This window comes from Panicum virgatum, chromosome 3K (assembly GCF_016808335.1).
Source record: "Panicum virgatum strain AP13 chromosome 3K, P.virgatum_v5, whole genome shotgun sequence".
Taxonomy (NCBI): Eukaryota; Viridiplantae; Streptophyta; class Magnoliopsida; order Poales; family Poaceae; genus Panicum; species Panicum virgatum.
Window position 1 is genome coordinate 54,050,649 of NC_053138.1, and position 106,209 is coordinate 54,156,857.

The following is a 106,209-nucleotide window of genomic DNA, read 5'->3' on the forward strand; positions in this document are numbered from 1 at the left end:
TATGCATTTCATGAGAACTCTTGATGCCGATCCACGCTTGTACAACTTGCTGCAGGCTTCTCTTTGTGAGCTGGTAGCTTGTAGCTAATGATATAGTCGATGATCTCCTCCTGCACACGTTTTAATAAATTGCATGCATTCGGGGGTTAGGGAAAAATAAAAGGTATGTAAGAGTACATCACCGAAAAATCCGAGCTTCGGTCCTTGTTCAATCAATCCATTGAATCTATCCCATGCTTGATCTATCCCTTCTTTTTCTCCTTGCGCGAAGTTGATCACTTGCTTCCGAATATGTTGAACCTTACTTAATGGAAAGAACCGCTCGCAAAATTTCTTCATCAAGTCATCCCAATTTCCTTTTAGCTCGAAGGATGCAAGTGCAAACCATCTTCTCGCTTCTTCTGCAAGTGAGTGTGGGAAAAGATTCCATCTAAACCAAGCTAGCGGAACTCCGTCTTGTTGTACCGTGTTGCATAGTATTGTGAACCACTTGATGTGTCTATATGGGTTGTCCGTCTGATCTCCTCTAAAGGGGTTTGCCGCCGCCATCTTGATGATTTGAGGCTTGATCTCGTACTCGGTGGCTCGCAACACCGAATCTGATTTTTGCATGTCGAAGTCCTCCGATCACGAGCTTGCATAATCCCTTAGTGATTTTTCTCCTTCCTCCACGTGTTGAATGAGAAGGGCCATCTAGACAATCAAAACAAAAACAAAAACAAAAATTATCTAGAGAAAAGGTTAGGTGTTAGTAACCAACAAAATTAATACAAAGTTAAACGTAGCAAAATCGCTTGTTCCCCCGGCAACAGCGCCATAAAAGCTTGTTGACACTCCTTAGAGCCCCAATTTACGTACCGCAAGCGCACGGATTGTGTAGCTTTTTCCTTAGAGTATTCCCCCAAGGTTTATCAATCCACGGAACAAGCGTTCTACTATGCTTAACTAAGCACTAGTGACGTTGGTAAAAGATCAATATTGAGTGATTGAGTGCGAAATAGATCTAATCTAACCAATCTAATCTAATCTAGACTAGTGAGCAATGATAGGTGTGTGCACAAGATATAAAGAGCATTTGTCCATAGGGTCTAGGATCATTCTACACATGATAGAAACATTGCAGAAAACTGTCTGCAAGATTTATCATGTTCCCGCCTCACCTGTCACAAGTCCATGTCACGATAGTTATGTTCCCTAGCTTTTTTAAAGGTTCTTTGGAATTTTGGATCCGGATATAAAGGCATACAAGCCATGTCAATTACTAATTTCTTCTACAGAGAGGAAAAATTGATCATCGATAAACAATTATTCTGGTGCAGAACTAAAGGCCAGGTACAAAACCCCAATGACTTTATGGCTAGAAACCCTCGTGTAATTTTTTCCATCTTCTTTGTTTCTTTCTTTGTCTCATAATTTGTTACTTCATAACTGTAAACACTTTTTTCTTTTTTTACCTTTTAATATATAATCAATAGGGGAATACCCCTCCTGTTTCATAAAAAAAAGAATCTCTATCTATTATTATCGATTAGTTCTTGATGGCGGTGACAAACATCAATACTCTGTCCGTGGACACTGTTGCCAAATGTTGACTGGCCGTGGGCCTGTTACATCAGCTGGTGCCCCGTTTGTACAAGTCAAAAAAGTTGTATAGTCCAGTCCATCACGCTCTGTCCTGTTAGCTTTTCACTTTGAAAATACAGTTACCTGGATTATTTTTTTTCTCAGCGACCAAGGCCGGAATGATGTTTATTATTTAACTGCTCCCTACGGAAAACATGCATGCAGTAGTTCCAGTCTTCCAGACGAGGAAACCACAAAACCGTCTAAGCTTCCAGAAGCGAGAAAAACTCGTAGAGTCGTAGTACACGTGAAGGAGAACTTTTCTTAGAAATAAAATATTAATTATTTGGATACGGACATTACTTGCTTTAGAAATAGTTGAGATAATTTCAAACGGATACGATAAATAGTCTATGTAAGGATTAAACTGTAAACATGCATAACTACTCTCTAGAAAATCACATGCACCCGGTACATTTTGAGGCAAGATAGATTTTACAAAGTTATTTACAGAAGGGTAAGTCCAATTTTTAACCCGAAACTCCTAAACCAGACATCCTGCACCCTTGAACTAACGAAACCGTGCAAATTACCCCCCTAAACCGAATCCACCCTGGTTTTCAGCCATGTCATCCGTCCACGTGGCACCGGTGGCTACGTCAGTTACCCTCTCCTCTCTCTTTCTCTCACAGAAAGGTGGGCCACCACCTCATTCTCTCTCCACTCCATTCTCTCTCAACCCAGCTCCTCACCCCTCCGCTCCCCTACATGACCTGTCCCCAGCTCCCGCTCGGCTCCACGCGGCCACGGCGGGGCGGCTGGCGCGCGACCGCAGACTCCCCAGCCCCAACCTCCTCCCTCCTGCCTCGCCACGCAGCGCCACCCCCTCCCGTTCGCGCGAGCGGCCGCAGCGGCGTGGACAGCAGGCACCGTGGGCGGAGCTCGGCGGCGGCCCCCGGCAGCCCTCCCTCTCCTCGGTGGCCGTGCTAGGAGCTCTAATCGGCGGCGGCGCTGGGAGCTTGAATGGTGGCCACTGCGCTGGGATAACGAATCGGCTGCGTCGACAACGAGGCGAGTGAAGCAGTGCCTTGCGGATGGAGGTGCTCCGGGTGAAGCAGAGGTGCGGTCCCGGGGTGGTGGAGCGAGGGCGGACCGAGGTGATGGCGGTGGTGCGAGAGTGGACCGCGGCGTGGTGGCATGCTTGATGGCGTCGAGCTCCCAGGCCTCGTCCCGCACCCTCTCTCCGGCCTCTCATGCACCCCCGTTCTGCTCCGGCCCGCCGGCGAGCAGGGGTGGGCGCGCGGCGGCCGCAACCCCGGCTCCCCCGCTCGTGCCGGCCGCGACGGCGCTCCGCGGCGTGCGGCCCGTGGGCGGCCGAGCTCTGCGCCGGCCCTGAGCTCCCTCTTCGTCGGTCATGGAGCTCGCGTCAACCGTGGAGGCGGGCCTCGCGGCGGGCCGGGGATTCAGCGGCGCCACCTCCCGCCTCGGCCGGCCCTCCTCAGCTCCTCCACCGCGCTCGCCGCGCCTGGCCGTCTGCGCCCACCTCGGCTCCTCCGCCGCGGGCGGGCAGCGGCGGCGGCGTGGGGCGAGGCGGGTGGTGAGAGAATGGGATGTGAGAAAGAGAGAGGAGGGGGTAGCTGACGTGGCCACTGGCGCCACGTGGATGGGTGACGTGGCTGAAAACGGGGGTGGATTCGATTTAGGGGGGATAATTTGCACGGTTTCGTTAGTTCAAAGGTGTAGGATGTCTGGTTTAGGAGTTTCGGATTTTCAATCGGACGATTGTGAAAGTTCAGGGTTGTAAATCGGACTTTACCCTTTACAGAATGCACCGGCTAGTGGTGATGTACTGTATCTTTTCTTTTCTGCCAATATGGTGAATGCTACCGATACGGTGAATGCTATTCTAGTTTATTTTATCAATTTTTTTAGATCAACCCAATGACACAACCTATAGATGACTTGCATTCCTAGTTCCAAGCGGTCGCTTGGCTATGACTTTCAAAATTTTGTGATTCGGACATGGCTTGGTGTGTGTGTGTGTCGGAATAGGTGAACGAAAGCTCTGCACAGCGGCCAATCTTTCGACGGGCACGAAGCATATGTTTGGACTTCAGGTATGGTTGGAACTTGGATCTTTTCTTGCACATGTGGTCTTGGAAAGAGAACTCCTTTCGATGCGCATGCATCCATTCTACGCATGCATTGATGCATATGCATAGAAAAAATGCAGAAAACTGGTTGCAAGATTTCCCCACCTCACCAGTCACAAGCTAGACTGGCAAGTGACTGAATAAATTTAAGCGCCCAGGATTCCCAGTCCCAGGTGCTTCGTTCGAGGAAGAAGCTAGAGTAGAAGAGTTTAAACTCAATACAGACATTCAGACATCCAGAGCAAAGCACCAATAAGAGCTCAAAACATGAGACGACGACCCCGAAAGACTTCCAACGACCCGCACGCTTCACTGGTCTCTCACCTGCTGCGCCAGGACCGGCCGGGAGATGTATTTGTAAGTGCAGGTTGGGTGTGAAATGCTTGTACTAGTATTTTCAAGGTACACATTCACAAACTGCACGTCAGTCGTCCATAGTCATCGATCGTCAAACGAGGCACATCACGTGATCTGATTAATCTACGGTAGACCCCAAGAAACTGTAATTAGTTTACTCTAAAAAACTGTAATTAGTCGAGCTCACAGACTAAAGACCCTGGATGTCTATTCTGGCGTTTGAAATTTATTTGGAAATATAAAAATTCGTGGTTACTCAAGACTCCACTATTAAATTACGTTAAAGGTTTTGCCGATAAATTTCATGGAGTCGATGATTCTTGTTCCTGACTTAAGGGCTGGGTTATTACAACTTGATGTATTTGGGGATGAAAAAAGTAAGATGGACAGTTCTTTTTTGAACGAACGGCACTCGACGAGTGCGTTTCTATTAATATAGCAGAAAAATACAAGACTACGGCCCTGGGAGGCCATAGGCAGGAAACAAAAAAAAAGAAAACAACAAACTCGTCCGGTTGGATTGGGACGTCAACACGGGTTACCGTTCAACTATACTGGCTGGTTGGATTGGGACATCAACACGGCCAAACTCTATTCACAACGACGACAGAGGAGAAAAGGCACAACCGCAGCTTCCACCTACCATCACACTCTTGCAGCTATCGAAACATCAGAAGTGTTCCAGCGTTGATAGAGGAGCAGAAGGGGCAGACACCACCACACCAGGAGGCCACTGCCGTGCAGGACCCAACGCCGCAGTGCTGCTGCACCCAAACCGACCGCCCGACGGCATGAAAAACACCAAGTCCGGAGCAACCCAACGCGCGGGGGCCTCGCCACATCCGCCATTGGACGCCACACTCACGTGCGCGGGGACCTCCAACCCGCCACTCAGCACGCCTTTCTCGTGTGCGGGGACCTCCAACCCGCCACACGGCACCACGCTCCGTACTCGTTTCAGGGATTGCCGTCGAGGCAGCAAGAAGAGGTGCCCCGCCCCCCCGGAACTGAACCAAGCCACCAGACCACCGCCGTGGTTCGAAATCATCACGTTGCTTTCCCCCTCGAACGAAGACGCCGCCCTCGAGCAAGAAGACCGAAGATATCACCCGCGCCGTCTTCCGACGTTGTACCGCACCGGAAGGGTTCAGCCGTGCTGAACACCCTCCGCGATCCGCTGCAGGCCAAGTCATCACTGATTGTCGTTGCCGCTAGCGCCGTCCTTCAAACGCTGTCCCGCACCGCACTGGAGACTGCCACGCAGCTCCAGGCACCGCGGAACGCTGCAAGCAGGCGAACAACAGTCGAGTGATGACCCCGGCCACCAACAGAAGAGCAGACATCTTGGCGTGAGGTAGGCAACCCCCTTCTCCGCACGCCCTCCGACAGATTTGTCACCACCGGTCGAAGCAAATCGCAAGCAGCAGGCCGGCCAAGTCGCCGAACGGTGTCTCTAGAGACGATGCCTCCAAGGAGGTCACGACGCCCACAGGCGCCGCCGTCGCTCGTCCAGGAGCTGGACCGGGTTTTCACCCAGTTTGGTCAGTGGGGATCTCTTTCTCTTCCCCCGCGTCGCCCCCCCCCCCCCCCCCCGCTCGGGCGACTCGGGCAGCGCCCCCCAAACCCTCACCGCCGCCACCCCCATCCCCCGCCTCTCCTCCTCGCCATCGCCGGAGGGAGCTGCCGGAAGTCCGCGTAGCTCCCTGGGAGGGCGGCGGCGGGGTCTCTTCGTGCCGCGCGCGCGTGGTTCGGCGGGGGACCATGCCCGGTGGTGGAGGCGCCCTGGGGTTGCCGGCGCCTGCGTCCCCGCGATGTGGCGGCCTCTCGGCCGCGGTGCCTGGCGTGCGAGGCCGGTGTGGGTGGCGCGCAAGGCGAGCAGAGGTCCTGCGCGGTGAGGGGATATGCGAAGAGGGAGGGCGCCGGCGCGGGTGGCGGCCGGTGGCCGCAGGGCGCTAGATCCGGCACGCACCTGCTGGATCCGGCTGCCTGCGGCTTTGGGCGCGCGAGGCAGGCGCCGTTGGCGCGGGCTCGGCTGTGGCCGCGCGCGGGTGTCGAGGAGGAGGCGCGGAGGAGGAGACACGGGATCGGCGGTGGCAGCACGCAGGCGTCGAGGAGGCGTGAGGCTGCGCGCGGGAGAAGCTGCGGTGCTCGGGGCCGGCCGTGACCGGTTCCGGCCCTCCGGCGGCCGGATTCGTGTGGCTGCGGCCTTGGCAACGGAGCTGTGTGTGGGGGAGGTGCGGTGGAGCTGCGACAGTGGCGTCCCTCGGTTGGGGCGATTGCAGTGATGGTGCCGGCTTGAGGCGACGAACACGTGCAGTGGGGTGCCGGCACTTCGGGCGAAAGCCCTCGTCAGATTCATTCTGGTGAAATGGCGGCGCCGCCTCCGGGCTCTCCTTGTTGAGGGCGTTATTTTGGAGTTGCAACCCTCCTGCACGAGGTCTCTGAACAGTTTGATTTGTGAACTCACAGCTTGGCTCAAGTTCATGCGGCCATCTACCTCTTCTTAAGGAAAACGGTCAAATATAGGCAGCTGATACAATTTTCTTGGACTTTGCTAAAGCATGCACATGTAGGCCACAAGTTTTCGGCATGCACTTTTTTTTCTATATATAAAAGCACCTCGCTGGATAAACGAAGTGTCCACTAGTCACAAATAATTTTAGCAATCGGATTTGGAATGGTCGGCCGTGATCTCATGCATGTTGCTCCTTTCTCCATCCTTCTCTTGTTGCAACCTCTGCGTGCTGCCGTCCCTCCAGGTTCTCGTTTCCTACCTCTGTTTTTCTTTCCTTCCCATCTGCGATCACGCCTCGCACCGCTGCATACCAAGTCTGAAATTTTTTTCTACCCATGTCTCGCTTTACCACTTTTTAATCATTTTTTCACTACTTGACAGCCTCGCTTCGCTGATGTTCCTTTTCCCTGCCTCCTCCTCCGTGCATTCTGCGTTTCGTGCTGCTGCTCTCTTGCGTGCTGCTCTCTTGTGCGCTGCTCCTGGTAATTTACGCCAAAACCTTACTTCCCAGCTCTATCTTCTACTCATAGCTTGGTTCACTTTGGCTTTTCCAACTTTTCTAAGAAACTGGCTTCAAACTAGAAGACTAAACATTTGTCGTTAAGCTTGATAATGAATCCACCAGGGCTTAGACAACGGAAAGAGATGAGAGGATTCAAGCTACACTGGCAAGTGGCAGGGGACTGAATAAATTAAAGCGCCCAGGATTCCCAGGTGCTTTGTTCACATGAAGAAGATGAGAAGAGTTCAAACTAACAATACACACATTCAGACATCCACATCAAGCAAAGCACCAAGCTCAAAACATGAGACCCGGAAAGCCTTCCAGAATCCCTGCGCGTTTCTTCTCATCACGCTTCACTGTTATACATGGCCAACGGGCCACCCGGGCACGGCACGGCAGGGCACGGCGGCGCTATCGTGCCGTGCCGTGTAGTGCTGTCGTGCCGGCATCCCGGCACAGGCACGGCCCTACGAGGGCGCTGGCGTGCCGTGCCCCTGGGCACGGGAGCACGGCAGCAGCGGCCGGAGGGGACGACGGCGGTGGCCGGGGAGGCAGGGACGACGGCGATGGTGGCAGCCGGGGAGGCGGGGACGACAGCAGCGGCCAGTGAGGTGGGGACGGCGGCGGCAGTCGGGGAGTCGGGGACGGAGGCGGCGCTGCTGGTGGATAGAGGAGAGAGGTGGGAGTGGATGTGGGCTTCTGTGTGTTTACATGGGTTGTGGGCTGTCTTTTTTCATGCCTTCTCGTCCCGGCCCATGAAGCGGGCCGTGCCTGTGCTCGGGCTGTGCCGCGAATGCGGCCCAGGCACGGCACGACGCCTAGCACGGGCCTGGCACTAGCCCACTCAGTCACGGGCCAGACCATTCTCGGGCCGTGCTTTTTCGGCCCGTGCTAGTGCTGGCCTGTCGGACTTGTCCATTTGGCCAACTATATTCACGGTCCACCATCAGCATATTCTTGTCTTTCAGTCTCACCTGCTGCGCTAGGACTGGGCGATGTATTTGAAAGTGCACAATACGAAAGTAACATACTACTACTAGATGTACATTTTTTAATAGTATAATAATATGCATTAATAAAAAGTTGTTGGTAAAAAACTTATCACAATAATTATTGAATGAAATATATATATGAGAAAATTCTTTCAGTGCCATCCAAATCTATACACACATATGTGCCATCCAAAATTAATATCTCCTTTCAATGCCATTGGTTTTTATTTTCTTTCCCACGTGTGCCATTGCCGTCCAGGCAATCCAGGCGAGATAGGCCCTGTTTGTTTCCGCTTATAAGCGGATTCTCGGTGGAGAAAAGCAAAAAGCCCACCCAAATGCTTCACTTTTTTTCGCTTATAGCAAACGCCTATTATGTGGGAATCCTTGATACAACGTAAAACTCGATTTTTCCCATCGCGTCTCCAACATCACGCACGGGAGAAGCGGCCCGCTTTTCCTCCCGATACCCCTCCCCCTCCCGTTACCCCCGGTGCGCCGCCCCCGCCCCCGCCTCTCTACCGCACTCTCCTCCCCTGCTGCTGCCGCGCCGCCGCCCGCCATCCCCTGCTGTCGCGCCGCCACCCGCCCTCCCCTGCTGCTGCCACATCCTGCCGTCGCGCCGCCGCACGCCATCCCCTATTGCTGCCGCAACACCGCCCGCCGTCCCCTGCTGCTGCCGCTCCCCGCCGCGGCCCACCCTCCACTACTGCTGCTGCGCGGGACCTTGAGCCGGCACCGGAGCTCCACAACAAGGAGGAGGCTTGAGCGGTGCAGCAGGCGGCTGCGTGAACCGTGAAGAGATAAGGATGCGTTAGGGAAAAAAAAGATTCGGAGCTCCATGGTGAGAGACAGTTGAAAGAGCTAGAGTAGAAAAAAAAAGAGAAGAAATATTTAACTTTAATAGTAATTGACCTAATAGTAATATAATTATGTAATCAAGATTGTAAAAAATTATAAGAATTATTGAATTCTGCTCGTATTTAGCAAACAAATGAGATATCATCAGCCTCAAGTGTATTTCAGACTTTATACCACTCAGCTCAGAGAACGGCTCAAAATAATCAGGATTGCCAAACACCCAGCTTATTCAGACAGCCGATTCTCCAGACAGCTAGCTTATCTCAAAATCCTGATTCTCAGAAAAGCGAAGTCCAGAAAAGCGGAAACAGGGCCATAGTATACGTTGGCGGCCATCCAGGCGAGCCAGGAAAGGAGCTCATGCCTCGTGGCACCTGAGCGGCGGGCTGCAGTTGGCGGCGTCGGGTCAAGAACGGCGCTCTTCATGCATGAGCTCGCGGTGGACCTGATCAAGCAAGAGAACATGACTAAATGTTCAATGTCAAATAGAAACCCAAAAATAAATCCCAAAAGAACACGAAAGAGTAAATTTCATCAGCGGTCTTTAACCTTGTCTCGAGTTCTTATCTCGGTCCTGGTACTCTTAAAATGCACGTAATAGTCCTTAAACTTGTACCATGTTCCTATTCTGGTCCTTAAACTTGTCCCGAGTTCTCATCACGGTCCTCATACTCTCAAAATGCATATGATGGTCCGTAAACTTATCACACGTTCTTATCCTAGTCCTTAAACTTGTCCTAAACTATGATTCAGATCCATATGCTTCTAAAATACTTTGTTTATTTAGAAAGAAAACTTGTGCATATCGTTTCAATTTGTTTGGATTTTAAATCAAGTTTGATTCCCACTCAAAGTGGATTCAAAATTTATGGGTAAATTATCACAGATTGAATGTGAAATATCAAAATCTCTAAATAACAACTATTTGATTTTTTTCAAAAAAAGATTTTTTTGTGATCTTCTTAGGATTTTTTAGAGGAAATGATACATAATTTCAATATTATTTTAAACTCTAAAATAAAATCAACTATTTAATAAATATATTAAAACAACAACTCTAGAAATCATCATATATTGTATCCAAGATTATTGTTTCATAATTTTTTTAGAGAAAATTCCCGACACTCCCACAGTTGCTAATTCCTTTATTGGCCTTGCATGTTGAAAATTCCCTATTTGACACTATTCCAAACTTTCATTCCTAGTATGACATCTCCGTTAAGTCTGTTAGCAAGGTCCGTTAACATTTGAGTGTAGGTTGTCAGTTTTACATGAATGGATGGAAATACCCTTGGTTACACAATAGGAAAAGCTTGTGCTATTACTCCCCTCCCGTGGTTCCCTTTCCCCACCCGAAACCCTAGATCGGGGTCACGCGTAAGGCTGGACGAAAAACTTGTAACTCGCTAGCTGCTCGACTCGCTCGACTCGAGCTCGACTCGTTTTATAATGAGCCAGCTCGAGCTGGCTCGCGAGCTGCCCGCGAACCATAACGAGCCAAGATAAATAATAAATATTATATGAATTAGTGGAAACGATCAACAAATAATGATTGATCATGGTCATGGATGATAGCATACTTATATTTTTCATTGTAAAATTCACATTATTTTATTTATTTCACTTTAAATATGCATGTGATGTGTTTTTTTTACAGATTTGCGGTTATCATCTCTATGTAAATATTTTTATACTCTAGCTCGCGAGCCAAACGAGCTAGCTCGAGCCACTAACGAGCCGAGCCGAGCTAGCTTTCTGATTCGTTTGTATAACGAGCTATAACGAGCTGAGCCACTAACAAGCCGAGCTGGCTTGATATCCAGCCCTAGTCACGCGCACCCCACCTGAAACCCTAGATCGGGGTCACGCACACCAGGTGGCTCTGCGACGGCTCTGTGGCACTGGGCGTTGCCGCGGGGGAGCGGAGGAGCGGCTCGCGCGCGGCTGGGCGGGCTCACGTGTGGCGGCGCGGGCTCATGCGGGGCCGTGTGAGCTGCAAGCCGGCGGGGGAGTAGAGGAGCGGCTCGCGCGCGACGGGGCGGGCGCGCGCGAGGCCGCGACCTCCAGTGCGGAGGGGCATCTCGCGCACAGCGGTGCGGCTCCATACTATATTGTCATGCGTATATTACATTCCATACTATATTATCATGCATATATGAATGCTAAAATAATACCAGAATATTAACAAAAACATGTGATAACAACAATGATGCCGAAATAATGCCAAAATATTGGCCCTGCTATGCAGATATAACTTCTGATAACAAAACACATTAATTTGATTTGGGGGCAAAATGGTCTTTTCATTTACCAATTAACACCATTTGTGCCTCAGATGGATGAAATGTCATATTGGGAATGAAAGTTTGGTGAGTAGTGCCAAATAGGAAATTTTCAACTTTCGAGAGCCAAGAAAGGAATTAGCAACTTTGGGAGTTTCGAATAGAGATTTTTTTTTATTTTTTTTAATTAATTTTGAGTGAGATTAGAACTTGATTTGAAATTCTAAAATTTTGAAACAATTCATAAATTTTTTTCTAAATATTTTGGAAGTATAATGACTTGTTTAAGAGCGTAGGATAAGTTTACGGACTATTATATGTATTTTGAGAATACGAGGACAAGAATCAGAACTCGACATAAGATTAAGGACCGGGATGAGAGCGTGTAACAAATTTAAGAACAATTATGCACATTTCAGGAGTATCAGGATCGGAATGAAAGCACGGGATAAGTTTAAGAACCGCTGGTGAAATTTACTCAACACGAAATATATAGCGTGACAAATTACATAGACAGATTTGCCGAGTTGAGGGCCACGCTCCCCGTGAGCGCGACGGCTGCGGTTGGTCTGAATCTCTCGGGTCAGCCAAAGCTCACCTACCCGGCCGTCGCCCACGCCCTCGTGCGGGCTTCAGCTCGGCGGCGTGTCACAAGCTATAGTCCCTGTCACGATAGTTCTGTTCGCTTTGGCTTTTCCAACTTTTCTAAACAGACTCGCTTCAAGCTAGAAGACTAAACATTTGTCGTTAAGCTTGATGATGAATCCACCAGGGCTCAGACGAAGACAGATAGAGATGAGAGGAAGCAGCCTTCTTCGCTGACCCCTCGTCTAACGTGATTCAAGATTTCAAGCTAGACTGGCAAGGGACTGAATAAATTAAGGCCTTGTTTAGTTCCCACCCCATAAACCCTGTAAATGCAAAAAAACCGTCACATCGAATGTTTCGACACATGAATGGAGTACTAAATGAAGTCTATTTACAAAATTTTTTGCATAGATGGGCTGTAAATCGCGAGACGAATCTAATTGAGATGGACAGTTCGATTTGTGAACTCACGGAGGCTTGCTCAAGTTCATGCGGCCATTGACCTCTTAAGGAAAATAATCAAACACAGGCAGCTTGATACAATTTTCTTGGACTTTGCTCAGGCATGCACATATATACAAGCCACAAGCTTTCGGCATGCACGTATTTTCTATATATAAAAGCCCCAGGCGAAACCGGATGGGCGAAGTGTCCTCGTAGTCACAAATAATTTTAGCCATCGGATTTGGGATTGTCGGCCTTGATCTTCTGCATGTTGCTCCTTTCTCCATCCCTCTCCCTTTGCAGACTGATACCTCTGCGTGCTGTCGTCCCTCTAGGTTCTCGTTTTCCACCTCTGTTTTTCTTTCCTTCCCATCTGCGATCACACCTCGTACCTGTAACGCCTGCTCAAATTAAGAGCTCTTAACCAAAATTTGAAGTAATTTGAAGTTTCAAATCACTCACTGATGAGTCAAAATATCAAGGGGCACGTGTTCCCTTCTCCCTCTCTCCCGTGCGTGGTCACCGTGGCGGCGCCGCTCAAGCATGCTCGCGCCGCGCATCCCCACCGAGTGTTCCCGAACCGTCTCGAGCTCGCCTCCTCGCCACCTCCCTTGCGCGCTCGCCCCGCCTCCCAGCGCCGCGCCACGGCCGCCACAGCCGCCACGGCCACGAGCTGAGCAGAGCCACTTTCGCCGCCCGCTCCAGCCATCCTGGGCCACCGCGCCCCGATTCACTCCGTGAGGAGCCGCACCACATCCGCCCGCACCTCCTCCCGCAACCTCAGCTCCCGGCCGAGCTCTCCCTAGTTGGAATCGACACCCCGCACCACCGGCCTCCATTAAAGTTTCGTCGAAACTCAGGCTGCCGTAACTCCACCTCCTGGCCACAGTTTCCACCAACCAACGGCTAGAATCGACTCCCATCGACTCGCTGAAGCTCATGCTCTCCTCGTTCTTGCGCGTTCCCATTGTTTCCGCGCTCGTTCCTGAGCCATGCCGCCGCCGGCATGCTGCTGCTCGCCGCGAGCCGTGCGCACGCGCCTCTGTGCCGCGCCGCCGAGCGCCTCCACTCCGCCCGGCCCTGCTGAACCCTCCCATGGCTGCCCCATCACTGAGCGCCCGTGCTACTGCTCCCGTGGACCACCCGTGCTACTGCTCCCGTGGACAGCCCTTCTCCGGCTACCGCGGCATCAACCGAGACCACCCTCAGGTAGCCCTCGCCTCCCTCGTACTTCCCCACCCCTCCCTCGCCGCCGGTCGGCCGGCCACCACCTCGCCGGAATCGAGCTCCCCGTGCGTTCGTCTGTTTCAATTTCCACCTAGGGGCCTCGTGCAAGAATAGATAAAAGTGCAGGGGTCTTTTGTGAAGTCATAGACTCATGTGAATAGTACTGCGAAGGACTCGTTTGTAATAAATCGACTGAAACTTTAGAAAATCATAATAAATTATAGAAAAAATAAAAAATGCAAACTAAAATTTGTTGGCTTCCTTGTTCCAAGATCTACAACTTTCCTTACATTCTCATGTTCAGTTTCTAAACAGTTTTTGCTCTAGTTTAAATATTAGTTTAAGTGGCTGTAAACTTTGAAAATGCATAGTAAATCTTAGAAACATCATAAAATGGAAAATGAAGATGTTTTAGAATCCTTGTGATTAGATATATGCAGTAAATTTATAATATAATATGTGTTGGTAGAAAAATATTGTCCTAGAATTTTCTCTATACTTGTAAGGGTTAAATTCATATCGGTAGTTACATTGCTTCTTTTGCTATGAAATGTTTATGGTAGGTTAGTCATGTGATGCATGTGCTGTGGTAAAAGTTTCAGATTTAATGGTGCATATGTGCATGAGTTATTGATTTAACTTGTTTATTGCTTAATGAATAGTTTACAAATAATAAAGGTGTGTAAAAATAGGAAATATGATTCCACCACCCTTATATGATGTTGTTGTGACCTAATAACACTTAATAAGACCAAACTTTTACAAAAATTTTGGGTCATTAAATTTATCTTACTCTCACATGCTTTACTGCAATTAAAACTTGTTTTGATTGCAATAATTAATTTGTAAAACATGAGCATGTAATATTTGTATAATAGTCCTGTTTTGGTAACACCAAACCACCATAAAAATCTTAGCTCCAGATGTGATATTTGTAACATTGCCTATAATTAATATATATGTTTGATTATGTAAATTGGATGATGAAAATTTGGCTATTAGATGCTCAGGTGTAATTCATATGATAATTTGGTTACTAGATATTTGGGTTAACTATTGCTTAATCTAGGTTAGAAATGGTTGAGCTTTTGAATTGTATATATGTATGCTCTCATGTTAATGTAACAAATAATGATTTTATTGCTTATGCAAGTTTCTAGTTTTTGTTTTAGCTCTTGTTTGATTATGCTATGTGTATTTGAACATATGCATGTGCATTAATTGGCATCTCATGTGCACTCATATAGAATCGGTAACCAAGGATGTTGTTCGTGAAGCTTAAGAGCTAATGAGGAAGGCCCAGGAAGGAATTCGTTAAGACCCGGCCCAAGGTCGGAAGGGCCCAAGGCCTTAATAGTATTAACACTAACTTAGTGTTACCCCAGACAAGCCCCGGTGCATAACCCAATAATTTAAATTATGAAATATTATATATCTATTACTTGTGCATTACGTTTCAGGAATTGTTTGAAATCCTAGTTGCATGATCCCTAGGTTCCCTGGGTCTTATACTAGTATGTGTAGGTTGGTAGCACTGCTATGCTTAATAGGTCTCGGTAGAAGTCGAGTGATATCCTGTCACTCGCGAGATATAGGATATTTTAGAGTCGAGTAATTTCCTATTACTCGCGAGATATAGGATGTCTCTATAATTCGAATATATGGAATACTGGAATATGCAGGAAAGTAAAGGAATTTGAGACCGGACGGGGGAAGGTGTAGCCCCGTCTGTTTCGGTTAAGGACTGTCCGTTGTCTGGCCCTGTTGATCGAGTTTGAACAGTACTAACCGCATGCTGGGAGTAGGAGGTAGTCGAAACCGGTAAGCCTAGTACTGCCTTACTTCGAAAATACAGAACTTCATCACCACCCCTTAGGGCAGTCGAGTGGCCGCGGAGAATTGTGGATGCATGTATTTACTTTTGGTGGTCTCTCGTAGGGCTCGGCTGACTATATGTAGGTGGGGCAGTTCTGTAGTTTAAGGCGGGGAGGGGAATGGTTGGCTCGTATAGTCCGACGGGGCATATACGTGTCGTGTTGGTTAGGTCCACCTTGCAAGATTAAATCAAATCGATTCACCGCACGTCGCTCTCGGTTATGAGCATCTTGATCGCAGCACCGCATCATAGTAATGTTATATGGAACATGAAGGATACCTGATGGTTGATCTGGATTATTACTTAATGATTTACCATGTTTGCTCTAGATATGCAAATATTAGCTGATGGTTAAGCTATATAGAATCTTGAACTAAAATATTGAAAATAAGGATCCATTTTTAGTTGCTTTTTGGCAAAATGAATCCACTAGCCAAAAGCTTTGCATGTCTAGATAGTGGGCTAAGTATACCCATAGTCGGGTAAGTCTTGCTGAGTATTAGTTGCTCAGGGTTTGTTGTTTATCCTGTTCAAGTATAGGAGCTAACCAGGATAAACATCGGTGAGCTCGATGTGACGTCCTCACGTCTTTGCAATTATCGATTTATTTTATTTTATTGATCTCTATTAAAAATATTCTCAGATTAGATTCTCTTCTGCTGCTATCATTTCTTACGTTAACTCTAATTTTTAAACATTGTTTTGTAAAAAATTTCATATTATATTGTATTATACTCTATTTTTGTAAAAGTGTACCATGCAGGTACTGTCTGCGCTCGCCGTTATGCAAGACTACTGGTGATGTTTCGATCGGACCGTAGGTTGGGAAAGAGCCGTCAAATTAGACCATTAAGCTGATGCGCCTGATGTGTTCAAATAATGACCATTACATTTAATTTAGAGTTTTAATTTGGCGGTCTGTCACAGTACCGCTGCATACCAGGTCTGAAATTTCTTCTACCCATCATGGGCGTCTCGCTTTACCATTCTTCGACCATGTTTTCACTTTTTGACAGCCTTTCTGATGCTCCTTTTCCCTGGCTCCTCCTCCGTGCATTCTGCGTTTTCCTGCTGCTGCTCTCCTAGTCTCCTGCGTGCTGCTAGCTCCCTTGTGTGCTGCTCCTGATAAGTTACGCCAAACTTTTACTTCCCAGCTCCATCTTCTACGCCCTCACTGCGGATATGTGAGCTTTCAACACCCCTTCCACCGGCAAAGCGTTCGATCTACGCTCTTCCTCCGCTTGTGCGCTCTGTGATGCTTCTTTGGTTTCACCATCTCTGGTAATTAGTTCCCCAACATGCACTATGAATCCTTTTATGTAGCTTTCCCTCCCTCTGTTGTTTAGATCTAATTCTTTCCTCCCTCTGTTCGTTACTGTTATCTCTACAGTCAAGGAAGCCCCTACAGTAGTTCCTCACACTGGCCTCTTCTTTTTATTTGCGTGCTTCCTTTTAAAGGAACCTGGCCAGATTTACGTGATCTAGGTTTTACTGATTTGGCAATTATTTATAATGCGCACTTTCTCAGGTTCCCCACTGGTTCAGTAGGTTTTATATTGCTCTTCGGTCTAGGGGAATCTAAATTGCTATTGCTTTTCATGTTTATTAGCAAAAAGAAAAGATGCTCGTGCGTTGCAACACGAGAAAAAAAATCCTCGCACACATCTATCAACTTGTTTTTCAACCCATATTAATTGTTCCAATATTAAATGAAGGTTTAATTAAGTGTGATTTTTCTTGCAAAGTTGACATATCTACATGTTGTAGAAGGCATGGTTGAATAATGTTAGGGGAATCTATAAAAAAGGAATGAACTTTCTTCGAAGGAATGCAAATTAACACCCTAAATTATCTGGCATAGTATCGGTGGAAAGTATGGTAAATGGTATTACCTTGTATCAAATGCAATGAATTTTTTTGATTATCCATAGACAATGCTTAGAAGCGCCATGTTGAATAAAGGACGACAAATAACGATAGATACATAATGCCAATAAAAATACATGCAAGCAAGTCACTTTACCAGTTTGTGTAAAATATACCAAAAGTAAGTGGTTTAAGAAGATTGTTATAACACGGTCAGTGCATATATAACGAATCCTTTGTAGCTCTTTGGTTTACAACTGTAGCACTCCCAAACTCATCTGAATCAAGCGAAATCACATCATTTGTTTGCTAGGTTCTGCATCCAAGCTAAGGGTATATTATTTGTGCTGCCTTTTCAACTTTGGTGTCCAATGAAGATTGCTGAGAAACTTAACTGATGAGAAAAAATATCAGAAGCATACGGAACCACATAGTGCCATGTGCTTCCATGCTGCAAGTGCAGTATCAATTCAATGATGATGTCTATGTTGTTCAATTTCATACATGTAGACACTATTAAAAAGAAAAGATTTCCCCTTTATACCTTGTGTACACACACAAGCTAAGCCGTTTCACCACCAGAAGCAGTATCATCTTTTTGTACAAGAGATTAAGGCCTCGTTTGCATATTTCAATTTAAGTCATAAGTCCCGTCACATCGCATGTCTAAACACAAATTTGGAGTGCTAAATATAGACTTATAACAAAACTAATTTCATAAGTCATGACTTAGTCACGTGGCGAATCTATTAAGCCTAATTAGTCCATAATTTGACCACTAATTGCTACAGTAACCATCCACTAATCGTGCATTAATTGTATTTAATAGATTCATTTAAAGCTCTAATTGCAACTTATGATATTAGTTTCATATTAAGTTCTCATCCGGACATTCGAATTGGCATCCGAATATTCAATGTGACAGCTGCTTAAAAACCATACGAGGCCTAAGACTTGATGCCATTTTCCTCAATTTCTTATATTTACTTATATACTAGGATGATGGGCGCGCTTCGCCGCGCCAGCAGTTGGGAACGCGCCGGACCGCTTGGCGAAGTGGCTGTTTTTAACTGTCACGTTGGCTTGCAGACTTGAACAACGAAGCAAATTGGTAATACTGCAAATCGCTGTTAGTGAAAGCATGAACCAGATCAGATTTTCATAGCAATGAAGTCATACTGACAATATAATGTATATGTGATATATAATTTGCATATTAGAAGTATCCTCGGGCTATTGCAGGCATACTGGTGTGAGAAAGGACCGGGTAGCACAGTAGATCGGTAGTGGTCTTCATCACAAAAAAAAAGTAATTACATCAGGCGGTTTGAGACCAAGCTATGCAAACGCGAGCAGCTCCCACCTGTTCACGGGTTTTCATGTAGAGATGTCATTAGTTAGCTATGTGGGTTGTCCAGTTTAGATAGTTCTGCAACTTGGAAGTCTACATCATTTTGTGGTGGCATTGGGCCATACCATGCTGGATTAGCCAGTCTCGTGGCACAAATGATAACACTAATGATAATGTTGAAAAGAAGTCTCAAAGTAGCTAGGCAGACCAATGATCTCTAAGGTATCGTAAGTAGGCGTTGGTGATGGAAATAAGCAACCAAATGGAACATGCACATACTAAAGGGCAGAAGCCTCAAGAAGTTCAGGATTGCATTGTCATACCATCTAAACATTGTAGATCCTTATAGTGTAAACTTTCCTATAAATGTAAATTGAACAGGCATGAGAGATCAATTACATTTGCGTTCGATTATATATATACTCTAAGATTAATATGTTAGCAGATTTTACCAAACATTTAAGCTTGAGTTCATAGAACCTAGCATAGATGTTGAGCCAAATTAATATAAAAATCTATGAGGTAACATCAGTACATTTCGAACTTGGATATGTATTTTCGATACATTGAAACATATTCTAAATGATCCTATATCTCTCATCTGTACATGGTGTGCCTTCATGTGAAAGAACAGATTTGCCTTCTTGTAATAGTAGCACATTCCTCTTACCAGTCTCCCAAAGCATAGTAGGCTCCATTAACCTAAAGATACAATAATGGCAAAAGAGAATGCTCACAGAAATAGTTCGAAATTCATCTATCTTTAAGAGATCTATAAGAGCGCAAGGATTTGAAATAACTCTTCCTATCTTTTTTCAGTGCCATTCATCACAAGTAAATAGGATGGTAAGTTCTTATCAACTGATGAATAGCCGGAGTGAATTAAGTTATGAACACAAACTCTAGAGGTATCCATGTTATGGGCATGAGAATACAAACTATGAGATAATGAGTTGTCTTTTTTTTTTATCTAAGCTACCTGGCCCAACGATAGCAGTATGGGTGAACACTGAAAAAAAGCAAAGTTAATTCTACAATTTTCTATTGGTATGTGTTCACCTAAAACAAAATATATTTAGTGAAGCAATCTAAAACATATACTGGAAGAAGGTGCATGAATTTATTAGCTTGAACTTGAACCGGCATTTTATCAAATACCTACAGTGCAAGCACTAGCAGAAGGCAAAGTTACCTTTGAAGTGGCAAGCGTGGCTAGATTGACAGGCGGCAAGCGCAGAGCAGAAAGCAGGGCAACGGCAATCTCCTGATGCTTGCCAGCAGCAGGATGCCTCCATGACCTTGATGGTGGACCTCACGGATGTCATTTGGCGTCGTGAGCATCACCATGTCGAGGCATGGCGGGGTCAAAACGGAGTAGGCGATGCCGCGCCGGCAGGAGGGCCTCCCCCACGGGCCACGGCTGCACCGGTGAGCAAGATCGAGGTGCAGCTGGGCTGGGCGACAACTCGTGGACGCGCGGAGTCCGTGTGGCTCAACACTGGTTGCACGAATGCGCCGCCTTGGAGGCCATCACAGCCGCTGTGGCCATGCGCTGGTCGGCGCACCGGTCCGGCAAAGACTGCATGGCGGTACAGTGGCCGCCGAGAGAAGCGCTCAAGGGAGTGGCGGCGGCGATGCAAGCACAGCAGTGCTCAATATTTTTTTGAATTTTTTGGGAGTGAAGGACGACACCCCAGCCGGCGTCCGTTTTCCACCGCGTGAAGCAGACGCTGATCCCTGGCCTACGTCGGCATGTTTCCTTGCACCGCGTCAAACAAACGCAAAATAAGCATAAATCTGACAGGTGTCAGCCACCAGTTTGCAAACAGTAGCAGAGACGCTCGGTCGGTGTCGTATAAATGGAATTTTTTTATTTTTAATCTTTTTTTAATAATATTTTAAGTTTAACCCGTATTGGTTTTTATTTGCAGGGCGTAGACCGTTTGGTCGCGCCATCCCGCATGACGCGACAGATAGCCTTTGTCGCGCCAGTGCATGTGGCGCGACAGGTAGGGCCACGTCATCGCCGTCGTGGCGCTGCGCTGGTTCGGGCCGCCAGCGTCGGCGATGACGTGGCCCTCCCTGTCGCGCCACATGCACTGTCGCGACAAGTCTGTCGCGCCATGCGGCCTGGCGCGACAAGGCCAATGTCCTGGGCCCGCGCCGGCCTCCTCTCCCACACCCTCCCTTTCTTTCCCTCACTCCTCCCCGAGCAGAGCTCGTCCAGGGTCGCCGCCGGCCGCCGCCCCCCCCCCCCCCCCCCCCCCCCCCACATCGCCCCCAAAATCGGATTTTTTGAGGGGAAAAAGTACGGGGAATCGTTCCCCACCCTTCCCCGAAGGTATTGTCCCTAATATCTCATCGTTTAACCGTGTGCATTAGTAGTTATTGGTGGTTATTTTGATTAGGGTTAGGTTCTTGATATGAGAAATGGTGGTGTTGTTGATAGTTTTCTCATGATTAAGATTTTGGATGATACTTAGATGGTACTCTGCTCTCGATTTGAACGTGATGTAGTACGTGCATGCATCGATTAATATGATTTCTAGGATTGAGTGGTGGGGATGTTAATATGAGTTACATGTAATTTTATTCTATAGTTTTAGGAATGTACATATTATATTTTGAGCGCTGGTATATTGTGCTTAATTAGTATATACTTTATTTCCATAATTATTTTGTTTTTGTTTCCATAAGTTTTTTTATTTCACATGGCAATTGAATTTATGTATATGCAGTGCACATGGCAATGAGCGATGCCCGGTACAAGCTGCTTGGTGGTGGACAGTACCCATCCGAGTGTGATGAGGATGCCCCAGTCCCTCCTGCCCTTCCAGTTCCATTCTGTCGTTGTGAACCGGGCAATCAGCTGGCAGAGGTGAAGCAATCGAGGTATTCCAAGACGGCCGGTAGAGCATTCTACATATGCAAGTGGAATGATTCATTGAATCCTTGCCACTGCCTTTTCTTTCAGTGGATCGATGATTCGGATAAGTTTGATCCTAGAATTCGGATGTTCCCTTATTATCGGTCAGAGTCGTGGGCGTACAATGAGTTTAGACGATGGGTCCCTCCCTCACCAAATCCACCACCTATGACAGAGGAAAAGAAGCAAGAAGCTGCTATATATCGTATGAACAATCCTCCCAAATGTTATTGCGGTGTTCGTGCCAAACTTCAAAGGCCTAATATTGGTGTCCCTCCAAAGTTCACTCCTTTTTTTGATGCTCGCTAAAGACTAGAGTAAGTGTCATGTACCGTAGCATTGATTCTTTAATTTTGCTGTAATTATGTAGCTAATGTTATGTGTCATGCAGGATGGATGGCCGGCATGTGACTTCAATGAGTATATTTATGGTCCTAGATCTCATTGGCCGACAGAAGAGGAAGTGCGAGAATTTGAGAGTGGGAAGAAGCAATGGCCATGTACAACTACTCCTAGTCTTCGATGCAAGTGTGGTATTCTGGCCACAAAAGGCGTAGTTCCTTCTGAGCTTGGCTACGGATATTACTGTGGCAATAGCTATGGAGAGTATTGGGTTCGTATATTAACCACAAAGTTGAAACTCCTTATGATTCTGTCATTGTGCTAGTATTTGGTATATTAACATTTCTGAATGTTTGGCTCTCAATAATTTTTCAGGAGGGAAGGACATGTGATTGGGAGTGGTTCGAAGGCCAGTATGAGCTAATGTTGCAATTGGGCAGAACAAAAGAGCCTTGGAAATCTCGAGACACTTTAAATAGAAAATTGAAGACAAGGAAGGATTACCAAGTTACTTTGCCCCTTGAGTCATTTCTGTCAGGGCCTGTACTCCAAGACCTACGGCGTGAGTATGGAAAGTAGGTAGCAGAAAAGGCAACTCTTGAGGATTGCATTGTTTATTGGAGGAGGAACCGAAGCAAGTACCCACGGCCCCTCATAGATAGGGAGCTTTTGGCAAATTATGAGAAGAAGGAGAAGGAGGAGGAGATGGAGAGGCAGAGGTTAAGGGAGGAAAGAGCAAAGAAAGGTTTTACTGTTGATCCGGAAGCTAAATACCGAAAGGGTTCATGGGAAGAATATTTTCAGAACTTGGAGGCTAACAAGAGGATGGAAGAAATGGAAAAGATGGAGGATTTAGCTCAGGAGGCTCAGATGGAGGCAATGCAGGCCCTAGTTGCCGATCTGCCACACAAGGTGCCCAACGTTTAGAACGATGTGTCATCCGCGAGCATGGAGATTTTGGGTGTTAGAGCTACTCAAATGGAGGCAATGAAGGCATTTGTAGGAGACTTACCTGTCCAGGTTTGAATCATTAGCAATCCGCCGACATGCGTCACAAAGCTGCCGGTACATCCAAGCTAAAGTTGCCGACCCCCAACTATACTGAGCAATGTTCTCCCACTGCTGGCCCACAATTGGAAGTATCATCCATGAAATCGTGTTTCCCGAACCATCAGGAAACAGAAAACCTCCAAACAGGTACCACAACCATACGCGAGCATACCGCTCTACAACCCCCTGCGGTGCTCCTTGAGGACAATGGTTAAAATTCTGCCTCAACCATGACGAGCTAACCCCTGAGGTCTTCTTGTCCTTGACCCCCTCAGGTGGTTCTGGAGGCCGAATCCCAATCAGTGCTTCTACCATATCTCTCCAGCCATCAGTCTGTATAATGCCGGTCACTACAATTTCCTCTAAAGGCAGCCAAAGAATCATCGCCACATCTTGCAAAGTGATGCTGACCTCCCCGCAAGGTAAATGAAAAGAATGTGTCTCCGGCCTCCAATGGTCCACAAAAGTAGTTAGCAGAGGCGCATCCATCGCTGGGAGGCCCGCACACACCACTCGAGCAAGAGGAAGCATCCCAGCCCGCCGAAGGTACGGCACATACCGCTCATCCCACCGAAGGGGGGGTGGGTACGTGCGCGGAGGGGCGCCAACACCTAATATGGGAACAAATAAGTCGTTATAGGCAGCTAAAAAATTAAATTAAACTATTGAGAAATAGTAACACTAACCTCGGCATGGTCAACTAGGACGTGTGCTCGGTGCTTGGAGTCGTACAACGTCTCCAGTAGGGGGAACGTGGGGTGCGCCATCCAGCAATGATGAATCAAAACTTCATGAGTATAAGACAAAAATAAAGACCAAGACAAACTCAACTAATAATGATAAGCAAAACACTGTATGTATATATTAATATTTTTGCTAAGCACAAACTATTGTACCTCTCTCCATGTGATATGCCTAGTCCTCTTTCTAATGCTTGTTGTGGATGTTTTTTTTCGTTTAGATTTTTTTCTTCTTACACTTGCACTGAGAACAAAATCTATGGCACCTGGAGCAACGGTTTTGGCTCCTGTCCTCATCGAAATCACTGGTGCCATAGTCCGCACTAGCCCGACCTTGCGACTCGTCCATGTCACCTTTGAGCCTTTTCTTCCGCCTCCTTCCTTTTTTAGGTTTCAATAGCGACGCATCCAGCACGTACTCTAGTCCCTTGTACTCGGGCCATTGGGACGGATCGAGATAAGGCTCAAAACTGGACTCCCATATGTCGATTGTGTTCGACCGAGCGTAGTACAGGCTCAAATAAGTGGGGCTTTTGAAACAAAGTCCTCGAGCTCTACATGCCGTTATTAGGTGCGAGCATGGAAGGTGTAATAGCTGTGGTGTCATGCAAGTGCACTCGCCAGATCTGAGGTCCTCCTGCTCTGCTTGGGGCGCCCTAGCATTACCCTCCGGTTCTTCTTCCGCAGTGCCTTCATCATCGTCCTCATCATCACTACTATCGTATTCATTGTCCTCTGAACCTAAAGAAACATCATCATCCTCTCCAGCACCCCTCTCATCCTCCTCCTCGAAGGTACCACTGTCGAAATGATCGCAAGCGACGGCCATATCATAATCCGCAACAATTTCACTAGGACAAGTGAGATTTGGGACATCTTCTACAATAGTTGACTCTTGAGTTATATTCTCAATACGAAATGGAACTTCATCTACTATCCCAACTGGTTCTTCTAATCTTGTTCTCGGGTTATTTCAACAACCACCTCTAAACAAACCACATTTGCATGAGCTACTATATCCTTGTACTTTCTCCAATGCATCTCAGATTCCAATGTCATCAAAACATAATGTGCTCTAGCTTTACCACAATCAAATCTACCCCTCAGAGATATTTCATCAATTCCACATGAATGTTTTGAAACCACCCGGTCTACCAAATCCTTTAACAATGGAGCACTATCGAACAGTTTGATATCCTCTACCATATTCTCAAACTCTCCAGTTTCCTTAACCATACCACCATGAAAAACCCGAACTAATTCGTCCATCTACAACAAAAAAAAATCGGAGTACCTTCATCACTTATACAAAGAAATGAACTACAAAAATATTTCTTCACAGTGCCTAGTATCCATGAGTGAAACCCATATTAACATCCCCACAACTCAATTCAACTTTGACCGAATTCTTAATATATTCACATATAGATGTCTCAAAATCTATACTACCAAATATATGTCTCAAAATATATTCCATAATAGATTCAATGAAACAAATTTGGTATTGTAGATGCTATTATATCTTTCCTATAAATTTGATCAAAGTTAGATAAGTTTGATTTATGACAAACCTAATATGATGTGTAAAAAAATGGAGGGAGGATAAGTAAACAACCATCCATTATTAGCTAAGACTTTGGTAGATGTTATAATCTAATAACCCTACTTTTGCCTAGCAACCCTTGGATCTTGAAACAATATTACGAGTATTACATCACATGAGCTTGCACCTTATCCTAAGAACAACTACATGGATCTTGAACCAACCATGACAAGATGATCAGATTTTTACGAACCTGACTGCAAATTTAATAAGCTCAACTCCAAAGGAGTATAAGTAATTGTTTCTCTCTCAAAACTCTACTTGTCCTCATACTAGGATTTGGACCAGGTAGCAATGCTAATAGATGGCTGTGGTAACACCAATCTAGATGAAAAACAAAAACAATTCTTCACGGTGCCTAGTATCCATGAGTGAAAGCCATATTAACATCCCCACTACTCAATCCTAGAAATCATATTAATCGATGCATGCACGTACTACCTCACGTCCAAATCGAGAGCAGAGTACCATCTATGCATCATCTAAAGCCCTAATCATGAGAAAACTATCAACTACGACATGATTTTTCAAATCAACAACCAAACCCTAATCACCAAGAATCCCTAATATCTACAAATGTGCACGGTTAAAGGAAGAAAAAATGGGAGCAATACCTTCGGGGAAGGGTGGGGAACGTTTCCCCCAACTTTTCTCCCCCCAAAAGGCCGGATTTGGGGGGTTCGGGGGGGGGGGGGGGTGCGGCGGCCGGCGGCGACCCCTAGACGAGCTCTGCTCGGGGAGGAGTGAGGGAAAGAAAGGGAGGGTGGGGGAGAGGAGGCCGGCGCGGGCCCAGGACATTGGCCTTGTCGCGCCAGCCCGCATGGCGCGACAGGCTTGTCGCGCCAGTGCATGTGGCGCGACAGGGAGGGCCACATCATCGCCGTCGCGGCGCTGCGCTGGCTCGGGCCGCCAGCGTGGCCACTCTGTCGCGCCACATGCACTGGCGCGACAAAGGCTATCTGTCGCGCCATGCAGGATGGCGCGACCAAACGGGCTACGCCCTGCAAATAAAAACCAATACGGGTTAAACTTAAAATATTATTAAAAAAGGTTAAAATAAAAAAAATCCGTATAAATGTTGGTCCGGTCTCATGCATGCAAAATTAGATGCAGACAACTAAATCACAGCTCATCGTCCGCCACTAAACTGTAGCTCCCATTGCAGATCCATTTGCAGCAAGTTGTTGGAAAAATGTGCTTAACAAATCGAGATCCATGAAGACTATATTTGTGGAACTTATTTTTTCAAGCACGTAATTGCAATTTTACTGTACTATGAGTTGCCCGCACAGCTACAACACAATTGCAACTTGGCTGTAACGTAGTTAGCACTTATTGCAACCACTTAGAACCTAATTTTTACCCAATTGCTACTAGTGCAACTAGTTACAATCTAGTTGTGCGTGTGTAAACTGCCTTATCAATAGGAATACCGTTTCCACTCATTTCTAAAGGATTTTCTAGCATCATACATCATATTCATACTACAGAAGCCCCAAATAAAGTGTAGTTATAAAGATCGAGTTGCAAACCACTTTTGATCATATTGGTATTGAGTGCAGGCTGCAGCCGCAAGGAAACCAATCACACCCATATATAGACTGGAGGCCCGGAGGCTGGAGCTGTCCATGCATGAACTCAGGGGCGGAGACGGGGGGCGAGCAGGGGCCTGGCCCCCCTATGATTTTCAAATTTACATTGAACATTTGAATTTTGATTAAATTTTTATATAAATTAGCATGGTTGGCCCCCATAATAATGAAAAAAACAAATTCCTGGCTCCGCCCTGCATGAACTCACCCTCATAAGTGGCGCCCGACGGCTGGACGGACCTGCGGGGAATGGGCCGGAGGCTGCTCTCCACGTATTACCCGTGCACATGCTCGCCGTCGTCATCACAGCCGGCTGACAAGGAAATCGCCGAGTTGCCACACTCTAAAATTTTTAGATTTGAAGATGTGATTAAAATTAAAAATAAAACAACAATTTTCTCATAATTTTAAAAAATTCTCTCAACATTTATTTTCGTTACAGGAAATGTTGTATATAAAAAATAATTGGCTGTCTTCTAAATTAAATGAGGTCGTTTTGTCCGTTATGCATTCATGCTGAATTGCATTGTTTAATTGATTGAGTTCAGTTGAATTTAAATTCTCTAAATTTAAATTCAAATGAATATGTTTGTATCGGATATTTACACGCATAAAGGTTGGTTAGCTTGACAAGGTTATCTTAACGATTAAGGACCTTGGAGCATAAAGATTGGGAGCCGAGACATAGAGATGTCACCCAACAACAAGAGTCATATGTGATATGATTAGCAAAGTGTTGCTTACCGATCTATCTAGTCTTCTAGCGGTGATGCTAAAGCTCACTAGTTGACTAGATAGTTGTGGGTCTTGAATCACTAAGAATCAATAGAGAGATATTGGTTTTAATTGGAGTAAATTCTGTTAATTGCTTAATGTCATTTACTCGATCATGAATACGTTTGTCTTAGTATTTTGCATTGTTATTTTGTTGTAGATCATAGTCCGCAACAACACCCAATCCTTTTCATTGCGTTCGGTCCTTGAGAAGAACAAATTGAATGGGACTAACTATGCGGATTGGATCCGCAACCTGAGAATTATTCTCAAGGAAGAGAAAAAAGAAGATGTTCTGGATACCCCATTACCAGAAAAGACTGCTGATGATGCACCTGCTGAGGAAAAGACTGCTTACAGAAAGGTTTGTGACAACAACTTTGAAATAAGCTGCCTTATACTCGCTTGCATGGAACCTGACATACAGATGCAGTTCGAGACAAACCATGAGGCACACGATATAATCGTGGTGCTTCAGGACATGTTTCAAACTCAAGCCAGTACTGAAAGGTTCAATGTGTCCAAGGCCTTTGTTGAGAGCAAGCTGGCAGAAGGTGCAGCAGTGGGTCCGCATGTAATCAAGATGGTTGGTTACACATAGAGGTTGGAGAAGCTGGGCTTCCAACTTGGCCAAGAGTTGGCCACTGATTTCATTCTCGGCTCTTTACCACCAAGCTATGAAAACTTCATCTCGAACTACTATATGCATGGGGCTGAAAAGGATCTGACTGAACATGTGGCATGCTCAAGACAGCAGAGAGTGACATCAAGAAGAGCACAAGCGGCGGCCATGTGATTGAAGGACCGGACAGCCGACCAGAGGGGGTGAATGAGAGCCTTTAAAAATTCTTCAAGAGAACAATGCCTATGTCCCGAAATCAACCCGACACACCTCTCTTCTAACCTCTACGGTGACGCAAGCCAACTCGTGACGTGCCTGGGCCGTGCGTGGCTGCCGAGCACACACGTACGCCGCAGCAGGGCCGAGCGCTTGCTGCTGCTCTTGGCCTGTGCCCCCGAGCTGGGCCTGCTCTGCGCGCTGGGCCGCGGGCCCGAGTGGCAAGCTGGGCTGTGCGTTGCCCCGGCCTGCTGGGCACGTGCGCTCGCACGCACACGCGAGCACGGCCGCCCGCCTGGCGAGCAGCGCCGCCGGCTGCTGGCGCCCGGCAGCTGCGTGCGCCGGCCGCAGCGCCTCTGCCGCGCGCGTGGAGCCGGGCCACGCCCCTGGCTGGGCCGCTGCGCTCCCTGCCTGCCCCGAGCGCCGGACGCCACGCTCGTAAGCGCCGCCGACCGCTCCGTTGGGAGGAGCACGCACCTGCCTTGTCGCGCCGCCGCTGCCGCCGCGTGTGCTGGCCTGCCCCTGGAGCCGCCTCGCTCCGCGCTGCTGCCTAGCACCCTGGAGTGCGTGCTGCTCGCTTAACGCCGCCCCGACCGTGCTCCTGTGCCGATTGCAGCCTGGCTCCTATCCCTGCGCCAAAACAAGGAAGAACATATCCAGCGACACAGGAACCAAATTCAAGAAGGAGAATCACAATCCAACAAAGGGAACAGTAAAACTAGGCCAAATCAAAGCCCAGATGGCACTAGGAGGGAAGGGCCTCCTTTCCCATAAATCTGAGATACTGAGAGAAGAAAATAGAGGAACTGAGAGACAAGAAGAGGGCGATGGAAACAAGTCGACCAGGTTGAATGACTGTCCATCTCCCTCTTCTTATCCTCCAAGTCTCCTCCAGAAGACAGAAATACCCTTACACTATTATTTACAATAACCGCCCACGCAGGGGCAAATTTGTCCATCTTTTTACTGGAGCCCCAGATAGACACGCTGAAGACCATATCAATAGGTGTTCCATCTTGCAAATAGGACATATCTTGCCTAGGCAAAATTTTTGAAATGATCCCCTTATTCCCGTGTATTCCGGCTACTTTATCCCCAACTTTGATTTCACGCTTATGTAAAATATATACACGAACCATTATGTCAAGGGGGTCCCTCTGGATCCATTTCACATCGATAACGCGCCCTCTTCCACCTATAGGTAGTTTGAGAGAAGTTTCTTTTGAAGTGGATACCTCAAGACCAAAAATAGCTCGTAAAAATCCAGCTTCCACGATATATGACGACTTCGCTTCGCCTCGATGCAAGCTTCACGATGACGCCACGTGCCCTCTGCCCCGGACCTTGACCGCGCCAAGTGCGTCCCCGGTTTTGAGGCCCGAACCGGTCAAACCCATCTCCCCCGATTTTGAGGCCAAACCGGTCAAACCCTCTCGCACGCCGCCGCACGACGTGACTGACTCTTCGATTTTGAGGTCAAACCGCCGATGTCGACGCGTGTCCGACCTCCCGCCGAGCCTTGACGCCTTCGAGTCGTTCGCCCGCGCCCGCCGCATGAGCCGCCTACTTGACTCGCCATCGTCCTTGCCGACTTGGCCGACGCCGTCTTCATCACCATGTACTCTTGCTCTTCCGTGCAGCGTGGACCGCCCATGGCTCCGCCCGACCTCCTCGGGTCCCTCAGTCTAGACCTAATCGAATTCACCATTCACCGTCTTGGTCCCTCAGCATGAACCTTTCGCTTCTCCGAGCCTATTCGCGTCCATCCTTCACCACGGTCCTTCAGCATGAATCTTTCGCCTGACCTTCACCCCGTGCCGTCGACCGTCATGCCGCATCCTACACCTGCACATCACGAGCCAAGAGATACATCAAATCCACACGATGTTGTCAATCACTCATCATCCAAGGAGACCACCATTGGTCTTCAGAAATGGCTGTCCAGAACAAGCCTACTTTCAAGAAGAAAGGTTCTTCCTGAAAGAAGAAGGGCAAGGCTAACGTTGCGAACCCTATGCCAAACTCTGCACCCAAGGCTAAATCTGGACCAGCTGTAGATAATGAGTGTTTTCATTGTCACGAGAAGGGACACTGGAAGAGGAATTGCAAGTTGTACCTCGCCTCGTTGAAGAACCGTTCTTGCACCTCAGGTACGCTTGTTATTCATATTACAGAAATATTTCTTGCTAATTTTTGTGTTAATTCTTGGGTATTTGATACCGGATTGGTTGCTCACATATGCAATTCGATGCAGGGACTAACAAAGAGTAGAAGCGTTGGAAGAGGAGAAGTTCACTTCCGCGTCGGCAATAATGCAAGAGTTGCTGCTGTGGCCGTCGGGACGATGCAACTTCACCTACCATCAGGATTTGTCTTGGAGCTTACTAATTGTTATTTTGTTCCTAGTTTGAGTCCAAACATTTTGTCTTCTTCATGTTTGATGAAGGATGGATTTTCTTTTACGAGTGAAAACAATGGTTGTGCTATCTCTAAGAATAATATATTTGTGACTTTTGCATCCATTGTGAATGGGCTATTTGTTTTAAATCTTGATGATTCACCTGTCTGTAATATTTGTCGTGGGGATTCTAGGGGTACCCACAGCCGGGTGGCGGAACGCACCCGCCTATTCCCAGTGAGGGAGTACTCGGGGAAGTACTAGGCAATGGGGCTAGATCTACGCTGAGAAAGGGGACTCAAGAACACACGATTTAGAGTGGTTCGGGCCGCCAGGAGCGTAATACCCTACGTCCACTGTGAGATGTATTGTTCTGGGTTGTGTATGAACCTATCCTCTGCTGGCCTTGGCTCTTGCTCAGCCTGAGGTTTTCTAGCGGCGTCCCCCCCCCCTTTATAGATCAAGGGGGAGCGGATACATAGGGCGTTCATGCCCCGACAGGTGGGCCCAACGTGACTGTGGCTACAGCGGTAGCGAATCTTTACTGCTGCTTCTCCTGGACTCAGGGGGGTCTTTTCTTGTCCCGTCAACTAGGCGCTCGTTGGAGTAGCGTAGCTTGCGGCGTGGCCTGCTGAGGCTATTATGTAGCGTCATAATGGGCGAAGCTGAGCTGTCGTATCCATCTGGCAGACGCAGTATGGGCGGCGCCAGCGGCTCCACTGCCTTGGTAATACGCGATCAATAGTATCCCCCGGTCAATGAAACGCCTCAGCTTCTGTCATATCAATGCAGACGTTTACCTACTGCAATAAATGCAATGGTGGGTGAACGTTGGTATGGAAACCCAAACGGCCATGTCTTGCAGACACGTGGCGGCCCCGGACCACCCCGACGCGGGGCGTCGATCTCTTCCCTTAGCGAGGGGTCCAGGTTATTATACAGGGGGTCCGGGACCCCATGTGGGGTCCGGGACCCTGCGGGGGTCCGGTCTCCTCGGGGAGGTCCGGAGTCCCGACTGCTTGCGCACGAGTTCCTGCCTTTTCCGGGACACGTGGTGTCTCCGGACCTTTCCCAACTGAGGAACGGCCCAGGCCGCTGCTGGGAGAACAGGATTCCGGACCGCAGGGGTCCGGTTGTTTGGATGTAGTTAAGGATAACTTATAAGATCCTTGCCTAGACACAGTAAGAGGGGGTACCCCAGTCCTGGGGTACCGACAGTGGCCCCCGGGCCCACCTCGGGTGAGGTACGAACCCGCAGGTGGGGCCACCATCGTGATGAGTTCCTACGCAAGTTGATTGCGTTGGTGTGCCCATGGAGAGAGCGTGCATCCCGGACCCCTGAGGCCGGTATGCCTGTTGCTAGGTTTAGGTACTAGAGTGCTCTTCATGGGGCGACGAAGGTGTAGGCTTAGGGTACGGAACCAAGCTAAGCGGCTACACAGACTTCGGATCGCCCAGGGAGCAAGCACCTCTTCCCGGACCTGGCTTTTGTCGACCGTGGCGAGCGGTCTCCGCCGGAGCGGGCCACCGGAGTGGACTTGGAGCGACCGTGGCGAGCGGTCTCCGCCGGAGCAGGCCACCGGAGTGGACTTGGAGCGACCGTGGCGAGCGGTCTCCGCCGGAGCGGGCCACCGGAGTGGACTTGGAGCGACCGTGGCGAGCGGTCTCCGCCGGAGCGGGCCACCGGAGTGGACTTGGAGCGACCGTGGCGAGCGGTCTCCGCCGGAGCGGGCCACCGGAGTGGACTTGGAGCGACCGTGGCGAGCGGTCTCCGCCGGAGCGGGCCACCAGAGTGGACTTGGAGCGACCGTGGCGAGCGGTCTCCGCCGGAGCGGGCCACCAGAGTGGACTTGGAGCGACCGTGGCGAGCGGTCTCCGCCGGAGCGGGCCACCGGAGTGGACTTGGAGCGACCGTGGCGAGCGGTCTCCGCCGGAGCGTGCCACCGGAGTGGACTTGGAGCGACCGTTGCTGACAATCCGATGAAGCTTGTTACCGGATCTCATAGTAAGGTGCAAAGAAACCAAGCCTTATACTAGAAGAGAGCCCGGGACCTCTAAAGACACCAGTCTTGGATACTAGAGTACTTGTAACAGGGTAGTGAAGTACGTAAACTTTAGGGTACATTACCAAGCTAAGCCACGCGGAGCTTCTCTACCCCAGGATACAAATACCACTTCCCCAGAGCAAGTCCCTAGGGGTCCGGACCGCCTTCCAGCTAGAAGGGGTGTCTTCACCTGACCACAAGCCAGCAACTTAACTTGGATTGTTAGCAATAAGGGAAACTCCGGTCAAGAGAAAAGAATAGTTAAACCAAGGCGAATAGATGTAATCAGGGTGGAGCCTAGGTAAAACTGAAAAAGAAAGTCTCCTTTATTATTGTGGTTGTCACGGTATACATCGGAGGTCGGGATTACGAGGTCGGACCTCCACCGCTCCGGACCGCTTTTGCCTGTTTGTGTGATAGGGCCAGAGGTCGGGTTTACAAGGTCGGACCTTGACCGCTCTGGACACACACGTAGACGCCACGCTATTACAAAGGAGGAATTCTCTTAGTTTTTTTTAGGAGTAACCTACGGCTGCATGCTATACAGCGTGTTCTTCGGAAGTGAAGGCGCCCTGGACGTGCCTGAACCGCATCATCCAGCATCACTTCGGGAGCTCGGGGGACCCCTTCTTGCCTAAGAGCTGTCACATGCTTACATGGCATGAGACAAATTCTTTGGCTTTGAATGGAAGAGGCCCCCTCCCCCTGCCGTCGCCGTTGCCGATGGAAACCAGAGCGCTTGCGCAGCAGATGGACCGGTGCGACGCGTGGAGAAGTGCGGTCGTTCGCCGGCTTGTCCTTGGTGCTAGCGCCAGGGGCCCCCGCACGAGGAGGCGGGGTCCTGTCTGCAGCAGCGCCGAGCAACGCTGAGGTGGATCTCCGGCGCTGGAGACGGCAGGACGACACGGTCAACTTCCTCCGGGATGGCCGTCGGCTCCAGGCTCCATGTTGAGAGAAAGCCTTGAGCCGGCGCCATGCCACCGCAGAGGAGGCGTGGCCGTTGCTTGAGAGAAAACCTTGAGTCGACGTAGGGGCGGCAGCGCGCAGCGGCGCCTTCGCTGTGCGCTGCCACGCCGGCTCTGAGGTGTCGCAGTGGCGACGCACAGCAGGCGTCGCTGCCGTGCGCCGCCGCACCGAGGGCGTTGGAGCGCCGGTGCCATGGCATGTGAAGTGAGTGTGGCGCTGCCTTCCTTCATCTTCTCGCTCGTCGTTGCAGAGGATGAACACGGCCCAGAAGCCCGAAAATCCAGCCAACGCCTGTCTTCCCCACGGATGGCGCCAAAATGTCGTGGGGATTCTAGGGGTACCCACAGCCGGGTGGCGGAACGCACCCGCCTATTCCCAGTGAGGGAGTACTCGGGGAAGTACTAGGCAATGGGGCTAGATCTACGCCGAGAAAGGGGACTCAAGAACACACGATTTAGAGTGGTTCGGGCCGCCGGAGCGTAATACCCTACGTCCACTGTGAGATGTATTGTTCTGGGTTGTGTATGAACCTATCCTCTGCTGGCCTTGGCTCTTGCTCAGCCTGAGGTTTTCTAGCGGCGTCCCCCCCCCCCCTTTTATAGATCAAGGGGGAGCGGATACATAGGGCGTTGATGCCCCGACAGGTGGGCCCAACGTGACTGTGGCTACAGCGGTAGCGAATCTTTACTGCTGCTCTCCTGACTCAGGGGGGTCTTTTCTTGTCCCGTCAACTAGGCGCTCGTTGGAGTAGCGTAGCTTGCGGCGTGGCCTGCTGAGGCTATTATGTAGCGTCATAATGGGCGAAGCTGAGCCGTCGTATCCATCTGGCAGACGCAGTATGGGCGGCGCCAGCGGCTCCACTGCCTTGGTAATACGCGATCAATAGTATCCCCCGGTCAATGAAACGCCTCAGCTTCTGTCATATCAATGCAGACGTTTACCTACTGCAATAAATGCAATGGTGGGTGAACGTTGGTATGGAAACCCAAACGGCCATGTCTTGCAGACACGTGGCGGCCCCGGACCACCCCGACGCGGGGCGTCGATCTCTTCCCTTAGCGAGGGGTCCGGTTATTATACAGGGGGTCCGGGACCCCATGTGGGGTCCGGGACCCTGCGGGGGTCCGGTCTCCTCGGGGAGGTCCGGAGTCCCGACTGCTTGCGCACGAGTTCCTGCCTTTTCCGGGACACGTGGTGTCTCCGGACCTTTCCCAACTGAGGAACGGCCCAGGCCGCTGCTGGGAGAACAGGATTCCGGACCGCAGGGGTCCGGTTGTTTGGATGTAGTTAAGGATAACTTATAAGATCCTTGCCTAGACACAGTAAGAGGGGGTACCCCAGTCCTGGGGTACCGACAATATTAATGCTAAAAGATCTCGACTTGTTGATTTGAATCCTAACTACATGTGGCATTGTCGTCTCGGTCATATAAGCGAGAAACGCATGAAGAAGCTCCATTCGGATGGACTTCTAACTTCGTTTGATTTTGAGTCATACGAGACATGCGAAGCTTGTTTGCTAGGCAAGATGACCAAAACGCCATTCACAGGTTTTTCAGAGCGAGCATCGGACTTACTGGAACTCATACATACTGATGTGTGTGGACCAATGAGCTCGACTGCTAGAGGTGGATTCCAATACTTCATAACTTTCACTGATGACTTGAGTAGATATGGCTATGTCTACTTGATGAAGCATAAGTCTGAAATCTTTGAAAAGTTTAAGGAATTTCAGAGTGAAGTTGAAAATCAGTGTGGCAAGAAAATTAAAGCTTTAAGATCTGATCGTGGAGGCAAATATCTGAGCCACGAGTTTAGCAGTCATCTAAAGAGTTGCGGAATTGTTCCACAACTTACGTCACCTGGAACATCTCAGAGAAACAGTGTGTCTGAGCGACGTAATCGAACTCTGTTAGACATGGTTCGATCGATGATGAGCCAGTCGAACCTACCATTATCGTTTTGGGGTTACGCTCTAGAAACAGCAGCTTTCACATTAAACAGAGTGTCGTCTAAATCCGTAGTTAAGACACCATATGAGATGTGGACTGGGAAGAGTCCCAATTTGTCTTTTCTGAAAATATGGGGCTGTGAAGCATTCGTCAAATGTCTGCAGTCTGAGAAGCTTGCACCCAAATCGGATAAGTGCATTTTCGTGGGATACCCAAAGGAAACTTTAGGGTACTACTTCTACAACCGATCTGAGGGCAAAGTGTTTGTCGCTCGAAATGGTGTTTTTTCTAGAGAAAGAGTTTCTCAAAGGAGAGAAAAGTAAAAAAACTGTGCAACTTGAAGAAGTTCGAGATGAGCCAATAGGTTCAAACTCTACAAGCGACGCTAATATAGCTGAACAAGTTGAGACGCCTATGGCAAGGGATGCACCGCCACAACCACGAAGGTCAGCAAGGCTCCACCAAGCGCGGGAATTATTATTGTTAGACAATAATGAGCCTGCGACATATGCAGAAGCGGTGGTAGACCCTAACTCTGTGAAATGGCAAGAAGCCATGGAATTCGAAATAGAATCCATGAGAGAAAATCAAGTTTGGAACTTGATTGACCCACCTGATGGTGTCAAAACCATAGAGTGCAAATGGATCTATAAAAAGAAGAAAAATATGGCTGGAAATATTCACATCCACAAAGCTCGACTTGTTGTAAAAGGTTTTCGACAAGTTTAAGGAGTTAGACTACGACGAGACGTTCTTGCCTGTAGCGATGCTTAAATCTGTTCGGATTATTCTAGCTATTGCAGCATATTGCGATTACGAGATATGGCAGATGGATGTCAAAACAGCTATTCTTAATGGAAATCTGACCGAGGACGTATATATGATGCAGCCCGAGAATTTTGTCGATCCAAACAATGCTGGAAAGATATGCAAGCTTCATAAATCCATTTATGGATTGAAGCAAGCATCTCAGAGTTAGAACATTTGTTTTGATGAAGTAGTAAAAGAGTTTGACTTCATTAAAACGAAGAAGAGGGTTGTGTTTACAAGAAGGAAAATGGGAGTTCTGTTGCATTTCTAATCCTGTATGTGGATGACATATTGCTGATTGGAAATGATATTCCTATGCTTAAGTCCATAAACACTTCACTGAAAAATAGTTTTTCAATGAAAAATTTAGGGGAGGCAGCATACATTCTGGGCATCAAGATCTATAGAGATAGATCAAGGAGACTTGTAGGATTAAGCCAGGATACTTATATCAACAAAGTGTTGAAACGGTTCAATATGGAAGAGGTGAAGAAAGGGTTCTTGCCTATGTCACATGGCATACATCTTAGCAAGAGTCAGTGTCCTACGACAACTGATGAGCGGGATCGCATGAGCAAAGTTCCATATGCTTCGACAATTGGATCTATTATGTATGCAATGATAAGTATCCGTCCAGATATTTTTTATACTCTAAGCGTTACAAGCAGATACCAGTCTGATCCTGGTGAGAGTCACTGGACAGCTGTGAAGAACATTCTTAAGTACTTAAGAATAACTAAGAATGTATTTTTGGTCTATGAAAGTGAGGAAGAGTTCTTTGTAACGGATTACACCGACGCTAGCTTTCAAACTGACAAAGATGATTCAAAGTCCCAATCAGATTACGTGTTCATAATAAATGGTGGTGTTGTTAGCTGGAAGAGTTCCAAGCAGGAGACAGTGGCCGATTTTACGACAGAAGCCGAATACATCGTAGCTTCGGAAGCTGCGAAGAAAGATGTTTGGATAAGAAAGTTCTTTATTGAGCTTGGTGTGTTCCCAAATGCATCCAGTCCGCTGGATCTTTACTGTGACAACAGTGGGGCTATTGCGCAAGCAAAAGAGCCACGGAATCACCAAAAAGAGTAAACATGTTTTGCGGCGATTTCATCTTATTCGAGAGTTCGTCAAATCGGGTGAAATCAAGATATGCAAAATACACACGGATTTGAATGTTTCAGATCCTTTGACAAAACCTCTTCCGCAGCCCAAGCATGAGGTGCACACAAGAGCAAGAGCAATGAGTATTAGATACATTCTAGATTGACTCTAGTGCAAGTGGGAGACTGTTGAAAATATGCCCTAAAGGCAATGATAGAGATGATCATATTTTATTATATGCTAACTTGCAGTTGTGGTAACTATTAGAAGACACCTCGTACAACTCATGCTGGAGTGAACTGAACTGTACTGTTTCTCTTAATTGACATTCCAAGATCTGTTCAAAACTATAGCATGAGTAATAATATATATTTGTTAATTTCTTTACCTAAACTTATTATGGTTGGTGTTACACTTTGGGGTCTCCTGAGTCTCCTTTTTGAAATGGATGAGCCGCATATGATTTGTCTTACTCAAATATTATCACTGTATAATTCTTTGGAACAACATTATTTACTATGTGTTTTAGTTGATTAGAATTACTCTGAATTCTATAAAAAGTTTTTGCCACTCATAGCAGCCCATGGATAATCAGCTGTAATAAATAATTCTTGTGAAAAACTTTTATCACCCGTAGCAATGCAAGAAAATGGGCCATCAACTCTCTCTCTCTCCAATTGTATCTGCTTCTCTTCTCCACTCTCTCTGTTCATAGTAAAAAAAAACTCTCTGTTCAGGGACGTTGATCTGTCTCTGCTGTCAAGTTTCAACACATCACAGCCGGGTTAACATCGTAAACGAGTACTTTATGAAATTAATCTGTGTTGTGTGATCATCCAAGCTAGACTGGTTCCGATCTACACACACACATCACAAACACACGTCTAAATAAGATCTCTATGTGATGTGTCTTTCTTATTTTTATTATTGTTCTATGTTAGTGATCATCTTACGGACTGAAAAAATATGCATGGTTTATTAAAAAGGGAAACATAATCTGGTTATATGTCTTTGGTAGGATGTTTGCTGCGTGTCTAGGTACAAACCTACTTGGCCTTTTGCATTCACAAAAAATTGAGCTATATCTTACTCGTGTTGTTTGTGGAATGAAGTCAAATGACTGTCCCAACGGCGCCCATCATGTGTAATTTTTCTCGAGCAATATACATGGAAGAGTATAATTATGTTCAAAAGAGTGCCCAAATCACCTTTTCCCTTTCTCTCGTCAGTGCTTTTTTTTATCACATTGTACTATAAAATGTTTACATTGTGCTCTTTTGAATGAGAATGGTACTCCCATTGAGATTAGTCTTGATGAAGTGTACCTGGTTACATTAATTTATTTACAACTTGAGCTGCCCTGACAAGTGTAGACAAAAATTGCCAGCTTCCTTGCTCGGTCTTCCAGGAGTCCCTCTTTTTATTTGTTGCAATGCAACTTAAGCTGCCCTGACAAGTTTCGATGAAAATTGCCAGCCTGTTTGCTCGGTCTTCCAGGAGTCCCTCTTTTTATTTGTTGCAACTTGAGCTGCCCTAACAAATGTGGATAAAAAATATCAATTTGCTAGGCCTTCCGGACGAGTTCCTCTTCTTCTTTAATCCAAGGTTGGCTTTTGGACCAGCGCACCAGCCATTAGCAGCACCAGCTCACATCCACAGAAGCACACAGCACAACAGAGAGGAGAGGTGATAGCCATGGAGGCCACGGCGCTGAGCTTGGGCAAGTCCGTGCTGGATGGAGCTCTCGGCTACGCCAAATCTGCTGTAGCGGAGGAGGTGGCCTTGCAGCTCGGCGTGCAGCGTGACCATGCTTTCATCAGGGAAGAGCTCGAGATGATGCAGGCTTTCCTGAGGGCTGTGCACGAGGAACGAGATGACCACAAGGTGCTCATGACCTGGGTGAAGCAAGTTCGTGATGTGGCCTATGATGCTGAGGACTGCCTCCAACATTGTTCTGTCCATCTCAAGAAGCTGTCATGGTGGCGCCTCCCGAGCACGCTGCGGGAGCGGCACCGCATTGCCAAGAAGATGAAGGAGCTGAGAGCTAGAGTTGAGGATGTGAGCCAGAGAAACCTGCGCTACCAACTCGTCAAGAGCGCTGCAGGCTCCAAGTCTGCAGATGACGGCGCAGAGCTGTCCGGATCTGCCGGTTCAGCAACAATGTCAGGCATCGAGGAAGCACAGCGGCAACAGAACAAATCCACAGCGGATCTCATTCAACTGATCAGAAAGAAAGACGAGGGGCTTAGAGTGATCGGTGTATGGGGAACAGGTGATGTTCTCGGGGAGAAATCCATTGTCAAGAGAGCATATGATGCTCTCAAAAGGAACAAGAAGTTCCAATGCCACGCCTGGATCAGTATGGTGCGTCCTCTCAATACAGCAGAGATTCTGCAAGACATTGTGATGCAATTTGTTGTAGATTCTCTAGAGGAAGAAACAAAGACTCATACAACAACTTCTGAAGCCGAAGATCTGTGGAGGTTGTGGACCACCAAGGAAGGTGATTTGGCTGATGAGTTCAAGAAATTCTTGAATGAGAAGAGTTACCTGATTGTGGTCAACGACCTCTCCACTGTGGATGAGTGGAACCAGATCAGACCATGCTTCCCGACTAACAACAAAGGGAGTCGACTCCTTGTGTGCACAGAGCATGTTAAAGTTGCAAGTTTGTGTGTTGAACCATCGACTTTGCTACCGGAGCACAAGCAATTCTTTCCTGATAAAACTCTCTATGCTTTCTACGCCAAGGTAATATTCTTCCCTAAAAGTATCTTGTTATCTAGTTCATCTTCTTACATAACTAAAATAATCATAAGTTCATAACTAATAAATGAAACGAACTTATCTTCCTACCAACCCTTTTGCATATCTTAATCAACAAACTGCTGCATATCGACCTTGTATGGTTGAACAAGGAATTTGCTTGTATAGAATAGAAACTCAGTACTTAAATATTTCTAAGATAGAAAAAAATACTCAATGAAATAGAGAGCAACATCTAACTTGTGTGTTTATGTTTTAGGGCTCACAAGATACATCATATTCAATGGATCCAGGGCCTAGCTCAACCACAGACACTCTTGATGACAGTAACTCTGGAGATGGAAAGTGTCTCACTCGTGTGGAGACAAATTTCACTGCTTTTAAGGAATCTAAGCTCATCGGGCGAAAGGGCGAAAAATCCAAGATTTTAAACTTGATTTCAAACCAAGATAGCAAAGACTTTGAGGTTATCTCAGTATGGGGAATGGGTGGTCTTGGAAAAACCATACTGGTTAAAGATGTCTACCAAAGTCACGAGCTCAATGCCATTTTCGACAAGCGTGCTTGTGTCACAGTAAAGCGTCCATTCAATCGTACAGACGTTCTTAATAGTTTGGCTGAGCAACTGAGTGGTCAGAAGCAATGGGAGCATGGCATTTTAGATGGGAAAAAATACTTGATTGTTCTTGATGATTTATATTCCACCAAAGAATGGACTGATTTGGAGAGTTATTTCCCTAGAATAGTAACAGAAAGCCGGATCATAGTTACGACAAGGGTAAATGAGATTGCTCGGCATTGTTCGTCAAAGACGACACATATCTTGGAGCTCAAAATCTTAGAAGAAAAAGATGCACTTGACCTCTTCACGGAGAAGGTATTTTAGCTTAAATATAATTAGTCATAGAGAATGGTTGGGAAATTGCTATTTGTGAATCCTCGGAGCAGTTCTCTGTCTCTACAATCATATTTATACAGTACATTCTCCAAGTTATTTACTCCCTCCTTCCCCGTTTATAAGGCATGATGGAACATGACACGGTCTTCTAAACAACATTTTGACCATTTATTTATCATATATTATATCACTTTTGATTATAAACTTATAATCATTATAAAATATATTTGATTACGAATCCAATCATATGAAATTTGCATTATAAAAATAAAAATTTAATAGTCAAATTATTGGTCAAAGATGACAAGGTTTGAATCTTGATATACGTGTATGCCTTATAAACAGGGAAGGAGGGAGTATATATGTATACATAAAATAACAAGGTTTCCTTGGTTCCAAAATGTTAAGGTGTTTACTTTTGTCCTAAGTCAAACTTGAGTAATTTTATAGAAATACACAAACATCTAAAAAAATCAAATTAGATCTATTAAATCCATCATGAATGAATATATGTCTTGATCATATGCATTTATTTGGTATAACTTAGTTAAAGTTTGATACATGACAAAACTAATAGGTTACATTTTGAAATGTAAGTAGTAGTTACATCCAAGAAGAGCAGCATGAAAAAGAGAAAAAATAATTAGAAAGTCTTGCCGAAGACCTTTTTGTTTCTTGGTGGGGGTGGGGAATATCTTGCATATAGTAGTAGTATTATTTTCAATCATGTTTCAGATATAAAAGCATGTATCTAGAATCGATGGTAATTTGTGTTGTTTACTCTTTTTTGTTTCAATCTTTCTGAAACCTTCTTTGTCTACGTTCACCAACACATATTGTCATCATCGCGCTCATTTTTCCCCATACAAAGCACATAACACAACAGTTCATTGTGTAATCTAGACTTTACAGGCTTTGGACTATGTATCCTTTTGCCAGTTAATATTATTAGATAAAAGTTGATAACTGTTGGGTGTTGGCTCATAATTAGCACCACTGCTGATTTTGAACTGAACATGATTAAATGAAATTATCACTGTTGATTCTAAAACCAACAAGGATTCAATTATCCCTACTGGTTGATCACAACACAAACGTTTAGTCCACAAACTATATAAATGAAACTGCTTGCTTAGTGGGTCTAAAAAGCAACTTACAGACAGTGGTACTAATATATTGTTTTAGTATAAAACAAGGCCTTGTAAAACAAACTGTACCAACTGCTACTTAGCATAGAGCCCTAAATACTGCTAATTAGCAATTTTTTAAGAAAAACATGAACCTGGCTTGAAAGGACCTAAATATCTTATTTTCAAGTCCATATACGTACTTGCAAATAATTATGCAGTTTAACTATGATCAGATATTTTTGGAACAATTATGATGCCTCAACTAATATAATATAAACATTTACCCTTAAGGCGGGCATAGGTCTACATTGTATGTAATCACTTTAAGAAATAAATTCAAAATACTAGTATGCCTCCCTAATAATTCTTTTAATTTGAATCAATTTCAGGTATTCGGGAAGATTACAAATTTAAATGAGGATTGCCCTGAGTTGTCTGAGGAGGCTGAATTGATTATGAAGAAGTGTAAAGGGCTTCCTCTTGCAATAGTGACCATAGGTGGCTTCTTGGCAAAGCAACCAAAAACTCCAATGGAGTGGAAGAAATTAAATTTACATATTAGTGCTGAGTTGGAGATGAATCAAGGGCTTGGAAATATTAAAAATGTCCTTAATAAGAGCTACGATGGTTTACCATATCATCTGAAGCCTTGTTTCTTATATCTATCTATCTTTCCTGAAGATCACAATATTAAACGAGGCCGCTTGGTGCGGCGGTGGATTGCAGAGGGTTACTCAACCGAGGTGCATGGCAAGTCTTCAACAGATATAGCTGAGGGCCAGTTCATGGAACTCATTGGCAGAAGCATGATGTTACCAAATAAAAAAAAAGATTCCAGTTGGAAAGTAATTGACTCATGCCAAATCCATGATCTCTTGCGTGAAATCAGCATCTCAAAAGCAGCAGAGGAAAATCTTGTTTTCAGACTGGAAGAAGGTTGCAGCTCAAACACAAATGGGACCGTACGCCACCTTGCTGTAAGTGCCAATTGGAAGGGAGATCAGGGTGACTTTGAGAACGTGGTGGACGTATCTCGTATACGATCATTAACGGTGTTTGGGGAATGGAAGCCGTTTTTCATTTCTGACAAGATGAGGTTCCTGCGTGTTTTGGACCTCCAAGACACCTGGGATCTACGTAATCATCACCTTGAGCATATTGGGAAGCTTCTCCACCTAAGGTACCTTTCTCTAAAAGGATGTCGTGGTATCTATCACCTTCCAGGCTCGGTGGGTAACATGAGGCAACTCCAGACACTAGATATTAGATCAACATGGATCATGCTGCCAAAGACCATCATCAAGCTTAAGCAGCTGCAGTATCTTCGCGTTGGTGGCTTAAACAGTGATCGTTTTTTCTTACTTGAAATGTTCCTAGGAAATTGTGCAGCATTCTGCGCACATCAGCATACAATGGAGACCTGGCGTGATAGGTGTGCTGAATGTTGGTGCGTCACAATGCCTGCCTTAGCAAGGCCTTTTTCAGGTGGTATTTCTTTGCCGAGAGGTGCGAGGAATCTGAAGGCCTTGCGCGAACTAGGGGAAGTGAATATCAGTGATGTGAACACCCTAAAGGAAATAAAAAGTCTTACGCGGTTGACCAAATTGAAGGTCGAAGGTATCAACAAGAAAAATTGTCATGAGTTCTGTTCCACCCTTAAGGTTCTCCGCAACCTGGAATCGTTGGCAGTGTCTACATTTCGTCAAGAACATAGTTTGCATGGCTGTTTGGATGACGTATCCTCGCCTCCCCAATAACCTCCGGAGCCTCGGGCTGTGCGGCAAGGTGGTCAAATTGCCGGCATGGATCTTGGGCCTCCGAAATCTTGTGAAGGTGAGCCTAGAGAATACAAGACTATTGGATTCTGATGGCACCATGCAATTCCTTGTCAACCTACCATACCTAGCCATCCTACAACTATGGTATTTTACATTTGACGTTGAAGGGCTCCATCTCGATTTCCTACCGCTTGCATTCCCTAGTCTAGTGTCGCTGTATCTGATTCTGACTAGCGCACAGAGATGCACAGACGACAGAGGTGAGATCAACGTCGAATCAGTGCAGTTTAAAGACGGAGCAGCACCTAAGCTTGAGATGCTGCGCTTTAGTGATGTTGGCGATGGAATCATCAATGCTGGGTTGTTTTCTGGGCTAGCATCCCTACCAAGTCTCAAGAAATTAGAGCTGAGCAACAGTAGCTCTGCGGGCAAGGAAGCGTTCGTGGAAGACGTGCGGGACCAGCTTGCCCAGAATCCAAACCGGCCTGCTTTGATAAAATGGTGATAATCTCTCTGGTGCCACTGGAAATACTGCAAGTCCTTGATTTATCCATCCCCTCCATGCAATTACATCTGAGCAGTTGGTGTGCCTCTGTCAATTTTCCATTTCTTTACTCATGTACTGAACCGTTGATGTCTTTATTTGTCCGAACAATTCTGAATCCGTAATGTCATGTCAGTAGCCTGAGCGGCGAATGTGTCCAACGCCCCGTTTGCGTATGTATGCGCACTTTTTTTTTTGTGTGTCTCAAAATAACAGTTTGATTGGCGAGTTTCAACCTCGATCTATTAGATTGCCTTCGGTTTAGGCATTAATGTATTAATGTATTCTGTCTTTCTTTACGCCGATATGATGAATTAGGCATTGAGCGCCAGACTTTGGCTTTTTTGGCAATGCAGCCAATGCTCAGTGTCTACGTTGCATGCTCTAGGGAGTAAGAACCCTTGAAATCGATAGGCATGCCAAATCGATATTTAGCAGCAATACTCCAAAAGTTTGACCATTTGCAAGAACTTAATAGCCAGATGAAAACTTCACCTTACAGAGTCTTGGGAAGACTATAATGTAATATACTAATATGCAACAATTAATACTTTCATTCTTAAAAAACAAAGAAAAAGTTAGTTAGAACACAGCAAAGTACTTTAAAACTAAAATAGAGAAGAGAAGGATTTCAGTGTGAAAACAACAAAGTTAAAAAAATAAAAGAAGGAAATTGCTTGGTGTAGAAAATTTGAAAGAGAAGGATTTTAGTGAGAACACAGAAAAAATTCAATAAATAAAAAAACAGAGAAGAGAAGGGTTAAAAAAAAAACTGCTGGCTGTGGGGTTCGAACCCACGCGCACTTGAGTGCAGAAGATCTTAAGTCTTCCCCCTTAACCACTCGGGCAAACCAGCCGATGATGTCCTATTCCTATTCTTTACAATTATCTTATAAAAACCATTAGTTTCTCTGTCCTTTGCCCACCATAAATTTCTCAGGTCAGTCAAGCACCATATATTTTGGTACAAACCTATTATTGACTCCTTTGAATAGATGGAAATGCACTTTTGTTAAACTTACAACTAGAATGCTGTATAACCTGAGAAGAATGAGTTTTAGGAAAGGAGTGACAAATAATATGGACTGCTCCACCTTTGAACGAAACACGCCTTGTGTCTAATGCAAATAAAACTGACTAGCCAGTGGATCGTATCCGGTCCCACCATAAAATGTAGCCAGAAGATTAGGCCCCACACAACCCTTGTCACAAAGCACGGCCATTCAGGTAATCAGGTGGGCTTATAAAGTTGTAAATTTCATCAAGATCTGCGATTTAGTATAGAAAGTTTCTCCATCCAAGTAAGTATGATTCTTTTTACAAATAAATTTCTAAATATTTCACTACAAACTCTCATAAACACTTTTTGTTACTACCTTATACAGTTATACCTAACCTCCTATTACTTCCCTTAGAGTTAGATTCTACTAAACAACTATTTCTTGTTTTATTCTTACCAGTATTGACCCTACTTAGGGATGATCTGGACATTGTTATTTCAATAAGCGTCTATTGAAGTGGATGATATATAGTATATTTTAACCTATTTAGTTTTAAAATATTTTTTCTGAAAGTTATCATACCAAAATTATTTTTGGACTAAACTAGTAATTTTAAAAATATTATCTCTCATGTCTCTCATGCTTCTTATTTCGAATCATCTAAGACGTTCGTTTTGAACTTCAGGGGTGTACAAGGTTATCACTCACAACCTCATACTTACATTTTTCAATGGCCATGTAGCAAACTATTTCAATGGCCCGTCGATTTTGTGAAGTACTTCCTCCGTTTCAAATTATAAGACATTCCAACAATCTTGGAGAGTCAAAGTTTTTTATGTTTGACCAAATTTATATATAGAATAATGGCATTTATTATATAAACTAAGTACCATTAGATTTTTTTATTAGTTATATTTTCATAGTACGTCAATTTGATATCATAAATCTTTATATTTCTCTCTATAATCTTGGTCAAACTTGAGATTACTTTGACTCTTTAAGATTCTTGGGATGTCTTATAATTTGAAATGGAGGGAGTATTCTTTTGTTGTGTGCTATGCTATTGGCTCTGGTAGATTAGAAATTTCTTCAGAGTTATAGGGATTAACCCTGGTCTTATGCCAAGCAAAAGATGGTCAAATGATTATAGCACTCCCCTCACTTCACTATCCAGTACAAAAGACGACCAACAATGAATTAAAAATGTTCTAGTCAAGGTTTGGGTGCGCATTGTTAGTATGACACATTTAGGGTTGGCCATTTTATAGGCTGTGCTTTGCACGGGCATGCATGATTTTAGGTGATGGAGAGGAGAGAAAAGAGGCAATTTTCTTGCAAAACAAATGTTCCACAAGTTGCAATTTATCATAACAAGGCAAAGCCATAGGCCATTATTGTACCTTATTGTGACGCGTTGGATGTGTTTTATTTTATTGCAGCAGCCCACAAACTAGGAGTTACATTTCCGGGGAAAGAATGATCTTTATTCCTACATATGACACTTATGACATGCACTCAACCATCCATTACCGCATATTAGGGTACTAAGTATGACTCTATAAAGGGAAAAAGGAAAATCTTATAGTAAGTTGGTTACGAAGTCTTTGAAACTAAAAAAGTAGTATAGGGCATCAGAAAAGAAAACAACACCATTTGCATTCCCTACAATTTGCATGTCAAAAATCTTAATAAAAAATAGCTATTTTATAATGATAGTAAAGTATCAAAGGATACTTTCATGTAGTTATTCCCTTGAATTTTTTCTAGCCGTTGTAAGGAATATGGACCCATGAGGCCGTTGTTTGTGATTTTGGTAATTGTATGACAACACAATCAATGGGACTAACAAATTTGTCAAGTGAATCTTTTTAGATCCCAAAAATATAGTAAAAAGGATTACCAAAGCAAAATATGAAGAAAGAACTCAAAAAAAAACTGAATTGGACTAGTTATGCAAAAATCAGTAGCATCGATTCTTCCTATGACTCTGCACCGGTCTATTCGACAAGTCAAAATCGGAGTTCGGAGTAAAAAATTATGGTCAAAACACGAAGAAGCTGATTTCTGTGTGGCACCGGTTAAACCGATGCCTATCACCGGTTATTCCGATGCTCAAAAATTAGTCAAATGAGATGGACTTCTGCAAAACCTTGTAGAGAATTTCGCAAGCTTTCCATAGAGTACAAGATCATCGAAATCGAAGTTCGGAGTAAAAAGTTATGATCAAAATACGAAGCACTCTGAAGCTGATTTCTATAAGCACAAGTTAAACCCATGTTAGTAGAAAAGGCATCGGTGCAATGCACCGTACTATTGTCCAGAGAGCATGTTTTTTGCTCCAGAAAGTCTTTTTAGCACCAGTTAAATCGATACTATCACCGAATAAACCGATAGCACTGTTTTTCAGCTGCAGAACTTGTCAAAAAAGGTCAACGGCTAGTTAAAGCCATTAGTGACCAGTTAAATAGGTGACTAAGCACCGGTTAAACCGGTGCTTACGCAGAAATGTCTCCAACGGCTACAAACGGCTATTTCGAGTTTGTAGGCTATATATATGGCATCTCCCGGCCATTTTGGAGTTGCTAGAGTTCATAAAAGCCTCGTACACATCCAAGAACACCTCCAAACCATCCAAGTGCAAATAGATCAAATTCTTAAACTTAGCACAAACTTTGTGAGTGTTAGTGCTAGGATTAACTCCTTAGAGAGTGTGAGAGCAAGGTGTTGTGCCTTGTGGCTGGTTCTTCAGTGAACCAACAAGTATTTCGGTGCGCCGACCCCTTGGAGCATTTGGTGGCTCGCCGGCACGTCATCGACCCTCCGGCTTGGTGTGGAGCGGCGACGACAATCTTGTACCGGAGAGTGGAGACCCATCTCCTTTGTGGGCAAGCTTAACTTCTTAGTGGAAAGCGGGTCAAGAGGACTGTGATTGTGTTCACGGAAGAGACTTGGTTGCCAGAAACAATACTCTTTGTGAGTGCTTCAACAATGTGGATGTAGGGGCGCCTTTGTGGCAATCCGAACCACGGAATAAATCTTCATGTCGAGAGTTTGCTTCTTCTCATCCCTCATATTTAAGCTTTCGCATTTCATATTGCAACTTGTGTGCCTTTACTTTTCTAGTGTAATATCTTGCTAGGTTTGGTTATAAGTTGCAAAACTCTTTTGGAATGAGAGTTTCACACTAAGATGAACCGTAGTTGCACATCTAGATAGCATGTTTTAGATTAAGTTTTTATACAAACTAGTTGGAACCATAGGTTAAAGTTTTAAAGTGTCTAATTCACCCCCTCCCCCACTTAGACTAGAGCACCCGATCACTTTCAGCCGCTTGGTCCCATATTTTGGAAGTATCAGATACTTTACTCTAGATATTTTTGAGAACTTCCTACCTTCACCACTATAGAATTTTATCAGATTGACGGCACCTATTTTTTTTCAATCAATGTAAAATTTCTCTAAAAAAATTGAGGGAAAGAAAAGTCCCACAACGGGCTCGCGGATGGGCTGCACGGGCCGGAGGCGTGGATCGAAGAGAATTTGAGCCGCCAAGCCTCCCCCACGGCCCATCAAGTCGTCTTCCACCTCCGTCCAGCAAGTCCGCAACGCGGCAGCAGAGTCAGCGGCACGGCTCCTCCTCCTCACCCCGCCCCCCCCCCCCCCCCCCCCCCACACACACACACACCTCCTTCCCACCCATTACCCGGCGAGCCATGTCCGGCGGCGGGTGCAGCGTGCGCGCCATCTGGATCCTCACGCCGCACGACGCCGTGGCCTTCTCCAGGTGCCCATACGAACTTTTTCCGGTCAGGATTTGGGCCCTTCTGATCCCATGGGGGCTCACCTCTTCCTTCCTTCCGTCAGGCGGTTCGCGGTTGTGGAGAAGCGGTGGCGCGCATCCTGGGAAGCGGAGGGCGGAGGTGGCGGCGACGGGGACGGGCGGGGCGCTGGGGCGCCGACGCCACCGCAGCTGCCGGCCGACCACGAGGTCGCTGCCGCCTTCGCCGACCGCCGGAGAAGGTTAGCCGTCGTTCCCTTGGTTCTTCGGTCAGCTTATGGTGTGCGGATGCGTGCAGATTAGTCACTGGAGTGCACTGTACTTGTGAGTAGAAGTGATTTGGGTGTTAGGATATGATCCATATATATCCAGAGACGGAATGATACATCAATGTTTTTTTTTGCTTGAAAACACCACAGACTGATTAAAGTGAGATCCTAATACATGTAGAACAGCAAGAAAAAAAAACATTAAAAGTACAAACCATACGGTGCTTAAAAGATTCGATATCTGCGGATCACTTTCAGTCACTGAAACCATGAGCCTATGCTGTTGTGGCATAATGCAGCAATGCTGTTGGAAGTAGGAACAATGTAATACATAACTGAAATATCTTTGTCACTCTGTAGGGAAGGCACTGCACGAGGTTCCGGTATTCGTACAAGCCTATCATCTGTGGGATTGGATTCCTGGGTCGATGATCCCATCACGCGCCAAGTTATATCGCTTCACATTAATAAAGAGGAATCGGATGACTTCATGATCTGGCCGGTGGTTCTGCAGAAGCGCGGAGGGTATTATGTCCTTGTGTTGCCTCTGGTGGATCCTCAGTCGTTTAGAGCGTATGAGAATCTCTTAAAAAGGTCGGATTGTGGGAGTTCGGCCAAGGAGAATGGCAACTTTTCTTCCATCCTGCTCAATCTTCCGTGCATAACAGGGTAATGTAAGTTTGCTCACCTATTATGGGCTGTGTTTCTTTTTAAATGTCTAAGTTTCTTGTTTTTTTCACCGCCAACCCCACCATCACTTAATATGAAAATGCTTCCTAGTGATATGGTGCCATCTTCAGCATCCAATTAAGGATTATGTTCATTACATGAAAAACATCTGATGTTGTTCAAGCAACAACTTGATTAGCTTTCACGTTTACACCTTAATGATAGGGCATTTATGGTTGCGCATGTTATTGGAGACATAATTACTGGTGATATTGCTGAACCTGAGGTGATTGTTAGCTCTGGGCCCTCTGTTGGTGGACTGTTGGATTCATTGACTGGAAGTATAGGTATTTCAGCACGATCAAAGCCTATTGCTGCACCTGTGGCTGCACCGACTGCTTCAGTCTCTTCACCAGTTGGTGCTGCTCAGTCAGACTCCTTAAAAGGTGGTGTTAGACCTTTTGACAAGGATTTACTGAGGAACTTCATCATTGGGGCAATGCCTTTTGGTTAGTATTAACAAAGCCTCCTATGATAGCATATAATACTTCATATTGTTCTATTGTAAAGCTTCTTCAGGGATGTACACTGTAATGAACAATCTAGCTAATACATTTTTTTTGCAGGTCAACCTCAGGATCTCAATTATACCAATGTTACTTCAATAAGGACTACTGGATTTTCAGGTGATCCTCTTCCGACAGACCAGAAGCAACCTGCCTGGAAGCCCTACCTGTACAAAGGGAGGCAAAGGATTCTCTTTTCTAGCCTGGAGACTATAAATGCTGCACTGTATGACCGCGATGATGTGCCAGATTTCCTTTCTGTTTCTGGACAAGTAACATGTAGGGCTGAACTAGAAGGACTACCTGATGTTTCTTTGCCACTGACTGGGTTAAAAACTGCTCATGTTGAAGTGTCATCATTCCATCATTGTGTTCAAGCTTCAGATCCCACTGATAATAAACAAACCCTTGTTTTTCAGCCACCATTAGGAAATTTTGTATTGATGCATTATCAAGCACCATGCAACATTGCTCCTCCTGTTAAAGGGTTCTACCAGTTGTCCATGGTTTCTGAAAATGAAGGCGCTTTTCTATTTAAGCTGACATTGATGGAGGGTTACAAATCTCCCTTCATTATGGAGTTCTGCATGATTACAATGCCATTCCCTCGAAGAAGAGTTGCATCATATGAGGGAAATCCATCCATTGGGACAGTTTCAATGACAGAACACTCGATTGAATGGAGAATTGTTTCAAGCGGACGGGGCCTCAGTGGTAGGAGCATTGAGGCTACCTTCCCTGGTACTGTTAAATTTTTTCCTAGAACAACACAGAGAACAAATTCATCATTTCGGTCAGTTTCAAGCACCGCATATACTGAAGATAGTGACAGTGAGCAAGATAATGTTAAGAATGGAGCTAGCTTGGATGACTACATCATGGAAAAAATAAATAAGGATCTTCAGGCAGTTGATTTAGAAGAGCCATTGTCTTGGCAAGCCTATAATTATGCTAAGGTATGTCTCTAACAAAGGATGTTACTAGGAGACCTTCAGAAGCTTTCTCGTCACTTCCTTTTGTTTTGAACATAGCTTGTTGGTTTCTTTCTGCTCTGTTTATTGATTATAATCATTTTTCTAGGTTTCTTTTAAGATCACTGGAGGCACGCTATCTGGGCTTACAATTGATCCAAAATCCGTAAGTTACACATTACTTTTCTCACTCACTGTAATGAGGTGTGATCAATAAATCCATTCGTTTGCAAAATCTTATTATCCGACACATCCTGATAGTCAATTATGTTCATAATTTGATTGGCATAGATATATAAGAAAGAAAGCCTACAAGTATAGAAAGAAGTGCTAGTATCCTATCAAATGAAATGGCGTTCATAACCACTTTTTTTTTTGTTAAAGTTGGAGAACGGTAATCACACCGCAATATGTCACATGTACCGCCCACAAACTCCCACGGAAACTGTGCATCCAGTTTAAAATGTTGCGTTATTTTGTTAGCAGATCAATTCCAAGCAAATCTTATATTGATATATATCTCAGTTTGATGTCAGGCAGAATTTCTGTCTATATATTTACTTAAGATTTCTGCCTACATGTACTGCTGCACAGGGTGTTCAAGTTGCATTTTGCTCTTGTATTACTGTCATTAGAAATGTTCTGTATGCGATGCTTTATCAAAATACATCTATCACAAATTTGCCTCATGCTTTGATTCTTTAATGACCTGCAGGTAAATATCTACCCTTCTGTTAAAGCCCCAGCTGAATACACAATGCAGGTACCGATGTGATCTTGATAGCTACTCTTGCTCTATTTAATCATTAAATAGTGATGAACCCTCTGAAATAGGATAGCTGGTTTGCACTAGTTTCGTATTTAGTCTTAGAGGATTATTTTCTGTCAGGCTACAGTTGTGTAAGCATGCATCTAAATGGGCTTTGTTATGTCAGTGCCGAGATAGTGACAAGCTAATACAGATTTAATATACCACCACACTGCTTCGGAGCTTATCTTACGTAAACATCTCATGCTTGCTTAGTTTCCTCTTCTCCGGAAAGCAGACTTGATCTTTTCATTAGTCGACTCACAATAAAATGCTTGCTATTTCTATAATCTGTTTAAATAATGTGTGTGTTCCCCCCTTTTACAGGCTTCTTCCGGAGATTATATACTGTGGAACACCTTGGGAAAATGTCCTACAGCGGCTTTGCCTAGAGATCTTTGAATGTCAGAATGCTTCAGCATACAGTGTCATACGTTGGTGTAGATTTTATTTTCTGTACAGACTTAAAAGGCGTCGATTATGCTCCTCCACATTGTTTCTCCTGTTTCATTTGTCCCAACCAGACCTGCGCTGGAAAGTTTTTGGTCCTCTTTGTTTCAATTTTCAAGGAAAATTACAAACCCGCAGATTTTGGTGTCTCAAGCGGTCAAGCCTGAACCTATCCAATCTTGGTGTCTCAAATGGAATTTTCCATCTCTAGCGACCGTGGCCTTTCTGTTGATTGTTGCGTTACATGCTGGTGTAGCAATGCCATCTGACTTGTAGAGTATCAGAGTACGATCACAGGTGGATGTGTTGTGTGTTGAGCAGCAGCACCATCTACGTCTTCTTTTGTTTGCTATGCTATACTGTACTTTCATTTGAGATGGATATATGCTTGTGGAGTTTTAGTGCTGCTGCTATACTTGCTGGTCCATTGAAACAGGACATTCTTTGCCATGGCATGCTGGATGCCACTGAGATAGAATCACAGAGTCGCCTTTTTGAGTCTTTTTCACAAAAGAATTGCTTTTGAGTGAGGAATGCTCCTCCTAGCCGCCTATAGCCTGCACCCCAAAGGCAGATGGACCTGGTCCTAAAAGCAAGCACTGAAAGGATCGGGAAAAGACATGATCATATGCTGACTTTTCATGAAACGTTTTCGCCGAAGCTTTTGAAACAAAATGGTTCCAAGACATTTATCTTTGTTTCTAATATTTATTAAAACCTTTTTCCTGCAGATCTTTTTGCAAAGTTCATTCGTGCTGCCTCAAGCAGAGAAGGTGATTGGCACACTTCACAAAAAGCAGGATTGGCCCTGCCACTTTCGCGCAGCCCCCTCGGCTTTCCACGAAATTTCAACCCCCGCCGCGGCTATCCTATAAAGCCAACTCCCCGCTGACTCGTGGCGTTTATCCACAGAGATCAGGTTGTCTTACAGTTACAGTTGCAGATACCCCCTCAAGGAACGTTCGAAATTCTGAACGGGTCCTCGTCCGACAACCTGCGATGAGCGCTGCCGTGCCCGTGCCCGCGCCGCCGCCGGTGGATCCCGCCACGGCGGGGGAGATGGCGCGGGAGGCCGCCGCGTGGTGCGCGCTGCACGGCCTCGTCGTCGGGGACCGCGCCGACCCGGTGAGCTACTTCTTCTTAGGCGGCTTCTTGCCCCTCCCCTTGTCTTGCGCATCGACAGCGCGCTGAGTTACTTCAGCTTACTGTTGCTGAATTGAGCAAGGTCACGGACTAGATGAGCGATAAGAGACCTCTGTATCTTCTCTTCTATTTTGCTGTCTGAATGAAGCAAGGCAAATCAGGTTCTGATTCTGGTTCTTGACTCCTTGCCTCCTCCTTGGTATATATGGAAACATTCAGTTCACTTCTTCACTCGTACACTGGAGCTAATAGTTCAGTTCCATCATTTTTCTGTCACTCAGTGTTTGATGAGCATGGTTAGATCCTGTGATGTATTCTTGTCTTCTTTAGTTCGTACTGTGGATAGAGGGTCTTTTTTTTTTCAACTGTGTGGATAGAGGGTCTAGTATGTACTGATTGCCTCTGCTTTGGATCATGATTCATGACCAGACTTTCATGCGTGAGGAATCTCTGTCGAATGATACTATAACGAAAGCTTCTTTTGAAGTTTGGTGGAACGGGGAACGAATACAAGTTAGCTACTTAGCTAGTTGCTGTCTTCCTGAATCTTGATGAAGCATTGTGATTGGCCTCTTGCAGAGATCAGCAACAGTCCCTGGCGTTGGTTTGGTTCATGCTCCATTCTCCCTGCTCCCAGCACATCTTCCCGAATCCATTTGGAGGCAGGCGTGTGAGTTGGCTACCATATTTAACGAGCTTGTGGATCGTGTTAGCCTCGATGGGAAGTTCTTGCAAGATTCTTTGTCCAAGTAAGTTTCTTTTCCACATTAACTTCTCACCATGTCATGAATTATCATCCAGAGTTCTGTTTGCAGCTTGAATTAATTGATTAACCTATAGTGTTAAGTTCATCGAATCCTTCGAAATTCTCTTGTGCATTGCCAGTGCGCACTGTGTGCTGACTGATAGATTGTTGAAATTTTGAAACGACCCATCTAATTTTGAGTGAACAAAATGACCATCCAGGTCACAAATTCAAAATCTCTGTCAATGGAACTGTTGGACTGATGTAGTGGTTGATCATGTTGTAATTTCAGAACAAGGCAGGTTGATGATTTCACATCTAGACTCTTAGAGATTCACAGGAAAATGATGGAAATAAATAAGGAGGAGGTAATTTTCTAAGCGCTCCTACTCAGTTCAATCCTGAACCTGAGTATTAGTAAGCACATCTTATCTCTAACTTCTCGATGTCAACTTCTTAACCTGAACATTAAATATTAGTATAATTTAAGTTATCTCAAAGTTCACTTTTCTTATCTTTTATTGGGGTAAATGGTGGTGATGTTTTTGCTATGGTGTTACTGATCAGTGCTCCAATATTAACCAGAATATTCGCTTAGGGTTGCACCGATCAGATTATATGCTGGATTTAGAAACAAATTCTCTTCTTCAAATAGAGCTCAACACCATTTCAACATCCTTTCCTGGGCTTGGATCCTTAGTAAGTGATCTTCACAGGTAAAGTCTGGCATATCATTTCTATAAGAGTTAATTTCTGTAATAGAAACATCCTGCTGTGGATGAAGATAACTTTTCTTTTTTTTAAAAAAAAAAGAAGAAGAAGAAGAGAAAAACTGTTTCAATAATAGAAAGATATTGTACTGAACACTTTGGTTGTGAAAATTCTGCTATTTTCTTAAATAACAGATAAGTAGCACTTGCTAAATTACACGTGGTAGAACAATAGGCTTTAGTTGTGGCTATTTCATATGTTTATTTTTGCTTTGATATGGAGAATGAATATTAGGGTCCAGTATCGTAGCATACTTTGTAACATTACTAAGTTACAAATATATTTCTCATTTTACAAGTAATGAAAAGCTAGCGAATAATGTACCTACTACATTCTTTTCTAGTAGGGCTATAGTTTTCTGGAGAGTGAAGGCATAGTATTGAAGAGTTTCCGCTCCAAGTTCTGAAACTGAAAGTGGATAGGGAAAATGTACTTTTAGTTGTATTTTTGCATGAGTTTTCTCCTTTTATTGGTTGTGCCTTGGTGGTTCTTATTTGTTCAACTGACCAGCATTATTTTTGTGTCTTCAACACAATTGGAATTCAATTGAGCATTCTTTAATTGCTATACAGGAGCTTAATTAATCAGTATGTACATCTATTAAGTCTGGAACCAAAGAGGGTTCCTGGAAATGCGGCTAGCAGTAAATTTGCTGAAGCATTGGCCAGAGCATGGGCTGAGTTCAATGTTGACAGGTTTGGTATGCTCTAGTAGAACGTGCATTTTTTTTATGTTATACTACTATCCAAATGAGTATTGACTGCCATTCTTTTCCATGAATTTATCAGTGCTGTAGTTATGATGATTGTTCAGCCTGAAGAAAGAAATATGTATGACCAATACTGGCTTACTAACCATTTGAAGGAATCATATCCTTTTATATTCTACTTTCTTATTTTCTGTAATGATGGAAACTACAACTTCCACTGTTTGATTCCTGCATAGTGACCGCTTGGTTGACTTTATTCAATTATTACCCATATAACTGTCATTATTTACTTTCCCATCTATAATCTTGAGTTCAATCTTGTCACTGCCTTTTCACCAATATCTGTGTATCCAGTTTGGTGCTGGGAGCCTGAGATTGATAAAGTGTTTGGTAATTTTGAAACACTGTTATATTTGAATTTTAGGCAATATCAAACTTCATAAGATCAAACTTGTGTTCCCTTGACAACTTTTCACATATGGGATAACAACTATTAGGAAAACATTGTCACAGGTGGAGGCCGAAGGGCAGGTTCTCCCTGATGGAACTCTTGTGGTGTATGTATCCATAATTCCATATATGTCAAAAATAAATTATGCATGATTTTCTCTAGGCATTTGAGAAATTAACCTTGCAGTATGTTCATTAGAATTTTATGTTTTGAAATGAAAAATGCAGAGATGGCAAGAAAGTTGCTGTGGTGTACTATAGAGCTGGATATACACCAAATGATTACCCTTCAGAAGCTGTACGAGTACATAGCTTTTGCTTTTCCACACAGCCTTTTCTTTTCAGACACCAAGTTCCACAGTTTTTTTTTTCTTTAAGCTGTTCCATTCTTAGCCGAACATGTTTGAATGCTTCTACAGTCCCACATGATTTGGATGCATTCTTGTTGGTTTTGTTATGTTAATGTTCTCAAATTACCATGATAAGCTTATTATATATTCTAGGAATGGAGTGCAAGACTTTTGATTGAACAATCATGCGCTGTGAAGTGCCCTTCAATATCGTATCATTTAGTGGGAACCAAAAAGATTCAACAAGAACTAGCAAAGCCCAATGTGCTTGAAAGGTAATAAGATTTCTTCAGTAACAAATAGTACACATTTGAACATTCATATGTTGTGTATATGACACTATAGATCTACATGCTTTCGTAGACAAATGTGATGCTTGTAGGTCGCCTGTACTGGTATTTCAATACTACTCAGCTGCTACTGTAATGATCAGATCAATTATTAGCCTTTTATGTAGGCTAAAAACTTGCAAGTTTTCGTAACCATCATTTGTTCTTTCGATAGGTTTCTTGAAAATAAGGAGGAAATTGCTAAGCTTCGTAAATGCTTTGCTGGTCTATGGAGTTTGGATGATGAAGAGATTGTTAAAACTGCAATTGAAAAGCCTGAGTTGTTTGTGTTGAAGCCTCAACGTGAAGGCGGAGGTTTGTATTTACATTAGCATATGCACATAATTATTACTTTTTTTCTGAATATGCTTTCTATATACAGGGAACAATATTTATGGCCTTGATTTGAGAGAGACACTTACCAGACTCCAGAAGGAAGGAGGGGATGCACTTGCAGCGTACATACTTATGCAAAGAATCTTCCCAAAAGCTTCTCTTGCTTATCTAGTTCGTGGTGGTATTTGCCATGAGGGTCTTGTGATTTCGGAGCTTGGAATATATGGTGCTTACTTGCGGTATGGTAGTTTAAAAACAAACACACTAGTGGTTTGCAAATGCTGGCATTTTTTCTAATGAAAAGGTACTACGCTGCTCAATTTCTGATCAGGAACAAAGATAAGGTAGTAATCAATGAGCAAAGTGGCTACTTGATGCGGACGAAAGTTTCTTCATCAGATGAAGGCGGCGTCGCTGCAGGGTTTGCTGTTTTGGATAGCTTATACCTGACTGACAAGGTGATATGCAATTGATCAAACGTTTTTCACCCACTAGTTTTCCTTAAGTAGATGAAAATTCTCTTGAGTGTTAGGCTTTTGCTCAGCAATCTCAAAATTATATTTGACTTTTATTAGCACATTCGAAAACCCTGAATGTAAAATTTTGTTAGTGATCAGGTCAAAACCAAAGGAGACTCCAGAAAAGCTGTTTCATCCAAATTGCATTCCGTATGTCATTAAGAAAATAATCAGCATTTTGTTAACCAGATCATCAATTTTTACCTTCCTCAAATTGTCTTCTTGACATGTACTTCTGTAACCAGTAAAAGAGTTTCCCTATTTACGAATTAAATGCGAAATACTGGAATCTTCTGCTAGACTGCCTATGTTTCTCAAGTTTGCCTACAAATTTCTGCGTTACCATTTCATTTTCATTTTCTTTGGGAAAATTACGCTCATGTTCTTGTTCCGTGCAGTGAGGTAACGAAAGGAGCCTCAGCTACAGCTTTCAGCAAGCTTACATCGACAACTGATTCAACATCATGTTCTCCATTAAACAATGCCGGAGAAGCTGCTGCAGGCTACAGCCATATCTCATCTCGTTTGATGATTTCCTACTGCCCGTTCCTAGGGAGAGAATAAGTGTATTATGTGTGGCTTGCATGTACATGAAATCCATGAAAACAATGATGAACAATCATGTTATATGTAGATCATGCCAATGACCTGCGCAGGATAATCTCAGCCGCTTGCTCGGCCCATTGCCAAACACAGACTAACTCCTTCGTGTAAACCGTGCAAACTTCAATCTGGACCACCGGATCAACAGGAAGAAAAGGCACCGGATCTTCCTCTCAAACAGCTCCGCCTCTTCTGGTGAGCAATCACCACAGGCACCTCGTGAGGAAGACAACGATCGAATCCGCCGCGATCCCAGAGCTCTACAACATGGATAAGTCACCCTGCTGCCGTATCACGTATTCAATACGTATCCGACACAGATACACGGTGGATACGCCAAGGATACGTATCCAAGATGTATCCACGAGCTGGGCCGTATTGGTCCGGGAAACCTCAGATTCGATACCTATTTGGTAGGATACGGCCCAGAGAGGAAAGAGATGGCGGAGCGCGGCGGGGCAGGGCTCGAGGCTGGCGGTGCTGCCCCGCGCCTGCGCCATCCGCAGCCCGCAGGTCCGCGATGAGGCCCGCCGTCCGCGCCACCGCAGGCCGCCCCTGCTTCGTGCCCCGCCCCTTCGCGCACCTCGCCGGGCTTGAGGTCCTCCGCCACCACCTAGATCCAGCGAGGTAGGGAGGGCGGAGGGGCGGCGCTGCAGCGGCTAGTGTGGGACGCGCAGCCGCCGCCACTAGCCTGGACGCGGCGTGGGAGGAGACGAGAGGGAGGGAGGGAGCAGAGGGCCGGCGGTGCCGGGATCCGTCGGCGCTGGGAGGAGGGAGCTCCGGGGAGGCGAGGCGAGGGCCGGCGAGGGAGTAGTAGTGGCAGGGGAGGCGGCGGGGGTGCGGGAGGAAGGGAGCCGGCGGTGGAGAAGGCGGAGAGAGAGAGGGAGAGAGAGGGAGAGTTGGGATGGGGAGGGCAGAAAAGGAAGGAGGGAGAGGGAGAGAGGTGGCAAGCCGGCACCTAATGGGGTCTCGGGAGAGTGGCAGCGCTAGGTCAAGGTTATATGGGCTGTTTGGTGGTCTCTTGGGCTGGGCTTTCTTAGTTTCTTCTCCTTTCTTCTTCTTTTCTTTTTTATTTTCCTTTTCCTACCATTAATATGCATTAATATTTATTTTATAAAAAATACTAAAATGTATCCGCGTATCGGGTTTTTTGGGAAAATGACGTATCCCTGTATCCGTATCTGTGCTGCATAGTCCCAGAGTTCATCCGCTGTGACCGAGCTCACCTCCTGCGAGACCATGCCGCCGCTCCCGAGCGCCAGGCTCAGGGCCCAGGTGGTGACGGTGGAACGAGTTGGGGACGTGCGGTGCGCCGGCGCGACGACGGCGAGTTGGGGACGAGCGGTGTGCCGGCGCGACGACGGCGTTGGGTGAGGGAGGAGCGCCGTCGGCGAGAACGCGCGCGAACCTCAGGACGCCGGTGGCGGCTGCACCGAGGACGTTGTGCGCCTGCAGCCATCCCCTGTCGACTTGTTGGCGCAGAAATAGAGCCAACACACGAAAGCGCTCGACCGCGCAGCGAACGACGGCACGATGCAGCGCCGATGCTCAGACCGGTCGGGATATACCGGTCATACCGATTGTCGCCGGGCAGACCGGCGAGGAAACCAACGAGCATCGCCCGGGAAGGACCCGTCGGGACAGACGCACGTATGGTTGTTCTAGGGTCGACAGGCCACCTAGAACGCCCTCAATCGACATAGAGACGAAGGAGGAACAACAAATAGTAGATTGGAAAAGCTAGGGTAAAGAGAAAAGATAAAAAGATAAAAGTTGTATTATTTGATTGATTGGATGCCCTCAATCGGACGTGACCCTTTATATTTATAGGGTGGGGTGGACTTATCCCGCAAGAAATTCTTTTTACAGATAAGAATCTATGAAATAATCTAATTACACTCGAAGTCCTCGAAGACCGGTCAGACTGGTCGTCAATCCTACCGGTTATACCGATCGTCTTCTGCCATATCGACTACAACGTCAAACCGGCCAGACCGGTCGGTTCTGTCTAATGTCAATTTTGATTGTCAACACGACCCAATTCCTGTCGATACACGGCTGCTTGACAGGCAATTCCAGGAACAAGATCTCAAAGCTTTCATCAAACAAGAATGGCAGAGCATGGCGCCTGGGCCGCGACCTCGCCGATGGCCGCTGTGCATACGAGAATCAATTAGTATTAAATATTAAATATGAGTTACAGCTTACAAATATAGACAAACACGATCATTTTAGCTCCTTATTGATCTATCTAAAAAATTTTAGAATGACGAGAAACTCGATTACTCATTACCGTCGTCGTCGGCGGTGAGCAATATGGGCAGGCCGTGTCTGTAGCGAGCATGCATGCGTCATGACTCATGAAGCATGGACAGCTAAGTCCGATGTCGGGGAGAGTCCTGGATCCTGCCGCCACAGCGACTTGGTGCGGACGGTCACGGGCAATTCTATTTATCGCGGCCGTGGCTGCCAGCGACTTGTGCGCTTCTCGGCTTCTGCCAGCCATCGCGTCGCAGAAGCCGAGAAGCGCAGAAGTCGCTACGGAGTTCTGCTGTGTTGTTCGGCTGTTCCGTATGCTGGACGTGACATCGATTTTTTCTTTTTTTTTATCCGGCTCATCTAATACTATTTCACTTTCTATTAGATCGGTCAATATCAATTCAACACATGTTCTCGTGTGAATTCGTCAGCTACTCAGTTCTCTATTTTCTACCCAGGAGGTGATATGGAATTTGGAGGCCTCATTTTACCATTATTTTAATTTTGTTAATAGATTAGGATGGACCAATGACATGTAGGATTCTCGTTTCTTTCTTCTAATCCTAATTTTACTTCTTTAATTTGATTTATGAGTTGTTTGGTTTCAGGGACTAAACTTTAGACTATATCACATCAAATTTTTTTTTGATATTTATTAGTATTAAATGAAGTTTGATTGTAAAACTAACTGTAGAATTCTGGGCTAAACTGCGAGACGAATCTAGTGAGGTATATTAATTCATAATTAATGAATTGTTACTGTAGCAAATCATAGATTAATTAGTCTCATTAGTTTCGTATCACAAATTAGCACTCATCTGTCAAAAAAATTTTATAAACAAATTTTATTTGGTACTTCTAAACAGTAAAATTTCTTTTGATGTGATAGGGGCTAAAAAACTTATGGAAACAAACATAGTCTTAGCTTTTGCCTTCGTGCATTAGGTAGGGGCGTTTATTCATCGCGCGTGCTTTTTGCGCGCCGCTACATCGCCGAAGGCTTTCCCCCTATTCTATTGTACAATCTGTTTAGCGTCTTGAAGTGTTAAACAACATTTAGAATTCTGGAACATTTTAAAGTGTTTATAACATTTACTCAGAACTTTTTCAAATGTTCTAATGTTTCTATACAATTCTGAAATGTTTTACAAACATATATGAAATGTTTCGAAACAATTTGAAATATTATTCAAACAAACCTGAAATATTTTTTAATCATTCAAAACATTATGAAGTGTTTAACACTATTTATTGGAAACTTTTCATGTTCCCAAACAAATCAGCATGTTCCCGAACACTCTCAAATGTTCCAAAAGAAAGTCCTCAATGTTTCATAACTTTTTCCAAATGTTCTAATGTTCCAGTACAATTCTGAAATGTTTCTCCAAACATATATGCAATATTCTACAACCATATTTGAAATATTTTGAAACAATCTGAAATATTTCTAAACAAACCTAAAAATATTTTTTAATCATTCAAAACATTATAAAGTGTTTAACACTATTTATTGGGTACTTTTCATGCAAACACTGACAGCCTGTTTGGCTGAGCTGAAATGGCTGGGCTGGAGATAACCAGCTCCAGCCAGCGCCAGCCCGGGCCAGACCGGCTGATTCTGCAACCATTCATCATCTTCTGCAGGCACACGCAAGCTAAGCCAACCATTCATACGGTAACACTTTTGAAAAAAGTTCAGGAACACTTTTGGAAACGTTCCGGAACACTATAGAAATGTTCCGGAACTTTATGAATTGTTTCGGATTACTTTTGAAAATATTCTGACAGACTTTTTGAAAACCATATTAACGTTCCGGAACAATGTTCCAAAACACTTGTGACAATGAAACATTATAGAAATATTCCGAAACTCTTTTGAAAATAATGCAGAACACTTTTTGAATTGTTTCGGAACACAGTTTGAAATGTCCCGGAACACTTTTGAGAACCATCTTAATGTTTCAGAACAATGTTCCTGAGCACTTTTTTGAATTGTTTCGGAACATTTTTGAAAATGTTCGGGAACACTTTTGAAAATATTCCAGATTTTTTTAAAAAAATTGTCTTAATATTTCGAAACAATGTTTCAAAACACTTGTGACAATGTTCCGGAACACTATAGAAATGTTCCAGAATACTTTTGAAAATATTGCGAAACACTTTTAAAAATTTTTGAAACACTTTTGAAAATGTTTAGGAACACTTTTGAAAATGTTCCGGAACACTATAGAAATGTTTCGGAACTTTTTGAATTGTTTCGGAACACTTTTGAAAATATTCCGAAACACTTTTTGAAAATCATCTTAAAGTTCCTGAGCACTTTTTGGAATTGTTCTGGAACACTTTTGAAAAACATTCGGGAACACTTTTGAAAATATTCCATAATATTTTTGAAAATCGTCTTAATGTTTCGGAACAATGTTCCAAAACACTATAAAAATGTTCCAGAATACTTTTTGGAAAATGTTTCCCAAAAGTGTTTCGGTCTTAATGTTTTTTCGGATCTCTTTTGAAAATATTGTGGAACACTTTTTGAAATATTTCGGAACACTTTTGAAATTGTTTCGGAACACTTTCGACAATGTTCCGGAACACTTTTGAAAAATGTTCGGGAACACTTTTGAAAATATTTCAGAACATTTTTGAAAATCGTCTTAATGTTTCGGAACAATGTTCCAAAACACTTTGTGACAATATTTCGGAACACTATAGAAATGTTCCTGAACACTATTGAAAATATTGCGAAATACTTTTGAAATATTTCAGAACACTTTTGAAAATGCTCAGGAACACTTTTGAAAACGTTCCGGAACACTAAAGAAATGTTCCGAAACTTTATGAATTATTTCGGAACACTTTTGAAAATATTCCGGAACACTTTTTGAAAACCGTCTTAATGTTCCGGAACAATATTCCGAAACACTTGTGACAATGTTCTGGAGCACACTTTGGAAAATGTTCCCGAACAATTTGGAATGTTCCAGAACACTTTTTAAAATGTTTCGGAATACTTTTGAAATGTTTCCGGAACACTTTTGAAAAAGAAACACTTTTGAGAACTGTCTTAATGTTCTGGAACAATATAGAAATGTCCCGGAACTCTTTTGAAAATACTGCGGAATAATTTTTGAAATGTTTCGGAACATTTTTGAAATTGTTCCTAAACGCTTTTGAAATGTTCCGGAACACTTTTTGAAAAACCGCGGCATTATGAAAACAAATATATCTGTAAAGTATTAAACAATTAAAATTGTTTACAAAATACCCTTAAACAATTTGAACTGTTATCGAAACATTAGGAAAGCACATTTACAAAATACCCTTAAACAATTTCGCTTCATTGGATATAGTGCAATGAAGCGATCAATTTGAAGCGCATCCGCATGCCAAAACAAAAGAATTTTGAACCGTGAAAACAACTCAGAAGTACAGAACATTTCCAAACAATTTTTATCAGAATATTTCCTAATAAATACCACTTCTGAAGCAAATGGCAGGCCTAACATCCAATTAGCTTAATGGGCCGGGCCCCAGCTTCCGTTGCCGCTCGCGCCATGCTGACGCGCGCGGCACGCGCCTGCCCGCTGCCCGCGCATGCTTCTGCGATGCTGTCGCCTAAGTCGCTTAAAGCGACATATAGACGCCCCCGAGGGTCACGGCCTCTGCTGATCACGGAAGTGGTGGCTTCGTCGGGGGTGGACGCATCTTCATGTAGGCTGCGCACTCCTCCGGCCTCTTCGATGCATGCGTGCATACAATGCAGCAACGAGAATTGCATGTGCCGTATCCATCTTTGCATGTACAATTAGAAGACCAAACGATTAAAAATAAGAGAACATATTAGGTGCAAATCAATTTTTCTATGCAAACTATGAAAATTTCAATCTGAGCCATTAGATCAACATCCATGCATGTTTTCCTCCGGAGAGTCGAGGTCGCGTCGCTGCTGCCAGAATCGGAGACAAAATTTGGAATTTTGCCGTCGCCGGGTAGTCGAGGTCAGCGATACCGCGTCGATTTAGTAGCCGAGTAAACTTTCTTGAAGCTTCATGGCAGCCCTCGCGTGTGTATAGCTGGATTATTATAATTATCCAATTTGTCTTTGCAAAGACGAGAGTAGTCGGAGCAGGTTTGTCTGCCTCGATAATCCACGTGACTGTAACATACTCTTCTTGATCTGGCGAATTATGATGTGGGTCCCGCAGTCCGCTGATCTCCCATCTCGAGTTGAGTTTTGCGTCCGCCTTGATCCACACGTAGCAGAAATCAATGTTGACCCGCACGTAGCAGAAAGCAAGTGCCGGGCCCTCCAGGTAGATAGATCACGTCAATTCACGTGCGCAAGCCCTTCATCGCCATTTGGTAGTAGCCGCGATTATTGTAGCGGATCGAATCCGCCAATGCCGCCGATTGACCGGCACAGATCCAATAGGATCATGCCAAACGGAATTGAATTTGCGCCTTGATGCAAAATTTCAAAACTATCTTGCGGCAAATGCATGGAGTATTAAATCTAGACAAAAAAATTAATTGCATAATTTGCTTGTAAATTGTAAGACGAATCTAATGAGCCTAATTAAGTCATGATTACACAATAAATTGCTACAATAAAGCTATAGTAAATAGTACCGTGCAATTGTAGTTGTAGTACACTAATTCTTGCCTTTTTGTTCAATCGTAAGATTTGTAATTCATGTGGATGGCCTGGCAATGTGTTGGCGATGAGAGGGCTGCTTAAAGTCGGTTCCCTGAGGGGATGTGCCTATGTTTTTTTTTCTTCTGATAGTCTAAATGTAGTCAGAGAGATTTCCAACGTGGGAAGGAAAGATTACAAAGGTTCTATCCTTTTTCTTGTTCCCTACACAAAGATTACAAGTAGGGTTTTTTCACCCGTATTCTGCTGCTTCCATTCTGACGCATTTTCCATTCACGTGTTGCGAAATCTGGACTATCATTCCATCGTGGACTACTGGTGGTCATTTTCCATTTACGTGTTGCATGCGAAAACTGGGCTATTATTATATTATTCCATCGTGTACTAGTGGAAGATTATGTAGAGTGCGACTCGTCAAATTCATCATAGGTTTTGTTTCTCTTACCGTTCAGAGATGACCTCTTGCCATTGCCATACTCCATTTCGGCTATTTAATGCCATGCATGCAGTGTTGTCATTTTAATCCCAAAACTCTACCTTCAGTTAGCATATAGGTCCATCTGAATTGTCTGCTTGGGTCTGCATTACAAGGGGATTGTATGGGGCTCTACTCGCCGCCGCCGGCAAGGGCATTGGCCAATAGCGGATCGCGGTGTTCTGTTCTGGAAGGTGAGTTACATTTCTGTCATACCATTCGCTGTCGGTATACTTTGCTTTCTATGATGGACCATGCTCAAAACTTTTTTTTTTAGAAAAAGAAAGTTGTTTCCAGCCTCTGCGAGACTGCGACCACACATAACCGAATCCTTACATCATTCTCAGCTCAAAAATTGATCACAAAAAAAATAATTTTTATAATGATTGAAAAAAAATAAGAGCCGTCTATCTGACACACACAAGGAATATATAAAAAATCAAAACTTCTAACATTAGTACCTATAGATACTTTACACGACATTAGACTTGCTTGGGTCGCCATTAGCCACAGAAACATTGTTTTTTCCGCATGATGTTGAGAACACCTCAAAAGTGACTCGATATTAGAAATCCATTAATCACCATTAACATTTAGAGAAGTCATCATGAAACATAATTGAAAAGTTGACATGAGCATTTGGATACATAATCACTGCTAGAAAAATATCTGTCAGTGCAGGGTAAAAGAGATCACCGATCGGTACTGATTTTCGAACCATTACTATGAAGCCGAGACTAAAAGTCTCAGTCTTCGTCACCGGGTCATTTATCCTGTACCAAAAGGAAGATTTAGTACTGGATGGTGTTTCCACCCCGTACCAATGTGTACGAATCCAAATTTTTTTTAAACTAGTTGAAACCCGTCAGGAGGCTGCACTCAATGCCGCAAGTCATTGAGTCTCACGTTTCCTTGCTTTGCAATTCAATTAGGTCGTCCATGGAATTTCTGTGGCAAAGGTGCAGTGTATACTGGATCAGAGCTTCAAAGCACGCGTCTCGCTGGGTGGAGGGTTCAGGCCAAGAAGAAAGAGAGAAGCAGCTCAATTATTCACGGTATATTGGCTTAACTTGTGTATAGGAACCTGGTTATTTGTGGCCTCCTTTATTATGCTTCATTAAGGCAATCCATTCATATGTCATATTTAAAGTTATGAAACAACAAGTGTGTAAGGAACATGACCCCATTTAGGCCATTGTTTGTGATTTTGGTGATTGAGTGACAACATAATCAATGAGACTAATATATTTGTGAGATCACATTTGTAGGAGTTTTTAGGTCCCATGGATATGGCAATAAATTAAGCTAAATTGATATAAAAATAGGGAAAACACACCATGGGAACTCTATCATGAACCACACTCTAATTAAGCTCATGATCAAGGTGAGAAGCGTATAAAAGAGTGTATGAATGTCATAAACTCACCTTGGAGAGCCACCTCCTCCAAGGAAATCAAGAACAAAACCTCCCCCCTTGTATTTCTTGTTTTTTCACCTCACCATGAGCTTGCGGGAGGACGATGAATGCTCGGGCGGCTTTATGCCATGCTTATGGGCCACCTAAGTGACCGCCATCCTTTCATGCTTGCGGTCTCTTAAGTGGTCCACTGACACAATCACAAATGGATAAGTGCTAGCGGTTCGTAAGCAATCGGCCACCTGCGTGCTAATTTGTGCTGGTGGTACTCAATACCGACCGCTATCGTCGTAAATGGTAGGCATCGGCACAAGTCATTTTTTTGGTCCGATGTATAACATATTATATATAGTTAGCAAGGGATACCTAGGTATCATCTGTAATGAAAACTCTTGTTTCAAGGAGATCAGTCAAAATGATATTGCTTGTGCGCTTTTGTTTCTTTGGTAACTAATCAAGTTTTAGAATATTTGTAGGGGCCAGAAAACCACACATAAAACAGAGTGAGAAAGTTCATGATCTTGGTGACTACCATGTGATTGCTCAGGTGATTTTGTTTTTGTTGATTAATTTTTTTTATGTGTGCAACATAGAGAGATTTGGGTAATTTGTTGAATTGCCATTGGCTTCTTCCATTCAATGTTCATCAGAGTCATGGCACTAGCATGGAGCCCCTCATTGATGAAATCAAGGCAATGCTTAGGTCAATGAATGACGGGGAGATCAGCATATCGGCGTACGACACTGCCTGGGTTGCTTTAGTTTCAAGGCTGGACGGTGGCAAGGGTCCCCAATTTCCATCCACTGTGCAATGGATCCTCAACAACCAGCTGTCTGATGGTTCCTGGGGCGACTCGGCCTTTTTCTCTGCATATGATCGTATCATAAACACCCTTGCCAGTGTTGTCGCATTGACCAAATGGTCTCTTGGGTCTGAAAATTGCAAAAAAGGTAATGTAAATACTCTATACATAGCTCCAACTTAACCAATGCGTAAGTAAATATGACCCAGTTGTACTTTGTAACTGGCTTACCATTTGGGTGTGAAAAATTGTTGGGCGTAACTCAATTTGTTATGAGAGCTGCGATATCTAAAGCTTCAGACTTTCAGTCATGTTCAGTAAAGTTTTAAATCGAAGAATTGTACCCTTACGTGCAACTCATTAGTACACGTGTGTGTGTCTTTGCTAAATACATTTGGTTTGTCTAATTTGCTTTTATAGGACTCTCTTATCTCCATCAGAACATGTGGAGGGTATCAGAGGAAGATCAGGAGTCGATGCCCATTGGCTTTGAGATTGCATTTCCTTCTCTCATTGAGATAGCAAAGAGTCTAGATCTTGACTTCCCATATGACCACCATGCTTTACAGGAGATATACTACAATAGAGAAATCAAGTTGAAGAGGTATATACTCTCTCGTCCCAAATTATTAGACGTTTTGCCTTTTCTTAGTACATAGTTTTTCTATGCACCTAGACATATATTGTATCCAGGTATATAGAAAAATCTATGTATCTAGAAAAATCAAAGAGACTAATCATTTGGGACGGAGGGACGAGTACTTTTTATATAGGGTGTGACCCATATACTGCCATTAGTGTATGTTTCCCCAGAGATATTCAGGAAAGTTCCCTTTTTTTTAATTTTGTTGTGTCGTGTTGTAGGATTCCAAAGGACATGATGCATAGAGTTCCGACAACAATGTTGCATAACCTCGAAGGAATGTCTGGGCTGGACTGGACAATGCTTCTAAAGCTCCAGTCAAGTGATGGATCCTTCTTGTTCTCTCCTTCAGCTACTGCATATGCTTTTATGCAAACTGGCGACATGAAATGTTTCAAATATATCGACAGGATAGTCAAGAAATTCAATGGAGGCGGTAAGATCAATTACTAAGCAAGAAATGACTATATACCATTGCCCATAAGATTAAAAGGCTTTTTGAGTCGCCCCTTCATCATTAATTGTTTGTGTTCACCATTTTCAGTTCCTGGTGTTTATCCCGTCGATCTTTTTGAGCACCTCTGGGTAGTTGATCGATTACAACGTCTCGGGATTTCTCATCATTTCAAGAAGGAGATCGAACAATCCATGGACTATGTGAATAGGTTTTTATTTGCATGTGCTTATACATCAATTTTTATTGTTTTAACTAAGATATAGCATGGCAACACTTTGTTCTATTGCACACCTTATTTTTCCTTTACTACTTCTTATTTGCTAGGCACTGGACTGAAGAAGGGATCGGTTGGGCTAGGAACTCTAATGTCAAAGATGTGGATGACACAGCAATGGCTTTCCAACTACTACGGCTGCATGGATATAATGTTTCACCAAGTATGTCTCGCACTCAGCTATCTTCTCATCTAAACATTGTTCTTCATCGTCTGCAATTAGACATAAGCAATAATATTGCTTTTCATGCTTGTATAATTATATAATAATATTAACAATTATATGCATGTGTGCTAGCGTCTTGAATATTTCTATTTTGTCACCCTTAATCAACATCTATAGCCTGTAAATATTGCATTAGATTGTTGACCACTAATATATGTGACGTTGCTTGTAGATGTGTTTAAAATTTTTGAGAAGGATGGACACTTCTTTTGTTTTGTTGGGCAATCGTCTCAAGCACTCACAGGGATGTATAACCTCAATAGGGCCTCTCAGATAAGTTTTCCAGGGGAGGATGTTTTGCACCGTGCTAGGACTTTCTCATATGAGTTTCTCAGGAGTAGGCAAGCGAAAGGAATGTTGCATGACAAATGGATTGTCTCCAAGGATCTAGCTGGCGAGGTACATATCCATGCATTGCCCTGTCCCATAGCTTGTAAAATGATTATAATTCAAAAGGAGGTATTATTGTTTCTTTTCGTTTGGCTTTTGTGTTTCACTTAGCTTGGTTGTAGTGATGTCTACTATATATCACTACTTAACATACCTTATATTGGAGGTACTAGTATTGTTCACGTTGTAGCAACCAAAAAAATTATATGAACTTTCGGACATTCCTTAGGGTGTGAACGGCTGGGTATGCACAAAATACCTACAGATATGAATACATCTAATTATCTTTTTTTGGTTTTGGATTCGGGTATAGATAGGGTCAGATGTTTCCGATAAAATTTGAATCAATATTGTCATATCAATGTCAAATATATATTCTTTATTAAGTATTCAGATTCGAATACGGGTGGGACACCGAATATCCCTTTTAGCGGATTTGAATAAATAAACCCCTTTTAGCGGGTCTGAAATTCGTATACGAACCGATAATATCTGTGTACTATTTACACTCCTTTATTCCTATAAAAGCTTCTTTATTATGTAAGATTTTGAAAGAAATTTAGCAAACGTTCTTGTGAGCATTGTTATGATTCCAATTTTGTGAAATCATATAGTATTTAATTTTGATAACAAATATGAGCTAGCTCCCACTTACACCTGCACTACCCCTTTTATTTTAAGATAGTAATTTAATACTAGATTTTTTTTCACGATGTGATTCAGTACGAGGCTTTCAGTTTTGAAGTGTTTCCTACACCCACGTTTTGACTTCTTTCGTTGCTAAAGGGCCCTAAGAATAAAATAAAATAATACAAAATAGTAGGAATGCTGACACCATCTTTCTTGTATCAGAAAAAGATTGGTCAGAAAGACATTTTGCTTCACTTAACAAATGTTGGTTTCTTTCAGTATTTTGCTTGATAGAAAGTTGTCCTTTAATTATATTTGTTTCTGTGTAATCTGTATAATTTGGAGAATAAACATAGCACTGGCCTTGTTGCAACATTTTACTGAACACCATTTTACTAAACTTGATTTAGTAATTCGGCAACTTGGTTCAGTAATTTCTGGTCAGTTTGGTCAGTAATTTGACTGTTGGGTGTAGAATAACCGCTACACCTAATGTGTATAATAATACTACCATACCCACGTGTTATTCTACACTCTAGTTGTAGCTACAACCAATTAATTATTAAACAAATTTTCAGTAATAACTACATACATCATTTTACTAAACATGATTCAATAATTCAGCAACTCGGTTCAGTAATTTCTGGTCAGTTCGGTCATTAATTTGATTGCTGGGTGTTTAAACGCTACACCTAATGTGTAGAATTGTATTACCCATATGCTATTCTACACATTTGGTGTAGCCTTTGTTCTACACCAATAGCTAAACTAAGCAAAATTACGGAACAACTTTTCAGTAGTTTAGTAGCCGACGAGATAGTACCGAACATTGTTCAGTAACTTGTTGGTAAATTTAGTTCAATATTTTGATGATTATTTTGCTAGTTATAAAAGTTGGGTATAGAATAATATTCTACACCTAGAATGTAGAATAGCATTGCCCGTGTGTGTGTGCGCACGCGCAATAGGGATGCTTTTGAAATTTAAAAATAGGGTGTAGAATAGCATTGCTGCCATGTAGAATAATATTCTACACTAAGGTATAATCATAATATATTTAAAAAATAGGGATGCTTTTGAAAATTTTTGTATATATCTCTTTAAAATATCTTAGAACTAATATATGAACATACTCAAAATAATAAAAAAATGTTATGTGCGTATGTCCACATACTCATTTGTCATTGTTAGCATCTTCATATTCTAATTCCAAGATACCTCAGAGGATATATACGAAAAATTTCAAAAAACAGCTTTATTTTTAAATATATTGTATATGGTTACACCTTAGTACTAGTACTAGTATATAAAATGCGTATGTCATAAAAGTATGTCCATATACACTATGTATGGTCATATACTACCATAACAGATATACCATCATAGATGCTCTACTATGATTTCATACTGAACGTACATGCTCTTCGTTGGGTCACATACATCCTACGTTGTGAGATACACATGGGAGTAGCTAGCTACACACGTGTGTAGAATGGATTCTCCACACTCACATGCACACGCACGCACATGCGTGCGCACGCGCGCACACACATAGATATATATAAATATATAGATAGGAAAATTCCTTCCTACACTTGCTTGTAGCTACTCCCATGTGTGTATCTCATGATATGACGTATCTGCTCCAATGAAGAGTATGTACACGGAGTATGTGTTCATATTAGAATATCTATGATGATATATATGTTAGGTATGTGACCATACATAGAGTATATGGACATACTTATTTTATATACAAATATTAAGTTATAATTATAGTATATTTAAAAAATAGGGTTGCTTTTAAAATTTTTCATATATATACTTTTGAAGTATCTTAAAATAAGTATATGAACATACTCAAAGTGATAAATGAGTAAGCGTACATACACATGATGACATACTGATGTTGAGAGTAGCTACACGCGAGTGTAGAAAAAACTCGTCCTAAATAAATATATATATATAGTTCTATTAACAATAAAATATTTATCAACAGGTACAATATACACTAGACTTTCCTTGGTTTGCAAGCTTGCCACGCGTAGAGGCAAGAAACTATCTAGATCAATATGGTGGTGGTGGTGATGTCTGGATTGCAAAGTCCTTCTACAGGTAATTTTCAACACTACTATATAACAGGTCCACATAATTTCATACATGTTAATAATGCTAAGTACTCAATGCAATGTCTGGACTTGGACAGGATGCCCCTTGTTAATAACAATGTATATCTTGAGTTTGCGTGAACAGACTTCAATGGCTGCCAAGTTCTACATCAGCATGAGTGGCAATGGCTTCAAAAGTATGTATACAAGAAAACTTTTGCTATTAAGGAATGATAACATTTTTTTCTTACCAAAGGAGCTAATACACAAGTGTGGAAACATTGAGATGTATTTTCTCAATTTTTGACTTAGAGGAAAAAAAGAAAGAAATGACCACTCAGCACAACTACAGAAAAAGTTGTTGCAAACAGGCCATCACCATTGGTTCAACCAAATCCGACAGTGAGTGGTTTACCAATGGTTTTGTAAGTAGCTGGGCGTAGTGGTTGTTAGAACTAGTGATAGGTGGGCTTTTACTCCTTGATCTATTCACGACCCGACAATGAAAACCCACAATTCCTACAAAAGAGTTCACAATATTTTCAAAAGAAATTAGATGAAAATAAGATTTTATATCAAAATTACAAAGCTCAACAAGATAAAAGATTTTGTAGCTGATATTCATTTAAAATTCTTTATATACCCATATATTCAATATAAATTTTAAAGCTTCTCAAACGACCCTAGATGGAAAATAAGATCAATATCAAAGTTGTAGTGCTCGATTAGATCTAAAATCTTGCAATTAATAACTTTTTCATTTGAGATGTTTTTCTATCCAAAAAATTTATTATAAGATTTGGAGAAGTTGATATAGAAAACAATGTTGCTTCTCTTGACACAAGTAATTGTGTAACATAATGGTAAGGAGAGGTCACAAGACTCATGAGGTCACTAGTTTGAACCCGTGGATGCATCATATGCATATTACATGTAAAGAAGTCAAGACCATTGGATATGGAGATGATTGATCGTACGGTATTGACTTGGGTATAAAAAATTTACAGTCATTGTAATTTTTTTACACGATTTTTTAAAATGTTATCACCGCCAGTGATAATGTATTTTTACCACCATTTCAAAATCGGCAGTGATAATCAACACTATCACCACCAATCCAAATCTAGAACACCCTCAAAACTAGTGGTGAAGGGGGTTTTCGGACCGGGCGTGATAGGGGGGGGGGGGTCCTCCAGGCTCTAGTAGTACGTGCAGAATTAGTTGAACTCACTTTCAAGATTCTCAATTCTCAAAATAGATTATGTATATTCAATAGACTATGTTCCATCAAATTTGATATCATTTCTGGCATTGTATGTTACTAGGTGGTATATACAGAATGGTCTTGTGGATTTTGGAGTCGCACACCAAGATGTTTTGAGAGCTTATTTCTTGGCTGCCGCTTGTATTTTTGAATCAAGCCGTGCCACAGAGCGACTTGCATGGGCAAGAGCCTCAATACTTGCAAACACTATCTCCACACATATCCGTAAGGATTCATCATTCAGAGACAGGTTGGAATGCTTCTTGCGAAGTCAAGATTTCAGTGAAGAAAGTGTCGTGTCATGGTGAGTACAGTAACATTGCTATCCAGGCCATTATGGGTCATTAATGACATAGTATGCCCTACAATGATAATATACTAGTGACTAATAGAACAAAATGTTTCCAGTATAGCTAATAAACTAAAATATCATGACATTTCTATTCAGATTATGTTAAACTTTATGTGATATACACCTTGTTATTCATTGTACGTGGCTTCTAATAAAGCTACAAGGACACATTCTTTTGTTTGTATCTTTGACACACACACATACACATACACACACAAACAGAGAGAGAGAGAGAGAGAGAGAGAGAGAGAGAGAGAGAGAGAGAGAGAGAGAGAGAGAGCAATAAGATTTTTGACATCATGAATGTTGTCATGTATGTTTTGGTATCGAAAATACTGTTCTCACTTTCAGCTCATATAATCAATCTTCACATTGCTTTTGTTCCTTGTGTATACCTGACATTTTAAACATTAATTACTAACATATTTTAGAATATATATACACCTAAGATATCATATATAGTTGTGTTTGTGTTGTGCAACATGGATTAAAATTTTATTTTTAAATAAGGCATACGCATGACACACAACAAGTTGACTGCTTTACTTATTTTGTAGAGTGTGCATGACAAAACTTAGCCTCTTATAGCAAGTTTAAATATGTCATAAGGGTTGCAGCTTATCGAACCTCACTATCAACTTGTACAGGAGTAGTGTTAATTCTTCAACTGTACATAAGCATATATACTGATTAATGGTGATGCAGGCTTGAACGAATGGGAAAAGATGCTATTCTTGTGAGGGAGATTCTGCGACTTAACGATTTAGTAGCAAAAGAAGCACAACCAACTCACGAAGGACCTGAGTGCGCAGAAAATCTCTTGAGAGTAGCTGTAAGTGAAACATGAATTATGTACATATAATAGATAACTACATTGTTTTGTTCGCTAATTTAATCATACTAATGTCATTCTCTGCACTTCTAGTGGATTGAATGGATGAGGCGGGTGGTAAATATAGAAGATAAACAATCTGAAACAAATGCTAGGCAACAAGATTCGTTCAGGTTTTATGACAAACAAACATGTCTGCTTTTAGTTCAAATTATTGAGATTTCTGCTGGACGAATCAGTGAGGCTCTATATTTTCTGAACAACAATGGTGATCGGATTATTCAACTCATGTGCTCTATATGTGATTGTCTTAACCGCAAGCTATCACTTTCGAAGGTAGGCCTATGACATAATATTTTTTTTCTTTGAAACTTTGCACGTACACAATGTGTGAGAAAGAAAAGAGATTTGTAACGTAACTGCTAGCTGTTTATTGTGGCACATTTAATTTACTGATGAACTAATGCATCACTGCAATTTAATTTACAGGAAACTGAGGACAATAAAGAAGTAATAAACCATATTGACCGGGAAATTGACATGTATATGCAAGAATTTTCTCAATACCTACTTAGGAGATCCAATGAGAAAACAAGAAGTAACATTAAGACCAGGCAAAACATTTTGAATATTGTGAAGACTTGTTATTATGCTACTCATTGCACACAAGATGTGCTGGATAGCCATATTTCCAGAGTTATTTTTGATCCTGTTATCTGAAATAAAGGTTCCACTGTGTGGAGTTATGTGTATCGAGAGAATAGTTTAAATAATAATAATAAAGAGGATTTGCCGGCTCAGTCTCTCGGAGGTGCTCATAGAGGTAGGGTTGCGTGCGTGTATTCATAGGGATGAGTGTACGTGCGTGTTTGTGAGCGTCTGCGTCTGTTCTGTGTTTCTAAAAAAAAACATAGAGAAAAGATGCAATGAGAGGGAATATATATGCTTAATGAAACAGAAATCAGTGTGCCGCTGCTGCAATATTCATGTATAAGTAGTGCTTAGTTTGGACGAAGATTTTATTTCTAACAAATTTTCTGAGTAAAATTTATCTGGTAAGCGTACTTAGCTTGAAGTTCGAAACAAGATATCTTCGGTAAGAGTTGATGTATGCAAATGTATAGAAACAAAGTGTTGGTGGAGATGTCTCTGGAACGGGCAAACACTACAACAGTAACGGAAAAGGCACGCAAACCAAGTAAGGAGTTCTCTCTCTATTCAATGTGTCCCATCAATATACATTACAGGGGTATTTATAGGTGGCGATCTGCCTCCCAAGTGCAATTACTACCCTATGCCTTTACAACGGTTATATTCCCAGAATATTTCTGGACGTACACGTAATTTCCTTATTACAATCGTGAGTGGATTACAGCTCAGATGGGCCCCGCTGCCTCAGGCGGTCTTCTTCGCGTCGATCCTCCTCGTCGTGCTCCTCAAAGACGTGCCTTCCTCCGCCGCCGGGCTTCACATCATCTTCGGCCGACCAGCCGAAGGCCCTGGTGTTCTTCGCTTGCCCTTCGCTTCGATGCTTGTGCTGTCCCACCTTCGCGTGTCTTCGGCTTCCTGGCCGAAGAGCAGCGAAGGCTGGCATTCTCTTCGCTCGTCCGGCTCCGGCGCACGTGCAATCCGGTCTTCGCGCACCTTCGGCGACCGGACCGAAGGTGGTGTCCCCAACACAAAGGAAAGTGAATGATTTGACATATTTTTATCAGATGATGTGACACGTACTAGCTAGCGGAACATTGCACTAAACCTAGATCGCATCAGACACTATGTCAGAAATCCCTTTTGGAGACGCAGCTCAAAGCATCAGACGAAAGAAATCCATTTCGTCTTCAAATTTGTGTCACTGATGTAAGGCACATTGGAGATCCGGATACCGTATCGGTGATGCGCTTTGCCAAAATGCATCTCCAATGACCCTCATCAGTGACACGTTTTGCCAAAATGCGTCTTTCCCTTTATCGGTTGCAGCTCGGCTCGCATTTCCCCTTTGCGCCGCAGAGGTTGTGCGCCACCAGGAGCCCAGAAGCGGGGGCGCGTGTTCGTGGCCAGCGGCATGGGCCCCGGCCCCGACAACGAACGCCAACATGCCCAGTCGTCCACCGAAATGTGAGGTGGACACCACCGCACCCGGTTGGGCGACAGAACCAAATGTGTCAGGGGCATTATGGTTATTTTAAATTTTTCCCCTTCCTCGGCCTAAAAAATTAGTATTTCAATAGACTTGATGTCCAACAGCAAACAAGCATAATTGAAACATAGTATCCACTAGCAAAGATAAAATTAGATGGTATCCATCAGCAAGCGGCAAAATTACCCTAGCAATTTACTTCCTCCTAACTTTCACTTTCCGTACCGAGCGCCCTCTCGTGTTAAGCCCTCTCATTTTAGTTTTTTGTTTCATTTACTTAATGCTCCTATCAGCACGTCGCACGTGGAAGCGCCCGGTGTTCGTGATTTTTTTTATTGAAAAATACGGTGCTCGTGATCGGCCCGTACGGCCGAACCACGGCATCTACCGTTTTCCCACCGACAACCCCGGCGAGAAGTTTCAAAAAAATTTCACTAAAGCACGTCACATCGAATCATATAATACATGTATGAAGTATTAAATATAGTTAAAAAAATATAATTAATTGTACAGTTTGGTTGTAAATAACGAGACAAATTTTTTGAGACTAATTATTCTATGGTTAGACAATAATTGCCAAATAAAATCGAAACATATTACAACAACTTTTTCGCAGACTTTTCGCGAACTAAACACACCAAATATATTTTACTGTACTTCGTGCGCGCCCGGGCCGAGAGCAGCCCTCGCTTCTCAGCCCGTCAGCTCAGAAAAAGAAAGAGCTAGCGCATCGCACCGGCGTCTGAGAAATGGCGCGCGGGGCCCACCTCGCCGGCGCCTGCCGCGCGCTCCTCCTCGCCGGGCTCCTCGCGTCCTTCCTTCCGGCAGCCGAGCCGTCCTGCCCCCGAGGTGCGCCCCTTCCCAGACCCTCCCCCATTTCCCTCCTGCTCGATCGACCTCCATCCATGAACCTCCAGAAAACCCCGCACCCGACTCCGGTAGTCCAACCCCTCCGTCCCCGCGCGGCGGATCCGGTGCGCCGGGGAGGGATTCGAGGCCATTTCTCGCGAATTAGCATCGGAGACGAGCGTTCCTACTCCCTAGCCTGCTCCGTTTCCTTTTCGTTTAGCAGGCGGCTACCAGCAGCGTCTGACTGATGACCAAGCGCCCCTGATGTGCGCAGACACTTCGCTGGTGAAGGACGTCGGCCGGATGCACCAGAGCAGCTACGGGATCGACGGCTTCTCGCACATAACCGTCGCCGGCGCGCTCGCTCACGGGCTCAAGGAGGTGAGTTTTTTTTTTTTGATAGTGCTCAAGGAGGTGAGTTGAGCTACCTATCTACCCACATGTACACTCTGAATTGGGGCGTTTGTTAGATAATACAAGTTGTTCATGTAACCTGATCATGCGGGATAGTGTTTGTTAGGAGGTTGTTTAGATAGATAGATCTTATCCTTAGCCTAGATAGGTGGCAACAACCTCAACAGCATTACAACCGCATCGTTGTAATCTCCAAGTCATTATTGACTCCTATATAACACGTACCTGTGGTGAACCGATTTTGGTAACCACGTTTCCCAAATTTTACATGGTAATCAGAGCAACTTCTTCCTAAACACATCTACTCCCATCCATGGCGTCGTCGTCTGCTGCGTCGGCATCGCCAGCCCTCAGTCCTCCAGCTTCCGAGAAGCTCGCGAGGGACAACTACCGACTATGGAAAGCGCAGGTTCTCCCTGCCATCCGTGGTGCCCAACTCATGGGCATTCTTGAGGGCAAGACTTCGGCGCCACCTCAACTCATCGAGATGGAGAACGCCGAGAAGAAGAAGGAGAAGGTACCCAACCCGGAGTATGTCTCCTGGCTGGCAAAGGATCAGCAACTGTTGGGCTACCTCATCAACTCCCTGGGCAAAGATGTCCTGGCTCAAGTGGCCACCATTGAATCTGCGGCACAGCTCTGGGAGGCGCTAGAGAAGATGTTCTCGGCGCAATCAAGAGCGCGGGTCTCCAACCTGCGCCTGCAGCTCGCCAACCTCAAGAAGGGTTCCATGACTTCGACGGCTTACTTCACCAAGATGACCGCGATCAGGGACGAGCTGGCAGCAATCGGGAAGCCGGTTGATGATGACGAAGTGGTAACACAGATTCTAAATGGGCTTGATTTTGATTATAATCCTTTTGTGTCTTCTGTTCTTGGACGGGCAGATCAGATCTCTCTAGATGATCTGTACTCCGATCTGTTGGCATATGATGCCCGCCTAGAGATGTACCGGGAAGCACAAGGAGGAGGCCAGCAGCAGTACATATCTTCGGCCAACTCAGCTAGCCGTGGGCGTGGCAACTCTCGCGGACGCGGTGGCAATCGCGGTCGCGGGCGTGGTCGTGGGGGTCCTTCACGTCCCAACGCCAACACAGCTGGTGAAGGATCCTCCAAAGGAGCTGGTCAAAAGCCAAGCAAGCCACGGTGCCAGATATGCAAGAAGGTTGGGCATGAGGCCCCGGCATGTTGGTACCGTTATGATGAAGATGAAGAGGAACAACAGAACACCAGGGTTGCAGGAGCAGCTACCACTGGTTATGGTGTTGATACAAACTGGTACATGGACAGTGGTGCGACTGACCATGTTACCAGCGAACTGGAGAAGTCGAGAAGATGACCGTCCGTGATCGCTACAACGGGCGAGATCAAGTTCAGACTGCAAGTGGATCAGGTATGAAAATCAGTAACATTGGTAGTACAATTTTTCATACCCCAGTTCGTGATCTACATCTTGACAATGTCCTTCATGTTCCCAGTGCTCATAAGAATCTTGTTTCTGTTCATCGGTTAACATCTGATAATAATGCTTTCCTTGAATTCTATCCAAACTATTTTCTTATCAAGGATCAGGCAACGAAGCGAATCCTTCATCAGGGTAGATGCAAAGGTGGCCTTTATCCCCTCAAGCCCGAGACCTCTCATGGTGGTTCGACCAAGCAAGTCTACGGGGTCAATAAGCCCTCTTCTTCGCGATGGCATAGTCGCTTAGGGCATCCAGCTTTACCTATAGTTGATCGTGTGCTTAGAGATAATAAACTTCCTTTTGAAATTAATAATAATTGTGAGTCGGTTTGTGACTCATGTCAGATGGCCAAGAGCCATCAACTTCCTTATTCGACATCCCATGATATTTCCACTTCATCTTTTGATCTAGTTTATTCGGATGTCTGGGGTCCTGCTCCCACATTAGTTGGTCGCCATAATTATTATGTGAGCTTTATTGATGATCATAGCAAATATACATGGATCTATTTGCTTAAGAAAAAATCCTGACGTTTTTCAAGTGTTTCACGATTTCCAGAACTTTGTGGAAAGGAAGTTCAACAAGAAAATTATCTCTATGCAGACCGATTGGGGGGGTGAGTATGAGAAACTAAACTCATTTTTCCAGCGCATAGGCATCTCACATAGAGTTTCATGCCCGCATGCTCACCAACTAGAATGGTGCGGCAGAAAGAAAACACCGGCACATTGTTGAAGTAGGGCTATCTTTACTAGCACATGCATCTATGCCTCTTAAATTTTGGGATGAAGCTTTCCTTACCGCTACTTATCTTATCAATCTCCTTCCTAGCAAGGTCATTAATTACCAAACCCCGGTTGAGCGTCTCCTTCATGAAAAACCCGACTACAAGTCTCTTAGAGTGTTTGGATGTGCGGTTTGGCCTAATCTACGTCCCTTTAACACCCGCAAGCTTGCTTTCCGCTCCACCAAATGCGTCTTTCTTGGCTATAGTGCAATGCACAAAGGCTTCAAATGTCTAGAACCCTCTACTGGTCGCGTGTATATATCACGCGATGTCACCTTTGATGAGTCAGTTTTTCCGTTCTCTAATCTCCATCCCAATGCAGGAGCTCTTCTTCACAAAGAGATCCTCCTTCTTCCATCACATCTATGTAATCCTGGGGATGAAAATTGTACTAACCTCATGTCTACTGATGATGGTTTGGAGACTGATGATGTGCAGGAAAAATCGGATGCAAATTGGGGCCAAAATGGTGGATTTTCCCCTTCCGCAGCCGCACCCACCACAGAAGATCCTGGCGTCCGATCCTAGGGGGATCTGCTGATTGCACCGGGTGCGCGATCCCGTGTTGATCTGTCCTCCGCCTCCGCACCGGTGGGAGTCTCTCCGGCATCGACACGTGGGGGGCTGTCGCCCGCTCACTCGCCCGCGCCGACAGATTCTCCGCGAGCCAACGCGCCGTCGCCACGCGGGGGGGGGGGGGGGGCAAGTGCGGCTCAGCTTCCAGCAACGACGCCGCCTGTCTCCCTGGATCTTCTACGGCGCCTGGATCTGGTGCAGCTTCCTCACAGCTGAGCTCCAGCACTGATGTTTCTCCGCCTGAAGCATCTTCTGAAGTTGAACCTCTGCGGCCCAGGACACGTCTACAGAGTGGTATTGTTAAGCCTAAGAAATTTTATGATGACATGGTTAGATATGGTATGCTCTGTGCAACAGGAGAACCTGAAAGTGTACAAGAAGCCATGAATGATTCCAAATGGAAGAAGGCTATGGAGGAGGAATATAAAGCTCTGCAGCAGAATCAAACCTGGCATCTTGTTCCCAAGCCGGCAGGTAAAATTCCAATTGACTGCAAATGGGTTTATAAAGTTAAAAGGAAAGCTGATGGTACAATAGACAGATATAAAGCTCGACTTGTAGCTAAGGGGTTTAGACAAAGGTATGGTATAGATTATGAAGATACCTTCAGTCTAGTTGTCAAAATTGCTACAGTAAGGGCTGTGCTATCAGTTGCAATATGTAGAGGATGGTGTTTAAAGCAACTAGATGTGTAGAATGCGTTTCTTCATGGTATTCTGGAAGAAGAGGTTTACATGAATCAACCTCCTGGTTTTGAAAAGGGCTCATCGCATCTTGTGTGCAAACTAGATAAATCAATCTATGGCTTGAAGCAAGCACCAAGAGCCTGGTACTCGAGGTTGAGTTCAAAACTTATTGATCTTGGGTTTGTTACTTCCAAGTCTGACACGTCATTGTTTATATACAGTAAATCCAATGTAACAATTTATATGCTAATCTATGTTGGTGATATAATTGTTACAAGTTCCTCTCAAGATGCAATTGCAGCTTTGCTTCTGGATCTCAAGAAAGAGTTTGCACTAAAGGATTTAGGTGAACTAAACTATTTTCTTGGAATTGAAGTTACAAGAGGAGAACACGGACTGGTGTTGTCTCAAGAAAAATATGCCAGAGAGATTCTGTCACGAGTTGGGATGAATAACTGCAAGCCGTGCGCCACACCTCTTTCTTCTACTGAAAAGTTGTCATGTTTTGAAGGAATAGCTCTTGGATCAGAAGATGATACAAAGTACAGGAGCATTGTGGGAGCCTTACAGTATTTGACTCTCACAAGACCTGACTTGTCATACTCGGTTAACAAGGTTTGCCAATTTCTTCATGCTCCTACTACTAATCATTGGACAGCAGTTAAGAGGATACTTAGATACATTAAACATACTATAGATTGGGGTTTTCGGATTAGAAAGTCCAACACAACACTAGCTAGTGCATTTTCAGATGCAGACTGGGCAGGAAGTGTTGATGATAGAAGATCAACCGGAGGATTTGCAGTTTTCCTTGGTGATAATTTGATTTCCTGGAGTGCTAGGAAACAGGCCACGGTTTCACGCTCTAGTACAGAAGCAGAGTATAAGTCTATGGCAAATGCAACAGCTGAATTAATTTGGATGGAATCCTTGCTAAAGGAGTTAGGCATTAGTTTAACTCAGTCTCCTATCTTGTGGTGTGATAACCTAGGAGCTACTTATCTTGCTGCAAATCCTGTATTTCATGCTCGAGCAAAACATATAGAGATTGACTTCCATTTTGTGAGAGAACGAGTCACTAATAAATTGCTGCAGATCAAGTTGATTCCAACAGGAGATCAACTAGCTGATGGCTTTACAAAAGCACTACCGGTTCAGAAGTTTGAAGTGTTCAGAAGCAATCTAAATCTTGAGAAGAAGAAGAGTTTAGATTGAGAGGGGCTGTTAGATAATACAAGTTGTTCATGTAACCTGATCATGCGGGATAGTGTTTGTTAGGAGGTTGTTTAGATAGATAGATCTTATCCTTAGCCTAGATAGGTGGCAACAACCTCAACAGCATTACAACCGCATCGTTGTAATCTCCAAGTCATTATTGACTCCTATATAACACGTACCCGTGGTGAACCGATTTTGGTAACCACGTTTCCCAAATTTTACAGCGTTTACCAATGTATACTACTCCTAGCATGAACAGGTAGTGCACTTGTTTTTTTTGGATTAAAGCTAGTGCACATGTTAGTCCAATGTAAAAATGTCAAGGCATGTTTTTTCTCCTTTTATGCTGCGATGAACTGGTTCCGGTGGACATTGTTGCAGCATGGTAGTTTCTTGCTTCTATGCAAACTCAAACAATTTTTAACCCTGCTGTTCGATTTGGTGTTGCCTGGTGCTGAATGGACTTGATTTGGTTTGACTTATGTGTAGATTAGTATATATGCTTCAAGGCACTTAATTTGGACGACCTACTAGTATTTGAGTAGGTGATTGGCAGTGTGGATAACATATATCATGCTACTTTTTTTTTCTTTTCCTTAAAGTCATGAAATATTTTTCCTGTTTTCCTTTAGGTGGAGGTGTGGCTTCAAACTATAGTTCCAGGCGAAAGGACGCCGATCCACCGGCACTCCTGCGAGGAGGTCTTCGTAGTCCTCAAAGGGAAAGGCACGCTCCTGCTGGGCTCAAGCACGCTCAAGTACCCAGGGCAGCCCCAGGAGATCCCCATCTTCCAGAACAGCACGTTTACGGTCCCCGTGAACGATCCGCACCAGGTATAGAGAGATGCATTTTACTGTTCCAATGGGCACCAAACTCTGCTGCAGCTTAGATTCGATGTAAAGGTTATATGGCTAGGGGGATTGTTTTAGATGCTGGTGTTTACAGCGCCTTGCTCTTTGTTCCAGGTAGTGAATTCTGACGAGCATGAAGATCTGCAAGTTCTTGTGGTCATTTCGCGCCCACCGGTAAAGATGTAAGCATATCTCTCTAACGCTCTGTTCTAGTACATGCAGCAACATATGCCAGAGCTAGATTGATTCATGCATTCTGACAGTTCAGAGTTCAGATTATTTTTTGACTAGTGTGGTACAAAAGTGATCTTGATATGTTTCCATTTTGTTCAAGCTTATATCAGACACACAGTTAGGGGCTCTTGTCAGAACCTTTTGTTCATGGGCCTCTTTGGTTTACTGCTCATGATACCAGGCCAAAAATTTGTGCAATGAGGGCATGGATCAAACAGGCCACAAATTTTGGCTTGGCATGCTATGGTGAAAATGCATTTTATCCTTGTTTCATTTTCTAAAAAAAAAAATTGTTCCAATTCCTAGCCACCAGTACACTTCCCAAGTATCAGTTATCAAGGTTTTATAGTATTTGCATTTTATCTAAAATCTTGGTGTTCTCAAAGTGGATACTTCAGTGTAATGAGTTACCACAAGATTTCTAGATGACCTCTGTACCTGAAGGCTGAAGCTGTATTCAGACATCTCTGTATCTTTAATGCTGCTCTCGTAATCCTTCACCAACCTTGCTAAGAACTGTGTCATCGTCCCTTTCACTTTGTTGTTGATGTCATCATTGCTATCTCTATTTGTACCAGTGCCACCTTTTTGTGCTGTAATGGTATCCCTAATTATATAATTCATAGCTAGAGAGTAATTCACATTCATTTTTTTTTCTCTTCCTCTGTTTGCAAGTGGGTAATGCACACATACTAGGTGAGCCATAAACTGTGTTTTTGAACTTCGACTACATTGCTTGTTGCAGATTTCTATACGATGATTGGAGTATGCCTCATACAGCAGCGAAGCTGAAGTTCCCCTTCGTCTGGGATGAGGACTGCTTGCCAGCTCCTAAAGATGAACTCTAGGTCCAAAAGCGTTTCATCCATTTTAATCAGCTTCATCCATGATCCTGCTAGAACGAAGGCCACACCTATGTGTGCACTGTCATGTGATTCTGTATTGTGCCTCTGTAGGGGAATAGTATTTTTTTTTGTCACGGTTAATGAACTGAAGAACTAACTTTTGGAATAAATTAACAACAGTCAATGTATGTTGTTTCCAGGTTTTACATTTCACTGCATTCCATGTTGCAAGAACTACTGTTCTCAAGCTTCCCTTGTTCTTTTGACTTAATAACAAAGGAACCTATGGAAGGAACAGAATGGTTGCCAAGCAGTAATATACAGTTCAGCATGTTAAATCTGATGTTGATGGCAAAAAGTAACCATTGTCCATCCTCATACGCAAAACAGATGATGACATGGCAGAACCGATTGAGCCGCAAGGCAATCCTCAGATCATAACCCTTACTTTCAAAACAATGCAATGCCCTAGGCACCTACGAGTCCTTCACTATTATGTGTTGGTGGATAGTCCTATTTTGCTAGTAATTAGGAACTAAGTAGAAGTTTAAGTGATTTTCTATCACTCATGAGGATGAGATATAGGACTATTTGATGCTTGTAGCAAAAATAATTGGTTAGTTCTCACTTGAATAGTTGAATAAAAAATGAAGACAGCGCATATATGATATTGGATTTTAGGTTGCGGCAACAGGATAGGATTTTTGGACATCTTGACCCCGCTTGTATTGTTTGAAGACCACATCTATACCGGCAGTTTTGTTAACTATTGAACCTACTAATCGCATGCCGGTTACTACTGCATCCATGATCCATCCCAGAAAAATATATAATTTGAGATTTGAACTTATTCCTTAAATTTGATTAAATTTCAAGAAAATATTATTAACGTTTATAACTCCAAATAAATATTTATAAAATACATTTATGGTAAATTTAAATATAAATATTTGACATTATAAATAATATTAAATTTATATATATTTGGTCAAATTTAAGGTAGATTGATTTAATGGAGTGAGCGACAGTGAATGTACATCGAGAGTAGTACTTTCCAGAAGCGAGGCCTAAAGCAAGAAGAACCCAGAGATGCAAAACGAGCTGTAAATAGCCGGAAACAGAGGGACCAAAGCAGAAAACTGACAGCGCCGGAGAGGAGAGGAGAGGCATGGCGCGCGGACCGCCCGCAGCCGCCGCCGCCGCCCATGGGCCGCGCCTAGCCGGCGTCGGCCGCGCGCTCCTCCTCGTCGCGGCCACTGCAACCTTCCTCCCAGCAGCCGAGTCATCCTGCCCGCGAGGTGCGCCTTCCCCTCCCCTCCCCTTCCCGGCTCCCCCTTCATTTCCTTCTCCAGTTTCTTGAAACTTCCAAACTTGCCTCTTGGCTTGACCTTACCTCCCGAGATAGCACCAGCTGTAGTTTTGCAATATTTCTACTGGATTTGAGGCAGTATGTGCGGATTCGCGATTGAAGGTATCATCTTTATTTTGCTACAATTGTACTAGCAAATCTGATGAGTGTGTGTGATATTCTTGATGCCTCCAGACAACTCGCTGGTGAGGGACATAAGCCGGATGCACCAAAGCAACTATGGGAGGGAAGGATTCTCGCATATAACGGTTGCTGGCGCGCTCGCTCACGGGATGAAGGAGGTGAGGAACGATTGAACGTACCCTTGGAAGCTCAGGGGCTAATAAATTTGTCTTCCCTTTCTTTGTGCTGAACTGGTTTTAGTCGACTCTGTTTGTAGAAAGGTACTGCCACCTTGATTAATGATAGTTTCTTGCTTCTATGTGAAGTTGTGAATGCAATAACACTGCTGGCGCATTAACTTTCCTTTGCGTCTGAAAGCTTCTGCGGATTCGAGCAAAGGCGTCCTGCTGGGCGACACGGGTGGCTCCCCGTCCCCCGCCTCAGCCACTCGCCTCCTCCTCACCCTTCCCTCGCCGTCGCCGGAGTTGCCACTGGAAGTCCGGCGAGCAACGAGGAGGGCGGCGGCGAGGTCATCAGCTCGCCCCCCCTCCTTTCCATCCTCTCCCAACCTCTTCGTTCCTTCCCCTCCTCTCTCCTTCCTGCTGCACCGTGGACATGGCCGGCAGCATGCTCCTCGCCGGAGTTGGGCAGATCTGCGTGGGGGAAGGCCGGATCCGCGTGTGTGGATGCCGGATCTGTGCTTTCCGGGCTCGTGCAGCGTGGGCGCGAGGCTGCTCCGTTCGGCATGCCGGTGGGCGTGTTGGGGCTTCGCGGCGGGCAGGCTCTTCGGCGTGGTCGGCGGCGGCCGCGGCTGACGCGTCCACCTTCGCGGCAGCGCCTGGTGTCCGTCGTGACACGGCCCTGCGACCACGGCGGTTGCTGACGTGGCTCGGCGGCGACTGCGACACGGCTCGGCATCGACGGCGGTTCCACAGCTGGCTTGGCCTAGCTTCGCGGGGGCGCCATGCTGGTGCGGCCCGGTGGTGACGCCGGTCCGGTGGCGGTGTCGGTGTCCGCTGCTGGCCCTTCGCGACGGCCGCGTGGGGACGCGGCTTGGCCTCGGCTTCCGGCGGTGCTTGTGTTCTGCGCAGCGGTGTATCGACGACGCCGTGGTGGTGTGTGCCGACAGCGGTTTGCTCGGGCATTTTCCCACATCACCGTGGTGGTGCCGTTGGATGTGACCGTGCAGTGGCTCACCAGCAGCATCGTGGTGGTGGGGTTGGTGGCGCTGGCCGTCTCTTGCGCCGTGGATGATACGGGTGAAAACTCATCCCTCCTTGGGACGGCGTCGATGGCGTCACTGGCGTCATTTCCTTCTTGAAGGCGACGGCGAGTATCTCTAGCGCGGACCGAACTTGGTAGCAGGCACTCGGCTATGGAAGCAGCGTCTTTTTCTTTCTTATTTTTCTCTTTTTCCTTTTCCATAAAGAAAAAAAATGTTGTTTGTGTTGCGGTGGCTCGTGTCGAGGACCCAATCCAGCCGAACATGGTGTGTAGCAGTGTAGAGGCTCTGGTCGACGACCCAATCCGACAGGGCTAAATGAGTTGAGGCCTAGGTCGATATCCCAATCCGGCTTGGGTAGCGGAGTGGTCGTGTTGATGCCCCAATCCAACCGACCAGTGTGCGGTGTCGTCGATGTCCCAATCCGATCGGCTTTAGTTGTACATGTAGCTGTAGGTGTTGTAGCTGTGATGTTTGGTTTTCGGATCCGGTTTACCTATAAACTGGATCAATTCTCTTCTTATTAATATATGTCGAACCGCAAGGTTTAGGATCTTTCAAAAAAAAAAATAACACTGTTGGCTATAAGTTCAGTTCAAAGGGCTTAATTAGCTGTGCAGAACTGCAGATGTGTACACATGCTTTCCTTGATGACTCATATTTAAGTCGATTCAGAGTGTAGATACTGTATGAATTCGTTCTTAGTTCTATGCAACATTGTTTTCTTTCAGGTGGAAGTGTGGCTTCAGACATTTGGTCCGGGCAAAAGGACCCCCATCCACAGGCACTCCTGTGAGGAGATTTTCGTTGTCCTTAAAGGGAAAGGCACGCTCTTGCTGGGGTCAAGCTCGCTCAAGCACCCAGGGGAGCCACAGGAGATTCCTGTCTTCCAGAATAGCACATTTACGATCCCTGTAAATGATCCTCACCAGGTAAAATAAAAGGGTTGTCATGGTTGTGTATTTTTTATTTTGTCTGATACTCTGATGCCCCTGTCCTGATTTTCAGAATCCCCTGCGATTATCTGTGTACCTTAGCTATATTTCAAGATCATATTGGAACTTTAGTGTTTGTGTTATTTCTCTTTATTGCAGATTTGGAATTCTGATGAGCATGAAGATTTGCAAGTTCTTGTGATCATATCACGCCCGCCTATTAAGATGTGAGCATATCTTACTTGAACGTTGTGTTACTTATTCATTCAATATCATAATCTGAACTGATTCATTCATACTGATTACTTCAGAGTTCAGAGTAACTTGTGTCTGGTACTCTAGTTCGATACACATGTGTCAGGACTGCTGTTGCGCAGGGAGTAGGAGTGGGAGGTCGGAGGCCGCGGGCTTGGCTCCCGACGGCGGCGAGGGCGCGGCGCCGTCCCGCAGAGGAGCGTGTGCGTGAGGAGGGAACGGTTGAGCAAGAGGACTAGACGCCCTGAGATCCAAATGATCTCCAAGCATAACTGCATTAGTCTCAGGTCCAGGCCTTTATGGTCAATTTACATAACTGACTCGAGATTACAAATTCAAACTTAAAGATACAACTGCTCTAGCAGTTTGGGCGTCATGGGCGCGTGCCCTGTACTAGTCACGACGACGCCTCTGATACGCATTGCTGTACATAACATCTCTCCCCTCCTCCGGGAACAGCTCATCCTCGAGCTGGAAGGGGGGATGAGCTACGTTGCAGCTGCCGAGGAAAGCCCTGTCCACTTCACTAAAATAGCCAGGATGACAAGACCTTCTTAAAACTGTTAAGTGCCTTAGTTGCAACTGCTGTCCACGAGAAACCCTCTGTGTTGAGAACAAATAATTCCTCCACTATTGGAATAGGAGGTTTGTCCTTGACTGTCTGATCCTTAAGTGCCTTGTAGTTAGCGCAAGTGTTGTCTTGTATCTGGACGAGGAAGACGGGCTGAGAAAGGTGATGTACTTGGCTGGATGACACCCTGCTTGATCATAGTAGCACACTGAGGTTCCAACTTCTCTTTCTGAATTTGGTGATAGTTGTAGGGTCTGACAGCTACTGGTGTGGCAGTAGGAAGCAGCTGGATGCTATGGTCACACGGTCTGGACGGTGGCTGTTAGAAGCTCAATTCTAACTCTCATTGAGCTGAGAGAATGACAATGAACTTGGGGCAATTTTCTGGGTTTTCTTCATTCACAAACTCAAAGCCATGCCATCCAACGGGAGGGGAGGCAACACATTTATACACAGCTGCAGGGCAGCCAACACTGAGGCATATTCTACTCCTAGTCTAAGATGCCAAATGAAAGGACTAACTGCTGTCCTATCTAGATGCTAAAGCAGTCCAAGATGCTGTCCTCTAGGGCAGCAATGGTGCTAGTGCGTGCTGCAGGAAAAATGAGATGCTGCAGCCCCACACAGCCCCACAAAGACCACAAGTACAGAGACTTATTCCCTTCATTCTCCCCCTAAGTCTTGTGCGTCGTCTTGTGGGAAGATTGGACCATCCCGGTCTTGGAGCAGAGCTCAAGGAACTTGATCCTCCCAAGGGGCTTGGTGAGCAGATCCGCAAGCTGATCCTTGGTGTTGATGTAGCTCGCCTTGATGGTTCCTTCCTCCAAGCAGCCTCGGATGAAGTGATACCTGACCCGGATGTGCTTGCTCCGTTCGTGGAAAACGGGGTTCTTCGCCAAGGCCAGAGCAGACTTGCTGTCCACCCTGAGCTCCACTGCTCCAGTGTCTCTGCCGAGTAGATCACCAAGCAGTCGAGCGAGCCAAAGCGCCTGAGTCGACGCGGTGGAGGCCGCTATGTACTCGGCCTCGCAGCTGGACAAGGCCACCACCTGCTGCTTGACCGACTGCCAGCTAACGAGGCACTTGCCGAGGAAGAAGAGGATCCCGCTCGTGCTCTTGCTGGTGTCGATGTCGCCGGCGTGGTCGCTGTCGCTGTACCCGACGAAGTGTGCCGCTCCAGGGCACCTCGGGTAGTGGAGACCGTGGTCGAGAGTCCCCGCAACATAGCGGATGATCCTCTTCACGGCCTGCTGGTGCTCCATCGTCGGTCGCTGCATGAACCGACTAACATAGCCGACGGAGAACGCCAAGTCCGGCCGTGTGTGGGCGAGGTAGCGGAGGCTCCCCACAAGGCGCCGGTACTGAGTAGCGTCCACCTCCTCTGCCGTGCTGTCACGGCTCAGCTTCAGCCTCTCCTCCATCGGAGTGAGAGCTGGGTTGCAGTCGGTGAGCCCAGCGAGCTCGACGATGCGCTTGGCGTAGGCGGTCTGTCGAAGTGTGATCCCGGAGTTGTCCTGGTGCACCTCGATCCCCAGGTAGAAGGAGAGAGGCCCCAGGTCGCTCATCTGGAAGGTGGCCTTCATCTCCTCCTTGAACGCCACCACCTCCGCATCCTTGGTGCCGGTGATCACCAAGTCGTCGACGTAGACACCCACCAGCAGGGCATTTCCGCCATTGCCCCGCCGGTAGATGGCCGCCTCGTGCGGGCTTTGCTCGAAGCCCATCCCCTTGAGCGTGGAGTCCAGCTTGGCGTTCCACGCCCTCGAGGCCTGCCGCAAGCCATAGAGGGCCTTGCGCAGGCGTAGCACCTTGCCCTCCTTGCCGGGGATCGCAAACCCCGGCGGCTGGTGCACGTAGACCTCCTCCCTCAAGTCGCCGTTGAGAAACGCCGACTTGACGTCCATGTGATGGACGCGACAGCCCTCCTGGGCAGCCAGCGCAAGGAGAAGTCGCACGGACTCCATCCGTGCCACGGGAGCGAAGGCATCGTCGAAGTCGACCCCCTCCTGCTGCACGAAACCTCGTGCCACCAGGCGAGCCTTGTGCTTGACGACGGTGCCGGCTTCATCCCTTTTCAGCTTGAACACCCACTTAAGGGTGATCGCGCGGTGACCACGAGGGAGGTCAGCAAGCTCCCAAGTGCGGTTCGTCTCAACCGCGTCCATCTCCGACTGCATCGCGGCCCGCCATGCCTCGTGTCCCTCGGCCTCTGCGAAAGACCGAGGCTCGCCGTCGTCGCACGCGAGGTGCAACTGCGCCTCCAGGTCGTGAGGCACCAGTCCCGGCACCGGCTGATCACCGAGAAGGTCCTCCATCGTACGGTACCGCAACGGCTCGCCGTCGTGGTACGCGTCGACGCGCTCCTCGTCGTGAGAGAGCGGAGTAGCGAACTCCACCGGACTGTGCTCAGCACGAGCAGGTGTCGAAGTAGACGTGCCCGGAGGAGTGGCTATCGGTACTGGAGTGCGCGGCGTCGCCGGCTGTGGTGGTGCAGCCGAGGAACTCGGCGCAGCCGGAGCCGTAGCTGAAGGGCGTGGTGCCGCCGGTGTGGTGGGCGCCGGAGTCGGTGGAGGCTCGGGGACCGGGGTAGGCACGCTCGGCGAAGAAGAGCTGCCTACTACCCCAGCTCCCTCGAAGTGGACGTACTCGACGGTGAAGTCGTCGTACGTCGGAGCCGAGCCGTCGTCCACCGCCTTGTCCCACGCCCATCCTCGTCCTTCGTCGAACACAACGTCGCGCGCCGTGCGCACACGCTGTGTCTCCGGGTCGAGAATGCGGTAGGCCTTCGAACCCTCCGCGTAGCCGATGAACACTCCCGGAGTGCTCCTATCGTCGAGCTTGCCGATGTGGCCAAGCTCCTTGGCGAACGCGAGGCAGCCGAAGACACGCAGGTGGGAGACCGCCGGCTTACGCCCATGCCAAGCCTCATACGGCGTCATGCCGTCGAGTGCCTTGGTGGGCGAGCGGTTGAGGATGTAGACGGCCGTCACCACCGCCTCTCCCCAGAAGACAGCCGGCATCCCCTTCTGCTTAAGGAGGGCCCGGGCCATCCCCACAACCGTCTGGTTGCGCCGCTCGACGACGCCGTTCTGCTGCGGGCTGTACGGCGCGGAGTAGTGGCGCTGGATGCCCTCATCCGCGCAGTACGCCGTGAACTCGCCGCCGTTGTCGGTGCGCAGCACGCGCAACTTGCGGCCGCTCTCCGCCTCCGCAACAGCCTGAGCACGCCTGATGGCGTCCGCAGCCTCTCCCTTGCCGCCGAGGATCATCACCCACATGAAGCGGGAGAGGTCGTCGACGAGCAGCAGGAAGTAGCGCCGTCCTCCTGGTGTGACCGGTGTCACCGGGCCACACAAGTCCCCGTGTACGAGCTCGAGCCGCTCCTTGGCTCGGAAGCTCGCCTGCTGGGGGAAGGAGTGCCGCTTCTGCTTCGTCAACACGCAGACGTCGCAGAGATGCTCCACGTGGTCGAGGCATGGGAGACCTCGCACCATCTCCTTGGCGCCGAGCCGCTTCAGGGCCTCAAAGTGGAGGTGCCCAAAGCGCTCGTGCCACTGCCATGCCTCGTCGTCCCTGCGAGCTGCAAGACAAAGAGGCTGGGCCACCCCGGCGTGGAGGATGTAGAGGCGGTTCTTCCCTCGAACCACCCTGGCGAGAAGCTGGCGACGATGGTCCCAGATGCGGAGGACCCCGCTGTCGATCACCACGCGGGGGCCGCTCTCATCGAGCTGCCCAAGGCTGATGATGGAGTTCCGCAGCGCCGGGATGTAGTAGACTCTGGTGAGCTTCCGGTGCTCTCCGGACTTGGCGGTGAAGATCACGGAGCCCACGCCCTTGATCTCCACGGCGGAGGAGTCCCCGAACCTGACGGAGCCACCTACGTCGACGTCCAGGTCGGAGAAGAACTCCCGCCGCCCGGTCATGTGGTGCGTGGTGCCGGAGTCGAGGTACCAGCCATCGACCCTGTCGTCGTCGGAGCTGTTGCCGAGGAGGACTCGGGCACGCGGCTCGTCGAGGTGGAGTAGAGCGGTGGCAGGCGGTGCCGCCGGATGCGGCTCCATGTCCCCGTGGAGTAGGAACAGAGCCGGCTCGTCATCCGGCTGGGCCTCTGCGACGTGGGCTTGGCCCCCACGCCTCCGCTGTGGGCAGTCCCTGGCCCAGTGGCCGGGCCTGCCACAGTTGTGGCAGGCGTCGTCTCGTGCCGCCTTGGGCCTATCGGCGGCGCCGCCCTGAGCATCTCCGCGGGCGCCACCCTCGGTGCGCCCTCGTGCCCCGGCTTGGGCACCTCCGCGCCCTTTTCGCGGCTTTCCGCGCTTGCGGCCACCAGTCGAGGAAGAGGGCTCCCCCTTCCTCCTGTCACCGCGCCGGGCCTCCCACTGCTCCTGAGTAAGGTGGAGCTTCCCACCGATGGAGATGCCTCCCGAGGGAGGCTGTGGCTCGTCGCTGTTGACGACCTTGAGGCGACCTATCGCCTCCTCGATCGTCATGGTGGAGAGGTCCAGCAGAGACTCGATCGAACGAGCGGTCTGCCTGTACCTCTCGGGGACGCAGCGGAAGAGCTTCTCGACGGCTCTCTCCTCGTCGTAGGTGTCGTCGCCGAACTGCACCACCTTCTGCAGCAGAGTGTTGAGACGGAGGGCGAAGTCATCAACATCCTCACCTGGCTTGAAGGCCAGGTTCTCCCACTCCTTGCGAAGTGCCTGGAGAGTGGTCTTGCGGGCGCGGTCGCTGCCGATACGTGCCGCAGCGATGGAGTCCCAGGCCTCCTTGGCAGTTCGCTTCTTGGAAAGCGTGAACTGCATCTCGGGCGGGGCTGCTGCGATGAGAGCATCCAGCGCCCGTCGATCCTCATCGTAGTCGACGTCGCCGTACCGGACTGCCTCCCACATATGCCGCACCTGGAGCTTCACCTCCATGACTGCGGCCCACTCGACGTAGTTGGTCTTAGTGAGGGTGGGCCACCTACCACCGGGACCGACGTCCCTGACCACCGCCTGGAGGCCGTGGTGGCCGGGGGCGCCGCCGCGCGCACCGCAGCCAGGAGCGCCGCCACCGCACTGCGCGCCGCCGCCAAGGGCGCGGCCGCCGCAAGGGGCGCCGCCTCCGCCGCCGGGCGCGCGGGCCCCTGGACCGTCGCCGGGCGCCGCCGTCGGGCACGCGGGCCCCTAGACCGCCGCCGGGCGCGCCGCCGTCCAGGCCGCCGCCGCCGGGGTGGGCTGCTGCCCACCGCGCGGTCCGCTCCCGCGCTCTCTCCCTCTCCAACTCCTCAAGGTCCTCGTCGGCGGTGGCGTCGCCGGTGATGGAGCCGCTGAGGCTGCCGCGCAAGGTCTCAACCTCGACCTCCGCCGCACGCACTGCATCCTCCGCCGCCTCTGCTTCCACCTCCGCCCTAGCCGCCGCCAGCTCCACTGCAGCCAGCCTGGCCGCCCTCGCCGCTGCTGCAGCGGCTTGTGCCGTCGCTCGCCTGCGCTCCTCTGCCGCGGCGAGCTCGGCATCTCGCTGACGCCGTGCGCTCGAGGCGACTGAGCGCGGAGACGGTGCGTCGGACATGGCGCGCCTCCAAGGGGCTGCTGCGTGGAGAAGGCGCAGCCTCAGACGAGCTGCTCGGGTGGGGAAGGTGGAGTAGAGGGTGCAGCAGGTGCTGCTGCGCTAGCTGCCGCTGCTGCTGCGCTAGCTGCTGCTGCTGCTGGTGGCTGAACTGCTGCTTGGGAGGGAGAAGTGCAGGAGATGTCTAACCTACAGGAAAGTACGGCTCGGATACCAGATGTTAGAAGCTCAATTCTAACTCTCATTGAGCTGAGAGGATGACAATGAACTTGGGGCAATTTTCTAGGTTTTCTTCATTCACAAACTCAAAGCCATGCCATCCAACGGGAGGGGAGGCAACACATTTATACACAGCTGTAGGGCAGCCAACACTGAGGCATATTCTACTCCTAGTCTAAGATGCCAAATGAAAGGACTAACTGCTGTCCTATCTAGATGCTAAAGCAGTCCAAGATGTTGTCCTCTAAGGCAGCAATGGTGCTAGTGCGTGCTGCAGGAAAAATGAGATGCTGCAGCCCCACATGCTGCAGCCCCACACAGCCCCACAAAGACCACAAGTACAGAGACTTATTCCCTTCAGTGGCAGCCTTGATGGTTCAGCAAAAACATCTGCAAAATATGAAAGGAGCATGGTTCAGCTAGGCGCTAGGCGGAATCTAGGCGGTGACCTACTGCCTAGCGCCTAGTCGGGAGTAATCGCGCCTAGGCGCTCCTAGGCGTTTTTTTAGGCGTTTTAATTTTTATACACATATATATATGTATTACCTTAAATTACCTTAAATAAAAGAAAAAAAATAAGAGATCTATGGACCTAAAGTTAAAAGAAGGCCCATCAAAAAAGCCCAGCAGCCCACCTTATCCACCCCTCTCACCTTATCCATCCAGCCGCTCCTCACCCACCGCACGACGACTTCCTCCCTCCATGTTTCTCCGACGCCGCACCTTCCGCTCTTCCGCCGGCCTCCACGCTGCCGCCTCCACCACCGCCCGTCTCTTCCCAGCTGCGCCTGCCACTTCCACTGCCGCCGCCGCCGCCCGATGTCAAGCCGATGTCGAGCCCGTCCAATGTTCCTCCCCCACCAGCAACCTCCGCCAGGCGCTCCTCCACCCCACCGGCGCCGTCGAGCCCAGATGCGCGCGCGCGACCACGCTATCCGCTTCCGCGCGGGAATCCTTCGCGCGCTCGCCCTGGGGGCCAATTTTTTTCGCCCGGGGGAATCCTTCGCGCGCCTTCGCGCCGCCTGGCGCCTACAGGTCCGACTATGCCCCTAGGCGAGGCGACGGCCTTCGACTAGCAATTAGGCGCGCCTGGGCGCCGCCTAGTCGCCGCCTAGCCGAACAAGGGAAAGGAGATTGTCCAGCAAGGGCCGATCACCATTGCTAATGGAATGTAGTCTGCATGTTGACTCGATATCCCATCTTGTAGATCCAAGTCCCTTCCAAAGAACTCGTTTGCCATGATGCCAAAATGCCATGCATAGGTCATCGAAGTCCCACAGAATTGGCCCTAAGGTGCGAAGATACGATACACCAAGGACCATATCGTAACAGCTCAAGGGAATGGTGTAACAATCCACTGTGAAATATTCCGCGCCAATGCGTATATCGATTTCTTGCGCCAAACCACTGCAGGCGACACGATCGCCATTGGCCACAATGACAGTGGCACCTTGGCTGGCTGTAAGGCAGAGTTTGACATGCTGAGCTGCTGATTCACTAATGAAGTTACGAGTAGAACCTGAGTCAAGCAAGGCTGTGAATTGATGATTTCCGATTCCCACTTTAACTTGCATTGTATCTGCTGATCGGTTGCCTGTGATGGCATGGAGAGAAATGAGAGGTGGAGGGTCCTCTGCAACTTCATCTGCATTGGCTGATTGGTTATGATCATCACAATCAGAGACTTCCAAGTAGAAGAGCCGTTGACATTTGTGTCCGCGGACGTAAGGCTCATCACAATTATAGCAGAGGCCCTGGCGGCGGCGTTCTGCCATCTCAGCGGATGAGAGACGACGCAACTGGCGAGGGGGTGCTGCAGGCATTGATGGTGTAGACGTGGGTGTTGCTGTTGCCGTCGGCGCCGATTGCAGTGGTGGTGGCGACTGATCCAAGAAGCGTTGCTGGTGGCCTTGTGCTGCTAGCAAGGCCGTCGCACGCCGTTCGTATGCTCTTGCCAAGGACATTGCACGCTGCAGATCGGGGCGCTTGGAGCTCGACATCTGTCCGAAGCGGATCAGGGAGGCCACCGGTGAACAACTGGACTTGTTGAGCGGGCGAAAGGTAGCCAGCATGCGCCATCCGAGCTTGGAACATTTCTTGGTATTCTGCCACAGAAAGGTAGGCGATCCAGATCGGCTAGGTGGTTGGCGCCCAATGGTGGCCCGAAGCGTTGTTGGCAGAGTGAGCGGAACAAGGGCTACGAGATGGCGTTGATGTCGCCGGCGTCGCGCTCGAGCATGAAAAACCAATGCTGGGCAGCGCCGGTCATGTGAAAGGAGGCTAGGCCAACCTTGTGGCGCTCATGAGTGTTCTGAGCTCTGAAGAAGTGGTCGCATCGGTTGAGCCAGCCCAAAGGATCTTCCTTGCCATCATAGGTGGGGAAGGTGAGCTTGTAGTATCGTGGAACACCAAGGCTATCCTCTGCATCATCAGTTGGGGGATGGATTGGCGAGTGGTGAGGTTGTACTGGTGGGATTGGGGAAGGCGAATGCGGAAAGGGAATCTGTGTGATGGGAATAGCTGGAGGTGGCCTGGGTGTGGTGACGACAATGGATGTTGTCGGCGGCGCCGAAGGGACACCACCAAAACCCGGCATGCCATACAGGAAGGTAGAAGGATGTGGCGAGGAAGGCCCGGCGGACGACGGCCCCGCGGCGCTGGCCCAGGGAAGCGGCGGCGGGGGAGCGGCGCCGACTGCCAGGGGCGGAAACGGCGAGGACGAAGGTCCTGCGGGCGACGGCCCCGCGGCGGTGGCCTAGGGGGGCGGCGGCGTTGAAGCGGAGGGCGGCAGTGCCCCCTAGAGGAGCGGCAGAGGCGGGGCACCAAGCCCCAGGGTGGGGTACAGCGTGGCGGCAGGGGCTCCGGCGACGGTCCCTAGGGTGGGGTACAACGCGGCGGCCGGTGCTCCGGCGGCGGTCCCCAGGGTGGGATACGGCGCGGCGGCAGGTGCTCCGGCGGCGATTGGCGGCCGGTTTTCCACATCGGCGAGCCGCGAGGAGATTTGATTCACCTGGCGTTGTAGGCCGTAGATGGCGGTTGTCAGTGTATCCAATCCTGGGATGTGGATTTCGGCAGTGGTGGGTGGGGCGGTGGATGGTGTGGTGGCGGACGATGGAGGGGCTGTGAGCGGTGGTGGCGCCGATGCGGAGGATGGAGCGGTGGCGGTGGTGGAAAAAATCCCGGCGGTACTCTGCCCAGACATCATCGACGAAGCGACTGATACCATATTGTCAGGACTGCTGTTGCGCAGGGAATAGGAGTGGGAGGTCGGAGGCCGCGGGCTTGGCTCCCGACGGCGGCAAGGGCGCGACGCCGTCCTGACGGCCGGCGTCGAGCAGAGGAGCGTGTGCGTGAGGAGGGAACGGTTGAGCAAGAGGACTAGACGCCCTGAGATCCATATGATCTCCAAGCATAACTGCATTAGTCTCAGGTTCAGGCCTTTATGGCCAATTTACATAACTGACTCGAGATTACAAATTCAAACTAAAAGATACAACTGCTCTAGCAGTTTGGGCGTCATGGGCGCGTGCCCTGTACTAGTCACGACGCCGCCTATGATACGCATTGCTGTACATAACAACATGTTTGCTCGGAACCTTGTGCAAAGTGTTTCTTGATGTTCCCATTTTGTTCATATACCATATATAGTATACAGTTAGGAGTTCTTGTTTGAACCTTTTTGCATATTCCTAACAGCACAGTTGTAATAAAACTTGAGTGAAGGGAAGGTTACAAATACATTTTTACCCTTGTTTATGAGAATAACTGTTCCTTCTCCCAGCCTACAGCTCTGCCCTAGTAAAAAAAACATCTATCAAGATGCAGTAGAATTTTACTTCATTTAAACTGCATGTCATAATTGTTATGATAGATGCTAAATTTGTAGGGGCACAATGAGGACAATCCCTATTTTGGGCAGCAGAAAAAAACCCCATTGACAGCTTCTTTTTCAAAAACTTCAAAAACAAATGCTTGCAAATCTAAAATGTTGATCTTCTTAAATGGATATTGGACATAAGTTTGCTAGATATGCTATGTACCTGATGCCGTATGTGGACATTTGCATCTTAACCTATCACCTAGATATATCACCATTTATGTGATTTATTGATTTAGCCTTAAGTAATTCTCCATCAATGTGATACCATTATTCACTTGTATGTCATGGTCCCTTTTGCTTTGCTATCGATGTCACTGTCATAGTCGGTACCAGCAGAGGCGAAGCAAACTGTAAACTAACCCTGGTGCACTGCTTAAAAGAAATATAATTCTTTGCAACTGAGTGTACATGGCTCAGGGTACATCAGGGTACATCAACGTGGCTCAGCCACTCGGTACCAGAGGCACATTTTGTTTAATGGTGTCCCAGGTAATTTTTGATAATACAGCTTGAGAGTAATGCACGTATATCTTTCTTTGCCTCCTCTGTTTGCAACTGAGTGTTATTCACATTAGAGTAGTGAATAATGTTTCCATGCATATTACTTGTTGCAGATTCATCTATGATGATTGGAGTGTGCCTCACACAGCCGCGAAGCTGAAGTTCCCCTACTACTGGGATGAAGACTGCTTACCGGCGCCTAAAGATGAACTCTAGTTTAAGTGTTTGCTACAGTATATCAGTTTTGTCCACAACCCTGCTGGATTATGATTGACGTCCACTAGTTGTAAAACATTAATTAGTGTGCTGTCATGTACAGTTCTGTGTTGTGACTCCGGAATATATGCATTGTGGCCATGGTTTATGAACTTAACCGCTTCTGGAGGAAAGCTAATGTACATTGTTTCCAGAATTGCAAGCAGTACTGTTCTTTTCATAATTCTTCAGCTAACCAATTTAACGCTGTTTTCATCAGAATTTCATCTCTTTATTGTAAATTCCCAGATGCATGGTTAATGCAGGTAACTTTGAGGTTCTAGAGTTTGTCTAAAAAGGTTAAGAAGCAAACTGCTAACTCATGTTAGGTTTGTCTAACCATGCATTGAAGTATATCAAGCAAGACCAGCTTACTTGTTGGTTAGCTGGGGTTCTTATTTATTTTATTGCAATAGGTAATGGGAACATCGATATTCTGCTGAGAGGCCACATTGTGCGAAATGCTTAGAAAGTGACTGGTGGCCAATACATTATTATCTATTACTTTCGGTAAGTATTCACAGTTTAGGGCCTATTCGGAACAAAGGATCGAGAATTAAAAATCTTATTATAACTTTCACACGGTTCATGTTGGACTTTCAGATTGATGCCACATAAATTCTATTAGGAACTATTTAGTTCACCACTTTTTGGCAGATTTCAAACATAATGACCTGAAAACTCATGGTGAGATTCTTTTGAGAAGTCAGGACATGGGAGACGAGAAACACACAAAAAGGGGGGGGGGGGGGGGGGGCACTTGAATCATGTTTATTGCCATCCCACTCGCAATGTTTGTATGCTCTATAAGATTTAAGGAAATATGATATGAGTTGAGAGAGAGAACCGAAATGTGTTTGAGCTCAGGTTAGAAATCACCCTGGAGGTTTTCCACAGTACATTTTGACACTATTTCAGCAATACGGATGTTGGACTATGTGCATTGTTTACAAATATCGTATGTACAAGTTGTTCCCCAATCCTTTGGTAACACCTCTTTAATTAGAGTTAGTTCATGGATACTCATGAGTTAAATACTAACTCTAACATCTAACTTAGAGTATCCAAATAGGGTCAATATAAATGTAATAGAAAAGCCTACGAGGTTCCCTTCTAGAAGTCTTCCCTTGATTTATGAAAATTTTCAAATTTTTTGTTACTGAAAAGTGGTTTATTTAAGAAAATAACAAAATCGGATTTGTCCAGGGATTTGCACGCCAATCGCGTAAAAGGTTCATGTCGCAAAGTAAATGAAGGAGACATTAAGTAAGGCATCCCTACAATTTCGATAGTAAGAAAAATTTCTTTCAAATTCATTTCAAATCCACCAGATGAAGCACTCTTTAATCATTTCGGATTTGCCGTAGCACTTTAAAAAATATTCACGAAAATTCGCCGTACCTCCCGGTTCTCACGGCGCTCATCCCGAGTGCTTTAAAAAAATCACGAAAATTCACGGCCTCCGATTAAATGCAGGCGCGAAAGCGATAAGCCTCCGGCGCATCCCGGCCGTCCGTTCCCCCTCCCCATTTCAAACTCTCCCCCAACCCACCAACGGTCGCCTCCCAGGCCCCCCGCACCCACCGAAAACGTCTCACTTCCATGTGGGTCCACCGGAAGTCGGACCCACCAGTCAGAGAGACGCTCCCGCCGCATAAATCCGTGCGGAAACCCGTATCATTTCCAATCCATTCGCAGCCGCAAACAAACCCTAAAGGCCGCCGCCGCCATGGCCAGGAAGAAATCCGCCGCCGCCGCCGCCGCCGCCGCCGCCAATGGCAACGGTAACCACGCCGCCGCCAACGGAAATGGTAACCACGCCGCCGCGGAGGTTCTGGTGGCGAAGGCCGCGCCTGCGCCGGACGCGCGGGACTGGAAGGCGGAGCAGCTGAAGGCGCTCAACACCATGCTGCTCAAGGAGGCGACGGAGCGGCGGGGGCAGGTGGCGGCGCTCACGGCGCGCCTCGACGAGATCTCCGCCGACGACGCCGCGCTGGGCGCCGCCGAGCGCGCCGTGGCGCGGGCCGCGCTCGCCGCGCCGCTCCGCGCCGCCGCCGACGAGGTCGCCGCGCTCCGGGCCCGCCTCGCCGCCGTCCAGGGGGCGCTCCGGGACGCGGAGGCGCGGGCGGCGCGGGAGGCGGCGGGCCGGGGCGAGGCCGGCGCGCGGCTCGAGGAGGCCGCCGCGGAGAGGGCGCGGTCGCTGACGCTGCTCCGGGAGAAGGAGGCGGAGGTGGCGGCGGTGTCCAACAAGGTCGCGAGATTGGAGGCCGTGGTGGCGGAGCTGGAGGGCAAGAACTCCGAGCTGTTCGGAGAGAAGGGTGAGCTGGCGGAGAAATTGAAGGAGGCCAAGGAGGCTGTTCGGGTGGTGTCGAGCGAGAAGGCGGAGGTGGAGAGGGGCTTGCAGGAGTTCAGGAAGGCGGCTGAGGCTTATCGGGTGGAAATGGAGGGCAAGATGAAGGCGAAGGTGGAGGAACTGATGGTGCTGGGTGCCAAAAAGGCCGGGATCGAGGCGAGAGTGGAGTCATTGGAGTCGGAGCTGGCAGGTGCAGTGGCTAAGAAAGGGGAATTGGAGGCTGAGGTGGTGGCCAAGAAGAGGGAGTCTGATTTGGTGAAGGGAGAAAATGACAAGCTTCAGTCCGAGGTTGTGGCTGCGGAGAAGAGGCACAATGTTGCTGTTGCAGAGGTTGAAAGTCTCAGGATGGAATCGGGCACATTGGTGGCAGCGAAAGAGGCTGCTGCTAAGGCATTTGATGCTGAGAAGGCTAGACTTGTGGGGGAATTGGAGGGCCTGAAGAGGAAGTTGGAGGAAATCCAGGCTGACAAGGAAGCAGCCGAGGGAGCAAATCACGAGAAGGATGCTCAGGCCTGTAAGCTGAGGGCCGAATTGGAGGAACTCCACACCTCCATGTCCGAGCTCCAAGCTTCCTGCAATGATCTTTACATTAAGTGTTCATGCCTGCACAATGAGAAAAATTCAGTTCTGAAGGCTTTGGATGCTGAGAAGGCTGAAGCAGTAAAGCTGAGGTCGAAAATTGAGGAGCTCGAGAAGTGCAATGTGAAGAAGGATGGCGACATTGGGAAGCTGAAGGTAGCATTGGAGGAGAAGAAGGGGAAGATTAATACCCTGAGCAAGGATGTCGAGCTGCTGCAACTCGCAGTGGTTGAGGCTCAGAAGAGGAAGAAGGGTGGCATCTGGACATGGCTGTATGCTGCCACAACAACCATGGTGGCTGCTATCTCCTTCATCTATGCCACCAGGTCCCACTGAAGGCTGCCTTTTTTCCTTTGGCCATGTTCCATGTTTGTTTTACACTTATCAATGTGCAACTCAAAATGATCATGATTGTATCCTGCTGTATTGCTATGTTATGCGTCAGCTGGTTATGAAATGAAATGAATCCTTTAATTACATGGCTATGTTTGCTGTCCTTTGTGGTGTGTTTGTCCATTCTTTGGTGTGTGAATTGTTGGAACTATTACGGCATTTTGAATTTCAGAATCGATCTAAACTTCTGAAGAACCTTTCAGGTGTGTCAAGAATGCAATGGCACTTTTGTCTTATAGACCTGGTATGCCTACTGTGATTGTGATATATTAAACAGGGGACCAAATCAAACGAAGGATGGCATTTCTTTTCCAACTTGCTACTGTGTTTGTCTGCTTGCATTGTGAGCAAAGATTACATCATCAAAAAAATTGATGAGCTGATTCCCAGGCAATTAGGTATATAGGTTGGATGATTCTTTCTGACAGTTTTTGGCCACCACAATTAGGTTGAATCAATCAGCCAAAAACAGCCAGCCGAACAGCGCGACTCCTTTCCTTCACAGTCGCGGTACTAGCATGAGGATCATCTCCCACAAGAACATACCCTAGTAGTGATGATATTGATACTGAGATTTCCCATTAAAACAATTACTTAGCATAGTTTTACAGTGTGCAGCATCCAGAGATAGATTGATTCTTCTAAGTAATGTTGAAAAAAAGTTTTGTTATCACTGAAATAAGATTTGGGTGTTTCATTGGTCAAGCAAAGGCAAAAAGGTGAATAACTGATGATTGACAAAGTGCGGCATAGAGTAGAGTAAACCTAAGAATTGTTCTGGGAATTAATTTGTGATTGTTTTACTGCTAGATTTAGCAAACTTTTGCCTGCAGAAATCTGCATATTGTGTTTACGACTTCTGAAACTTTAGAAGAGCTTACCTAATTATCTGAAACTTTAGGTTTGCCTGGTCAGGTTAAGAAATTCGATTCGAATCGTCTGCTTCTCACAGTTTGGGACTGCTTGATCTCTTTGCCACACAGAATAATAAGAGCAACAATATTATGATCAATCTTGATGTTTGCTTAGAAGTTCTACCATGATTGGTTAGTAGTTGCTTATATAGAATGGTTAATCAACTAGAATCTTGAAAGCTAAAACTTGAAAGTAAGGACCTACTCTTTATTGCTTTTCAGCAAAAGGAAAACCAGAGCCTCACAGAACCTTGCATAGTCTAGCTAAAGTTCTTCCGAGGCCTCCGGTCCCGGAAGAACGCCAAATCAACCGCCTGCACGCAGAGGCAGTGAAGAGGCGGAAGGATGCGGCGGAGGCGAAGGCTGAGAGGAAAAGGAAGAGGAAGGAGAAACACGACAAGGCGTGCAAGATTGCACGCTCGGAGGGGAAGCCGAGGCCCGCCACACCCGAGTCCACGGATGAGGAGGAGGACACCCCGGATGCCGAGGGCCACCTTCTGGGGGACGACGGGGCGGCGGCGGGTGCGAGTTCCCCACCGACCTATCAGTGGGATGTAGACGAGGGGGCGCCGGCAGCATCGGGAGAAACAAGGACCGCGGCGGAGTCGTTGGCGGATCCGTCGCTCGAGGGGGCGGAGCGAGAGTCGCCCCTGCCGGCGGCGGGTGAGGAGAGGCCCGCGCCCCGGGCGCTGATTTGCGACGGCGAGTCTGCGGCGGGCGCGGAGACGCCCGTGTTGACAGCCCCGAGGCTCCAGGCCGACCCGAGGGCGGCGCCCTCGGGACAGTCCTCGAGGGGCGGCGCGATGCCGCGGGCCCGAAGAAGCGGTACGGGCAAGCGGAGTATGAGCGCTCGATCCGGGTAAGTGGACTTGGATTTCGTTCATGTTGTCTGCTTGATCGATTTCCCGATCCTGTTGTCCTCAACTTTTGTTCCCCGATTTCCAGCCCTGGGGCCGTTGCCAGGGATGCG

At 46.1% G+C, this 106,209-nt stretch overlaps 4 protein-coding genes, 3 long non-coding RNA genes, 1 other non-coding gene and 3 pseudogenes across 15 annotated transcripts; 8 read left to right on the forward strand and 3 right to left on the reverse strand.

Moving 5' to 3' along the window:
- Positions 1–19,050: 19,050 nt before the first annotated feature.
- On the reverse strand, positions 19,051–20,393 carry LOC120701540. Its single transcript, XR_005686148.1, has 2 exons — positions 19,773–20,393; positions 19,051–19,282 (listed from the first exon to the last, which is right to left on the reverse strand). It is a non-coding gene; the product is annotated as an uncharacterized LOC120701540 (long non-coding RNA).
- A 461-nt stretch (positions 20,394–20,854) lies between these two features.
- Positions 20,855–21,431, forward strand: LOC120699636. The gene is made up of 2 exons (XR_005685515.1): positions 20,855–20,921; positions 21,319–21,431. It is a non-coding gene; the product is annotated as an uncharacterized LOC120699636 (long non-coding RNA).
- Positions 21,432–22,200: 769 nt separating this feature from the next.
- Positions 22,201–25,908, reverse strand: LOC120699637. Its single transcript, XR_005685516.1, has 2 exons — positions 23,585–25,908; positions 22,201–23,509 (listed from the first exon to the last, which is right to left on the reverse strand). It is a non-coding gene; the product is annotated as an uncharacterized LOC120699637 (long non-coding RNA).
- Positions 25,909–38,458: 12,550 nt separating this feature from the next.
- LOC120699638 lies at positions 38,459–44,993 on the forward strand (annotated as a pseudogene).
- A 612-nt stretch (positions 44,994–45,605) lies between these two features.
- Positions 45,606–45,688, reverse strand: TRNAL-UAA. The gene has a single exon. It is a non-coding gene; the product is annotated as a tRNA-Leu (tRNA).
- Positions 45,689–49,489: 3,801 nt separating this feature from the next.
- LOC120699639 (AP-5 complex subunit mu-like) lies at positions 49,490–53,750 on the forward strand. Its single transcript, XM_039983653.1, has 8 exons — positions 49,490–49,617; positions 49,698–49,853; positions 50,241–50,549; positions 50,775–51,058; positions 51,176–52,071; positions 52,196–52,252; positions 52,802–52,849; positions 53,222–53,750. The coding sequence occupies exons 1-8, from the start codon at positions 49,547–49,549 to the stop codon at positions 53,294–53,296; spliced, it is 1,896 nt and encodes a 631-aa protein (XP_039839587.1). The 5' UTR covers positions 49,490–49,546; the 3' UTR covers positions 53,297–53,750.
- Positions 53,751–54,249: 499 nt separating this feature from the next.
- Positions 54,250–59,388, forward strand: LOC120699640 (glutathione synthetase, chloroplastic-like). Of its 2 annotated transcripts, none has more exons than XM_039983654.1 (13): positions 54,250–54,469; positions 55,067–55,236; positions 55,525–55,600; positions 55,818–55,948; positions 56,576–56,698; positions 56,792–56,872; positions 57,189–57,269; positions 57,391–57,466; positions 57,666–57,787; positions 58,017–58,156; positions 58,224–58,416; positions 58,509–58,635; positions 59,094–59,388. In XM_039983654.1, the coding sequence occupies exons 1-13, from the start codon at positions 54,344–54,346 to the stop codon at positions 59,094–59,096; spliced, it is 1,449 nt and encodes a 482-aa protein (XP_039839588.1). In that variant the 5' UTR covers positions 54,250–54,343; the 3' UTR covers positions 59,097–59,388. The 2 variants fall into 2 exon arrangements, with proteins under 2 accessions (XP_039839588.1, XP_039839589.1); XM_039983655.1 differs by having other exon boundaries at positions 54,251–54,469; positions 57,391–57,460.
- A 7,289-nt stretch (positions 59,389–66,677) lies between these two features.
- LOC120699641 lies at positions 66,678–76,885 on the forward strand (annotated as a pseudogene).
- A 3,393-nt stretch (positions 76,886–80,278) lies between these two features.
- LOC120701663 lies at positions 80,279–80,410 on the forward strand (annotated as a pseudogene).
- A 6,842-nt stretch (positions 80,411–87,252) lies between these two features.
- On the forward strand, positions 87,253–101,184 carry LOC120699642 (auxin-binding protein 4-like). Of its 7 annotated transcripts, none has more exons than XR_005685519.1 (6): positions 87,253–87,442; positions 87,688–87,794; positions 89,569–89,769; positions 89,932–89,999; positions 90,115–90,314; positions 100,859–101,184. XR_005685519.1 is itself a non-coding variant. In XM_039983657.1 (6 exons), exons 1-5 carry the CDS (start codon positions 87,313–87,315, stop codon positions 100,720–100,722), a joined length of 567 nt encoding a protein of 188 aa, XP_039839591.1. In that variant the 5' UTR covers positions 87,253–87,312; the 3' UTR covers positions 100,723–100,733; positions 100,859–101,184. The 7 variants fall into 7 exon arrangements, 2 of the variants coding, with proteins under 2 accessions (XP_039839591.1, XP_039839590.1); XR_005685520.1 differs by having other exon boundaries at positions 90,157–90,314; XM_039983657.1 differs by lacking the exon at positions 90,115–90,314 and adding an exon at positions 100,662–100,733.
- Positions 101,185–102,704: 1,520 nt separating this feature from the next.
- On the forward strand, positions 102,705–104,417 carry LOC120699643 (myosin-7B-like). Its single transcript, XM_039983658.1, has one exon. It carries the CDS (start codon positions 102,730–102,732, stop codon positions 104,266–104,268), a length of 1,539 nt encoding a protein of 512 aa, XP_039839592.1. The 5' UTR covers positions 102,705–102,729; the 3' UTR covers positions 104,269–104,417.
- Positions 104,418–106,209: the final 1,792 nt, after the last annotated feature.

Coding starts and splice junctions, on each gene's coding strand:
- LOC120699639 (XM_039983653.1), top strand. CDS start 49,547: ATGTCCGGCGGCGGGTGCAGCGTGCGCGCCATCTGGATCCTCACGCCG. Junction 50,550..50,774: donor AATCTTCCGTGCATAACAGG/GTAATGTAAGTT, acceptor CCTTAATGATAG/GGCATTTATGGTTGCGCATG. Junction 52,253..52,801: donor TTACAATTGATCCAAAATCC/GTAAGTTACACA, acceptor AATGACCTGCAG/GTAAATATCTACCCTTCTGT.
- LOC120699640 (XM_039983654.1), top strand. CDS start 54,344: ATGAGCGCTGCCGTGCCCGTGCCCGCGCCGCCGCCGGTGGATCCCGCC. Junction 54,470..55,066: donor TCGGGGACCGCGCCGACCCG/GTGAGCTACTTC, acceptor GGCCTCTTGCAG/AGATCAGCAACAGTCCCTGG. Junction 57,270..57,390: donor CCTGATGGAACTCTTGTGGT/GTATGTATCCAT, acceptor TGAAAAATGCAG/AGATGGCAAGAAAGTTGCTG.
- LOC120699642 (XM_039983656.1), top strand. CDS start 87,313: ATGGCGCGCGGACCGCCCGCAGCCGCCGCCGCCGCCCATGGGCCGCGC. Junction 89,770..89,931: donor CTGTAAATGATCCTCACCAG/GTAAAATAAAAG, acceptor TCTTTATTGCAG/ATTTGGAATTCTGATGAGCA. Junction 90,000..100,858: donor TCACGCCCGCCTATTAAGAT/GTGAGCATATCT, acceptor TACTTGTTGCAG/ATTCATCTATGATGATTGGA.
- LOC120699643 (XM_039983658.1), top strand. CDS start 102,730: ATGGCCAGGAAGAAATCCGCCGCCGCCGCCGCCGCCGCCGCCGCCAAT.